At 40.9% G+C, this 144179-nt stretch overlaps 3 protein-coding genes and 1 pseudogene across 14 annotated transcripts; 2 read left to right on the top strand and 2 right to left on the bottom strand.

The window, feature by feature from the left end:
* Positions 1–12428: 12428 nt before the first annotated feature.
* Positions 12429–12583, bottom strand: LOC114802734 (uncharacterized; annotated as a pseudogene).
* A 15137-nt stretch (positions 12584–27720) lies between these two features.
* LOC114795688 (5,6-dihydroxyindole-2-carboxylic acid oxidase-like) lies at positions 27721–31733 on the top strand. The gene is made up of 7 exons (XM_028989247.1): positions 27721–28173; positions 28579–28901; positions 29562–29766; positions 30159–30326; positions 30461–30640; positions 30799–30945; positions 31034–31733. Exons 1-7 carry the CDS (start codon positions 27819–27821, stop codon positions 31234–31236), a joined length of 1581 nt encoding a protein of 526 aa, XP_028845080.1. The 5' UTR covers positions 27721–27818; the 3' UTR covers positions 31237–31733.
* Positions 31734–32775: 1042 nt separating this feature from the next.
* On the top strand, positions 32776–45259 carry lurap1l (leucine rich adaptor protein 1 like). The gene is made up of 2 exons (XM_028989262.1): positions 32776–33302; positions 43249–45259. Exons 1-2 carry the CDS (start codon positions 33081–33083, stop codon positions 43633–43635), a joined length of 609 nt encoding a protein of 202 aa, XP_028845095.1. The 5' UTR covers positions 32776–33080; the 3' UTR covers positions 43636–45259.
* Positions 45260–63815: 18556 nt separating this feature from the next.
* mpdz (multiple PDZ domain crumbs cell polarity complex component) lies at positions 63816–127660 on the bottom strand. 12 transcript variants are annotated; one of them, XM_028989153.1, is made up of 49 exons: positions 127523–127606; positions 125621–125678; positions 125481–125533; positions 123021–123187; positions 120297–120410; positions 119891–120030; positions 119515–119728; positions 118445–118573; positions 117914–118102; positions 117278–117380; positions 117100–117188; positions 116592–116802; positions 115264–115341; positions 114815–114894; positions 114593–114739; positions 114226–114396; positions 111039–111203; positions 110554–110763; positions 108582–108707; positions 108012–108149; positions 97814–97919; positions 97526–97724; positions 90137–90178; positions 88520–88591; positions 88260–88355; positions 86965–87142; positions 86617–86727; positions 83943–84005; positions 83636–83707; positions 82304–82448; positions 81967–82163; positions 81791–81882; positions 81166–81241; positions 80743–80823; positions 78921–79019; positions 78613–78687; positions 77407–77584; positions 77129–77274; positions 76243–76326; positions 72401–72594; positions 71075–71222; positions 70261–70347; positions 70067–70160; positions 69940–69983; positions 69598–69720; positions 67338–67442; positions 66064–66170; positions 65698–65821; positions 63816–65212 (listed from the first exon to the last, which is right to left on the bottom strand). In XM_028989153.1, the coding sequence occupies exons 3-49, from the start codon at positions 125494–125496 to the stop codon at positions 65066–65068; spliced, it is 5772 nt and encodes a 1923-aa protein (XP_028844986.1). In that variant the 5' UTR covers positions 125497–125533; positions 125621–125678; positions 127523–127606; the 3' UTR covers positions 63816–65065. The 12 variants fall into 12 exon arrangements, with proteins under 12 accessions (XP_028844986.1, XP_028844993.1, XP_028844977.1 ...); XM_028989160.1 differs by having other exon boundaries at positions 125617–125678; positions 127523–127602; XM_028989144.1 differs by lacking the exon at positions 125621–125678 and having other exon boundaries at positions 127523–127660.
* Positions 127661–144179: the final 16519 nt, after the last annotated feature.

The following is a 144179-nucleotide window of genomic DNA, read 5'->3' as shown; positions in this document are numbered from 1 at the left end:
TAGACTCTCCACTGGTGTCCCTCAAGGCTCGGTGCTAGTCCTCTCATTTTCTCCCTCTACATGAGATCACTTGGTGAAGTCATTTCCTCACATGGATTATCCTAAGACTGCTATGCTGATGACACACAACTCCTCTTCTCCTTTCCTCCCTCTGATCTACATGCTGCTTCCAAAATCTCTGCATGTCTAACCGACATCTCGTCTTGGATGGCAGCCCAACACCTCCAACTCAATCCCACCAAAACTGAACTAATATTCATTCCAGCAGATTTTTCACCACATCAGAATCTTGCTATTTACCTGGACAACTCAGAGCTCTCTCCTTCTACAACAGCCCACAACCTTGGCGTATCAATAGACAACCAACTCTCCTTCTCGACTCACATCAGCAACCTTTCCCGCTCATGTAGATTCCATCTCTACAATATCAGACGAATCCATCCTTATCTGTCAACCCAGGCCACCCAACTGGACTACTGCAACTCCCTTCTAGCTGGTCTACCACTATGCACCATCCGACCTCTACAACTCATACAAAATGCAGCAGCATGCTTGATCTTCAACCTTCCCAAATTCTCCCACACCACCCCTCTGCTACGTTCCCTCCACTGGCTCCCAGTAGCTGCATGCATCAGATTCAAAATACTGATGCTGGCCTACAAAGCCAAACATAGAGTAGCCCCATCCTACCTCACAGCCCTTATTACACCTCGCACTGCACCTCGTATACTCTGAACCTCCAGTACTGCTCGACTGGTCCCTCCATCACTAAAGGTAAAAGAAAAACATTAATCTAGACTCTTCTCCGTCTTGGCCCCTCGGTGGTGGAATGAACTTCCCCTCGAGGTCAGAACAGCTCAGTCACTAAGTATTTTCAAACGACAGCTCAAGACCTTCCTCTTTAAAGAATATTTAGATTAACTTGTAACTTTCTTATTGTCAAACCTGTGAACAGAATCTACAACAGAGTGAATAAAAATATTGTATTCATAGTTGGGGGTCCTAGTGAACCGGAATTGATCCCTTCATCGATGGTAACTTGAAAGCACGTTGTAAGTCACTCTGGATAAGGGCGTCTGCCAAATGTCGTAAATGTAAATGGACTTCCTTTCTTTAATGCAGGAGTGGATTCAGCTCACTCCTGCCTTGAATAGGCTTGTTAAGTGAAACAAAGGCAGAGGGAGAGGTGGGTAGATGTGACAGCCCCACCCTGGCAGCTCCTCCTACCCCCTTTTAAGGGGGTTGTTAAATGTGGCCAACCTGGTGGACATGTGAATTGGGCCTGATTTTTCAGGGGATGGATGAAATGCAGCAAAATAGGTTGGAGATAGGTTGTGTCTGAGGCCTCCACCTCTGTTGAGTGAAGGTTTGCTGATTTGCACATGCAAAGCTTCCTTCACTCCTCTCTCAAACCACCTATCTTCTCTGTCCAATATTTTAACATTTTTATCCAAAAATGTCCTTTGTCTTTAAGGTAAAGGTACACTGCTTGATTCTGGCCCTGAGGTGTTACTCCTTCTGTGCTGGGCCATCCTCCTGTGTAGCAGCTGTTTGGTTTCCCCAATGTACAGCTCGGAGCTGTACACCGCACTGGACATTACATTGCTCTTCTTCTGTTTTGGTATCTGGTCTTTGGGATGGATGAGTCTCTGTCTCAGTGTCTTCGCAGGTTTGAAATGGACAGGTATGAGCATCCTGCCTAGCATCCTGCTTGCCAATGTTCAGTCACTGGAGAACAAGCTCGATGACCTCAGGGCCAGGGTAAAGTTCCAGAGAGACATCCGGGACTACAACCTCCTCTGCTTCACCGAGACCTGGCTGAACCCAATGGTGCTGGACCACGCCATCCAGCCGGCCAAGTTCTTCTCGGTTTACCACAGGACTCGGGGAAGCTATTGTTCATCAAATGTCGTCCTTTTTACCTTCCTTGGGAGTTCACATCGGTCATCATCAACGGCGCTTACATTCCACTGAAAGCGGACATGGACACTGCCTTATGCAAGCTACAGGAGGCACTCACACAGCATCTGGACGCTTTGCTTATTGTGGCAGGGGATTTAAAAAATGCCAGCCTCAAACACGCAGCACCAAACTTTCATCAGCACGTCACCTGGGGACACTGGACCACTGTTACACAACAATTAAGGTTACAGGGCACAATCTCGAAAATCTAGAAAATTGGACCATGCCGCCATCTTCCTCATGCCTAAATACAAACAAAGGCTCAACAGGAAGTTCCGGTTCAGAGGGAGATTGCACGTGGGATGGCTGCTCTTCAGGACGCACTGGGAGACACAGACTGGGAAATGTTTCAAAGTAGTTCTGGTAACATTAGTGAGTTACGGAAGTGGTTGTGACTTTCATTGGGAAACTAATGGACGACACCGTTCAGAAAACGATCATCAGAACGTTTCCCAATCAGAAATCGTAGGTGGATAAAATCGTCCGCGATGCTCTGAAATCTCGCACCGCGACCTATAACGTGGGGCTTGCTTCCAGGACATGGGATCATATAAGTTAAATTGAAGTGATTATCACATGTGATACACAGCAGCACAGCACACAATGCACACAGTGAAATTTATCCTCTGCATTTAATCCATCACCCTGAGTGAGCAGTGGGCAGCCATGACAGGCACCCGGGGAGCAGTGTGTGGGGATGGTGCTTTGTTCAGTGGCACCTCAGTGGCACCTTGGCGGATCGGGATTCAAACCGGCAACCTTCTGATTACGAGGCCGCTTCTTTAACCACTAGGCCACCACTGCCCCTCCACCACTGCCCCTCATACAGCGCCAGGAAAGCGGTGAAGGAGGCGAAGCAGCGCTACGGGAAAAAACTGGAGTCACAACTCTAGGAGCCTCTGGCAGGGACTAAGGACAATAACACCATATAAAACCTAAAGACCCTAGCGATGCTATGGCTGCTGGCTCCAACAGCTGCAGACAGGTGGACACTGCCAATGCCAAAAACGCATTCATCATTACTGAGCATGACATGAGGAGAGCCTTCAGGAGAGTGAACACCAGGAAGGCAGCAGGACCAGACGGCATCTCCGGGAGTATCCTCAGAGCCTGCACAGACCAGCTAGCATCTGGGTTCACGAAGATATTCAACCTCCCTCTATCTCAGTCGGTGATCACCACATGCTTCAAGGAGTCCATCATTGTTCCGATCCCAAACACAATCCATCCTGCCTCCCTCAACTACTACCGCCCTTTAGCCCTCACCACATTAGTGATGAAGACCTTTGAACAGCTGGTCAGAGCCTTCATCATTTCTTCATTAGCGGACACACTTGACCCACTTTGCCTATCGACCCAATCAAAGTACAGACAAAGCCATCTCACACCTCCTCCACACAGCACTCACACCTGGACATTCGGAAGGGAAATTATGTTAAAATGCTTTTCTTTGACTAAAGTTCAGCATTTAACACAATAATCCCTTCCACACTCACCACCAAAAAAAGGCTAGGCAGCGTCTCTACCACCTCAGACACCTGAGAGACTTCAGGCTGCCCTTCAAGGTGCTCAGGAACTTCTACTCCTGCACCATAGAGAGCATCCTGACGGGAAACATCTCAACCTGTTTCGGGAACAGTACCATGCTGGACAGGCGAGCCCTACAGAGGGTGGTTTGATAAGCCGAACGAATCATCCGTATCAAACTCCCTGACCTTTTTAATCTTTGCACAAAATCTCTGCTCTTTTTACTCACAAAAGCATTTCACTGCATATCATACTGTGTGTATGACTATGTATCTGACAAATATAATTTGAATTTGATGTACAGGTTTGCCAACAATAGGTGACACAGACGAGCCCATGGGTCTCTGTCTGTAGAGGTCACCCTTGTATGTGAAATAAGTGGTGTTCAAGCACAAGTCCAGGAGCAGGCAGATCTGGTCTGGGTTGAGGTTGCTTCTGGCGATGAGGGTGCTGTCACATCCACGCACCCCCCCCACCCGCCTTTGTTTCACTTAACGAGCCTATTTAAGGGAGGAGTGAGGTGAAACCAACCTGGAGGATAAATTTGTGGTCACAAGCCAACTTCCCTCAGATTGACAAAGTTCTGTGGATGCAGAATGAAATGTCTCTAAAAGAAAGAATGTCCAGATTACTCAGCTTTCCGACAAATTCATCTGGATGACTGAGAATCTTCGCAGACCTGGTCAATGATGCTTTTCTGCATATAAGCATTTACAATATCAGATGATGGAGATATCTAAATGAAAATGATCAGATGCTGCATTCAGACAATTAAATTATTCTCCTGATAGATCTCTAAAAATTGACTACCTATGCAAGTAATCTTCTGAACGGGAGGCAGACAGAAAATCTCTGGCCCCAAATACAGTTTTCAGTGGTTCTATTGATAATGCAAAAAGGAAGGGGGAAAGGGGGCAACATTCTCTCTATTTAGGTGTTCAGGTAATGATTGACAGGAGTTGAGGTTGTGCCTTCTCTCTGGCAGCTATTGTGATGAGCAACATGTCTAAAGCTGTAGCAGTCATGGAGAAGACACTGTTTAAGGAATGCCAGGTAAGGAGCTAGCAAAGAGACTGGAACTCTGTTGATGTGCAATAGTGTGCACTGGGTACTTTGGCTGAAGTGACAGTTGGGACTGCTGCAGAGTGAATATTGGCTCATATATCAGAATGTAAGCCAGTAACAGCAGGCGGCCAAAAATATTACATTCAAATGCACTGGCTGCATTAACTTTCATTCATTACATTATTAGTAGATGAACATGTAATGTGTGATGTGATTGTTATTGTGATGTGATATGATTATTATTGTCAGTATAAACAGCGTATAGTATAATTAACTGTAACTAGTCATTATGAAAATTAATTAATATTATAAAGAAGTCTTTTAGTGTGATGTGATAATCCTTCTTTTCAGGTTTATGATTTAAATGATCAACCTTGTTAATAAATTGCAGTGCATTATTTAAGATATATTATATTTGAGTTACAGGATGTTTTCTGACAGGCTCATAATACCAAGAAACTTTTTAAATTGTAGAGAGTAGACCTCAAATTCTTTCAGGTTTTGTAACATAATATTGCATAAACTCAAATAAACTTGTCTACACTGTTTTATGTGTATATTAAAACAATAATCAAGTCAATTATATACATACAATTATATACATATCCAATTGTAAAACCACAATACTAAAAAGGGCTTGGAAGACAATGATTTGCAATTATTTTATGCCTATGACGTGATGTATAATGAAGTTTTTTCTTGTGTATAGACTAAGTACTTACTTAATAACTGAGAACGTGCTGTACTCGATGATGTCATTTGCTGAATGGTTTCTGTTCACCATAAATAAGCCTCAGCCAGCCTTGTTGTGCTGTATTTTATAAACTAAACTCTGCCAATGGCCTATTAAATCCTGTAGCGTTCCTTAGCATACTCAAAAACAAAAATGAGTCCTATTAAGATTATTCTGTGCATTAATTGTCTGTGTTACCTCAACCACTGTTGCAGGTAACTTGTGGAGGAGCAGTTTTCTCTCTCTGCTGACACTATTGCATCATGTGAGTTTATAAAATCTGGAATAGCATGTGCTCTACTTCTCAGTGCGCAATTGCAATACCTGGTACATTAGATCCTTTTGAGCGAACTCTTTTACCAATTTTACCATAGACCCCTTTATACAGAATAATATGAAACCACAGACAGACTTGGATCAGTTTCATTAAAGTCATAAAAGACTTGAGAGAATGTCTAAGAAAGAAACAACACTGAACAGGATTGGACCAACAGAAGTCGAAGAGGACATAACAAAAAATGTGACATTACACAAATTATATAATATTACATAACATATCAAATAGTAGAGCTAAAGAGAGATTTACTTTGATACATTCATTTCCATCATTTCCATCTCTAATACATTCATGTTCATTACATTTACATTTACAGCATTTATGAGACGCCCTTCTCCAGAGTGACTTACAATTAGTAGTTACAGGGACAGTTCGAGCCTGGAGCAATTTAGGGTTAAGTGACTTGCTCAGGGGATTTGTAAGTGGGATTTGAACCTGGATCTTCTGGTTCATAGGCAAGTGTGTTACCCACTAGGCTACTACCACCCTGACATGCTCATGGCTGCATGCTCACCCTGTTCATGACTTTGTTCTGTTACAAGCTCAATGTGCATGGTAATATGGCACATAACATCCATATCGCAGATTCTGGAGAATCAGGGTCAAACAGGAGTAGGTAAGGATAATCGAAAATTCTGGTCAAAGGCAATTGGTTCAAAGGCATTACATTTAAAAAAATTAAGCAGTACACTCTTTTCATTAAATTGCAGCCATTTACTAAAATCAGTCATTCGAGTAAATATTTTTAGTCATTAATGTACACAGGGCACCCCATATTGACAGAAAAAGTGAAAGTGAAGTGAAACACTGCAGCCCAGCACACAACGTAACGTGTCTGCTTGTAACCCATCACCTTCAGTGAGCAGTGGGCAGCCATGACAGGCTCCCAGGGAGAAGTTTGTGGGGACAGTTCTTTGCTCAGTGGCACCTCATTGGCACCCTGGCGTATCAGGATTTGAACCGGAAACCTTCTGATTACAAGGCTGCTTCCTTAACCGCTAGGCCACCACTGCCCCAACACATAACACATAAATGTTGACATTTTGCAGATCTATTACCAAAGAAAATCTGAAATATCAGATTGGTGCTAAGTATTCAGACTCTTTAATGTGACTCTCATATATTTCTGTCACGGGTGGGCTGGACATGGCGATGAAGGAGGACCCATTCGCACGATTTCACACGACAGGGGTTTAATACAGACTACACGAGACAAGGGGAACATAAACACGCACAATGACCCGACCGCGAACAGACACGAACAGGATAGTTTTATACAATTATATAAATAGACAACAGGTGAACACAATCAGGGAACATTACACAAGACGAACATGAAACTCCGGTCCGAACTCCGGATCCGGAGTCACCCCTGCCGGTCCGGATCATGACAATTTCATGTACTCAGGTGCTGTCCATTTTTCTGATAATCCTTGAGATGTTTCCACACCTTCATTTGAGTCTAGCTGTGTTTGATTATACTGATTGAACTTGATTAGGAAAGCCACATACCCGTCTATATAAGACCTTACAGCTCACAATGCATGTCAGAGCAAATGAGAATCATAAAAAAGTTAAAGGTCAAAGGAACTGCCTGAAGAGCTCAGAGACAGAATTCTGTCCTCCATAATCCTTAAATGTAAGATGTCTGGGACGACCAGAACCCTTCCTAGAGCTGGCCATCTGGCCAAACTGAGCAATCGGGGGAGAAGACCCTTGGTGAAAGAGGTAAAGAAGAACCCAAATATCACTGTGGCTGAGCTTCAGAGATGCAGTTGGGAGATGGGAGAACGTTGTATAAAGTCAACAATCACTGCAGCCCTCCACCAGGAAGGACGTGGTCACAATGGAGAATCCGTTCGGAGATCGTCGTCACAAGAGGGGCAGGCAAAGTTCTAGGTCGGGGGACAGGCAAAGGTCATGGTCATGAATTACAATCAGTCGGGCGTGGGGAAATAATGCTGCCGTCTCTGGGAATAAATTTGTCAAAGGCCATCTCCTAGGGTGGGCTGGAGGTGTATTGGCCGTGACACATACTCATAGACTATAAAAGACATGTATGTAGACATATATTCATTTGATGTATATTAAGGAATCTAATTATTTTTCCAGTTTTGTGGAGGTCATGGACAGAAGTGTGAAAGTAATGCTGTAACGTAAGTAGGTCATGTACAGTATGAGTGTGATGTAACACTGTAGTCCATGTGACACACCACACACACACATCCTCAAAGCCATCATGATCTTACACAACAGAAAGCTAATTAAGGTTTCTTAGTTAATCACTTCCTAATATCTTCACCTTATTGACCCAGCCTGTCCAAGTGTTGATATGGTATTCTTAGACACATTATCTCTCAGTGCACTTGCATATAAATACACCAATGGCCAAAAAATCCTTAAAGTTTGTGGTCTCTGATCCTTCTCATCTGTCCTTCCTGTAATTTTCTAATCACCATTATCTGTGCAGTCTTTGTTCTAGGGCTAATGCACTCCGGCTGGTTCAAAGGCATGTTAATCAGTCTAGCATGGATGTCAAGAGACCAATTACGCTCATGAGCCCACTTCAGCAAATGCTCAAAGATTCCCAAACCTAACCAATGCAGAAATTTCACATAAAGCACACACACACATGCTCACACCCTTATCAAAAGTGGAAGTTAACAATATTATATGCAGATAGCATAGAATAGCTTCAGTGGTACTTTTACCTACACCCTATGTAAAGAAAGAAAGCATATCCCAGCTGTGTAAACTCCCACAGTTACAGGATTTAATTTTTTTAATTTTATTGATTAGTTTGATAAGCACTCAGTCTAACAAAAAGAAACTTCTCTTGTCTTTGAGACAAAGCTGGATACAAATTTGATACATGTCCAGCACATTTATATATATTCTATGTGTATTGTAGTCCTCAACCCATGAAGTGGGCCCTTCTGAATCATCTATTTGTCCCTATGCATTTAGATTGACTAGGAACTCAGCCTTCAGTCCAGGTCATCCTTGCACTGGTCTCCTTGCTGAGCACAGATATATTTCTGTTCACGGCAGTACACTCTTGACTTGACCAGGAGGAGGCTGCCATGATTGACGAGAGCACAGCACGTCTATAGCCACTGAAGTCTGCATGGATATCAATGTAGCAAGGGTTGACAGATCTTAGGGATTTGCCTTGAAGAAGGTGCCACTTTGGGGCCGAACACTCCTGACCGTTCCAGGCCCATAATATTGGTTCTGCCTCAGAGCTGACTGGACTGGGAGCAGGGAAGTACAGAGGAAACATTGTTAAATACAAACAAAGTGTGAGGCCTCAGTTCAACAATGGATGATCAAAACAGAAAATGCTATACCTTTTTAAAAGTATCCTAATAAGTTTGCTAATAGACTGTACACTGAAGCCAAAAAAAGTTACAGACAAAATCTTGTCTTTCTCAAATGTCAAATCCTGTGGCACATTGCTGTTGCTGTGCAGTGCTGATAAATCTGATGTTTCTCAGTGGGTTATATCGCTCAAGCAACACAAGACTCTTGCCTCACCTAATGTAACAAAGAACTAAGAACAATTAGCAACATAATACGTCTAAATGTAGTATAGTGAATTCACTGTAACATGGGAATATGCCCAGTAATGTAATGCACATAGCTCCATCTGCTGATGTAAATTTGGTAAAACACATTTTCAGTACCTCTTCTGGGAAGAGGTAATGAGTCCAGCAGTCAAGGGATTCAAGGAGGAGTGTCTGGATACTTCAGCTGGTCAAAGGCAAGACATCTCTAATGTATTTATTTATTTAAGCTATGGCTGAATCAGCTCTGTGAAGGCCAGCATAAGTTTATAAGCCTCACTGTTCATTGTATTTGGCACCAGTAATAGAATGAATGTCGTGGGTTGTTTATGTAAATGAACTTGCAGATTTATGTGCTAATACCAGCATTTAGAATCAATTGTGTGTGTGTGTGTGTGTGTGTGTGTGTGTGTGTGTGGTGTGTGTGTGTGTGTGTGTATATATTATTGGTGGGCTGTTATCGGCGTTAACGTGCTGCGTTAACGTGAGACTCTTATCGGGCAATAAAAAAAATATCACCGTTAATCTATTCACAAAGTTGGGTTGGGAGCTGGGTCTATACTACGCAAGCTATTGTGCCGGAGTTAAATGGTTACACTAGATTTATAAGTATATTTCTTCTTTCTTGTGTCTTTTATGTTCTTATTTTCTAAAGACTTTTATTTGGTTTTTGAGACCCGGTTCAGGTCTCTTGGACACATGGCGTGAGTTGTGAGAGGTGCGTGGGGTTTGTGTGCAAAAAGTTATTTGTTTCATTTTAATTTATGTACATATTAGGAATATTTTGCATGTGTGTTATTTTGTGAATCAAAAAGTTACACAACGCATAAGAAGAACCGCTACACTATGATGACTTTCACCTTGATATTTTAGCGCGGCTGTATACCTAGCCGAATTGCACTGTAGGGGGCGAGAACGAGTCTTCGAACTGTGAAATTACCACATGAAACGTGATGTGGTAACATGGATGCAGCTATTTAACTGACTAAACAGTTGGTAAACACAAGTACATCTTATTGAACATAATTTATTTTCATTACCAATTTATCATAGTAGAACAGCTTTCTCAAGCAGTTTGTGATGCATTTTGGAAACAGGAGATGAGCCCCTGGTCTAATGCGGTACCTGGTTTGGGAAACCCGTTCTCAAAGACTTACTTTTAGTCATTATTTGGGTAGCACACATATTCTGAATGCCTTCGGCAGAATTCAAATGAGCCATTTTCATCTAGATTAATCTAGAATAATTCCAATATTACAGTGAGATTAATCTAGATTAAGAAAATTAATATATGCCCACCTCTAGTATATATTTATATTGTCATGATCAGGACCGGCAGGGGTTACTCCGGATCCGGAGTCCGGACCGGAGTTTCATGTTCGTCTTGTGCAATGTTCCCTGATCGTGTTCAAATTTACATTTACATTTACAGCATTTATCAGACGCCCTTATCCAGAGCGACTTACAATCAGTAGTTACAGGGACAGTCTCCCTGGAGCAACTTAGGGTTAAGTGTCTTGCTCAGGGACACAATGGTAGTAAGTGGGATTCGAACCCGGGTCTTCTGACACACACACACACACACACACACACATATATATATATATATATATATATATATATATATATATATATATATTTATATACAGACGTAAAATTGTGTGTGTGTTTGTTTAGATCAAATTATAAGATTTCTTAGAAAATCAGGATAAAGACACATCGCATGCTTACAGCACATACACCCTGTGAAGTCCATGATCTAGTTTTGATTTTGTACACTAACTCATTTAGGAAGGTGTGGCAGCTATTTCTGTGTGTCTGTATCATCATTCGTCATGATCCGATTGAAGCTGGGTGCTCAGCATTAAACTCAGATGTGCACTATTGCTTCCCTTGAAGCTATCACGTATGATTTCAAAAGCCTTTCATCATCCTAAATACAGCTAATGGGTCTGAAGGAGGAATGACTGGCAATAACCTCAACTTTGTTTTTGAAATCTTTGATGCTTTCCCCTCTCGAAAAATGTATTTACAAATACCTTTGTGGAGGCCAATATAAGTTTAATATTTAATCAAGCCTCAGGGCATTGAGCAATAACCAATGCTCTTGATCAATGAGACGTCTGACTGGCCCTCCTTCAGTGTCAGTTGTCTTATAGGAAATAACTATAACCTTTCTCCTGTACTATTAAAATGTGTGCTGCATCATCTGGTCTATTGCTTTTTAATACCAAATAGAATTTGCATATAAGTGCATAGTGAAACTGAAGTAATTGTCATTGTGTTACATTGTGACCAGTGGGCAGCCATGAAAGACGCCCATAGAGCAGTGTGTGGGGACGGTGCTCTGCTCAGTGGCACCTTGGTGTATCGGGATTGCAACCGGCAGCCTACTTCCTTAACCGCTAGGCCACCAATGCCCCAAAAACCTATAGTTGCCAGAGAACTCTCTTTGTATATAACTTTACAATTAAGTTGACTAAATAACAAGGTTAAAAACAAGGTTAAAAACATTTAGAAACGAATTGTTTATTGTTGTAGTAGATGTCTAAAGTTGGGATACACATTTGAAATGGAAAAATTAAATGAAAATGGAAGGAATTAGAGGAGGACAGGAGACGAGACATTGTGCTTAACCTTGCATGTGTGGGATATTGACAGTAGTTGGTTTAAACTGTCCAGCATTAGAAAATATTGTGTGTTAGTGGCTGTCACTATGAACTAAATTAGACGTTTTTGACAAAAACATTTCATAAGCCCATTTCCTAAAGGAGAAAAAACAAGAAATAAAGTTAAAAACAGTGTTAACATTAGTGATGATGGTAAGTAGTTACCATCAATGCAGTGCTAATGGCTTTAAAGAACTAACTTTTTCCAATTTATTCAGTCGGAAATCTTACTTCTGGTGGTGTTCTCTCAGAAATTAATTTCTCAGACCATATTAAAGGTAGCATGAGATGATATACTGGTGCCATGTGACCATTTCATTAAAAGTGAAGTGATTGTCACTTGTGATACACAGCAGAACAACACACGGTGCACACGGTGAAATTTGTGCTCTGCACTTAACCCATCACCCTGAGTGAGCAGTGGGCTGCCATGACAGGTGCCCGGGGAGCAGTGTGTGGGAACGGTGCTTCGCTCAGTGGCACCGCACTGGCGCCTTGGCGAATCGGAACCAGCAACCTTCCGATTACGGGGCCGCTTCCTTAACCACTACGTCACCACTGTTCCAAATCAGGGGGGAGTGCGAACGCAGTCCCCCACTACCAGAAATTATGCAGTCGAGATTCCCACATTTGGGGAATTTGCAGGGGTCAGCACAAGAGGCTGAGCCTCGCCCTGGGTGAACCGCCTTCTTTGTTCACTGTATCTCCCCTGCCAGGTAAGTATTTACCCCACCACTGTTGCTAGAGAGGTACCTCAATTAATATTTCAGATCATTTTAGTCAATAAAAAACACAATAAAAATGCTCTTTATGCTCAATAAAAATGCTCTTTTTCATGAACGTATAGAAGTTTATGTTCAAATGCAGTACAATATAGGCTGTGTTTAAGAGACATTGCCCCAAACACAACCTTTATCGAAGTAAAAGGCATCCATCTTGATTACATGGAGTGACAAGCTACTATATTAAGTATTTCAAGGTTAGGTTTAAAAAGTCTACTGTCAGCTGGACTGTATTGTACTGAATAGCTCCTATCCTATTAAGGAGTAAGCTGTCAATCTAAAAGCCGCACTGACATCAAGATTCAAAGCAGTGCTGGAAACCTGGGGATTGTTCTTTCCAAACTACTTTCTGGTATTGAGGACTAACTTTAATTCAAAGGCTGGATAGTGCCATTTGTGAACAAAAGAATGAGAATGCAGTAAAATCTATCCATGCTGCATAACTTTAGCAAAGGCAAGAAAACACTAGTGATCTGTTCTAGCATCCTGGGGTTTGCACAAGCACTAGGAAATCTGAATGTCTGTACTGAGCTTTCATCAAAAACGGCACAAAGATGAAGCACAAAACATATAAATAGCCAATTATAGTTACTTCAAAGAGAGACAATAAAAAATTAATAACACTCTACTGCATAATCCACAATGGTGGTTACATAAGTGTCCCCAGTAAATGGAGAGAGGGGATAGGACATTGTTTTTCAACTCAAAGATCCAAACAAACCAAGGAAACCAAGTTTCAAATACAAGCAATATGTATTGTGCTGACAACAACTGCAGTCTCTAAGAACTTGCCATGTTTTTTTTGTCCCTAAAGAACATTTTTTTACACTGTTCTTTTTACAGCACAATATCCAATATCCAATATCCATTATTCCAACATCCACTTTTCTGATCCTACACCCCTAATTGCATTATGAGTGACAACATTACTAACATTTTTACTACATATTTTCTGACCAAAACATAAGAAACGTAATTGTGTAAAGTAATAATGGCATTATACATACCAATTAATACATACAGCAAAAAGAGTGGTAGTAATTCCGATTCAAGAAGGTTAATTCAAGCAATCATTACTAAATAATAAACAATTGAAATAATGTTATTTACATAAGTAATCCCAATTTAATTAATCCACTGCCCTTGATTTGTTGTAGCATGCAAATGATTTACCAACTGACCATTCTGATTCCTCAATATGGTTTTGATGCTTTTAAGAGAAGTAATACAGTATGTCAAAGCTAGGTTGACCCGCTGTCGTTTTGAATTAGTAACTAGTAGTGGCACTGGATCATCACTGGATCATCAGCACATGCAAATTTCCCATTGAATTACTTTCAATTTACTTTTTTGTGTTTATTTTAATGCACTTTGACTGTGAAACAGTGCAGTATGTCACATAGAACTGTTTTCAGATTCCTACTGCAGTAATAGTTTTCTTGTACAAGAGGCAGAAGATATTCCCTTATGTATGTAGAAAATGCTCCATCATGTTCTCCACTGGGATCTGTTTCTACTTTGGTTCCATTGTTGATGGACCAACCTATCAGTCTTGTCTGCAGGACAGAGCATAAGGACCCTAGAGTCACACTGCAGCTCATATTCTCTTAAAGGTTAAAGCTATGTGGAATGGCCTTACTCAATGGATATGTTAACTGAAGAACACTCAGACCTCAGCCATTAATAAGGCCAGTAATTGTCTTTAAAATGATTGTTGTTTACAACTAGATAATGGGCATTGTCCACATACTAATAACTACATGGATAATAACTACAATAGGCTTTGAAAGGTAGTGTGCAGAAATTGTATGTTTGTTTTTCAAGTTGTGCAGTGAAGGGTGAGCATCAAGTGAACATATATGACATGAAACGCTCAACATAGCTTTGTTCAAGGCTTTCACAGGCAGGTTTAGCCATACAAAAGAAGGCATCGCTATGTATGAGTGAATCAGGAGGCAGAACCATGAGGGTTGAGCCTAAATCCCAAAAGTGACAGCACATAATCTTATGTCTGGAGGAAGAGTTTAAAAAACTGTTTCATCTTTCAAGAGAGGATTAGATAGAGAAAGGGAGTTAGAAAGTGAACCTTTGCTGTTGTTAAGCTTAGTATATTTTGAAACTTTTTTCTGCATCTAAAACAAAAGCTTAATCTTTTGAACACAGCATGAATTTAGATGCTATAAACAACAAATCAAAATGACTGATGATTAAGGTGGTATTGTAGTCATGACTGGATCTACCCTTGATGCCCCTTGTATTTAATTAAAGGTCCCATGACATTTTTTTTTTTTCTTTTACAGAATCAGAAAATCTTTATTTATAAATTGTTCAGGTTTTATATAGGTCTTAGTGGTTCCTTAATGCTGTATCTGAAGCCTTAGTGCAGAATTACAGTCAGAGTGACAAAATAACGTCAACACCATTCACAATGTGAAGTGAAAGTGAAGTGATTGTCATTGTGATACTCAGCAGGCACAGCACACAGTGTATACAATGAAATGTGACCTCTGCATTTAACTTATCACCCTTGGTGATCAGAGTGCAGTCAGGACAGGCACCCAAGGAGCAGTGTGTGTGGCGAGTGCTTTGCTCAGTGGCACCTTGGATTCGAACTGGCAACCTTCTGATTACGGGTCTGCTTCCATACCCACTAGGTCACCACTGCCCCAATGTTTGGCGGAGACAGGAAGTCATGTTGACATTTTTCCATAAAAATAAAATTAACCCTCTGGTTCTTCAGAGGTTTAGGTGACAACTAAACAAACACTTTTGTGCTCATTTTTACATCTAATCACAGATCAACTCCAACGCTTCACTAGAATGCAGGCCATGACAGTTGGTGGAGGGGAGGGGTGCAAAATTCTCGGGCAAAGCATGAGATGTATGACGTCATAAGAGGCAAAATTCCAGATATGCCCATCTGAGCTGTGGCTCTCTGAACGGCAAGCAGAATTACCTAAGCACCTTTATACCAATCACTATTTCTAGCCACTTCAGGACCATAGACAGGCTAGGGAAACTCGTATTACATTTTACATTTACAGCATTTATCAGACGCCCTTATCCAAAGCGACTTACAATCAGTAGTTACAGGTTCAGGGTCAACAATCTGGAGCCATGCTATGTGATCCCAACTTGTAAACACCTTTCAGAGGTACTTTGCCCAGTGTATACAAGAAGGTGACAACAGTTAAAACTCTCTTCTTTATACAGAATGAGTGGACTTCATTGAGTCTTGCGTTACAATCATGTCACAGCACAAAAATAAGGAGTGACAACAAGTTCCCATGAAGTATTGTACATTGCAAGATCTCACAGGGTCATGGCTTTATGGAAATGATGCAGTAACATAGTCGAGCTGCTGAAAGGGGCTTTGGCGAAATGGGACATAAAAAGCAAGGACCCTGCCATAGTCACTGACAATGCATCAAACATGGTCATTGCAGCACAGCTTGCTGATATGCCACATTTAAAATGCTTTGCTCACACACTGAATTAAGCTTCACAGCGTGCGCTAACTCTCGTACAATCACTCTCTCACTTGCTTGGAAGGGTTAGAGGAATATGGATCACTACAGCCAGCCATGTACTGCATGGAAAAGACAAAGTTGCTGAACTTACCTCAACTCAAATTGCTGACTCATTCTACATGTTATATTATTAACACATTTACATTTACAGCATTTATCTGACGCCCTTATCCAGAGCGACTTACAATCAGAATTACAGGGACAGTCTCCCTGGAGCAATTTAGGGTTAAGTGTCTTGCTCAGGGACACAATGGTAGTAAGTGGGATTCGAACCCGGGTCTTCTGGTTCATAGGCGAGTGTGTTACCCACTAGGCTACTACCACAATGTGCATGTGCACTTTACTTTTTATTCTTACATTTCATCTTATATTTTGACTGAATTATGGCTATATGCATAATATCACAATATATTGTTATACTGACCCATTGTAACAGAGCAAAGGTCTGTTATTAATAATAAACACTCTGTACAGCAAAGGAGGTTAAAATAAAACTTTATTTAATGATAGCTTTTGACAAGTCCAGTATACAGGTTTCCTAAAATAAAAGTAAAACAGTTCTGGGTAGGTGGGGAGAGCTAGAGGAAACCAAAGTCACTCTGACTCGGAGGGGAGTTTTCTTGCATGGGTTTAAATGACTTTAAAAGGGTTTGATGAGGAATATAATTATTGCTTTTTGTATGAAATTTATTATTTTGAATATATACGTATGTAAAGTTATGGAAGACTTTGAAATAACGTATAAGCTAATTGATTATGTCAGCCAGATAAATAGTTTGGGCCACTGCTAAAAGAGGAGAGAACATTCCCACCACCACAGAAGCCAGACATAGGGAAGACGGGCATCTGAAAACAGTCCCTTAAAACCAGTGGATATCCCAAATGGGCATTTAACATCCTCCTTCAAAAAAGGTCCTCAGAACAACCTGAATCCCAGGGTCAACAGAAGAACCTGGCCATTCCATACATGGCTGGTGTGTCTGAAAGACTAAAAGATTTTTGGGAAACACCACATACCTGTCCATTTTAAACCCACGAACACACTGAGACAGATACTCATCCATCCCAAAGACCGGATACCAAAACAGAAGAAGAGCAATGTAGTGTTAGCTGTCCAGTGCGGTGATGAGTGCTCCGAGCTGTACATTGGGGAAACCAAACAGCTGCTACACAGGAGGATGGCCCAGCACAGAAGGAGCAACACCTCAGGGCCAGAATCAGTGGTGTACCTTCACCTTAAGGACAAAGGACACTCATTTTTGGACAAAAACGTTAAAATATTGGACAGAGAAGATAGGTGGTTTGAGAGAGGAGTGAGAGAAGCTTTGCATTTGCAAAACCCTCGCTCAACAGAGGTGGTGGCCTCAGACACAACTTATCTTCAACCTATAATGCTGCCCTTTCATCCATCCCCAAAAAACTAGGCCCGATTCACACATTCACCAGGTTGGCCACATTTAACAACCCTGTCATGGGTGGGCTGGACATGGCATGAAGGAGGACGCATTCGCACGATCACAGGACAGGGGTTTAATACAAACTTCACAAGACAGGGGAACATCTACATGCACAATGACCCGACGGCGAACAGTCACGAACAGGATAGCTTTAGCAATTATATAAATAGACAGCAGGTGAACACGATCAGGGAACATTACACAGGACGAACATGAAACTCCGGTCCGAACTCCGGATCCGGAGTAACCCCTGCCGGTCCGGATCATGACAGTACTCCCCCCTTAAAAGCACTACCACCTGGGAGTGCCCACAAAACGGTCCATGAAAGGGGGGAGAAGTTCATAAGGACGAGTGGCGGCAGTCCTGCACCGGCGGCGTCAGGCCCGGGCCAAAGCACGGCTCGTCCGTGGGGGACCGGCGTCCTGTCCGCCGTCCGCAGGCACCGTCACTCCGGTCAGTCTCCGTCACGCCCCGCTGGAAAGTTCGCCGCCTCCCTCGTCTCGTTAACGCCGGGAGCACCTGAACTGCGCGACCGGTCTCCTCGACCCCACCGTAGCTTTCGTAGGCCATCGAGGTCCGGTCGCACGGATTCACCGGTACTCCCCCGCCTCCGGAATCGCCAGGGGGAACATGGACCGCGTGACAGATCCTCTCGACCCCACGGTAGCTTTCGTAGGCCGCCGAGAGTCTGCCACGCTTGGGGAACTGATTAAAAACATGACATGGATCATGGCGGGGAACTGGCGATTACCAGAGGTGCGTCGCTGGAATCCGGACGAGACGGCGGCGTCGGGGGACGTCCATACATGGAACCTTGAACATGGAACTATGGAGCAGACGTCCTCCCGACCATCCACGGTTCCCTGGAGCTCAGCGGGGCGTAGATCTGCTGCGTCCACATGGTCGGGTCATTCTGTCATGGGTGGGCTGGACATGGCATGAAGGAGGACGCATTCGCACGATCACAGGACAGGGGTTTAATACAAACTTCACAAGACAGGGGAACATCTACACGCACAATGACCCGACGGCGAACAGACACGAACAGGATAGCTTTATACAATTATATAAATAGACAGCAGGTGAACACGATCAGGGAACATTACTCAGGACGAACATGAAACTCCAGTCCAAACTCCGGATCCGGAGTAACCCTTGCCGGTCCGGATCATGACAGACCCCCTTAAATGGGGACAGGAGGAGCTGCCAGGGTGGTGCTGTCACATCCACACACCCCCTTCTGATGACTTTATTTCACTAACGAGCCTATTCAAGGCAGGAGTGAGGTGAAACCAACCTGGAGGATAAATTTGTGGTCACAAGCCAACTTCCCTCAGATTGGCAAAGTTCTGTGAATGCAGAATGAAACATCTCTACATTAAAGAAATAAAGTCCAGTTACTCAACTTTCAGACAAATTCACCTGGATGACTGAGAATCACAGACATAAAAAAGAAAACGGACGAATAGGTTTATTGGAGTAATTGGAGTATGAGTGTGTTTGTGTGGTAAAGTGTTCATCTGCATATGTTCTTGTTTGTTTATTTTATTTTGAATATATTTTGGGTTCTTTCCAATAAAGGAGCCTTGCTCTCATTGACGACTACCTCTGTGTCGTCATCCCTGCCAACCATCACCTCTCGGGTTGTTCTGGATGGAGTTATCACCCCTGTTACTCACCAAGGTCCATGTATTCCTACCCCAAGTTCCTATTGTTTTAAACAAACACCCCCGACGATTAATTACAAACTTTTGCAAAAAAAATATATACAGCAAAAATAAACACATTGTCACGCAAAGCATGAGCTTAAACAGGGAGTGCAGGAAGCAATGTGTGGTACCTTTGCTCAGTCATAAGTTGGTGGCTCGGAAATCAAACCCACAACCTACGGTTCTGCTTCCTTACCTGCTAGGCCACCACTGCCCCTGTACACAATTAGGATCAGGGAACACAATAAAATTTGAACTGGATCATGGAGCCATAGCTCCCCCTCCAGAGTCAGTTCCTGACACAAACAAATTTACAAGCAGTGAATCATACAAAAAAGGATAGGTCCTATAAGTCCGGAAATTCGTGTTTGCCGACCAAGCCAAGCTGATCCGAGGGGTGGTAGTAACCTAGGGGTAACACACTCGCCTATGAACCAGAAGACCCAGGTTCAAGTCCTGCTTACTACCATTGTGTCCCTGAGCAAGACACTTAACCCTACGTTGCTCCAGGGGGACTGTCCCTGTAACTGATACTTCTGAGCACAGGAAGGTTACATTTTTTTGACGCGTGAAACATGGCACAGAGAGCAAGATATCAGTCTAACATGATTTCAGTATAATGTTTCAGTTATTCAAAGCTGTCTGTCATGTTTGCAAAATGTATGAATAAAATGTAATGGTGATGCTCTTAAATTCACTCATGGGATAGGTTGTACTGTGATTGAATAACTGTTGGTGCATTACGATCATCCTGTAGCACCTTGATTAGGAAGTGAAAAAGCTCAAAAAACTGTTAAATGGGTAGTGAATAAGTAAACTGAGCTAAGCAAAATTACTCATCAGTAATTGTGTGTTGCTGAAGCACCAAGAGAAATCTTGAAAAAGTTTGTAGTTATTGTAGGTTTTACTAGTAGTGTTTAGTGTACTCTTTATTTCCACAGAAGAAGCAGCAGGTATTCAATGAGTTTACCAGAGTTAACCGGCAAGTCAGTTAGATGCTGGTGGTTTTGCAATGGTGTTTCAACTGAAACAATTTTGTTGAGCAAGGTTCCCTAAAACAATATTACCTTACAATGAAGAGATCTATTTATGTACATTGGAAAATGTTTGAGTTGCTACCAAAACGGGTTTCACAACTGCATGCAAATCATGTGAAATAAAAATGGTTCAGCACCATTGTAAAATGGTATGTGTGTCATAAATGCAGAAAAAAAAGCAGAAGTCTATGTAGATCAAATTTCAGCAATTATCAAGTCAACAAAGGAAACAAGGCTTTTGAAGGCTTTATCAGTACACAATTAAAAACTATTTATACCCACAAACGAGTTTATGTGTAGTATTCATCAAGTGTTTCATCACCATGATCGTATACAAATGAACTGTGCTTTTTGCAGAATAGATACAGCAGATGGAACAGGCTACAGCAGGCTGCCTCCTCACAACACAAGCAGCATGTAAGTTTGGTTGTTGGCCAGGGGCAAACCTGATTCAGCCAGAGCCTAATCTGCATTATGGTGAACCTCTTCCTCCCTGGAGCACCCTGCAGGCCAGGGGAGCAAGGGACAAGATTGCCCCCGGGACAGAAGGCTACCAATGATGAACCGTCTGGCCCATTGACCACATGACCTGCTAAAGATGTTATTGGTGTTTGTTCAACGCTGGTAATCTTTCCCATTTGTTCTGACTGATCCAGTCATAATAAATAGATAGATAGATAAATGTTGTTAGTTTGTATAAAAAAATGTGTCATTGCTAATTTGCTGAGCAGGCAGTTTAGATTTGCAACTCAGAAATAAGAGGCCCGAAAAGCCAGTTCATATCTTTTCAAGACACCCCAATCCATTTATGAAGAAAAATGCTTAGAAAAAAAGGGACTCACAGATTTTTCATGGACCCCTGCACCATCCCCCTTTGTAAAACTTAATTTAATCTCTAGCAGGAATCAGCGGCTTGTCATCTTAACACACATCACAGCCCAGAGTGCATCCAATTTTCTGTCTCAATAGTCATTAAATTAGCAAGAACATTTTCACCATCGTCACCTCAAACGTACATAACAAATGGAAAACATTGGTTAAATGATATAATTGTGCTAACAAATGAGCCATGGCCCTGGATGCTGGAGACAGCAGCAGGTGAGTCATTGCTGGGTGCTTGTCATGTCAGAGCTAGGATATGGAAATGTTCACAGCAGCACATTGGGAAGAATTTGACCAGGGGAAAAGGGAACATTTTCCAGAATAGTACAGTATGTGCATCTCAATTAGTTTAATGATGTGAGTAATTCCCATTAGTGTTGTCAGGTTTGTTTGAGAGTAAGGATGTTAATGTCTGTGCCATATGTGAATAGTCTATACAGGTATATGAACTTTATCCTTGAAAAACAGCAAACAAATACAACAAATTCCATAGAAGCACCATATAACTCATGAAGCATTGGTAGGTTTGACTTTCTTTTGAAATCTGGCTGAACTAGTGAGGGTGCTGAAAATGACGTGCCTCACAGTATTCTCTCTCCTTGTCTTTCTCCAATGTTCCCCTCCACTGTGACACTGTGGTAAAAAGAGAAAGACATCGTTTGGGATTCCAAACCTCTGATGTCACAAAGAACAAGTGTGTGGCTCATTGAAAATGTGTTGCATGTGCTCATATCTGTCTATAAAGCAGACACGAGACACGGTGTCCTAGAAACACAGAAACAACACCTAACACAGAAACAACAAACCTAAATTACAGGAAGTTTCATACAGGGGAGTCACTCCCCATTGTTGCCTTTATTGAAATCTTTTTTTATAAGTGGAACTTTATTATTTATAATTGAAGATGAAAAGCGGAACCGGAAGAAAGTGACTTTGGGAGAATGCAGGGATTGCCAAACAGGTGCATCTACAAGTCTTTAGCAAGCTGCTTTGCTACTGTGCTGTGATCAGATTGTAATAACTTCAATCAAATCCAGGTCAGGTAATTCACAAAGCCCCAGTCCAGTACCTTTATCCCTGCACTTTCAGAAATCCCTTTGTTCCAGGGCCTCCACGTATTGGATGGCGGTCTCAACACGATGTGAGAGGACCTCTAATGAGGACTCACCAGACCATTGTTGATTTCACACCCACACCAGTATAGAACAGTTTGCTCAGATCAATCGCAGGAGTTTTAGGAGCGTGAGCTGCTCTAGGAATCCCAAAATCTCACATTCTCACACAAAGCTGTTAATTACATGTACTGGAACAGGGTTATAACATCTGAAATTATCGTATTTTAACCATTTTATGGGGTGTTCTGATGCAACATTTTCAGTTTCTAATGAAATTACCTATAGAATACTTATTGAATAAAGTGCCCACAGACATGCTGGGCTTGCTTTCTCTGAACCATCAGCACAATGTATATCACTTTATGTCATTCTTGTCTACTACTACTACAAAATGCTACCTGTTTGTGCCAACTCTTTCATTAGAATGTATGCCACCTTACAGCAGCCTATTTTTCTTTCTTAGTCCATGTAATTCATAGATGTACAAATTATTCAATAAAGAATTGATAAACTCTTCTCCTCCCACTAGGAAGTCGGCAGTTGCTCTGGGATCCTTCTCCAACTAAATTAATTCAAGACTTCAGGCAACCGCGCTGCCTTGTCACTTCAGCGTGCGTCCCAGTGTTGAGGTACCACTCAGCTCTAATTACTCTGGCTGCCAGCAATGATTTGACTTGTAATTAGGGGTTGGCCTCTTGTTCTCACTCACAATTCACCTTTAATTTATTTGTAATCTAAGGCAATCAGTATCAGTACACCCAATCCAACCCACCCCTGACCCACACCCACAGCAAGAACAAGCTTGCACTGTGCTTTTCGCAGGAGACTAATGATGGTTAAAAAGCAATCAAGTCATGGCAGTATATATTTTTTATTGCTAAAGCCAGGTCGTGGAGATGGACCTCAGTTTAAAATATTACTATGTAAATCATCTGAAGTGCTCCCGTATTGGAGGGGAGCAGATTTAAGGTGCTGCAGAAATTGCTAAATGGCCAGGAACTTGAGAGTCAGGAGCCATTGTGCCAGAGAGTCTGATGGGTGTGCTCTGGTAAAAGTTTTACTGAAGCTCTAAACTTTTGAATAGTAGTCTGCAGTAATGTCATTTTTTTTTCAAATTATACATGATATAGAAAATTATAATACAAAATTGAGATGCATTTTTATTGTAAAATGGCAGGATAGTGTTCATTATGAACAGAGAATGCAAAGTGGCAGGAAGGACATGCAACCAATGATAATCAAGGAATATAGTAAATGATTTTGAGCAAAGAGCGACATCTGGTGGAGGGCTCAGGTGCTTTCTCTATGACAGATGGTGTCATATGGCAGTGTCGTGTTAATCATTGACACAGCATTAGGGGGTAGGCTGTCATCATATCAGATCCCTGTACCCTGGAGGAGCCCTTGTGGTAAAAATCACAGACTATAACGGATGGCAATTTGTTATGTAGAAGCCAAGCATTAGTATGTTTAAAAAATATATGCATTCTTTAGAATTGGGACAAAAAATTTTCTATCAAAAACGTGATGTATAGTCTTATAAACAATTTTGCAATATTTATTAAATATGTTATTTGCTTATTATTACTTAACTTCTAAACATACCTGGACCAGAAAATACCCTTGACCAAGATAAGAGTTGATCACTTTAAGCATTTTAAAAATCGGCATTCAAATTCTAAAACAAAATGTTCTATTTGATTATGTCAGTGTTAAAATATGGTTTTAAAGCCTAATAGTCATAAAAATATGTTATTAAAAATAAGCAGGAATCAAAGCAACAGAAACATGCTTGTTGATGAAACAGTGTTATGCCCCTTTTTTCATACTCATTGTGCCATCAGAAAACGGGACATTGTGTTTATTGAACAGTGTTTCCTCTTTAGGATGCATTATAATTATTTAATCTTAATAGGAATTCAAGATAAATAAGTTTCCATTGATGATAGTGTAATTATTTGTGAAAAAATATGGTTCTTTAAACAAAAAAGAAAATGATTCTTCTGACACATTTTAAAGAAGTTACAAATAACCCTGACATTAACCATGTATCTACTGATTGTAAGTCTAGATAAGGATGTCTATTAAATGGTGTAAATATAAGTGTAAAATAATGTAGTAAAATATGTGGTTGTTTTATTTATGTTGTGTCCAAGGCCTATATTTCAAGTCCTAACCAAAAGTATGTGTCCAGTTTGTGTATCGTCTCACAGAAATGCCTACTGTAGTCAACTCTACAGACAGAAATCAGAATGTGTTTGTGTAGCCTTATTGTCCACTGACCTTTTATAATAATGCTCATACTGTTTAATTCAAACTTGGCAAATGTTGAATATGCAAAGGAAAAAAAGAAAAAACAAGAGTTGGATTGGATAGAATAATCAGTCATTTTTATACCCAAACAATACCCTACATTGTTCTTGCATGTAGAGTGCATTTAGCAAAGCTTTTGTGTTATAATCATATTTGGTAGTCAGATGTTACAGCAAAAATGCAGAATAATTTTAAAGATGGCAAATGTGTAAAAATGACCATGATCCAGACTCCTTTGACAATCTGTTAAGAAAGAAATTGATGCCTCATTACAATGACAATGAAGGCTGCTGTCTTTATTCTGTTTTCACTGTTTCAGTTTGCATTATAAAGCAAAGCAAAATGAGGTGCCAGACAAATAAAGTTTTATGTTGTTTTATAATTTAGTAAGAAATCATTTAGTAAGAAATCATTAGTCTAGTCTTTCACTTACAAATGAATAAAAATCTGCCTGTGGTTGAGGATTAAGTCTAAACATTGGTTGCTTGCTGGATCACTGCTTACTAAAACAGAGCCTTCAACATGGGGAAATGCAAGACAAAATCCGTTCAAATCCGAGGCATCACTGTCACCAATATAATGTAAAGTAATGTGATGGGACTGTGGAACCCCAGTATTTTCAGCATTAAGCTTGTTTGATCAGCTTCAGACTCCTGAGGCCTAGAGGTCTCCAGCCTAACATAAGAGCAGAGCATACTGGTTGGGATGCAAGAGCACCCATCCTCAACTATGACCTTGAAATGTCAGAATCTTGCATCATCAAAGCAGCCTGATCCTGAAGATACAGCATGAACTGGAGTGTCATGTCAGCTGTCACAGTTCTCACTATGACTAGCATCCCTTGTATCTCTTACCTGCACACTCATTCAAAAGCATTATTTTTACAAACGAGACTAATAATTCTAATAGATTTCATACTCTAATCTTTCAGAGGTGACTGAATGTGTAATTTAATAATTGTTTATCATACAAATATGTCTCTTAAATTAAACATTAAGTACCCACTACAACCTCAGGTATGCAGGGGGTGATTGTGATCATATAAATGAGAGGGGGGCTAAAATGGCAGTCTTGTGCAAGGTTTAGTCATATGAATGGCTCATAGCTCAATGTTAATGGATCCCACTGTGCTGGTTTTCTCCACAGGCAAAAGGATTACTATTAAGCTACAGTCAGACCTTCTCACATGATTCCCCTCTGACAAGTTTTACTTCACAGAGGGAAGGGGAGAGACTCAGAGGGTTTTGTTGTCATGGTGTGTGTGTATATGCCTGTGACTGAAGGCAAGATCAACATTCAGTCCCACTTTCTTCTGCAACTTAATTTTGATATGTTGATCTGTTAACATGAGTGAACATTACTAACATTTCTGTATGTGTGCTAAATAATATGTTCACAAACCTGTGGGTATATGTCACTTTGATTACTGCAAGCCTTTCACTGACCATTACAATCTATCCTATCTCTTTATATTTGGGTTATAACAAATTGCTTACAGCTGTGACTTTTCCCTAGATATTCCCCAAAAGTTTGCATTGGAATCCATTTAAGTATCTTATCCAGCTCACATGACCAACATGTGACCAGTGTGACTTCTGATCCTTATGTAAAATGCACAATATTATATAGAATTCTATAGAAATTATTTTTATTAGTTGAACAGAAGCAACATTTTGCTGCAAAGAAAGCAGAAAGTCTTAAGTGGATGAAAAATGACAGAAGATTTATAGCATGCCATGAGCTTTGCATGTGACTGAAGAAATGTTTAGCTTTAGGCACACCTCACATTTTGACTCAGCCACTTTTTGACTTGCAAATTCAACTTGGAACGTGTGGATAATCAGCAGAAATAAAAGAATAAAAAGTTGGATTTCAAACCACCATGATGCTGATGTACTCATTAAAGAATTTGTATTTGCATATCTGGCTACTGCCACTCAGACATGCTGTGTCTTTTTCTCTTTGTACCTGTGTTTCTAAAGGGAGTTGGCACACAACATTTTCTGTGTAAAAGTGAAATAACGCCTTTCAACTGGAAATAAACATATGGCGATTCAAAACTGGAACTTCTTCAATGAAAGCTTTTCATGTCTTTCTCCAATGTGTGCTTTTAATTCCAAACCTCCAACTGAATTCTACAGCACTGCTGTCTAATTAAGAATAGTTTGTTCCCGAGGGAGTTTTGTCTGTCCTAGTTATTATAAAACAATAGCATCAAATTAATTTGGCTGAACTAAATATGTGTAAATGCATGCAGGTCCAAAAAAACACCTTATGTTAATGTGTAAGTACTGCATAATGAACCTAAACCTGACAGAGTGATTGAGACAATGCTTTGATTTTCTGTACAGCTTTATCAGTGCATATACTGTGCTGCTCTTTCATTAAAATTTCAATATAAGTATAATTGTTAAAGGCATATGCCATTAAACACCATTTAGAATGATGTTTTACTGCACATCCACTAGTCACTGAGAATTGAAGGGGGTTGAAAGATCACATGCAGGAGAAGGAATGTAAATGCATGAATGCTGAATGGAGGTTGAATGTTTTGGGAAACAGGACCTGGGGCCATTTTTGACTATTAAAATCTTGTAAAAGTGGCATTAAAATACTGAGGAGTGCAAGCAGACTATTTTCCTTTTTAATTATGTCAATACATGGAAACATCACATTGCTATTTTATCAGTCTGAGGCCCATCAAAATTGTATCACTTGATTAACTGCATTAATGAAGTCACTGGTCAAAAAGTCAATTAATAATTACAGTAATTAGAGGAACATGCCTTTTAAATGATATTTTTGAATGTACAACATCTGAATTGCCAGTTCCCAACCCTGAGGGAGTGCTGTGGACACAGGAGTGGCCTTTGGCATTTTTTCCCGTGGTGCATGACTGAGCCTCTGCACCCCCTTCACCTCAGTAGGAAATGTGATGGAGTCACGAGGAGATCAAAAACTCTGGCAGTCATGCGCTAATCTGGTATTTAAGGGCAGACGTTTCTTTGCCTGAGCTTATATGCAGCTAGTGTGAGGACAGTGAATGAACCAAGAGAGTCTGAGTAAATTCCCTGTTATGAGCTGAAACTGAAAAGTTTTTTTTTTTTGTAGAGATTAACACTTGCTGAGGATCATGTGGAGCTCCTGCTTCCTGCTAATTTTGTCTGTTGTGATGGTAGGTGCCCAGTTTCCCAGGGAGTGTGTCACCCCAGCTGGACTTCTGAGTGGACAGTGCTGTCCATCACCACCTGGAACAACCAACGACCCCTGTGGCTTCAATAGAGGTCGGGGACAGTGTGTGTCTGTGGTACCGGATGGGCGACCCCACGGACCACAGTACCCCCATGATGGCCAAGATGACAGGGAACGTTGGCCTCTCCGTTTCTTTAACCGGTCCTGCCAGTGCAACGGGAACTTTTCTGGCCACAACTGCGGCCGCTGCAGGCATGGGCTGACTGGGGTCAACTGTGACCAGGCAGTCCCTGTAGGTGAGGAACCAAAGTCAAAAACTTGTTTTTGAACTCATCATTCATGTGGAGAGTTTTTTGTCAAATAACATGATTAAGTTATATGATTCCAGAGATCAAAAAAGACGAATGCAGTAAAAACAGAATAATATAATATATAACAGAATAATCAAAAGAGACAAGGGTGATCTCTTCTAAATTACCCCTCTTGGTCCTTAATGACCAGCAGCAATGCATTTTTTAGCAGTTTTAGAAACATGACAGGATAGTATGTGTTGTACTTATTTTGTTCATACCAGGTATTTCTAAATTTATTGATCACGTCATTGTTTCATAGATTAATGTATTTACGTGTTTCTTTACTCTCAGTTTTTCAGAAATAATTATGAAGACTGACCTATAATGATTCTGAATGTGTTTCCTCAGTCAGAAGAAATGTGATGTTGTTGAACACCAACGAGAAGCGTGCTTTTGTGAATGCTCTGGACCAGGCCAAGCGCACCATACATCCAGACATTGTGATCGCAACCCGGAGATTTGCTGAAGTGTTTGGCCCCGATGGCAATGCCATGCAGTTTGAGAACATTACCATCTACAACTACTTTGTCTGGTCTCACTACTATTCTGTCAGTAAAACATTCCTGGGCTCTGGTCAGCCCCCTTTTGGAGGAGTGGATTTTTCGCATGAAGGTCCAGGTTTCTTGACATGGCACAGATATCACCTGCTTCAGATGGAGCGTGACATGCAGGTGAGGTTTTTTAGTACTGTCCCTACCAAACTAGTGTAAGACTGTTATAGTATTGCTGTACTGTTATGCCAAATGTGTGTGGCTCATTTCAATACTTCATGCAGTAATCAGCATGAACTTGTGGAAAAAAGGATTTTATAGTCTGAGCTGAGATTTAAAGAAGTGGTTTTCTGTTTTGCTTTAGCATTTTCACCCCACATTATCCACAGGCCACCATGAAACAATACTGTTTAAATCTGATTATCATTACCAGGCTAATCATTTTAATAAAAAAAATCAAAATCTACCATTTATTGTATTCTTGGTATATAATGGATGCACTAGTTAATTATTCTACTATTTTATGATCATTATCTTGCATGCAGTCTGCTCTACTGATGTTGGTCTAAGCCAAATGTCTTACAAAATATGGTGCTGAAACTACATTAATGGTAAAGCCTCTGACTGATGCAAACTAACATAACAACATTGTAGTAACTAAGAAGAGATAAGGGTGTTGATAATTTCGTACCTTACATCTGCCAGTTAGAAGTAGTCATGTCATAATTCATATGTATTGATTATTGTAGAAATGTATTAATTATTAATATTAATACCAATGATATGTTGATGAGTTTGACAAATGGATAATGCTCACTGCAATTATTTTGGTTTTGGTAGGACATGCTACAGGACCCAAGGTTTGCCCTGCCATACTGGAACTTTGCAATTGGCGGGAATACCTGTGACATCTGCACAGATGACTTAATGGGAGATCGCAGCAGCTTTGACATAAATGCTATCAGCTCAAATTCCATCTTTGCCCAGTGGAGGGTCATCTGTGAGAGTGTGGATGACTATGACACTCTGGGCACCATCTGTAATAGTAAGTCATGTCTCCTCATGTCTAAAAGCACCCAAGAAAAAAAACACAGTTTTATTCTTGCACATGGACATTGTCATAAAGTTAAAAAGTATAGTTGCTACAGTAGCAACCTTAGGGAACAGTGACACCATAAATCTGCTTTCATCACTGTCTCTTGTTTCTTATGCACCTGGTGCGTAAGTGTTTAGATCTGCTTATATCACCATTTGAAGCCTTAAATTACACCTTCATCTTTACCCACCATTACATTGCATCACAGTCTTTAGCAGACTATTTGACATTTTGTATGGTGTTGTTTGAGTGATTTCACTTTTTATGCTTTGCAAAATCACTATGTTACTCTTGTGTTGCCTAAACACATGCTCACTAGTGAATGAATGTCACACATTCAGGCACTGAGACCAGTCCCATTCAGAGAAATCCTGCAGGAAATGTAGCTCGTCCTATGGTGCAGCGTCTCCCTGAGCCACAGGATGTGGCTGACTGTCTGGAGCTCAATACATTTGACACCCCCCCTTTCTACTCTACCTCTTCAGAGAGCTTCCGGAACACTATTGAAGGTGAGGGCCAATTGTTTTTTTTGGAATTGAGCTGTGGTATTCAAATATCACTGTCCAATCCATGCTTGTCATAAATGTCTAATAGTAACCTAAGAGAATTTTGAATGATAAGCATGATTTATGCCTTTTCCCAGGTTACAGTGCTCCCCAAGGGAACTATGACCCAGTGGTGCGCAGTCTGCATAACCTGGCCCACCTCTTCTTGAATGGGACTGGTGGACAGACCCACCTATCTCCAAATGACCCAATATTTGTCCTCCTACACACTTTTACTGATGCCATATTTGATGAATGGCTAAGAAGACACACTCCTGGTAATTTGTTTTCAAACAAATGATATATTTAATGCTTTTAGAGATATGACCACACTCTGATATTTATGTTAAAATAATTTAGATACTATTGGCTGATATTGGTGGAATTACAATTTACAATTTATATTCAATGAAATTCTGTTTTTATTTACTGGTAGATTCATCTGTTTATCCTTTGGAGAATGCGCCTATTGGGCATAACAGGGAGTTCAACATGGTTCCCTTCTGGCCACCAATTAGAAATTCGGAAATGTTTGTGACTGCTCCCATAAACCTTGGTTACTCCTATGAAGCAGAATGGCCAGGTATGTGACAAAATCTCTGTAAATACATTTACATATTGAGGGAGCCTTGAACGTTGTCCTGACTACTGACATATTTCTTTGTTTGTAGCACGAGCTATCACTCTGACTGAGATAATCACTGTCACTGTGGTGGCTGCCCTGATTGTTGTGGCAGTCATTTTTGCTGTCACCACCTGTGCTGTAAGGTCTAAATCCTACAAAGTGGAGGGCAGGCAGCCACTTCTTGGAGAGCAGTACCAACGCTATGATGAGCATGACAGGCATTCAGATAAAACCCAGTCTGTAGTGTAGTGTTTTTTTACATTAATGGAACAGTGAGTTCAACAACTTAAAAAAAACTGCCCTAATGGAGATCACATGGATCCACTGAAGGTGTGGAAAAAGTCTTATTAGTTATATAGGATTTGTATTTTGATCTACCTGTAAATTGAAGCACCATTAACTTTGCATTTTGGAATTTTTCTTTTGATATAGTTGACTTCTGTGTACTGTTTTTTTTTTTACATTGCTAGCAAAACAATTATTAAACCAATTTGGTCTACTTTTAACACATTCTGCTATAATGGTATTTTACAACAATGTGCTTTCAAGAACTGAATGAACAGTTTTAAAAACTTTGTATTTCTAAAGAGGGTTTTCTCCTAGTTTGATGTTGTCTTCTGACAACATGGAGAGTATTTAATGATCAGTAAACCAACAACAAAGAAAACTAAGAAAAAACAATATTTTTCATTGAACTGACAGAGTTAACAAATTCAATGTAGACTGGTATTTTGTTAAATAAACTATGAAGGTGTCTTGGTGTGTTATGTTTTTTTTTTCAGATTGATGATAGACTGTTTTGTGAGTGACTTATAGATCAACATACACTGATTTTACAGCAAAGTAGCATGCTCTGTAGTTAATACACTGTAAAAGGTGAACATTGGCGAAACTTTACATTGTAAACATTACATTGTAAATTTACATTTACAACCTGCTGTAACCTGTTTATTTAATTTACATCAATGCTAAAATATTTGGTGAGCCAGATTACTTAATTTTTTTAAGTTCAGCCTGTGTGCACTTTTTTCAGTGTAGAAGAGAAGGATAAATGAATTGAAATGTAGACTTTAGTCACAGTGACACCTATGTATATGGAATAATTGTTAAATTATGTGATACATTTTATATCGGCTTAATGCAAACAGAATAGTAATGCAAAGACATTCATTTGAGAGATTTTACTCATTTGAAAGAATTTTACATTTGACTTCATTTGAGAGAAATTTACTTTTAAAACAGAAAGCAAGTGATAAAACCTACTGTGCTACGACATGTATTCTGACTGATCAAGCTACATGAAAGCTTCATATTAATTTTCATGATAAGCCAGATGTTCTTAAGGTCTGTTCTTCAGTTTTAAGTTCTGATGAGAAATGTTTTAAGTATTATTTGATATGTGTACCACCACAAGAGGGGGTAATGCTCATTGATTTAATGAGTACAATAATAGTTTGCTTATATCCCCAAATAAGTGGATTTAACTTTCTAAATTCTATACGGGTTTGGATTTCTATGAGAACTATACTATAGTGAGGCGTAAATGCCTTTTGTACGGTGTGATTTCCAACATTGTGTGTTAAATTTTGCGGCCATATACTGAATTACATATAAGATTAATATACGCAATAAATATTGCAACATAATTATGGCTACAATTATGGTTATGGCTACATTACAATGCACAAACCAAACTATTTTGCGGCGATATTTGTAACCTTACGGCAACTGCGACACTAGTTGTGTACTTACGGTAATTGGACTGCGCGCCTCCACCTGTGTGAAGGAGTCTTCGGTTTCTTGGGACGAGTCGCGTAACTGATATACATGTTGTGTCCGGACGGTCCGGATTGACTTTTGTTTCGGTAGACACTGTGTTTCAGCGTTTCCAGAAAGACCGACCGAAGGACAGTGTGCGCCGAGCCAAAGACTGGACTTACGCGGACCACTTTATTTATTTATTTTTCAACTTTTGAATCGCCACGAATTTTACTGTAGGCACATACTTTGTGCGTGTTTTAGTTGTAGTAAAACGACTCCGGCGCCTCATCTTTAAATATTTTATTTATTAAACGCATGTCCTGACTTCAGTTATGGACGAGGACAATGGTTTGCCTGATTTGAAAGATATAGAGACCAAACTGGGTCGAAAAGTTCCAGAAAGTCTTATCCGCTCACTGGCGGAACGGGATTTTAAGACAAGTCATGATAAGACATCGGCAATACCCGCACTGGCACCGGTCACCATCAAGAGCCACACGTCCACGGACCTGAAGCGACTGGAGAGTAAGATAACATTTTTAAAACAAGAAATGGTAAGTTTTCAGTGTGTTGCACGTCTGTGAATAGACATGTGTTACTGGGATAATACATGTGCTTTGTTTACTACAGAGCAAAACAGGCCCAAGTAGAAATTTTAAAAATATAATTAACCCCAGAATTGCTGCTGCAGCTTTCAGAAGTTACATCAGCCATGCAGTTGGCAAACGTCTGTCATGTGCTGTCTCCGTGACCGTAAATCTCGCTATACCGGCAAGCAATAACAAGTTATTATCCGCGGGCTTCCGCACTTGTCACCTGTAGTCTGACCTCCTATAGACCTCCCGCTTGTTCTGTTTTCTTACTACAAATTCGCGAGTCCATTACAACATTTTGTGATGTGAGTTTTGGTTAGTGTTAATTTATCAATGTCTATTTGTACAGCAGACAGTCTACACCTACAATTCCTCCGCAGTCAAACGCTGTAAAATAAAAACAGTAAGATATGGAACATTTGATGCATGTTGCACATGAAGAAAACTTAAGAGTGACAATAAGCCCCTCCCTCTCTAGCTTAAGCCTAAGGTCATCATGCCATGATTATAACACTGAAGCAGATGGTTAGTCCTGTCAATATCTCTTTGTTATTGTAGCCAGCTGTTGGGTTTATGTTTACATGGATTTTTTTCTTCAGATAGCTGCCAGTGGGAAGCAGCATTAAATTATTTTAGTAGTACAGAAATTGTTTTTGTTATAGTAGTTAAAGGATATGGAGGAACATCTGGCTCAGTAGGAGTATTAATAAGATGCCTGTAGCTCTTCTAGTCATTAATCCATTCAAGCAGTTCCTCTCTTTGTTTTTGTTGAACACCAGAAGTATTCGTACAAAGTTTCTTACCCTTGCTAACATACGGCAGGAACATGATATCCTCCAGTTTACCTCTGCATGCATGAGTTAACTCTCTGTCACCCTCCCTCTCTTTCTGTTTGTCTAATAGTGACGTTAAGTGTGTCAGTCTTAAATTAAAAGGGATTGACTATTCTGAGGCAGGAGTGTTAAATCTGTCTGCTTAAATTGTAGCAAGATAATCATTATGGGCCAGTCTCCCATTTATGGATTAAGCCTAGTCCTAGTCTAAAAGCACTTTTGAATGGAGAAGAATTTGAAGTTCACTGTTTGTTCAGGACTTAATCTATAAACAGGAATCTGACCCTATATCCTGCCTCTCAATAAAAGCTACAAAGTGATCATAAAGCTTCTGATGAAGCCCAAGTTACTCTCCAATATGCTTTGTGTGTGTTTTATATATAGATATATAGATTCATGTAGGGGATGGTTGCAGTCACTGCTAAACACTGATAATTTGAGTCGTTTTGTGACTCGCCACTGTATATGGCATTTGTTAAGAAAAGTGATTAATGAATATACCAAATTAATACAAGTTTGATTTCTTGGCTGGAAGATTGACTTAAATTATATCTCATAATCTCATCTCTCTTGACTAGTTCTTCAAATATAATGCTGTACCTTGTGTTATTGATTACATCGCAATGATGTTGCTAAGCAACAGTATAAACAGCTGGATAGTACTTTTATTTTCACATAAAATTACACAAAAAGAAGCAGTCAGGTTATTCATTTTAATATTGTTACTAGAACAGTCCTCATTACAATTACAGTACTTCCTATTTGAAATGATCTTCATTAGTACTATTCACAATTAAAACTATAACACTGCAAAAATGAATGCTGTGTGCCATACATAGAGTATGGTAATGAATATCTGTATTTAGTGGAATTTGAAATCAATATAACACTGTGACCCTTCCTTCCTTTCGATAAAGACTTTGTTTTATCAGCAGCTATGTTATGTCAACCATGTCTTACACCATTTGCCTCTGCATAGTTCTGATGGCTCTAGACATGCTGCCAGTGACCTGCAGTGCTTGTGGCCCACTTGAGAAATTTTATTGAACTTAATGTCAAAAAGTAATTTTCAACTAAATGAAATGTCCACCCTTTTTTTTTATTATCCAGTGTAACATTTGTGTTTTGTCAACTTCTCCTGATTGTCCTCTCTTGTGTACTCTAAAGCCATGCAATATGGTAAAAAAAATGATATTCTGATATAAATTTATCCATAGATGGTATATATTGTGTTGTATAATTTAAATTTAACTGTTTTTGAAAGGGTAATATCTGTCCATAGCAAATGCACTTCAGCAGGAGGTTGTATAATAAAAAATTTACAGCTACATCAACATGTAACAACCGTATGCCTTATAAAACAATTCCTGGGCAATTCTACTAAATGTGGACTTTGTCACACCCATAAGGCCAAGAAAATACATACTTTACAAAAAAAATATTCAGAAAATATTTAAATAACAATATTCTTGTTCATATTTTATCATGCCATCCCTCCAGAATTCCAAGCTATTATTTGTGATTAAAAATTATTATTATTTTAATTTTTTTCTGTACCACTTAACCAATCAGTTCCTGATTGGGCAATGACACCTGTGCTACATTTAGTAAACCCGGAAGTTTGCAGTGGCCAGAGAATTACTGACTGATTGAAGGCTTGTTATATTTTACTTGCTGGGTCTGCTGTATTTTTTCTTTTAAATGATTCTTTTAAAATTCAAGGATTAGTGGTCATTATTAATGATATTTAAGCCCTTATTTTTTTGCAAACTTGAATTTAGGACATCTTAAATCCCTGTGCTCTCGCCCAAAACTAATTGCTTGTGCTGTAGGCAAGTAGGCATGGTTATGCGCAGGTGACTCAACTTTGTTATTTTCTTGGGGAGCAGATATTTTGGTGGTAAACTGGTATAATCAAAATCTCCACCGTTGGCCAAATTTATATCACGTACCATTTATACTGCACATCCCTAGTGTACTCTCCTCTAAAACTCACATCACAGGTTTTTGGGTGAGGTTCAGTTCAGGGTACAGAGTGGGAGCTTGTAGTCTTCTAACCATTTTTGTTTTGATTTGGACATGACTACATAATTTTCCATTTGAAAGACCCAATGATGAATCATTGGTTTTGTAATAATCCAAGAGTCTCCAGGCTTTTGGTGTGACATCGGGGTCCATTGTTGTAGCTTTTTTGCAAACTTCAGGTGTTTTGTTACTGGCAGAACAGACTAATTCTGCCGTACCTTCAAAGTAATTTATTTGCATCTTGGTGACATAATTAGGTTGGAGGCTGTGTGAGGGATTGTTTATTAGTAAATAAAAGGATATATATTTTTAGATCTTTTTGTCAGTTGTTTCTCTAGTGTATTGAAATATAATTATTACACCTCGCACTGCACCTCGTATACTCCGAGCCTCCAGTACTGCTCGCCTGGTCCCTCCATCTCTGAAGGTAAAAGGAAAACATTCATCTAGACTCTTGTCTTTCTTGGCCCCTCGGTGGTGGAATGAACTTCCCCTCGAGGTCAGAACAGCTCAGTCACTGAGAACCTTCAAGCGACAGCTCAAGACCTTCCTCTTTAAAGAATATTTAGATTAAATTGTAATTTTCTTGTTGTCGAACTTGTGTACAGAATCTACAACAGAGTGAATAAAATAGATGTATTCATAGTTGCGGTCCTAGTGAACAGGAATTGATCTCTTCATCGATGGTAACTTAAGCACGTTGTAAGTCGCTCTGGATAAGGGCGTCTGCCAAATGCCGTAAATGTAATTACAATCATTTTATAAAGCATTTTATTTATTGACTATTAGAAATGTATGCAAAGAGTCAATATTTGCAGTCTTTGCCCTTTTTATCAAGACATCTTTAATTCGCCCTGGCGAACTGAATGGGTTGCGAAATGAATGGGTTGCAACCCATTCCTTCATAATCAGTGCTTGGAGTTTGTCAGAATTTGTAGGTTTTGGTTTGTCCAGCTGAATTTTGAGGATTTACCAAGTTCTCAATTGACAGGGGAGTTTCCTGGCCATTGACCCAACATTTCAATGTTTTGTTCCCCGAGACACTTAGTTTGGGGTTGTCAGTATGACAGACCATTTACTATTGTGCTGGGAATACATTTTTGGCTCCCTGATGGCAACCGTTGAAGCTAGTGACATGAAAGTCAAGGCGAGGCCAATGATCTGACATATGTGACATGCCAGTGCCACCAACAGGGGGCACTGTGCGATTACATGAACGCAAAAAGCTGCGATTTAAATGTAACGTGTTTGGTCACATGACTTTCGATTCGGTTCAATGGAGACCTCAGATTCGTGACTCACATAGACATATGGGTACACGTACGTCAACGTCGCTGCCATATTGCGATAGGCTGTGCTGTGCAGTGAAGCATATACATGTCTATGGAGAGACGTGGATAAAAATGCCTCAGTCTTGTGCTGCTTGGGGCTGTACAAACCGCTGTACGCTCCAAACCTGATCCCAGGAGATTACATTTCATAGGTAAGGCTGGACAATTGTTTTGAATATATTTGGCCATTATAAAATCCCGTTTTATAAGTCTTAACCTTAGCTAAGCTAGGCTAAGCTAGCGAAGTTATGCATTCCTGTGTTCAAGTCAGCCTCCAAACAACATTTCGGCTAAACGTAGGCATTAACTATTTAGACTGTTCTTAGCTGTTTAGTTAACTTTTTTCAAACTTTGAAGGTTTCCTAAAGAAATTCACCTCAGTTTACAAATCTTAACCTTAGCTAAGCCAGCAAAGCTATGCATCCCTGTGTTCAAGTCAGCCTCCAAGCAACGTTTTGGTTAAACGTAAGAAATATGATATGGGATTTTATAATGGCCAAATATAATCAGAGCAGTTGTTTAGCCTTACCAGGCTTTGTCGTTCGACAGTAATGTAAAGAGTTTTTTGTGATTATTTAATTTTGTAGAATATTGTATTTTGAAAGCACTGGGCATTTCAAGTAGTTTGTATGTTTCAATTTGAAATTAAACATTTCACTATTAGTAATTTGTATGTGACTTTTCATTGATATACAAGCAAGTGCCCTTTATCATATCGCAATCGCATATCGCAATATTGATCTCAATAATTGCAATATGTCTTTTTCCCCAAATCGTGCAGCCCTAGTGCACACACACGACTTTCATGTCAGGTCGTGCAGCTTTTCGGTTTGACACATGGTTTGGCTCAATCAGATTTACAGTCTGCACACAATTCCCCAAAAGCGTTTTCAGAACACGTTTATTATCATAGTTCAAAATTTGACATTTTTTCGGACTTTGTGTCCAGCTGGTTTGACATACAAAAAAGATGTTGATGTTGTCTCATAGATCTTGCCAAGACTGACGTTTTGCCATAATAGTGTCTCTGTCTGATTTATGGATCATGCACAATTTTGGAAAGACTAAAAAGTGTCATTTCAGACTTTTTTCGGCACTTAATGCAGGTCGTACCGAAGCACGCACACTGGCATGCTATACATCAAAAATAAGTACTTTATTGTGTGAGGTGTGCTATTACTTTTATAAGTGATTGGACTGGGCGTGGTCAAGCTATTAACGCTCAAACAGGGTCATTTTCCTTTTGGAATGCATTAAATGCTAATTTTAGCATTGGTAGCATTTATAAAAAGGGGCCCCTTTTAAGTGGTACTGCTACAGTGTCATTTCCAGCACAAGGGGTACTGACACAGCAGCATCGCCAACACTGTAATTCAATGGAATCTTAAACCAGCCACTTCATTAGGATGCCTGCTTAATCAGCCACTTCATTAGGATGCCTGCTTAATCAGCCACTTCATTATGATGCCTGCTTAATCAGCCACTTCATTAGGGATGCCCGGCCCTTTGGCCACTTCATTAGGGACGCCCGGCCCTTCGGCCACTAACATGCTATGCCTTGAGCTAACATGCTAATTTTTTGACATTCTCCAAACGTCATCAAATTTAACATGGCTCATCTAGGTCACGCCCTCTTAGCTTTGGATAGATGACAAACTGAGTTTAAACCATCACGTTTCTGTGATCTCCAGATCCTGCAGGTTCACTCTCTACAACATTTGCAAGATTAGGCCTTTTCTCTCGCAAAAGGCTACGCAGCTCCTCGTCCAGGCAATGACCATCTCCAAACTCGACTATTGTAACTCTCCTGGCTGGAGCCTCTGCAGTCACCATAAAACCACTCCATATGATCCAAAATATGGCAGTCCGTCTCATCTTCAATCAGCCAAAATACACCCATGTTACACCTCTTCTTACCTCTCTCCACTGACCCCCGGTAGCTGCTCGCATTGAGTTCAAATCCTTGACGCTTGCCTACAGGGCTGTAAATGGAACTGCACCCTCCTATATCAATACAATACTACCTAGCTACACTCCTGCACGCTCTCTCAGATCAGCAAATGAAATGAGACTAAAAATTCCTTTCATCTCTGATTCCAATCATCTCTGTTCTCCGTTGTTGTCCCTGGCTGGTGGAACAACCTGCCCTCCTCCACACGACTAGCCGAGACTATCACCACTTTTAAGAAGCAGGTGAAAACCCTCTTGTTCAAAAAGTATTACAGACAAATCTAACACTTACACATGCACATGTGTACACATTGCACAATCCAAAAATGTATAAATACATTATAATTTTTCTTCATCTAGCACTTAATCTCTTAGCATGCTCTTCGCTGACAAGTTGAGCCTTATCAGGGCTCTTAGTTTGTAAACTCAATATTCTATAGAAATCGAACGAGAATTGCTGGTGTCTTCCTCTTGTAAGTCGCTTTGGATAAAAGCGTCTGTTAAATAAAGTAAAGCTTTCTTGATGTTAGCATTAACATGCTAACATATTATCTTCTATGTTTATGTTCTAAACGTCACCAAAATTCATGTGACCGCCTGCTCCATTGGATACTTTAATAACACTGCCTGATTTCACAGCTGAGACCAGCTCAGGAGGTTATGTCCGCTCCTACGAAAAACGCCCGGACAGGCCCATCAAAATTTAGTCTGGAATTTTGGTTTCTTGTTTCCACTTTGGTCTTATAGCATGGTATTCCACCATGAAAAACCAATGTTCTTTACCAAACTGTTCTTGGATTGTTGGGAGAAGTAGCTATCTGATGTTTTGGTACCATTTTTTAAATTTATTGATTTATTCATGGCTGTATTTATTCATTCCCTTAAATCAGAAGCCGCCTTACACATGAGTGGTCTGGACTCAGCATTGAAATGGTTTGCTTCCTACCTTGACTTGGAAAGGATCCACATCTGCTTCACAGAGACTCTCAACTGGTGTTCCTCAGGGCTCAGTACCTGGTCCTCTCCTTTTATACATCTATACAAGATCACTTGGGGCAGTGGTGGCCTAACAGTAAAGGAAGCGGCCCCATAAGAAGGTTGCCGGTTCGAATCCCGATCCACCAAGGTGCCACCAATCCCGATCTCACTCAGGGTGATGGGTTAAATGCAGAGGACAAATTTCACTGTGTGCACCGTGTGCTGTGCTGCTGTGTATCACATGTGACAATCACTTCACTTTACTTACTTTACTTGGTGAGGTAGTTTCCTCACATGGGGAAATTATCCTACCACTCCACTTGGTATACCGTTTTAACTGACACTTCATCTTAGATGGCATCCAATCACCTAAAAATCAATCCCACCAGAACAAAACTAATATCCAGTAGATTCTTCACCTCATCAGGATTTTGCTATCTACACATTTTCTTCTCCGGACAATAATTTTTCCAGATGCCCTAACAATCGTAAAGGGCTTCATCAGAGAAAATGACTTTACTAGGGCTGCAACAACGAATCGATAAAAATTGATAACTAAAAGAGTTGGCAACGAATTTCCTAATCGATTCGTTATGTCGCGCGACGCAGAGACGTTTGATTATTTGAGCGCGGAGCGGAGTGAACACACTCGGTCTCTCTCGCGCACAGATGCTATCAGAGTTTGCCGCCTCATAGACAGCGCGGAGCAAAAATAAAAAATAAAAAACAAGCGGAGGTAGAGGACAGATACATGGCGGAGGCAGAGAAATCTGCGCGATAATATGCAAAAGCGACACGGCACGGGAGCACCACGGCAATGATCCAGCACCTGAAACGCGTGTTTGAAGAGGAAGGGAGTTCAGCAGCAGGGTAAGTCGCTACAGAATCCTACGTTTGTTCAGTTTTGAAGTGAGGAACGTAATGTCCCTGGTGCTGGTGTTTAACTCGCCACGGAGGAGAACTAGACGGGGACTTATAGCACCACCTACAGGTGTGGAGGGGGGATGAAAAAGCGTTCGGACTGTTCTCTGTGTCTCCGCGTGGACGACTCGCCTATTGTGTCCCTGAGCAAGACAGTTAACCCTAAGTTGCTCCAGGGGGACTGTCCCTGTAACTACTGATTGTAAGTCGCTCTGGATAAGGGCATCTGATAAATGCTGTAAATGTAAATGTTTACCCGTCATCCAGCTTGACAGGCATGACAAGTTAGCGTTAGCGCGTTAATAACAGTAGTAAAGCAGGGGTGCTATAGTTACTTTGCATTAAAAGACTAAAGACATTTTTTTATTCACTAGCCTTTTTTGGACCATTTTAATCTGTTGTCATGTATAGCTACACTGCAAAAAAAGCTTTTCTTACTTAGTAATTTTGTCTCGTTTCCAGTCCAAATAATCTAAAAAATCTTAAATCAAGATTACTAGACAAGAAAAGTGGGAAAATTAAGTGATGCTTAAAACTTCTGTTTGAGATTATATCTCATTAAGATTAGTTTTCTTACCCCATTGGCAGATAATTTTGCTTGTTTTAAACAATCACTTAATTTTGAGATGTTTTATCAGAAAACAAGACATCATTTCTTATGCTATTTCATGTGTCTAGTAAATGTATCTTGATTTAAGATTTTTTAGAGATTTGGACTGAAATCAGGACAAAACTACTAAGTTACAAAAGCATTTTTGCAGTGTGTGTGTGTGTGTGTGTGTGTGTGTGTCAGTGTGAGAGTTTGTGAGTGTGTGTGTGTGTGTGTCAGTGTGAGAGTTTGTGAGTGTGTGTGTGTGTCTGCGAGTGTGTGCATCTGCAGTGTAGTGTAGAGAACAAGTTCTGACCTTCAAACAAATCCTGTTAAATTTTCTGATTTTGTATTGTTCTTTATTTTTTAATAAATTATTTATCGTTGTGGCAGCTCAGGTGGCACTTTATTTTTAACAAAAAGTCTATATTTGGCAGATGTAAATCATACATGTGTATGTTTTTTGTGTTAGTCCATTTTTATTTTATTATTATTATAACAGCTCAAGGAGCAACATGTTTGTGCACTTTCTAAAGATTTTGGTTCTGTTTTTGAATAAAGGGTTGGAAATTAATGCTTTTCTTTTCTTTTCTTTTTTTTTTTCTTTTTAACCGATTCTACGATTAATCAAATAAATAATCTACAGATTAATCGATTATTAAATAATCGTTAGTTGCAACCCTAGACTTTACCCCAGTCTTCAGCAGTCCAATTCCTGTCATTTTTGCAGAATCACACCTGTCTGCTGCCATTCCTGAGCAAGCGCTGCACTGGTACCACAGCTGAGTCAGCATGACAGAATGATATCTAGCCTTGTGCTTGTCAAAACGATCACCTGTGTTAACAAGAGGACATCTGAAATGATCTCAGCAGGTCTTCTTGTGGAAGGGTTGAAATGCAGTGGAAATGTTTTTGGGCGATTACGTTCATTTTCTTGTTTGGAGGGACTATTCGTCTGATAACTCTTCATAACATTCTGGAGTATAAAGCAAATTGCCATAATAAATATAAAAAAAGCAAACTTTGTGGACCAGTATTTGTCATTAAGATCTGTCTTTGCAGTGCCTTATACAAAAAAACAGCTTGGTTGATCAGACCAGAGAAATAATTGCAAATTGATGTAACAGTGTGTGTGTGTGTGTGTGTGTGTGTGTATATATATATATATATATATATATATATATATATATATATATATATCAAACAGTGATTTCAGTATGTGTTATATCATTTATAAAATGTTTTGTCCCCCCCCCCCCTTATTTTTGACCAAAACACAGGATCGCCTTCGGTCCATTGACATCACGCTTATGCACCAGCTGCTGTTGATCAATGAGGGCATTGAATCCATTCGATGGGCGATGGATGTGCGGGTTTGCACAGCCAGTCAGGAAGGGAGCCTGACGGGCAGTCTCTACAGCCTCACAGACAGCCAAGATGCCTCTCAGAATGGAAGCTGCACCAGCCTACAAAATGGAAGTGAAGACCTTGATGGCATTTCAGTAGGCAGCTACCTGGACACTCTGGGAGAGGACCTCCTGGACCACCCTTCTCCAACAGACCTGTCAGACAGCTTTTCTGATAATCCAGTCATCAATGATGACACACTTGAGAAACCTCCTCCACGACCTAGGGTGGATACTGATGAGTACTTTATTTTTGGATGACTTTCCATATAAAAAATGATCAGCTGTTTGTCTTGCATTTGTTTTTTTTTTTTTATGTTGGCTTCTGCTTGGAGTTTGTGAGGTCACTAATACATCACAGTAAGTCACTATGCTTTGCCAGCTAACCTCATGTCACCATGTCCATTTCTTTTAATTCATATTTCATATGTTCTACCACCACTAGGCCTCTAAACCAATAACAACTTTGTTTTGCCCTCCATATTGTTTAGCCCTGCTGGGATAGTGAAACATCAAAACTGTGTTAGAAGTAGCTGACTCCTTAAATTATCTTTGTTATTTTAGGACTCAGGAGCTTTCCTTCACAACCAGTAACCTCAGTGTCTTAAGCTTTATTTCACTGGATATCTCTCTTGTCAACATAGTAATTCCTGAAAAATAGATTTAATAACTTGGAGTAATATGGCGAGACTATCTTTAGAAGGCATTTTCAGCTTTTGTAACCCATGTCCACAAATTCCAAAAAGTGGAATCTAAAAGTGCAATTTCTAGCCATGCCAAACATTGGTCATTAATGTATTTCTGGCATGCTGGTGTGTCCTGCAGTTATTCACTGGCTTTTGTTTTACAAGATTTTTTTTTTTTTTTTTAAACTTGAATGTTTTTAACTTGAATTTTTTTTGTATGTAATTTGAATTTTTAACCATTTAAAATATGTTAGGACCACAACTTCTGGATTTAATCAAATGTGTATGCTTATTTTGCCTACTTACTGGCTTGGTTTGTTCTTAATTTATTTTTTTTATATATATGTTTTTTTATTTAGACCTGTCTTGCAGAAGATCCAGAATATACTGTGATTTTCTTACTACCTTAACTCTTGTTTTGTGGGGTGTGATTTAACAGCTGGGTACTTGGTATTGAGAGAGCAAATCCATTTTGAAAGACACTGGCTTAATGATAATGATAATACATAGCCTTGGAATCCAGCATAGTGATTGTCCTCTAGGGCCAAAAGAACCCAAAATAATGTTTAATGCCAAAAGTTAAAATGATCTTGGAATTCAGTATGCGTTCATTTTGTATTTTCACACCAAGAAAATATATATTGATTTATTTGCTGCAGTGTGCAGTATCTAGTAGATGATAGGCTTGTATTCACTATTCAATATCTTTTTGCACAATGTTGTATGTGATATGGGAAATCTCAGACATTAAAAGATCATATTGCAGAAACAAAACAACTTAATCTGTTTAACATGATCACACCCGATGAGTTTAACATACTATCCCCTCACCAACCTCTATGTGGGGAAAGAGGAAATTAGACTAGAGGAACATGCAAAAATTAGCACTGTAATTTTAAATGTTTGCTAGTAGATGAAAGACAAGTTGCAAGAGGGAGAAAGTCTTTACTATACTGAAAATCCTTTAATTTGGGTTGTAATAACTTCTTGGGTCATTTTCCCTTTCATTAACCCTAACCTAACCCATTTACCCTAGTTCAAGACAAAAAGAGTCTGGGATTGCGCCATGAACCCAGCCACTGCGGATGCACATGACCAAACCCAGGCATCTGGTGTAAAACTTTTGCCAATCAATTATGTGGACAACCAGACTGAGAAAGAAAGAGAGAGTGATTTGATTGTCAATTGTGAAACACTGCGGCACAGCACATGGTGCACACAATGAAATGTGTCCTCTGCTTTTAACCAATCACCCTTAGTGAGCAGTGGGCAGCCATGAAGAGCAGTGTGCAGGGACAGTGCTTTGCTCAGTGGCACCTTGGCGAATCAGGATTTGAACCGGCAACCTTCTGATTACGGGCCGCTTCCTTAACCGCTAGGCCACCACTGCCCCACTGACTGGTTGATCTGCTGTGGTAACCCCTAACAGGAGAAGTCGAAAGAAGACAAGTAGGATTACTCTATGAACTGGAAAATGACCCATGAGTTATTATTGGGCAAATTTTTTTATATATACACACACACACCATAAATAAAGTGGTCATGTTAAGACCGTTCAAGTCTACCTAAGAGGACAAGTGGAATGCCTTTAGTATAGGTGCATTCAAACCCATTATCACAAAACTGAAATTTCCAATGTAAAAAAAGATTTTTAATAAATAAAGAAGAATATATTTAAAAGTACACCATATATCACAAAATATATACACACACACACACAACATATAGAAATTAATACATGAATAATACATTTTAGTATCTGATAATTTTTTTTTTTTTTTGACAAAGTTATTATATACATTTAATAAGATTGTGTTGACAGGGCCGGACTAAAGTTTTCCTGCAAATTGTAAGGCAAAGCCCTACTGCCTGCTATGCCAAAGAAAAAAAACAGGTTTGTCAGGTCAAAATTCCAGCGCTCAGCGCATGGTACACTGGCCCTTGTACATTTTTTTTCCTTTTAGCAGCAAGATTAGAGGTTTAGTTGCAGTTTCTAGATAAGGTACTTCATCAATGCCTTCATCCTCTACTGTGAGCAAGGACATACAAGATCCTCATGTCAGACACTTGGTGGATTAATTGTTTATTATAATAATAGAAAGAATATACAGCTTTGATAGATGGATTTGTGACTGACTGCAATGACTGTCTTGAGGACTTTGGATATTTGAATCAAAATATGTCTTAAAATATCTGAATGATAGTGTAGTAAAAAAACATTTATGCTATAGACTATGGCAAGAAAAAAAGTATGTGAACCCTTTTAGAATTTCATGTATTTTCTGCATTATATCAGATCTTGTAAGTTAAGGCTATTGTCAAATATAATGTGCCTAAAATCAACATTCAGATCTTTTAATAAGAACAACTGTTAACAACTCATGTATGAAGAAGTGACAAAAGTATGTGAACTCTTGGAATTAATAACTGGTTGAACCCCCCTTGCAGCAATAACCTCAACCAGGGACTACATCCTTTCTTGCAGAACTGCTTTAGCTCTGTCATAATTCTTGGACTGCTCATGTGCATGGCTCTCTTCAAGTCAATCCACACCATTTCTATGGATTGGGTTAAGGTCTGGGTTCTGACTTGGTCACTCCCAAAGACAGGTTTTGTTTTTGTGAAGCCATTCTGGTTCATTGCCCTGTTGCATCACTGAGTTTCTACAGAGTTTCACCTGATGTACAGACATTCACAGTATCTTTGGAATTCATCTTGCCCTTAATGACTGCAAACATGAAATATTTTCTTCATTTGTCAATAGCCTTAACTTAATGTGGTCTGATCTACATGTATGTGAAACTAATGCAGAAAACAATGAAATATGGAAGGGTTTACATTATTTTTCTTGCCACTGAATAAATGCAGTATCTCAGGTTATTCAAATGTTTCCTACAATTTATCAAAAAAGGTTCACAGTACCTTTTCTGGGACACATTTTCATCCTTTTCATCAAACATTTGATCATTTCCACACATCTGTAATTTTCTAAAGCACATTAGTGTCTGATGTGCTGTGGATAGTGACCGGACATCAATGGAATCTGGAATCAATGTTTTATTAATTTGAGCAGACCCAAATTATTTCCTCTGGGGGCTAATAGAATAAATACTCCAAGGAAATTCATTAACTAATTAGAAATGCTGCTGGGCCATTGGCACTGGCCTAGAAAGGCACCACAAGGTATTATCTGGTAACTGGTAAGCTTGAAGCCCGTTGGACAAGTAGGATATAGGTTAATGGGGCATTAAGATTAAAGGAATCAGATCTTTGGTTTGCCAGACAGTGGATGGGATGATCACACATGCTAGGGAAGAAGATAAAAATATTTTACTTTTAGAAATACTACTACATTTAATCATAATCTGCTTTAATTTAAACTTAATTAAGGTTCATTTGGGCTAAATATCTCAATAGCTTGAACATAGTAAATCTCTCTTATAAGTGTTATTTTTTTCTTCCGAATATCTCTACATAGCTGCATTTTTTTATTCAGATTACTCGTTATGTCACTAAGAAATATTGTTTCCCAAAAAATACAAAATCCATTTTTTTTATAATTAAGTGTGCTAACATCTTTCCTATTATTAATCTTCAAGTATCATAAATGGATTATCTTTTTTAGATGACAACTTGACAGACATCTGCTGTTCCATAAAAGTTGTTTACACTCAAGTGGAGCAAATTCATTTCTTGTTCATGCCTGGGAAATAAGTGCCCTTACATTTATAGTGGATGTCTAGGATGGCGTTTCAGATAAAAGATATTGTGGCACTGAAGAGTGCCACAAGCTGGTTTCAGCTGGTTTCACACAACTAAAAGATTAGTCCCAGGTGACAAATGCTTGCTTTCACTCAGCTTCAGAAAGTCACACAAAGGTCAACACTTTCAGTTTTATATACTTTGGTCAAGTTTACACGGTGGTTTGGTTTTGTTAAAAAAAATCCCAATAACTGAGGCAGAGATATGCTCCACAATGTGTTTGTGTAAATGTGTGAGAAAACAGATTCTGGGATCTTATGATCACTGGATAGCCATAGAAGGAAACCCAGTGGAGATAATTGTATTTAGACATCATCAGCATCAGGACAAAATGAGTCTTGGACCTTTTGTAGCCTGCCTCAAAACCACTGAGGGGAACAAAAACTTTTTCTCCCTCATCCAGACTGGTATGCCAGACTTTAAACATTCCTATCGGTTCACTTGTCATTTCAATAGCCTTCACAGTGGGATGGTATTGATTATGCAATGTTGGATCTGTGCTATCGCACAGAACCAGAGGGAATCTTTTCCTTTCACAAGCGTTAAACAAACATTTAAGAATTCTGACCTCTTTCTTCAGCTGATCTCGGACCTCTTCACTGGCATCTGTATTTGCTTCTGCACCAACATTGCTTTAGACAGTCAAGCAACAACGTACACTGGCAGCATTTTTGTCTGATATTTGGAACACATCACTTACACCACAAGAAAATGCAACAAATTTAATATTGGAATCTTCTATTTTAATATCAGTCATAACTTTCTAAAGGATAAACAATGTCTATATTTTAAACAACCAACTAATCTCCTTTGGTATGCTCTGCATTTATCAGTTTTCCAGACAATCATTAGAGAAGAACAGAAAATCTTCAAACTTCTCTCTCCCATCAAAGCTCTGTCTCTGTCACAATCCAGCCCTCTTTGTCTGATGTGGGAACACCTTGAGGCTCGCTTAGCACCGTTTCTGAGCCATGTGCCTGTCAGGGCTGTTTGAAGAACTTAGGGTTTGGAGAGGAGACCCCCCCTCCCCACCCAACCCCCACCAAGTTCTGCACTGGTGCGGTTCTGTTCTCTAAGCAGCATGGATTAAACATGCATGACACTTAAGTCAGAAGGCTGTCAGCTGTCAAAAAAGTTGGGCTATTTGATCTGTGCTTCCAAAGCCCAGAAACCTTTCCGAGGCTATATTAAGAATCAAAGAGCCTGCAGTTCCTGTGGCTTCGACCCCCACGATACCTCTCAAGCTTTTCTGTGGTCTAGCAGGCTTATATGCAACATGAGAGAGACTGATGAGAAAAAGACAGGGAGAAGGAGCAGTGAAAAGCACAAGCAAAAAGAAGTGGAAGGGGATTATAGCAATGCACACCCACAGTAGCATTCTGTCATCTTAAAGTAATCTGTATCCTCTGTTAAGACTGCCAGAGTCCTCTATATAGCATGTTTTGATGTGAGGAGGATGAAAATGAGAACAGGGTCTGCAACACAGTTTGTTTGACATAACGTAGATTGTTAATGCTGTTGCTTAATTTAAAATTATCAATAAATCTTGGTGTTGTAATGTAGGCGGCGTGATGTCAATGGGGAGCTATTGCTTTTCTATTCCTTCTTTTTAATACTACTGAACACCCATTTACTCATAAATGAGCAGTAGTAGCCTAGTGGGTAACACACTAGCCTATGAACTAGAAGACCCAGGGTCAAATCCCGCTTACTACCATTGTGTCCCTGAGCAAGACACTTAACCCTCAGTTTCTCCAGGGGGACTGTCCCTGTAACTACTGATTGTAAGTCGTTCTGGATAAGGGCGTCTGATAAATGAAAATGAGATACAGACCTCTGTGAAATGTCACTAAGATGAATATTTCATATGCCAAATGTTGAATGAATGAATACATTCTCGCCTGTAAATCATTGCTTAGCTTTGTCATATTTATACTCATCAGGGTCCAGCTGCCTCACCAAAGAGACACAGTCTTTCTCTGCCTTTGTTTTGTCTAGCAAAATGTCTTCCAGCTGTGTGGGTGTCTGACAGGACTCAGTCAGACTGCAATGTCCCAGAGAGCAAAACCCAAATCTGCATGTCTGTCTTTGCTGGTAAAGTGCACATTCACTTGCTCTATAATTGACCGTGGGGATTAGTTTCCTGTAGTACATTTAGTTTGTCCATGTTTTTTGCTGTATAAGCATTAATAAATCTATAAGATGCACACTCAGTGACTTTCTGCATGAGAAAATGCTGGTGTGGGATTTGCTGTGTGTGGATTTACATTTCTTATGTTGTCCACACTGCTCAGACACTTGTTTTTCCATTAAAACCAGATTAGCTTTATCTCAATGTCCCTGTGCTCTTCAACTATAGCAGACTTTAATGATACAGTTGGATCAAATGGATGGCAAACTGTGTGAGATGTTCCCAGAAAGTTCAGTTTGGCACAACATGATTATGACAGTGATGAAGATAATTATCCTCATCATGAAGTTGATTTCACCATGACAGCAACACAAAGCTGCTCCTGTCTTCTTTCCCGGTTCTACTGAGGTGTAATCTGACAGAAACCCATCTGATCAGATGCGACGCTGCCATCCAATCCCCCTGTTCCTGCAGCCAGGTCGTGACTGATGCATCTTTCAGAGTAACAATTCCGTGTAACTTGACCTGGATTATATCTTTTTATTCTAGATCTAAAAACCACCAGAATTCCGTTTACTTTTGCTAAAAGTGTGTTTTCCAATTACCTGGCATTGCCTAAACGCCGCTCATTTAGGAACAGGTCATTTCCATTGGATGGTCTCTTCAGGTTGCTGAATCAAATGACTGCATAAGCCATTTATTCACCACACACTGCACTGAAAGAATGTGATGCAGTGAAGATGAGACCTCAGTCAGGAGAAAAACTTTCCTTTTTTCCTGCTCTCTCTTGACATTGAAATTCCACATTACTTTGACAGCTGTGTTGACTACAGTGTTATTATTAGGTATAGATTTTCAGAGGGGATTTTTTCGTCAGGTTGAACATTGAGATAAGTCTTCAACTGCATTGTTAAAAGCATGTGTCACTGAATTGTGTGTGTGTGTTTGTATGTGCGTGCGTCTCCCTAATTACTTTGCCATGTGGCCCCAAACCCCTCCTGGGAATAGGCACCTGTCTTCCTCCTTGACTTCCAGGATCACCCACAGCCCAAAAAGTGTCACTGAACCACCACCAAAGCTGGTATGTCAATGACATGTTTCTTGAGCCTGATCTTTGTTTGAGAAGAAGTGTGTGGATATTAAAGTTTTTTTTTCTTGCCTGTCTTTTCCAGCTTATTACCAACCTCTACTGACAGGTTTCTGACACGTTTACCTCATGGTTGATATCATGTGGATATTATGTTGATATACTTACAGTATCTAAAATTGTTGCTGATTAAATGTACCTCTTAATAAAAAAAAAACCTCACAATTTGCAGGAAATAAAAATTCTGCTACATATGGTTTGGTGCCACATCATACCTTTAGAGGTCTAATGCTTTGAAATGTTTTCACTGTTGTGATGGCAAAAGAGGGACCTACTCGGTTTTAGGTCTTAATGTTATGGCTGAAACATGTCTGTATGATGTGATGTGATTGTCACATGTGATACACAGCAGCACAGCACATGATGCACACAATGAAATTTGTCCTCTGCATTTAACCCATCACCCTGAGTGAGCAGTGGGCAGCCATAACAAGCACCCGGGGAGCAGTGTGTGGGGACGGTGCTTTGCTCAGTGGCACCTCAGTGGCACCTTGGCGGATCGGGAATCGAACCGGCAACCTTCTGATTACAGGACCGCTTCCTTAACTGCTAGGCCACCATTGCCCACTGTATTAGATGTACTGTTCATGAATCTGCATGTCTTATTTGTATTAGGTACATATAGATATATACATGGGGATTATAAGTATTTTTAATCTAGGACTATCATTCAACTACTGTTTGAGGCAGAGATCAGAGATAAAAACAGTCAATTTCTGTTCTCCCCAGGGAATTATTATGTGCATTTTAGGGTGGTAGTAGTCTAATAGGTAACACACTGTTCATGGGATACTCACTGGAATTTCCTTCACTTTGCCACTTTGCAGCAGTGGGCTGCAGGGTACTTGATTGCACAGAGTGGTGCAGGACATGCTGATTGGATGGCTGCAACTGCAGGTACAAAATTCATTTAGTCTTAAGTTATTCACAAAATAACATGCACATTATGCCCCAGTTCTACTATCCTTAGCAGATCAGGACGTTTTGTATAAAACTGTAATGATTGGTTGTCTGGATGGTAGTAGCCTAGTGGGTAACACACTCGTCTATGAACCAGAAGACCGAGGTTCAAATCCCACTTACTACCATCGTGTCCCTGAGCAAGACACTTAACCCTAAGTTGCTCCAGAGGGATTGTCCCTGTCACTTCTGATTGTAAGTCACTCTGGATAAGTGTGTCTGATAAATGCTGTAAATGTAAATGTAATGATCAAATGCATTACGTAACTGATGCTGACCCACTTAAAGAATATGGTATTTTCAGAATCATTGCTCTCCTTTGTTTATAATGTGCATCTTTGATAAATGCATTTGAAAAATGCTTGTATTCTACAGTCAAACCCTTCTCACCTCTCATTCATGTTGTGTGAAACTTCATCCTGGCATAGCCATTGAACACCAGTCCCAGTAGTCCAATTGTGGGGGAAGGGGCAGTGTAACACAATTACACACCCACAGACCTGCAGGGACAATAAATGTGTTATTTTACACTGGCGGACTTGTGCAAGTAACTTGATCAGAATGGAGTGTGTTTCTGGAAAGTTGAGGTCATGTAACCAGGCCTCTTTGTCCTCTTGTGACTGCCTCATAGTTGTCTGGCCCACCCTATAACAATGTTTATAGACAGCTTTAACTTGCAAGGGAAGCAAATGCTCCAGACCACCAGGAATGTAGCCAACATATGTCAATAAAAAAACTTTTTTTTTTTTATTATTCTTTTAAGAGTTTAGACTTTTTTTTTTTACTTTAATCAAGGTAATGAAGATGGAGAAAGCTGCCGGATTTGTGAAGCATTCTTAAAGTGCAGAAGTTAATAAGGACACACCCAAACAGATCCTAATTAATTCTGAATACAAAAATAAAATAAAACCAACTGGATCGTTTGTATGCACATCTGTCATGTATCGGTTCATGCATCACTCTCTTGTAGCACTTCTTTACATTACACTATGCTATCTCAAATATATTTTGTATAGATGTATTTCTGGTTTTTACATGCTGTTACAGAAAAGATATATAAAACATCAATGAATTCTAACACAACTGTTGGTTAAACAGCAATGTCATTCAAATAAAATAGCAAAAATGCAAACTGCAGACTGCAAACCAATGTAGTATACACCACACAAGTCCTTGACTTTAGCAGTGCACCATGAATGGGGTTTTAACTGTGTGTTCTGACAGTAATTTAGATGGCAGATGGCTGAGGGGGAGGGATAGACAGTCTGCTTTGTTTACAGTGGGCAGATCCAGCCCTGTGGGCTCTATCAGTGTAAATCAGCTGAAATACAGCAAGCTCATTGTGACCTTGTGGTTGATGCTATGCAGGCAGCATAGTCAAGCACCATCTAGCACAGGATTTCCCAAGCTCAAGGACTGAACAGTTAATAAGACTGTTCTTAGAAAATGCTACATTTTCAGCTTCTGGCGTCTCTAAACCAAGATTTCTCTTGACTTTTCCATGTTTCACCGCTGTACAAACTGCAGCAATGAAGATACATAGGGATTAAAGGTTGGGGCCCTTTAAGATACCACATAATCAGAGCGGATACTAAAGCCTCTTTGTTCAGATAGTAGCAGTGGACATCAGGCAGTTTCAGAGATCCTAGGCATGATTGAAGGCACCCCTTTTAATACAGACAGCTACATAAGAACTACATTAATGAATTAATCCAGCCTCAGGAGTGACACATTTCATTGTAAAATTAACAGTAAAAATTTATTTTACTGTTCTGGGCCAAAGATGAGATCATGATGTGCAGAGTGGGTTTCAAGGTATTATCTTCTTAAAATATTAGCAGATTGGCATGTTGACAGAGGGGTAAAGATCAACTTAAGTGCATATGGACACCTGTAACCTCCAGATAAGTCTCAAAGCCCTGCAGAGATCATATACAGGTTTTTACAAATTACTCAATGTGATAAGCAAGAAAGATCCAAAACCTCATGCCTAGATCTTTGAAATTGTGATGCAATATCCTGTATGCCTAATATGCCAGTGGCTATTTATGTTCTATTTTGACAGATAAGGACATCAGTTAAAGCCTATCCAAATTGTGTCATGGGATTTCTATTTGATTTGAAAAATCAATATTCAAGCTCCCTTTTTATACCAGAACAGTTAGTCAATAGTTCAGTCTATTAAAAACAGGATGACAGAGTCATCGGCAAACGAAAGGAGACTAAAAATTCCTTCTTCACGGGGTCTCCGATTCCAATCATGTCTGTTCTCCGTTGTTGTCCCTGGCTGGTGGAATAACCTGCCCTCCTCCACACGACTAGCCGAGACTATGACCACTTTTAAGAAGAAGGTGAAAACCCTCTTATTCCAAAAATATTACAGACAAATCTAACACTTACACACGCACATGCGTACACATTGCACAAACAAATACAAAATGTATAAATACATTATAATTTTTCTTAGTCTAGCACCCAACAATCTCCGAGCATGCTCTTCACTGACAAGTCTAAGCCTTATCAGGGCTCTTAGTTTGTAAACTCGATATTCTATAGAAATCGAACGAGAATTGCTGGTGTCTTCCTATTGTAAGTCGCTTTGGATAAAAGCGTCTGCTAAATAAAGTAAAGTAAAGAGTCTGCTACTGTCTTAAAAATATAGACTCACTGGTTTGTGTTCAACCAATTATTCACAGTCTGTGGCAACATTTTGAGTTTACTTGCCTCATTTTTAATTGAAGGGTATAAGCCATTACTAAAATTCCTGTGTTCTTCACAGGAATTTATATACTTTGTGTGATATGAATGTTGTCCAAATGCTTTTTCATGGGAGTTGCTACCCATCCTGGACCTGACAGATGTCCTTTATCCTGTGTTTGCTATAATTTCCAGTAACTCAGAGCAGTAGATGATACACATTGCAAGCCATCCACCCTCCGCAGCTCTGTTGTGCATTAATGTAACCCTAGCTTCAGCATGGCAGGTCCAATTCTTTTATCAAGTAGCATAATAAAGTGAGAAATTACCCTACGTTTTCTGGCTGCATTGCTAATGTAGGAAAAACAAACAGATGCCTTACATCTCCAAGGTTGCGATTCTAGGACCTTGTGTGTACAGAGTATGCATGCACTCCCTGGGCATTCAGTGGGGGGTAGTGGTGGCCTAGCAGCCCCGTAATCAGAAGGTTGCCGTTTCAAATCATGATCCGCCGAGGTGCCACTGAGGTGCCACTGAGAAAGCACAGTCCCCACACACTGCTCCCCGGGCGCCTGTCATGGCTGCCCTCTGCTCACCAAGGGTGATGGGTTAAATGGGACAAATTTGTGCGGTCCAGCTGTGTATCACACTGACAATAACTTCACTATCACTTCAATCACTTCACACTAGGTAAGCTGGTGGCTCTAAATTGTCCATACGTTTTACTGTGTGAGTGACTGGTATCTCCGCCCTGCAGTGGAATGGCACCCCGCCCTGGTAGTGTACTAGGATCGGCTTCAGCGGCCATGACCCTGAGTAAGACTAAGTAGTTATGGAAAGTGAATGAGTACATGAAACCAACCCTAGAGCTGCAGCACATGTCAGGAAATACAAACCTCAGAACTGGAGTTGTTTCCACTGCACACAATGATCATAAAAGTAGTCAGACAACTATGACCAGCAGCCTCAGCCCAGGTGATGTAATAATGTGAAAATGTGAGACACATACACACACACCCTGTTAGCACAGAGGGAGCATTCTGCAGCAACATTTGCATTCAGACTTTTTATCAGTGAATACAATTCTGATGAATTGCCACAGTGACCTTAAGGATTAGGAAACGTCCATGTTTAGTTTGGATGATTTAGCAAATACAACCCACATGTTGACATGGCAGGTAGAGCTTCCAGGGTTGGTGGAAGTTTTCTCCAGGTTCTCAGGTTTCCTACCACCTAAACTGGCCATAGGTGAAGTGAAGTGAAAGTGATACACAGCACAGCACATGGTGCACACAATGAAATGTGTCCTCTGCTTTTAACCCATCACACTTGGTGAGCAGTGGGCAGCTCAGGGCGCAGTGTGTGGGGAGAGTGCTTTGCTCGGTGGCACCTCAGTGGCACCATGTTGGGATTCGAACCAGCAAACTTTTGATTACTGGGCTGTTTAACACACAAACATATATTATTATGGTTTAAACAGACAAAACCCTGAGCTTGTTCTGTTTAACTTTTCACCAGTGTTTTGCTGCTACCGAAATGTTACAAGCGTATTTCAAGTATTTTAGCACTACATCAGCCTGTACCTACCTGCTTTCCACACCCCTCTGGTTGTCCCACTTCAAATAATTTCCTTGTTTTGATGGCACATTTGTGATTGCTGTGGTTTGTGATGCTCTGTTGACTTTTAACTACAGATTGTTCTGACCAGCCCTGTAAAGATAATCCAGAATTGGAACATTAATCTCTATATGCTGGGAAATATACAGGGCAAATACAATGGTAATCAGTGTTACAGTGATCCTACAGTGATTACAGTGACTACAGGAATACAGTGATCCTAGCACAACAATTTGCTTAGATCCCCTAAATGTGCTCAACTCATTTCACCTAATCATTACTATGTGCTTCTCTTGTTTTAAACATTGCTATCAAATTGGGTATAGTTTGTTTGCTCAAAATTTTTTACAAACACTAGCAAATAAAAATGTTTGTAATGCATGGTATTCTGTGTTATGTTGTACTCTGAATGCTGCAAATGTCTGAAATCCAGATTAAGATTAGCTGAGACTGGCTTTATGAATGAACTAATAATATTGCCTTACAAATGTGCACTCAGTGGTAAATGATGGATGTAAATACAGGTTATTATTATCTGCCAAGTCTTTTCCCAGAAGACCTCATTACACTGCAACAGAAAATAGATGAAACACAGAGAGAGAGATGTACAAATCTAGCTGCTTTATAATGATCTTGGACAAGCATGCAACCCATGCCTATGACACTGCCCTCCACACATAAACATACTTTTACAAACTATACAGACTTACAGCAAAGTTTTGAGCAAACACACAGTCAAATGTAGCCGCCCCCAGCATGGTGAGTGTTTATAGCATACTCTATTGTGCACTATAATCTCAACAGATATAACACCATCAGATGTGACCATGGAGGGGTTTGTAGTGCCATTCATAAATGTTGGGGGTTATAGGGTTCTGGGCATACTTGAGTGTATTCCAACAATTACTGGGCAAACCTCTGGACAGCGGGACAGTCTTTGTTGTCTTTATTATTGTCAGGATTGACGGCACCTGGAAAAATCACCTGTGCACAATCAATACAGGAATTAAAAGGCACCATGCAGCCGTCCGTAGGTTTTGTGTTTTGAGTTCTGGCAATCGGCACACGCCTGCGGGTTTGTTTATGTTTCTCCCCTTTTCGGCCTTTACGCCATATTGATTTTAAATGAATAAATAAATCCTTGTTTTTTATTATGTCCCGTTTCTCCACTTACTTACCTCATCAGCTCGCTGACATGACAGAATGCCTCCGCTCCAACCAAAAGGGCAGAGCGAAAAGGCAGAGGAGGAAAGCACAGAGAGGAACACGGCCAGCCGTGGTGGGTGCGGGCGCCAGCGGGGAGTGCTGGAGGGATGCCCGTGGGGTTGTGGAGATCGCCGGAAGTGGCATATGACCCCCATGTACTGGTAGAGCAATTTCTTTCCGGTGATACAGAGGTCCAGCCGTGGCAAGCAACATTGCGTTATGACGTCGACCCCTGGAGAGTTCGCCAAACCCGGAAGCAGCAATGTCGGCGGGTGAGTGGGCAGAGCAAGGACAATGGCATCGGTGGCAGCGAGGAAGTAATGTGGGCCGCGAGCGCAGAGGATGCGACCCCCACAATCTTCTCCATGTCGTGCCAGGAACTCTACGCTCTGCTGGCAAGGGTCCCCGTGGACTGGGAAGACACGGATTACGACGAGAGCAACGAAGACGCGAATTGGGCGGTTGGTGCCAGAATGGCTCCGCCCATGACGCCGTCAATGATCACCACAAGGTCCATGGGGACCCACGTCACTTCCGGTGGTGGGAGGACATGGACGTTGATGAGAGCGAGGATGATGTCAATTGGTGGTGATGGTGATGGGACCCCTGAGTCCAGCTGGGGGGTGCTCACCTAAAGTTTTTTTTGGGCAGATGCAGTTTGGGTTGGGGAGTCCTCCTGAGGGGAGGGTGGGTGACGATGGAGCTGGGTCCTCCGGTAACCGGTAAGGAAGGCGTGCCAGGCATGCGCCTGTGTCCGCCTCAGAGGGGTGGAGCACCACAGAGCCCCCGGGAAGGCGTGAGGATCCAGCTGGGACTGGCAGGAAGAGGGCCTGCTTGTCGCAACGGACGCAGAAGGGGCTAGTCGAATGGTCTGGCAAAGCCCCCACACTGGCACCAGGGACTTGCAGCAGGAGGGGTTGCACGTGCCCAGAATGCATCGGCCTGGGGTGCAGTGAGGGTCCGGGACCGCCTCCCTGTGTGGTGCAGGGAGAGAAGCTAATCGCTCTGCCAGCAGGGACGTGCAGCGAGATGGGCTGCATGTGCCCAGAAGGCACCAGACAGGAGTACCTTAAACGGTTGCCGGAGGGTCCGGGACCGCCTCCCTGTGTGGTGCAGGGAGAGAAGCTGGTCGCTCTGCCAGCAGGGACATGCAGCGAGTGGGGCTGCATGTGCCCAGAAGGTACCAGACAGGCGTGCCGTAAATGGTTACCAGAGGGTCCGGGACCCAGCAGGGACGTGTGGACACATTTACATTTAAGACATTTATGAGACGTCCTTATCCAGAGCGACTTACAATCAGTAGTTACAGGGACAGTCTCCCTGTAGCAATTTTAGGGTTAAGTGTCTTGCTCAGGGACGCAATGGTAGGAAGCGGGATTTGAACCTGGGTCTTTTAGTTCATAGGCAAGTGTGCTACCCACTAGGCTACTACCACCCAGGGCACATACCCGGAAGGGTCAGCCCTAATTTTTATTGTGTGCAGGTTTAAGGGACCGAGGCCGGCATGTGGAACGACATCTGGGAGCCAGCCAGAGGGTCCGGGTCTGCCAGTGGGAGGACACAGCAGGGCAGGAGCCCTGTGGTTGCCACCGCCCACCCCGCCTGCTCGCTGATGGTACTGCTGGGGCTCCGAGGTGGTAGTCCTAGGAGCGGGGGCTCTGTCAGGATTGGCGTCAGCTAGAGACATCACCTGGGGCCAATCAAGACAGGAGTTAAAAAGCACCATGCAGCCATTTTCAGCCATTGTGTCGTGGTTTTGTTTCTGTTTAATAAATCTCTGCACTCTGCGCTTACTTACCTCACCAGCTCGCTGATGTGACAATTATACACACATTTGTGCAAATAAGGCAATTCAATGTTGTTGTCATGGACACTTGTAAGGACAATGCAAATGTTGCATATTATAGTTGTTACATATTATAGTTTATATTTAATTTTGTCAAAAAAATGTACTGTGTGCAATATTCATGTCACTTTTATTTAATAGATGCTTGATAGATTATGATAGATGCTTGCTCAAGTAAATGCTTATATAACCTTGATTTTGTGAAGACAAAAAATAATGCCAGACAGATTTTACTTTTGAGGTAAAGCCACAGATGAGATGCAAATGAGCTGGAAATAGTGGCCATGTTAGAGCCGATGATCCATGCAAATGTCTGCTGATAGAACCACGGCTAATCAACACTGCAAGTATTATGAAGTTATTTTCACCCTGTTTTTGAAGTGCCACAAGGGTGTCAAATTATGCTTTGCATTCTAGGATGGAACACTTTGGAAACAGGGCTAGAATCCCTCATTAAAACCTTTTCAGTGTTAAAAAAAAAATCTGTTTCAGTATGTCTTTGTTTACTCTCGAAAACAACATATGAGGAAGTAAAGTAATATATTTCCATAAATAAAAATGTATGAAATTGTTTCTCCAACAATATTTATTTCTGCATAGGATATGGTTGATTTTGTGCTGCATTGCATTATGGCTGTTCTTTCCTTGTCTAGAATCAGTGTGTAGGAATAAGGATGTAGGAATAAAGGGTGGTAGTAGCCTAGTGGGTAACACACTCGCCTATGAACCAGAAGACCCAGGTTCAAATCCCACTTACTATCATTGTGTCCCTGAGCAAGACGCTTAACTCTAAGTTGCTCCAGGGGGGACTGTCCCTGTAACTACTGATTGTAAATCGCTCTGGATAAGGGCATCTGATTTAACCCTTAGTGAGCAGTGGGCACCCAGGGAGCAGTGTGTGGGAACGGCGCTTTGCTAAGTGGCACCTCAGCGGTACCTTGGCGGATCAAGATTTGAGCTGGCAACCTTCTGATTATGGGGCCGCTTCTTTAACCGCTAGGCCACCACTGCCCCAATGCTGCATTCTACAGCCTTACAGATTTTTTTCTTTTGTTTAGGATGCATTGGATCGCTTCTATTATACCTAATGAGCTAAATTCATCTCACTGCTTACTGCTGCTACTCATCTCACTGCTGCTACTGACTTTGGCCCTGTGCAATATCCTAGCAATGTGCAAATACCAATTTACCCAATATGTTTCACTTATTTTTACTGACCAAAGACCTTCCCCCTTATTTATCATATTTATGATATCCTTGCATATACACCCCCCATGTCTCTTGTACCTATATACTGTGTATGTAGTGTTGTTATATTGTTTTATTTTGTATCTTGTTTTTCTTGCATCTTTGTGGTCTTGCCAGCTAATTTCATTGTCCAGGTAACTGTAGTCTTGAAGTCAAATGAGATTTGCAATGGAATATGTTTAGGGAGCATCTATGAATTCTATATCTCGTGTATGGAGAGTAAATGAATGAAAACAGTAAAATTCTATGTGCATGCTTGGTTTTATAACGGACCTGCTCTGCTTATCACAGTGATCACATTACATTACTCTTGCATGTGTGACCTAATGACCTAGGGAGAGGGATTATATTGTACAGAATGAGGAAATAGGGTGTATGTAACCTGTCAATAACCTCCACTGGTTCTTCCCATTTTAAATTTGTTTTAAAAACATCAAACCACATCTGGGCCTTAGAAATATTAGCAATCAAACAAAAATTGCTTTGTTGGTAATTTACTTGCTCTCCCTCATATAACGCTCTCCCATGCATTCAGGATTTCAGCATGCGTCAAAACCACCACCATATCAGAATAGGGTTCTAAATTTATTCAAGTCTGCTTCTTTGACAATCAGTACAAGCGAAGTGCCTGCCAAAATTTTGTGCCACTATTCATGTTAGACACAGAGCCTCTGTCTTTCCACCCCACCCTACAGGAAAGACAGCTTCTATGCTGACACATGGATATATTGCAGTACGTTGCCTATAGTGTGGTATGTACAGTTCATTGTCTATTGTTCTAGTATAAATGTAAATTCTACGCTATGGGGCTTATCATGGAGATTGCAAGGGTCTTTCAGCTAACATTGCTGGCCTTTTTTGAGGTGTTTGTATTTGCATTATTCTGCATGAAGTAGGAGTGTAGTTTAAGTTTATTCTGAAAAAACCTATATGCACATTTTGAACCTAAAAGTGGGCTGTTAACATAAAATGCTTCTTTGACTAAGTCATAAATACATGTCAAATGCACCAAGACAATAAAAATCGCTTCTCAAATGTACTGATTTATGTTTCTTTAATTCTGGATGCCACCTAGGCTCATTCATTTAAATGATGACCAAGATGGCAGCTCTGTTGACTCATTCGCTCCCATAGATGACCCTAGTTTATATCTATGGCTCTCCCTAAAATATGGCAAGCAGTCAAAGATTTTAATCCCAAAAACATACATGGTGTGACATAATAATAAGCATAAATGGTATTAAAGCACAGTGAGAATCAGAAAAAAGTTTGCTTAGTCAAACGTAGCTCTAGAAATACAGTTTACATTTACAGGATACTTTGCCTTCATTGCAAATTTTAATCTGTTTCTAAAAACATATAAAAGTTTGTGTGTCATCTTGTAATCTAAGGATAGTCCTCCTTATACTATGTGCTCCTGTTTGTGTGTTTAGTGCAGGTCATTAAACTTGAACTGAAATTTGTGGGTTTTACATCTTCTATGATCTTGGTTAACCTGATACCAAGCAATGGTGTTATTATATGCCTAAATTACATACATTACCCTGGTCTGAAACTAAACAGACATAATTCTTTCTGCAACAAGAATTTGTGACTGTATGATTGTAACCTAATAGTATGAAATCCTCTGGTTAATTCAGGAGGTATAATTCAGGAAGTCAGGAGGATGATAGATTTTTGTCTTTTTACATAACAGTCATAAATGGGTGACTATTGGGAAGACAGATAAAAAGGCATACATGAAAAGGCATGGACCTGTTTAATTTCATTGTAGAAAAGAAGCTGTGATCTCTGGACCACAGGAATGTTTGTACTTTGTGTGCCCTTGGCTGGAGACAATTTTTACTACTGCTCTTCCTTCAGGCTACAGCTCCATTGCCCTACCCAGTTACACTGAGGCCTGTTCAAACAAACGAGCACAGCATCTCCAAAAGAACAACTCCTGAAACACAGCATGCATGTGCCTGTTTGTGTTTCAGTGTAACTTAAGGCCAGGGAGTAATTTGCTCAGAAATGGAACAGGGTATTTCAGTTCCTCTTCCTACCGCCATAGTAGCTCAGCTTGTCAGCAACTCTTTGAACATCTACGTTTTTGTCTCTCAGAGTGAGAGAAATATAATGACTTAAATTACTTTTAACTAAATCTCTTAGGTTGTCTGGCACTCACACAAGATAAAATTTCTTTCTTTTAAAACCAGATTGTTTCAGCAGTTTGCATAAATGTTCTTTAATGTGTGTTTAAGAATCCATTTGTACCTTCCTCGGCCTGGAGACCTAATACAACAGAGTTAATGTCATGCTATGTGTTGCTTTCTGCATAATTGGGCATTGGTGGCCTAGCAAATAAGGTCGCAGACTTGTAATTGGAAGGTTGCCAGTTCGAATCCCGAACCGCCAAGGTGCCACTGAAGTGCAACTAAGCACCATCCCGACACACTGCTCCCTGGGCACCTGTCACGGGTGCTCAGTGCTCACTAAGGGTGATGGTTAAATGCAAAGGACACATTTTGTAGTGTTATCGTCTGATGTACTGCAGGGTTTCACAATGACAACCACTTCATAACTGGTAAAAAAAACAAAAAAAGTACCACCGCCAACCCCCTCTGATACTTATTCCAGATCATTGTCTCCTGTTTACTAGTCATGCAATGCCCCTCATCATTTGTGTCAGTGTTTATTATATTCTTGTTTCCATCTGTCTTCTACATACCTTTTACCCCTTCATTTCCGAGTAAATGCCTTTTCCCATTCCCTATGTCCTGTTATCCTTCTCGTTAAGTACTTCCCCTTGCATGTTGCGAGTCCATTTTTATTTTTACTCCAGGTCCCTGTCCTCCTGTTTTGAATTTTGGAAGAAAAAAACTTTGCATTTGGCTCTGTGTCATGACAAGTCGTGACACAGCTGAATGATTGATGAAATCTTTAAAATTATATCTGCACTGAATAAGTAAAATTAATATATTCAAACATTATAATTACTCAAAGTTTTAAATGTTCGCATTGTTTTTCATGAAAACAAATTAAATATGGTCTGAAGGTCACTTTAATTAATTTCCCAGCAGACCTGTAAGGCATCTGTGATTCATTGATCAGTTGACATGAATGCCATTGGCTTTTGAATAAAGATTAATCACAATACAATCTGTACAGTGCAGTTTATTAGTACATGTGATCCATAAAAGAGCACAGAACTAAATGTGAAGTGCATATTCAGGAATAATTAAATTTTGCAAATCTGGTGCAGAGAATGGAATAAAATCTGTTTCAGTTGTGCAAGCCATTTCACCAAACCTAAATTTCTGTTCAGTAATGCCTATTTATCATGCATGTAATTACACAAATTCCATTACACACTATTTAGTGGAACATGTAATAAACACATAGCTCAATCAAATAAAAACACAAAACGTCTGTAAAACTTCAAGCTATTACATAACCTAAAACAACGCTGGCTTTTATTTCATATTCACATTACAGTGTAATTCAACTTCAGACCACCAACCAGTGTGTACCAGTTCTTAAACAAGACAAAAACATTTTTTCAGCGAGTATCAGTCATGTCTCTCCAGTACATTCACAGGCACACCAGTGATTTGTTCATATGTTTCAATAAGATGGCCATGTCATGCAATGTTCTCAAAAAGAGCTTAGCATGCACACGGCACATTCATCTGACTTAACACCATCTATAGTAAGACAACTAAACAAATGCTTATTATTTCTAGTTACCTAGGCTCGTAACAGTGAGACCTTCCATCAGGTAAAAACATGACAACTCAAAATGCGTAAACTCAGTAAATCAGTGACTGTTTGAATTAAAACCTCAATTTGTTTCTAGTTAGAAGTTATTCTCACAGAATGACTCAAAATGACTTTAAAAAAGTGTGCAGGATATTACATTACAGCATATACTTTTTTCTGCATCAGAAGTTATTTACTTTGATTCATGTGCCACTTTCACATTAGTAAAGGGTCAGGTCAAAACTAAATATGTCCCTGCATCTGTATCTTCTATACTTATGGCTTAGTGTAATTTTAATGTCAGACGTGTTTTGCATAGACTCATGATGTCTCCAAAAAGTCTGGAGACTTGAGAAAGCCCTCTGGAATGGAAGGGTGAATGTTGTTAAGGAACCAAAACATGTCCAGTTAACATTGGAATAACATTTTTTGAGATAACCATGACCTGGATGACTGTGAATCTTAACAGACACATGTTGTGTTATGAGATCAGTCAGTTAACATTTATGTTCATGCATGTGTATGTACTGTATTTAATCTTTACATTTACATCTTTTATGTTTATGACACCAAGATAGTTTATGTGTGTGCCACGTCTTGTGTTGACATATTTCCTTTGTCTGTGTCTGTGGACTGTACTGTATGTGTGTTTATGATAGAACGGTGAGTGTGACAGTTCCTTTGGTCCGCTTCAGGATGGCAACAGCCTCCTCATGAGTGACCCCCTCCAAACTTTGTCCATTCACAGCCATGATCTGATCGCCACGCTTCAGACGACCGTCCTCTGAGGCTGCACCCTGCGTATGTGACATGGTGAATATGTTATATAATGTACAGTGTATGTACACACAAAATTCACATTGAAATTGCATATAAATTAAGCAGTTTGCTTTTCCCCAACTTGGAACTGGTGCTGACTAATTGAAGAGAGAAGCAGGCACCAAATTGCAGCATGACTACTGCTGTAGCTATGGAAGGGCACATCCTACGGCAGACAAACCAATAACATAGTTATTGGTAGGTAAAACACAGTGTGGACTGGAAGCTGCCCTTCTGATTGTAAGGCACATATGCAGCAGAACACATCTTTCAAATTTCAAGTGGTTAAATGTCTGAAACCATAAATACAACATTTTAGATGCTCATAAGCAGAATATCTGAAAGCAAATGTTTTGAGCTAAAAGGCACAGTTTAATGTAATTAATTACAGGCCATGTTTATTCCTACAGTGGAATAAAGTTCATGCGCCAAAGCTGTGATGTGAGGTGGGAAGCTGTGAGACCTTTTTGAACACTGTTTTGACGTAGATGGGCAGATCACCATGGGGACTGCCAAACCCACCCACAATGCTGAAACCCAGCCCATCTGGGCCCCTCTCCAGTGTGATACTCTTGTATTGAGGAGGCCTGAGGAGACAAAAGGTTCAATCAAATGTCTCTCACACTCACAAACATGTACAATTCACACAGAGCACATTTACACAGTTAAAACACCAGGTAGGGTAAATGGTTTAATACATTTTGTAATTTATTAAATTGTCATGTATGCTTAATTTACAGATTAATATTTACTTGTGACAACATAGAGCTCCAAACACAGTTAGTAACAGAGTAGTGTGACACACAAAGTGTAATGGGGCAAGATGTACCCAAATTCATCATGAAAGATGCTGCCTGTTGGGATGCTGGACCCAGACAAACCAGCTGTGGTTGGTTCTTGTGGCTGACCAGTCACTGTAGTGTCACCTGCTACAACCTTGTCACACAAACAAATAAAAACCAATGAAAGGATAAAAATATATTTTTCAAAACATTATATGTGTGTTTGTGTGATTACATAAAATGTAAAACAATTGAGGATATTCAGTACAACAGGTATTGCTTGGTTGTATTATGGCTGATTACCAGAATGCAGTCATATTATGTAATTCTGACAAGCAATGTATTGTAAAATGCCTACATATAATGTATACCTGTTCTAATTGCACAGTGACAGCTTCACTCTCAGTACAAACTTAATGTTTCGTTTACTATTGCCTTGTTTATATCCCTAAAGCTAACTGTAATTCTAAACTGACACTGTAGGTATAACTTGATCTGAAACTGTGGAGGCATATGGTGCTATGGCTCTAAAAAAATAGATACTACTGGGAGCATGTATATTCAGGAGAATGCAGCATGGTTTCACTTCTGTAGTGCTAAACTAACATACAAACTGCCAAATACAGAAACAGGAAGCAGAAACAAAACATTTGCATCTGTAACCATTGAGAAATTAGAGTCTCAAAGCATCTATGTGTTTGTGTGAGTGTGTGTGTACACACACGCACAGTACCAGCGAATAGTTTGGAGACATCTATTCTGTGGTGCTAATGAAGACTAAGTAGATTATATTATATATGTCGCCTGTTTTTACCTTCATGACTGCTTCATTCACTATTGTCATCATCAAAAGCCACTTCACAAGATGCTCATTAACATGAGAGAATGATAAAGTTTTCAGCATAAGCCTTTAGGAATGTTGGAAACCATCCATATTGCCTAACTTAAGGTGGTCGAGAGAAGCCAAGAGTGACATACTGCCATCACAGCAAAAGCTCCCTGCTTTGGAGAGCATCAAATGCCTTATTTGTTTGTTTACTACATAACCTTGCATGTGTTATTTTAAGACCTATAAATGAATGTGTGTATATGGTGTGGTGTGTGTACGGTAGCCATGTTGATGTTGAGGTTGCAGACACAACAACTCCAACTGTCTGTCTCTTTAAATATAATATATTTTGTGGTTTATATTCATATTTATTTGTATGTATTTGTTCTAATTATTCTAATACTCATTGTATTAAAAGTCAACAAATATATCAACCTATAATGAAAAAAAACTGCATGTATGTAAGCAGGAAACAGGTAGGGCATTTCCCACCTGCAGCTCCACAAGGCCAATGGCATTCTTCAGCAGACTGACGGCCTGCTGGTGGGTCATGCCCTCTGTGGATGTACCACAGATGGCCACAATCCGGTCCCCCATCTGACAAGACAGAAAAAACCTACATATCACTGTGTCACCTTCAGTAGTCAATCATTAGATACTAGTCGCTGTCACCCTAATTATTTATTTGGTGAAAGCTGTAAAAAATTTTGTTGGTACATATTTTTAGCATTTAAAAATCTGTTTTTTACATTCTGTAGGTTTACCTCACCCCCCATGTAGATATCAGGACAGATCTTTCAACTCACAGAAATATGGGAAAAATGAATGTCCTTAATATTCAAATCTCATGTCCTGCTTCAGTTTCTATGGTAACAATTCAAATGAATTGAATGCAAACCAGTAATAAGCAAGAAAGTACATTCAGTCTAAATCACATTATTTCAGTAAATGTAAATCTATAAAATCTATAAAAACACCCACATAATGATCACAATGACATCTAATGACTCTGGGGACCAGGTGGCTTTTAGCTCTGCCATTGTCTCCATGAAGTCTGACTTCGTAAAATGGGTATGTTGGGCTTATTAAAACATCAGGCCCAGGGTTTCCACCTACAGATTGCTGACTTATGACCATGAATGTGATACCCAGACATAAAAGGTAGAAATGGTGTTCAGTTTAGTCACGAACCTGTCTAAATTTGTTGTGGATTTAGTTGGGAGAGGGGTCATAGTTACCCTTCTTACAATGGTTTGTCTTGATTAGAGGGTGATTGTAGAGGTTACCCAAACTTTCCATTTGGTATCTATCAACCCATCCATATACCTTATGTACATTTACAGCATATGGTTCATAGGCCAGTGTGTTACCCACTATCCAACTTCCATATTCAGCTATTCTTAAACAGATTTATCTTTTTAATTTCAGTATTGGAAGTTAATGTTGATCAAATTGGTTAAATGACCATAAAACATGAGACCACTGTAACAGCAGTACAATAGTACCTGTCCCACTCCCCTCCCTGGACTCCATTGCCAGCTCTAAATGCCTCTCCAGAGCCAGGGCGATCATAAAAGACCACCTCCAATCCTAACCACCACCTATTCAACATACTGGATAAAGGTTCAGATCCATTAAGTGCAAAACAAACAGACTAAAGAATAGCTTCTACTGATGGGCAGTCAGAACTCTTAATGTGTGTGTGTGTGTGTGTGTGTGTGTGTGTGTGTGCAGATTTCTTCCATACAGTCATCTCACTGCTGCTATAGACTATGGCCCTGGTAATGTGTAATTACCAATTTACCCAATAGTTTCACTTATTTTTACTGACCAAAGCCTTTCCACCCTATTTATTATATTTATGATGCCCTTGCATATATCTCTTTACTTTACTTACTTTACTTTACTTTATTTGGCAGACGCTTTTATCCAAAGCGACTTACAATGGGAAGACACCAGCAATTCTCGTTCGATTGTACCCATATATTGTTTATGTAGTGTTTTTAGTTTTTTTTTAATCTTGTTTTCTTGCATCTTTGTGGTCTTGCCAGCTAATTTAACTGTCCAGGTAACTGTACAATGACAATAAAAGTCTTGAAGTCTAAAAAGCGGAGTTGGGAAATAAAAAAACATTTATTTAAGGCAATTAGTCTAGACTTGTGTATGCTTTGTAAATTTGTACTGTACATTATTCAGTTATTTTCTGAAAAACAACTGAAAACCAGGAATTATACATTTATTGATATAAATAATAAAATAAAACATTAATACTCATTAATTAAATACATTATAGATAGGTTTTTTTCCTCATTGGCTCTTTACTACTTATATGTTTGTATGAGGAATTTAATTATGGGCAGAAAACATTTACACCATGTTAATGTTTACATGTATAAATATACAGGTAGATGGCCAAAATATTTTTTACTTTGGAATCAAAAATATAAAACATTTATACATGGACTCCCAACACAATGAGAAAGGAAGTGGAGCTTAGCATGGTAGTGCATCAAAACACATGGACAGATGTAAACTATAAATGGCTATATTTATCTCTTTCATGAATTTCCCTCCTTTTAACAGAGTATACTTTTATGTAAACTGCCGCACATGGAATTTTCTTAGTTATGTAATGTAAGCACCAATAAGATTTAACCCCCAAGGGAAAGAAAATGTTGTGCAATAAAAAAGGCCAATAAAACTCCATCAGTGTGCATGTGTGTGTGTGTGCGTGTGTGATTATAACACTTACTCTTAGTTTTTGAGTCTGTGCTGCCAGGCCTGTAGGATTCATCATGGCAATGAAGATGGGCACATCCCCCAGAGGACTGCCCACTCCACCTGCAATGCTGATACCCAGAGACTCTGAGGAACTCTGAAAGAAATAAAGCAGACAATCTGCTCAACAGATCTATAGCAAAAATAAGGAATGGAATAAAAAACTTAATTATAAATAAAATACTGTTAATAATAATAATAATATTTTATATACATTATATAATTTATATATAATGTATATAATGCCCATAATGTAACTCAATTTATCTACCAAAAACCTGTACAGAAAACTGTGGAAGATGTGCAAGGTTCTGACCTTTGTAATTTCAACAGTTCTCAAGTCCAGATGATGGTCCAGTGCTAAAAATAATGATGAAAGATTTGATGACAGGCAGAGACAAACACATTCTTTAGTCTGCACAGACATCAAGATAATATCTTACATTCATGACTTTGGCGGATGTCATAATCTCCTTGAAGACTTCCTGACCCAGAGAAAGAGTAAGCTGCCACTTTGCAACTTCCGGTTTCACTTATCTACCCACACACCATTTATGAAGAAAAGTGTAGAACAATTTTTTACAAAGGTGACTACTTTAAATGTAAAGTAGTGGGATAAGTAAAGGTGGGCACTGACCTGACTGCTCTGGGACAACCTCCTTTCTGAGTGGAAGGGCCCGGCATTAAAGCGTCCCACCTCCAGGATTATGGAACCAACACAGCACTGCAGATAAAAAGAACATAGATGGTCAACTGATCCAAATGATACTGAAACCTTGGCCATGATATGAGAACCATTCATTGGTCTCAAAGAAATATTGCCATCTTCAAACAATAAAGAGTCAGGAAAGTCAACTGCTGTGATGCTGTGAAGTGTGGAAAGAAGCTAATCTAACTAAACCTGCATTAAAATTGTATAACTAAAACTTTGGTGCTAAACTTGGACATTATTATGCTGAAGCATGCCTTTGCAATTTGATGATATACTGTATACAATATATGCAGCAATATGATCATGACTGATGAATGTTGTCTACTTATTATTTAGCAACTGTCACAATTCACTTTAACCAAGTGAGAAGTCATCTTCTAGAGTGGTTCCTATCATTTTTTCCCTGAAACCCACTGCCTGTATCCAAGACAAGGCATTTATTTAAAAATTCTTATTTTTCAAAATCTTTTTAAAAGCAGCTTCTAGTGTAGTTTCTTATTCTACTTGTTTTGCACAGCAAGCTATATTAGAGATGTGATCGGACCTAAAAATGTAGGCCTGACCCAGCCATTTTTACATTTAATGTTTACAAATATTATTTTGGTAACCTCAGCGCAGAGGTTCTCTGGTGGCCCTGTGATCTCTGGTGCCCCCTAATGGGGTTGCAAACCCAAGGTTGGAAACAACTGGTCTAGAGGTTGTCTGACCATGATGTAGCACAGTGGTAGAGTGCAGTTACCTTAAGTAACGCAGCCACTGTCTCTTGTGTGGCTGAGCGCACATCCACTCCATTCACAGACAGAATTTGATCCCCCTGTGTAAGGCTTCCATCCTGTTCCACCAAGCCACCCTTCACTATGTCTGACACAAACACCCCAGTGTCATTCCTGTTCACAAATTACAGAAAAGCAACATCATAATAGAGTAAATGCTGTATTTATTTACTACAATAGTTGAAATCACAAACTGGCTACATTATGTGGTGTGATCAGATGTGTTAGGCTAGGAACCTGTATTGATTCCAGTCCTAATTACATAGCCAAACCCTCCATATCTGATCATACAGTGCAGATAATGGATTGAGATACTGGATGATTGGTATAGGTAGAAAGTCTGAAATGATTTGGATTAAGATGAAGGTATGTATAATAGGGACAAATAGGGAGGATTTCAGGCATCCACCTCCTAACCTTTAAAGCTCTATTATTCTGTAGAAAAACACATACAGGTGTGTTGGAGCTTGCTTTCAGGCATTGAAAAAGGTCCATAGTTTATATGCATAGTTTGTAGATTGGAACTCTAGGGCTTCACAATTCAGTGACTTTTCTCTTCACTAAACTGTTGACCCTAAATGCTAAAATTACCTGGGAAAATGTCATCCTTTTTGCCATGGTTATATTTCAGTCCAATGTGACCAGTGATTACATGGCTGTGCATTGGTTTACCAAAGTGCTCTCCTGGCTGTCAGGACCCTTCTAACCACTGGGTTTATGCTACATACCCTGGACTTGTAGTGTTGGCTCCATCATCAAGCACTAATTCATGGCTACATAGTCATACAGCAAACAGGACAGGGTCCACATACACAGCCCTCCACCTTTTAAACAGTTCTTCTAGATAAATACGGATGAACCTGAGTAATGGATCTGACAGAATTTTAGCTAGTGCCTGGAGCCCCTTCCAGTGCCATTTAAGAGAGACACCAATGTCCAGCACAAAAAGACAAGACACATAAATTGCTATACAATAATCCGGTGACAGACCTGAGAAAATTACAGCTCTGAAAAGGTGTATTACAGTGTGTACAGGATTCCAGAAATAGCTATGTAATGTCTTTTTGTGTCTCTGAGTGTAGTGTTTGCTTTTAGCAGAGAACGGTCAGTAGCTCAGATTTAAGAACATATTTAAGTTATTCTCCTTAAGCCTGTTTTCAGTTTCTGTGGCATGGCTAATTCAAGTTAATTTAGTTGATTTAGTTCATTTTTATCTGGTAAAAATTAATAAATAATAAAATATTTACTGTTTTATTACTGTTAATTAAAATGTTGTCTAGAAGCTTCCATACCTTCGGCCCATAATGCTGAGCCCCAGACTATGGCCAGGACTTTTCTCCAGTTTCACACTGAACAAATCCCACATTTCTTCCTCCTTGTACTGGCCCTCATCCCTGTACACAGTCAGCCGCACCCTTTGTGGTGTCTGCCTCAGGACATTTATGGCCTCATCATGAGTTGCCACACGCAGATCAATACCATTCACCTGCAGGGACGAGAGATTGGAATAGAGAGAGATGGTGAGTGAGGCAATATTTTAAACATTTCATGAATGAATTTGAAAAAGGAAGGGTATGGGAGAAGCAGAAAGACTGAAAAAGAGAGAAAGAGGCTGAAAATATGAGAGACTATTAAAATAATAATATAGTAAAACATTAATTTAAGCAAAACCCCAATAAAATAAGACTTTCCCATATGTGCTATGAAACTGGTGCTTCAATCCAATTTTCCCACCATTCTTTTCAGCTAGAAGGAAATAGCATATTAGCATAAGCATAGCTGCACATATAATTACAATTTCCCATGTTGCAGTAATTGAATCAAATCCCACAGGGATTCCCAAAGGGAACCCTTTACACAAAAGTGTTGTTGCTGATATGATCATGCTTATATAACCTTTAGGAATTTAGCTTTAGAAAAAAGTAATTTAGAAAACTAGAATACTGCAAAAAAGATACAGTAAACAGTTTTTTAAAAATCTACAAAACAAAAAAGAACAAAGCAAAACTGCCTAAAAATCAGATCAGACAAATTACAGGGGACAATTGCGGCATCATTTGCAGGAGTGATTCTTGTGTTCAGAGCAGCACTGTGTCTGCAGTGCACTGAGTTTGCTATTACTTAAGTGCCCTTCTTACTTCGGACAGAATGTCTATAGAAAGGCCTGCTCAGACGAATGAAACCCTAAATAATCCTCTAGGCCTTCCGCCTCTTCACAGTCTTTTTGAAATGACACACTTCTCTAGCAAAGGCGTACTATGGTACTTTAGTGATGAATAAACATGTCCATTTCAAACAACTATTTCTTGCACTGTGATCATGTCATGCCTGGGCCATTCAGTCTTTCTGTCAGGATTGACTGCAGCTGTGCTTATCACCAGTGCCCAATCCTGACGGCGCATAAAGGCCGAACATTTCCGCCCCTTCGGAAGGGACGGCATTTTCGTGGACCTGAACATGAACTTGAGTTTCTGTTTGATGTTTTGAGTTCTGGCAATCGCCACAGGCCTGCGGGCTCGTTTTTGTTCTTTATTTAAGTTAAACTGTTTTCGGCCACCGAGCCGCGTTTATGTTCATTTATTGTTTATAAATAAAAACCCCTTTCCAGCATGTCAAACCTCTGCGCTTCCTTCCCCGTAAGTCCGTAGACGTGAGAGAATCCCGACAAAAGTGCAGAGGAAAGAAGCAGAGAAGAAGAAATGCCGCGAAGGACGCAGCCCAGCGCGACAAACGCGGACGCCGGGGGAGAGACATGCCGGCCGTTCTGGTTGAGCGGTTTCTCCCCGATAAGCCATGGAACGCGGCGCCGCGTGATGACGTCACCCCCGGGAAACTCCGCGAAACCCGGAAGAGACTACATCGGCGGGTGAGTGGGCGGAGCGAAGACGGTGGCGTCGGCAGCAGCGAGGAAGTGACATGGGCAGCGAGTGCAGGGGATGCGACCCCCACGATCTTCGCCATGTCTAGCCAGGAAGTCTGTGCTCTGCTGGCAAGGCTCCCCGTGGACTGGGACGACACAGACGATGACAACGATGAGAGCACGGGAGACGCGGATTGGGCTCCGCCCATCGCGCCCGTCCATGATCGTCGCGAGGTCTGTGGGGACCCACGTGACTTCCAGGGGGGTAAGCGACGACCACAGCAGCATTCCTCCAGCGAGGAGATGGGCAGACTCCAGCCCAAATGGCCAGAGTACTGCCCATGGGAGCTGATCGCGCCATGGGTCCAGGATGTCCGCAGGGTGGACGACCCTCGGAGTCACTGGTGGGAGGACACGGATGACGAAAGCGGCGATGACGTGGATTTTCTTTGGCCGGTCGGTGCCGGGATGGCTCTGCCCATTGCGTGCGTCCGAGATGACCCACATGACTTCCGGGGGTATGAGGAAGATGAGGGAGACACGGACAACGACGACGAAAGTGACGAAGACAGTGTGCCTGTCCCAGTGTGGGGACAGCTGGTGGAAGAGGGCGACGGGAGGTCCCCAGCCAGCAACTGCGCTGCCAGGACTGCCTTGCGGGGAGTACGCCTTCCCAGCTCCGGTCGCCAACCTGCCTTCCCTCTGCCCGGACTTTCCCCAGCGAAATGGCAGTGCAGCACAAGCGCCCCCCCCCCTGCTGGAGAAGGTGTCCACCCGCCTCCATGCCACACACACACCACCATCTCCAGCGATGTGCTCAGCCCCATGTGGGACAGCCCAATGGCCCCGGGATCCTTCAGTGGGGCAGCAGACACTGATGAGATCACCACCATCCTCGCGTGTCTGTCTGGGTCAGCATGGGGCTGGGGCGCAGCCCTCTGGCATCAGGGAGAGACAGACGGAAGGAGTTTTCGGGACTTCCTGCCGAGACTGAGGGCAGAGTTTGATCGGCCAGAGCCTGAGCCAGGGATCGAACTCTGCCCCTCCACCACATCCAGTGCCAGTCAGGATACGGGGCAAGAAGACCCAGCACTGGCGGGCGACAAGCATGTCGCGCCTCCCGAGATCCTGGCTGTGCCCACTGAGGAGGTCCCGGAGAGCCCAGAGAGGGAGCCAGACGACCCTCTCTTCTGTCTGTCTCTGTCTATGTGTGTGTGCGTGGCAATTGTGTCCGTATGTCGCCCCCATTTACCCTCTTTGTGTCCACCAGATGGCGACCCAGCAGCGGAGCCAAACCCCAGGGAGGGAGTTCCTAACCTGACTGCACTGGTCCAAGATGAGGTGGACAAGCCCCAAGGTACCCCTAAGACCAGCTGGGGGGGTGCTCCCCCAAATAATTTTTTTGTGGAAAAAAAATTATTTGGGGGAGCAGGGGGTTGGGGGCTCCTCCTGAGGGGAGGGTAGGTGGGGAAGCGATGGAGCTGGGTCCTCCGGCAGCCGGTGAGGAGGGCGGGCCAGGCATGGGCCTGTGTCCGCCTCCAGAGGGGTGGAGCGCCATAGAGCCCCCTGGTAGGCATGAGGACCCAGCTGGGACAGGCAGGAAGAGGGCCTGCTTGTCCCAATGGACGCAGATGGGGCTAGCCGGATGGTCTGGCAATGCCCCCCCTTGGCACCAGGGTCGTGCAGTGAGAGGGGCTGCACGTGCCGCCACGCCTGACCTCGCCGGGGAGCCAGCCCGAGGGACCGGGGTCGCCACACCTGACCTCACCGGGGAGCCAGCCCGAGGGACTGGGGCCGCCACGCCTGACCACGCCGAGGAGCCAGCCTGAGGGACCAGGTCCTCCAAAGGGAGGATACAGCAGGGCAGGAGCCCTGTGTTTGCAGCCCTCCACCCCGCCACCTCCACTGATATTACTGCTGGGGCTCCGAGGACGTAGCCCTTGGAGGGGGGGCTCTGTTAGGATTGACTGCAGCTGTGCTTATCACCGGTGGCCAATCCTGACGGCGCATAAAGGCCGGACATTTCCGCCCCTTCGGAAGGGACGACATTTTCGTGGACCTGAACATGAACTTGAGTTTCTGTTTGATGTTTTGAGTTCTGGCAATCGGCACACGCCTGCGGGCTCATTTTTGTCCTTTATTTAAGTTAAACTGTTTTCGGCCACCGAGCCGCGTTTATGTTCATTTATTTTTTATAAATAAAAACCCCTTTCCAGCATGTCAAACCTCTGCGCTTCCTTCCCCCGTAAGTCCGTAGACGTGACACTTTCACACCTCAAGGATTTGGTCTCCTGCCCACAGTCTCCCGTCCTTAGCTGCAGCACCCTCCTCATAAACCTCATGTATGATAATGGAACCCTATAGAAAGAAAGAGAGCATGCAGGCATTGAGGGCAAGAAATGACCCCACTGTTCAGGACTGGAAATGTTCACATATACAACATTCAGGCCTCAGGGAGCAGAGTAAATGTACAGCACAGCAAGGTCTGAGAGGCCACCGCTATGATTATTATTAGCTGCAACTACTATAAACACATATTTAAAATAAGTGAAAATTAAGTGATTGTCATTGTGAAAGTAGGACAGTACTTTGCTCAGTGGTACCTTGGCAGCTTGGGTTTCACCAGGGTGGTAGTAGCCTAGTGGGTAACACACTCGCCTATGAACCAGAAGACCCGGGTTCAAATCCCACTTACTACCATTGTGTCCCTGAGCAAGACACTTAACCCTAAGTTGCTCCAGGGAGACTGTCCCTGTAAATACTGATTGTAAGTCACTCTGGATAAGGGCGTCTGATAAATGCCATACATGTAAATGTAAATGTTTCAAACCGGCAAACTTCAGATTACAGGTCCGTATCCTTAATCGCTAGGCCACCACTGCCTCATTACTGTGAATCCTGCCATCTAACCATATCAAATGCCCATGTTCAAGATTGTAATAGCTCACAAAATGATACGTTCATTTGTGAAAACAGAGTATTTTCTCACATTTATTATAGTGTATGATGTAGGGTAATAGTAACCTTGCACAGACAACCTTGGCATCACCCAGCAACCACAAGGTCATCTGTTTGTTCCCCACTATTACAAATCCTTCTAATCCTATGTTGTTGGACTGAACATGTTATTAGGGAATAGATGTCATTGTGGTCATTTTACCAGTAGGGTGTCACATCCCCCAACAATGCTGAGTCCAAGTCCCGTATGGCCCTTGCAGATGTCTATGGTGGTCTCACAGCCAGGAATGATGGGACAGGTCATTGGATCAGAGGCCAGTGTGCCCGGAGTGGATGACCTGCTGGAGCCTGCAACATGCCCCACCACAAAATTGTCACTACTTTAACCGATATTACAGGATTTTTTAAACTACACAAAAACAGAAACTAAATCAGCTTTATGATAACCAGTAGCAGAGCATAATGACCTTTGTTACTTACTCTTGATAGGCTCTGTCTCAAGCAAGATATGAGATGGATAAGGAATGCTTGGTAGGGTAGTGACAGCACCATCTGATGCTCGCCTCTCATTGGTGCAAGAGGAAGATAGGGGGGATGGGTCTTCTCTGTGGATAGTGAGCTTTATGGAGTTTTGATCTTTCCTCAATAAAAACATGACCTGGAAAACAATATAATTAATATAAACACACATTCAGTCTTCAGTTTACACCAATGTACAATTCAACTTAAACTTGACGTATGAAGGTACAAAATACATAAAAATCGAGTTTATGAATGTATATTACAATTATATGCATTCACACTACTTTCATGTCCTCCATACCTAAACAAGCCTTGTGTGGTGTTTGGGTCTATGGGTATCATTGTTCACCAAAAAATGGCAATTATTATACCTGAGATTCCTTGACTTTGGTTCATTTTCTAAAAGAAAACAATAACTTTCCACTGTGAAATGCAGCCCCCTCTACCATGAAAAAATAAACAGCAGAAAAGGGTTTGAGTGCAATATATATATATAATCACGCAATGGGGATTCACAATGTCCTTTAAGCACTGGTTAAATCAACAAAGCATTTCACTTCAGTGATCATAAATATACAGGTACCAGTGCATTTTTTATTGAATGCTTCAGATTGTTTTTGTCTATTCTATAACAACACAGATGCTCAGTTCAATAGATCAACATCTTTAATGTCAAAGTCACATGCTCATGTGACCACTGGAGGTGCAAAAACTGCAATGCACACCGTTGGAACCAGCATTAACTCTTTCAGCAATCAGAGCTACAAGTATTCTTTTGGATTGAACAGCATGGATTGAGCATCAATGATACGATTCACTTTTCCTTCCTTCATTTGCACACTCCTGTCCACTGCAGACCAGGAACATCTCACAAGAGCATCACAATTTGGCCATTGTCTAGCTGTTCAGATCCATAATCTTTGATATGTATCTCAAAACCTCAACTTAAAAAAACAAAACAAACAGATGGTGCCCAATCCTATATCCCATTGACTGCCAGGTGTCATTGTAACAAGATAATCAATGCTTTTCACTTCCCCAGTCAGTGGTCATAATGTTACGGCTGATCAGTATATTCTGGTCATTTCATGAAGCAAACCTTAATTTTTCACAAATATTCAGATATCATAAAAGCAAACACACATAAAGCAAAACACATCTCACCTTTTCAGACGAGTATCCAGCCACAACCTCATCATCAATCGCTATTAATCTGTCACCAATTTTGATGGATCCTTCCTAAACATGCAGCAGTTGAAACACTGTTAACCCTTCATAGTAGTGCAGTCATTGCCAAATAGAGTTAATTTTACTGTCACTACAAGATCATTCAATATTTGTCAAAATGATACTTTCCACCCATTTTATGCATATGAATTTGGTCTATGTACATCACAACACACATCAAAGAGCACATGTAAATGTGTGTGTCTAATGGCACATGTGTGTTCTGACATTAAATCTCCTCATACCTTAGCTGCTGGACCATTCTCAGGCAAGCTCTGAACAACAAAACCACCCTTGCTGTCTGCCTCATGGAAGCACAAGCCAACTCCGGCTTCCTCCTCACCCTGTAACTCAGTGAAGATAAAAGGCAAACACAATGAATGGTTGAGTAAGGTGGTCCTGCATCATCTTTGTTCTAGGTAAATTATTGGCAAAAGGCTCTCATCAATTGTAAGCTTTCAGTTTGAATGTTTACAAAGTGAAAGACCAACTGAAGGATTTATGAACTCTGCAAATGTCATATTATTATTATTGCCATATATATGAATTGTACAGGGAGTGCAGAATTATTAGGCAAGTTGTATTTTTGAGGAATAATTTTATTATTGAACAACAACCATGTTCTCAATGAACCCAAAAAACTCATTAATATCAAAGCTGAATGTTTTTGGAAGTAGTTTCTAGTTTTTATTTTTATTGTTTTTATTTTTAGCTATTTTAGGGGGATATCTGTGTGTGAGGTGACTATTACTGTGCATAATTATTAAGCAACTTAACAAAAACAAATATATACCCATTTCAATTATTTATTTTTACCAGTGAAACCAATATAACATCTCCACATTCACAAATATACATATCTGACATTCAAAAACAAATCAGCGACCAATATAGCCACCTTTCTTTGCAAGGACACTCAAAAGCCTGCCATCCATGGATTCTGTCAGTGTTTTGATCTGTTCATCATCAACATTGCGTGCAACAGCAACCACAGCCTCCCAGACACTGTTCAGAGAGGTGTACTGTTTTCCCTCCTTGTAAATCTCACATTTGATGATGGACCACAGGTTCTCAATGGGGTTCAGATAAGGTGAACAAGGAGGCCATGTCATTAGTTTTTCTTCTTTTATACCCTTTCTTGCCAGCCACGCTGTGGAGTACTTGGACGCATGTGATGGAGCATTGTCCTGCATGAAAATCATGTTTTTCTTGAAGGATGCAGACTTCTTCCTGTACCACTGCTTGAAGAAGGTGTCTTCCATAAACTGGCAGTAGGACTGGGAGTTGAGCTTGACTCCATCCTCAACCCGAAAAGGCCCCACAAGCTCATCTTTGATGATACCAGCCCAAGCCAGTACTCCACCTCCACCTTGCTGGCGTCTGAGTCACACTATAGCTCTCTGCCCTTTACCAATCCAGCCACGGGCCCATCCATCTGGCCCATCAAGACTCACTCTCATTTAATCAGTCCATAAAACCTTAGAAAAATCAGTCTTGAGATATTTCTTGGCCCAGTCTTTACGTTTCAGCTTGTGTGTCTTGTTCAGTGGTGGTCGTCTTTCAGCCTTTCTTACCTTGTCCATGTCTCTGAGTATTGCACACCTTGTGCTTTTGGGCACTCCAGTGATGTTGAAATATGGCCAACTGGTGGCAAGTGGCATCTTGGCAGCTGCACGCTTGACTTTTCTCAGTTCATGGGCAGTTATTTTGCGCCTTGAAGTTGGCTAATAATTATGCACACCTGATATAGGGTGTTGATGTCATTAGACCACACCCCTTCTCATTACAGAGATGCACATCACCTAATATGCTTAATTGGTAGTAGGCTTTCGAGCATATACAGCTTGGAGTAAGACAACATGCATGAAGAGGATGATGTGGACAAAATACTCATTTGCCTAATAATTCTGCACTCCCTGTATAGTATGCAGCCCATCCTGAGGGTGCCTGGGCTTTTCATTAGAACATTAAAATGAACTCATGGGTACAGGCTTTTCACCCACCTCTTATCTGTCATCAAATCAAAGTGGTCAGAGTAAAACAAAAAAAACAAAAACAGATTCTTACCTTGGGCAAAACTATGTGCTGAATATACTTAAACATGTCCATGTTGGTTGTCGAGGGAGAAACAAACATACTTGTTTCCAGCTTTCAAAGAATGAAAAAGAAAAAAGGGAGTTAAGAAAATAAATCTCCTTAGACTCCAAGCTAAAATTCAGCAACACTTCAGTACATTCTGATCAATATGTAGGGGGAAAAAAAGTCCTCTGAAGCTCGCTGATCCCAAATGAGTCACTGAAGGACTAACTGGGAAAGGATTCCATATGGATCCTCTACAAAACAAACAAGCCCTAGAAGATAACAGCAGGAGAAATAAAAACAGCAACAATAATGACACAGTGGTTAAACGCCTATAAAGAGCATCGAGAGTAGAGAAGCCCGAGAGAGGCCTGCATGAGTGAGAGGCAGCCATTTGTTGTAAGTGCCCACCTCGATGTTGGCGTCCAATGAGTCTCCAAACTCCTTCATTGGTCCCACTGCCATCTGCTTCAGTGCATCCGTATTTCTGTCCAAAGAGCCATCACTCATGTGAGTTACTGTAGCCTGCCAAAAGCCTCTTCATAGGCTCTGCTCAGATCTCGAGGGTTAAAATGTGCGCATATTTGACCAGACATATAAATAACAGGCTTGTTGTGGGGTACAAGCCAAGCAGAGCCATGGCACAGAAAAAGTCAAAACCTGGTGGCTTTTGATGGAGCAGGCCTAGCTAAATAAGAGGCAATCTGAAAACACCGGATTCCACTGTACAAAACTGTTAATTTTATTACTTTATTATTCTGTAACTATGTTTTATTAATACAGAAATTACATGAAATAAAAAAAAAATCAGTGTCTGTCCTATGGGTGCTTATGGTTTAAATTAACACTTTAATCATTACAGTGAATGATTACAATGGATGTTATGACCTCGACTAAGGGCTTTATCAATATCTGCATTAAGATATTAAATTACCCTCCCCCCATAGACAAAAGGGAACTTTACTTAGCCCAAATTGATAGAAATGTCTTTATTGCCCCCTGCAGGACAGCAGGCAAAAAGTACCATGAAATGTACCTGATGAAAATGATTTTAACTCTTGATGGTGCACCCTTGATGATTGCAGAGGCATTTTGATGGCTGCGTCCATACAAGATCTGTCCATTTATCTGCAAGAAAATATGGGCTTAACTCATTATTTCTGTACATTTATGATGAAACAAGAATAATAACTATTCTTGAGAGCAACTAACCTCCAGTAGCTCATCTCCGACCACAATGCGCCCATCCTTGCCAGCAGCTCCACATGGGTCAATGCCTACTACAAACACACTCATTCTGGAGCGGTCACGGTTCCCAGCCAAGCTGAGGCCCAGCCCTGTTCTCCCTTTCTCCAGCTCAATCATGTGCAACACCCCTGGCAGTGTCCCATATTTCTGAATGATTTTCTCTGCAGGAAAATAAGTCAGATATAAAAGAACCGTAAATTATTTCAGTAAAACTGATCATTTGACTGCAACGCTAGTGATGGTTTAGGTTGAATATCTACCACCCTCTGGTGGTAATATGGTGCTACTTCTTCTCACTTACTCCAGCTGTAGCCAAATTCTTCCTCTTCCCCTGGCTCTTCAGGATGATCAGGGATCTCAGTTAGGGTATCTGTGTCAGTCTCTCCCACATGGGGCACCACAGGGAGGATCAGCACAGTGGGCGAATTGTCCCGATTTACTGGCTGCTAAAAAAATATTTTACCTTAAGAGGAAAATCAGTTATGCCAAACAAAAAACAAAACCACATAATCTGTCATATGTGAAGCATGATTGTATGGTTGGTTCATGTGATTGGGAGTCTGATCTTACATTACTGCATGGCTAAAACAACAGCATTGCTTAATATGATTTGTTAAGTAAATTTTGAATCACCACTAATATTATGCAGAGTTAAACTACTTGGAAAAATAATAATAATAAAATAAAAAACTAAGAAACAAAACAAAAAGACAACTCACCTTCAACTGATTACACAGAGTTAGAAATTAACCCCTTTGTGCACTGTTGCATTCTTTTTTTTGCCTGTTTTTGACTACTAATGTAAATGCAATATTCACTTTTTTGCACAACACATGGGCCCATGAATAAAGATGCAAAGTTTTACATTTTTTATCCTTCAGATTTCAGGCCAGTAAATGCTCACAAGGCACCACTGGAAATCAATTAAATATCCTTCACAGTCCTGTTGACAAACTACACTCCAAATTCAAAGCATATATGTTCGGTATTTAGGTCACTAATGTCAGTTTTACAAGATGGGGAACTAAAGTGCATCTTGAAAGTATTTACAGCGCATCACTTTTTCCACATTTTGTTGTTACAGCCTTATTCCAAAAGGGATTAAATTTTTTTCATCAGAATTCAAACATCCTATAATGTGAAAAAACCTTACTTGATGTTTTGGCAAATTTATTAAACATAAAAAACACAGAAATCACATGTACATAAGTATTATGCACATACATATACATAACATGAGCAAAAACATTTTGATCGTGTAAACATGCCTGACATTGCTCTTGAGCTGTCAGAGGCATGGCGGAGTGCCTAATTTGGATTCCTCTAATGTTACTGCATGTATCTGCTTGAATATTGGCAATGTTTGGCATTTGTGCACAGAGGACTTAATCAATCAGTATCATGTGATCAGTTTTCAAAAATACATATTTAGGAGGCAAAGCTGTATTAAACTAGCATGCTTTAGAATCAAGCTGTGGCATTAATGTCCTGCCAAACACAAGGATGGGGAAGTAATTTGCCCCCATGCACACTATAGTCCATTTGAGGGGGCAACACCGCACTCATACACACCTAAGAAAACATGGGAAAGGGAGGAGGGTGGAAGTGTACAACAACACAGAGACCCACAAACCTTAAACGGAGTAGGAGTGAAAGGGTTAGTTGGGGAGAGGCGGAGCAATAGTCTACTGTGACTCTCAGCCTCCTATGGAGAACAGAGAAACATCCCAACAGATGGGGTTACCACAATTGAAAGTTATTCAGGTGCTATACATAATGATGACTGCCATTGCAAAGTACACAGGACCAAAACAGCCATATTTAACAAATAAGGACTGTAAAAACAACAGTGAAGGTACACAGGGTGTTGGTTAGGGTATCTCTTTTTCTGAAGGATGTGTAAAAAACACATCCTAAAAAATGTGTGATGAAATACTGACCTTTTCACTGTTGACCCTGGTGGTTGGTAAAATTTGTTCCTGTGAGGACTTGACCATCAGTGACTATGAGACATTTTGTGGATGGAGAATTTACATAATTAATGGGGAGACAATTAATGAAATTCACCAAAGATAAAACAACACACACATTAACCTTTTTCTGGTAATAAAAAAATGAAGACACCTCAGCCTATGCCTATAACAGGCATGTAAAGGAAATTCCAACATAATGAAGAGCTCATTTTACAACAGCACTCTCTCGCCTGAGAGTTCCTCTGGTGGTGTATTGGCAATGTTTATTGCCATTCAAATTAAGATCGCTTCAGTGCCCATCTGTATGCAAACATCTGTCTGACTGTAATAAAATGCCAGCCATGTGCCTAACACCTGGTGAGGTGCTTTTGTGGGGAATCAATGACAGAGTCTGCATGACAGACACAAAAGGCTAGAAAAAATTCTGTTGTCAAAGTCAGCCCTGTCTGAGAAAAGATCATAAAAAAATTTATTACAGGCTGTCAGACTGACAGATAGGAAGAACTGCTAGTGGCAGATTGCTGGTGCCAATATTGATGCTGGGCATTCAAAACAAGCAGATTTTACAGAAAAGTATGCAAAAAACACTCCAAACAAATCACCCCATGCAGTCTAACCTGGGGCTGCTTAGGCAGAAAGCTGTTGGTTTGATTAGGTGGCATTTAGCTGCAGAAAGGGCAGGAGAGGCCTCTACAGTGTTAGCAATAGAGTTGCAGGGGTTAACAGGTTTGACAATTAACCGCCTGAAACGTTGCTGTTAAAGCCACAGTCTTACCAAGCCTTTGCCATCATCAAAGAATAAATAAATAAAAAATTTGCCCGCACCATGGACAAACACACAAACACTAGATCAAATGGATCATGGCAGAAGGACAATGAGACAACTAACAACAGAACTACTCCATTTAAAAGCACTTGAAGTCTCCTGTGTGTGAATATTTTGGAAATCCAAAAGATGCTAAAGGACAAATAAAGTACCACAGGTCACTCATTTGCAGAGCCTGCAGAAAAAAAGTTACAGATTTTATGTGGGTGATGGGGACGAGGGTGGCTGTTATGTAGTGCTTAAGTAGCAAATAGTTGCAGCTTTAACATTTCTGATAAAAAATGCCAGAAATGCTAAAGCTTCCACTATATGCTACTTAAGAGACACTTTTTTTCAAACAGTGGCATAAAATACAAATTTATACACTAAGACATCACAAAAGTGAAGTTCAAGCTGCCAGGAAAAAAACAATCCCCAAAAATCATTCAGTGGGTAGTGTTGAGGGCTACTGATTAAACTTTGCTTCCTATTTGTCTATAAAAAGCAGTCTCATAAAAAGGATTGTCAAACGTAGCCTGTTTGCACAGGTCCTAAAATGGCAATTCCCAAGTTTTTTTTTTTTTTTGCAGATTACAAAAATTTGTGTCTCATTTTATTAATGACCAGAATGTTCGCGAGTAGAATTTTGGTTGCCTCTGTGGATTGCTGCGTAAACATGCTCACTTTTTTGCACTTCAACTGTTAAAGCTAGACATTATTCTCTTTTTTTGATGTTAAGTTAAGGATTTTGGCTGCAACAAATGAGCTAAGATAGATGTGTAAATAGATATTTTTTAAATTTAACACATTAATAACTGTGTGAAAAGCTGCAATATATAACTCCTGTTAAGTTCAAAACCTTTATATAATGTGTGTGTGGTTTATATATGTTAATATAGTTGTGAAATCAATTCACATAAGATCATCGAGATATTCATGAAATCAAGATATTCAGAATTACCTCTCTGACTATACTCATACCAGCAAAATTTCTAATTGTTGCAACCCTAGTTAGCAGTGGCACATAACCACCGGCTTGATAAAGTCAATTAAACAGACTGTCTGGGGAAAAGGAACTAGGGGGGAAAATGAAGAAAAACATTTTCTCTGGAAGCTTTTAAATGGTAATGATGGCCCTGAAGGAGTCTGTCTTTTGTAATCAAAGGATGTTAAACTTCCCCTGGGCAACTGCCTAATTTTACTGAAACAGACCCAAACAATTTTCCTTTACTTTTGATGAGAGAAAACTTGACATTAAACTGGAGCATGACTTAAAAGCAACTGGAGCATGACTGGATATGACTTAAAAGGGGTTAAGCAGTATGTTACAATTTAGGAGCTTCCATATTTGCCCTAGCTAGTGTGGCTGGCCTCCCTGACTGAACATACTCTCAGACCTGCATTTTTCAGTGGACCATCGCACAGTTCTGTGCAGTGAAGCTGAGGGTTTTACTAGCTTCCACTGACTAAGATATAAATTCTATTACCTAGTAGCAGTGGTGGGAGGCATATATAAGTGGCGTGGAAATTCTCTACGACTGGTAATGAGGCAGGGAAAGAGGCAGAGACAGGCGGGGTGAGATGTGAGTGGAAGGGACATGTAGGGTTGGTTAATGAGGGTTATGGGAGATGGAGGTAGCAGTTTGATCAACACCATGTAAGGTTTCAGATTGATTACACTGAGAATTAGATAAAAACAGGGTATAAATCAAGGGAACTAGCAATTCACAGGCAACACAAAAAGAATACTAGGGCACTTGGCAAAATAACAATTTGTGGTCCACAATTAATGACACTGATTTTGTTAACATGAAATAAAATAAAACATTGACTCACACGAGGTCGGTGAACAATGCTCTGCACCAGAAACACTACAGGGTTCCCAGCTTTACGGATGGCCTCCACAGCCTGTTCATGACTAGCATCTCTCAGATCTACCCCATCGACCTAACCCAAACCCAAACAAAAAATCCAAAATGTGACATATCCTTCAAATTATTCATCATCTTATACAGCCCTACCTATTTATTGGGCAAACAATGTACATATCTTTTTCGTCTGCATTAGCAGAGATTTGAGTTAACCTAACTTATTATTAACCTAAATTATTATAATTTTTAATATATTTATGATCATAACCCACTTATGGTTATAAAGATGAAATTCCACTTCTCTTTACTGTACCTCCACAACCCTGTCACCAGTCTTGAGTGTGCCATTGCGGCTGGCAGGACTATCCTCAAGGATGTGCTTGATGAAGATGCCTCTCATCACTTCCCCGTTGCTGAGGCGACTGCCCATCCCTCGCCCACCAACAATACTAATGCCAAGAGACTTGCCAGGCTGCCTGTGCAGTTCCACTCTAAGAGAAATTAATCAAACACACATGAATCAGAATAGGGTCTCTACTTTTCCCATTGGGTTTCTTTAGCAATAACAATATTGATACTAATACTGGTTATTGATAAATTGAAAAATTAAATTTTCATAAAGGTTTAAGAGTAGATGGTTGAGTGCCTGAATCCCATCATATACCAATGAAGCTGTGGCTGCTGCTTAACTGATGCTGTCTAAACATGAATTAGCACCTACAGCTCAGTCCTCACTGATAAAGTGATAAGGTGACAGTTCATCTAGTACTGGGGTCAGCAAACTTTAACACTCAGAGCCATCTGAATTGAAGGTCTCTTTCTAACGAAATATCAGCCAGATAAGGCTAAACAGGGAAATTGTCCTAACTTAGCGTTGGTAAGATCAACTTAAAGTCTAAATATGCAAATCATTAAACAATATATATTACAAACATCTGTTTACTTACACCAAGAGGCTTCAGAAACTCTACTCTAATTAAACAAACTGATTAACAGCTCTGGTGGGGGTGGCCAGGCAGGCCCTGTGGACATGCCCTGGTTTAGCCAAACAGGCTTAAAAAATGCATGGCGGTTTGGTGGGCATAAACACATTGCATTTGTATCAAGATCATAATAATCTTTAAATTTCAAACACAAATAAACAACAGATAAAAATATAATATAATAATTATTTTTTCCCAAAGAGAAATCATCAGTGGGTAGCCAACCCCTGATCTAGTACTTTAAATCCTTCACAAAACAGCAATGCTACAGAGGTGTTAATGAAATGGAGAGTAGATTCATCAATCCACCAATTCCATATATTCTCATTCTTCTGAACTGTATGTTAGTGTCATGATCCGGACCGGCAGGGGTTGACTCCGGACCGGAGTTTCATGTTTGTCCTGTGTAATGTTCCCTGATCGTGTTCACCTGTTGTCTAGTTATATAATTATATAAAACTATCCTGTTCGTGTCTGTTTGCCGTTGGGTCATTGTGCGTGTTTATGTTCCCTTGTCTCGTGTGTAGTCTGTATTAAACCCCTGTCCTGTGAAATCGTGCGAATGCGTCCTCCTTCACCACCATGTCCAGCACACCCGTGACAGTTAGTGCAAAGTTCCTCACACCTCCTAGGCTGGTTCCAGCTGCTGAAAGTTGCGGTCTGCAGTTCACTCTCTTCCCCCTCTCCATCCTCTCTTTCCGGTAGGTCAGGGACCTCATTGCTACGCACAAACATTTTTACATTTCACTTAGTAACACAAACAATGTTAAATGCATGACATCACATTTTTATTTATTTTATTTCAATTCTGACACACTGAACCTTGTTAGACTACATTTAAATATGAAGCAATCATTTGCTGATGCAGAGGTGACTGATACTCACTGTAGAGCACACAATTTTTCCTGAAGGCTGTCTTTGTACTCCTCAATATACTCTGCTGGGACGTATGTGAAGCTAGAAGACATATACAAACAAAAGAGTTAAGCACAGTATACCTCCCTATCCATGAGATCCTCACTGAATTTATGTTCAACATCATGACAAAATACAAATGAGCTTGGTATGCTGATAAATACAGCATTTATCTGTTTGGTCTTTTTTTAAATAATTATACTTATTTCAATTCAATTATATATTATGACTTCATTAAATTTGTCCACAGGAGAAACGAACGCAATAAAGTCGTTAAACTGCATGGCCAATTCTGCCTATTGCAGCCCAAGGTGAATTTTGCAATTATATATTTATTCCCATCCAGAAACTCACAAAGTTGGATGCTCATAAATGCTACTGCTAAAGAAAGTAAAATATTTCTCAAAAGGTACCAAAAGGATTGCTTATGTACTTGTTCCACATATGTATTGGCCAGAAATGATACAGGCCAGAATGAAGATGACAAATCCAATCAAACCCCATATGAACAGTAAATCATGACATGCACCTGGAAGGAAGAAGTTAGTAGCAATGTTAGTAAGAGCTTGATTGAAGATTGATGGAGTAAAAAATTGCTGAGTCATTTAACTTAAAGCCCTTCTAATATGCTTTAACAGACAAAGGGCCATAGTTAGTAATGCTAGTCAAAAACATGCAAATTTAATACGAAGAAGTTAAAAAAGATTTGAGAGTTACCCAGATGTACCCAATAAGCATTAAATTGCTTTTTTAAAACCAAGGCCTTAGTTTACTGAGTAACATGTGATGCAGTTCAGATGATAAGCAATGAGTAGTATTTGGATTTAAATGATTTATCAGTAGAGTACCAATTATCAGAATTAACATTGCTACTCTGTGATCAGAAATTGAACTTATTGTAATTCTGATCATGTCTGTCATCTTACCCAGACAAGGCTAATATTACCATTGGCTAATACTAGGTTTCTGTGTCCATCCCTAATAATTCTATATGCTTTTTTAACTGTGTTCTTATGGATACCTTTATACCAAGAATAAAGCAATTATTAAAACATAATTGTACTTATTGTAATTTTGCTTATACTAAGATGTTATTCATTCAATAGAATAGTGTTTCCATAGATATAATACATTTTCAGTAATTTAATTGTAATCTAGTTTTGGAAGTACAAGCCAGAAATCAACCTGGCAGGTGTCAAATTGTCTTGTCAAAATTAAATGAATATTTGGGGAAGACAATGTCAGTGTCATTTGTTTGCCCAGGTTGCACCTTATCTGTAAGAATCATTAATAATGTAGAACCATTTCATTTTGGAACTGGATATCCAATAAATTATATTAATTATTACTGTAATCTATTACAAGTTCAAACCTTTGCAAATAAAAAAAGGCTAACTATGTAAACTGCATGTGTGTTCCAACAGGAAAGGTAAGCACTTGGTTTACATAAATAATAATATAAATGTCTGGATAAACTCATTAATGAACAAGTCAGAGGACAGTTGAGTAAAGGAGAAATGAGACAATGGAAATATAAAATGGCTGTTAAAGTCGAGAAGCATACCACTGGCAAGGGAGAATACTCACACATAATAGGGGCACAGATCATCCTCTGGTGTAAAAGAAGATCTAGAATGTGAAGAGCATTTTTTATGTACCGTGTCCGATGCAAACATATATATTGCCACAGCCACCAACAAGACAACCTTACTATTTCTGAGTCATTTTCAAAGAGCGGAAGTGAACATATCAAGTTTCAACCAATCAGTTGAGTAGCTCAACCAATCATGGATCATTCAACTGATATGTTTCTGGATCTGAAATGTCCAACTCTGGATAGCAACTACACCAAAGTTTGTAGTTCACCACTGGGCATTGATAAGCTAACCCCACCAATTTCAACATATCAAAGAACAGAAATCAATTGAGAATTGTTTAATAAATTCAGTACAACTTGAGTGCACTGAGGTGAAAAGTAATAATTTTGTTAGTAATCTACATTTTTGCGTAGTTTAGTGTGAACACTGTTACCGTAGTTAGGACCATATTGTGATCTCCATGGTGATACACATTACCAAGTGCTGATATTAAATATACTAAGGCAGATTAATATATGCCATATCATTAGATCAAGCATTGCAGGGTTGTTAATAATCACTTATAGAAGCAAACTTCATGTTAAAAAATAACGATGCATCAAAATGAAATTTCCGACCAAAACTTAAATCCAGGAAACTCTTGGCCAAACGCAAACAACTAAAACATAGAGAGAAATTTATCAAGCCAATCTTTGTATCATAAATGTTATGGCAATTGCATAAATTAATATTCATACTTTAAATAATAGATCGATTACAAAACTATTAAAATATTTATTTAGCACTGAATGCTGACATTTCAACAATGTTCTAAATAAAGAATTATTGCCTTTTTTAGGGCACGTTGAGTCGCTCCAGCTGGATGTTGCCCCCAATCATTGAGCAACCTATCCCTTTTGTTAGAGCAGCACATTTTACTTTCCCTATTTCAGCAATACACATCTCCCCCTTTTTAATTTTATTTATATTTTATTTTTATTTATTTTATTCTAGAGGTAATCACCTCTTAATTGTTTTATATTTACCATTTCTACCTTGTGTGCATTCAAATTTGATTTCACACTTAATATTTTTGCCCCGGTGTGAAATCACTAAAATAGGCTTAAAATATGCTTATAACCACTGTTCCCTTAGGAAGAGGAATGAGGACAACAAGAAGTACGGGAAGAAAACACGCCTCTGCGTTCCCTGCTGAAGACACCTTAAATAATGTTTATAGGCAGGAGATGGGGCAACAGGGAAAGGGGCCACACCTCTCCATTAAAACGATCTGTTGTCGTCAACTCCCCTCAGTTCAGAACCGCTGCTGGCAGTAAGCACTGCAGTAGCCACCAAAGAGAAAAACACATTTAGGCATAAAAACGCACAAAAGTATGTGGCAATGCCCAGATGTCCCCCACTGACACCAAAAAAAGGCCCAAGAGGTGGACGCAGCTCTTGTAGAGTGTGCCCTAACCCCCTCTAGCGGGACCAGTACCCAGCTATTATAAGTCAAGAAGATGGCCTACCACAATCCAATGGAACAGATGCTGCTTTTACAGAGGCTGGCCTTGTGCTGGCTTCCTGAAGCAGACAAACAGCTTCTCACATGAGTGAAAAGCCAGAAAATAGAGCATATATGCCTGCAATGCTCACACTGGGCAGAGCAGAGAAAGGCGCCTCTCCACATTCATCGCAAAAGGTGGTGGAGAAAGGGAGTGAAGCACAAAAGCCACAGAAATAAAAGACTTTAGGCACATAGGCCAGATTCAGGCACAATGGAACTTTAGTTAGGAACTTCACTCAACAGGCTGAAGCCAGAGCCAGCAGCAATGCAGTCTTGTAGGAAACTGCCTTACCAACCTAATGGGCTCAAATGGAGCCTCACATAAAACATCCAGAACCACTGTTGTGACAGGACTCAGACGCTGAACACCCTTCAGAAAACAAATGGCAAGGGGGTGAGACCCTGGCGACACCCCATCAATACCAACATGACAAGCTGAAATATCTGCCAAATCAACAGTTGAAAATGAGCAACTTTGATCCAGCAGGTCCTGCGGAAATGTTAGAATGCCCTCAATGAAACAGAGGAATGGATTCAGACCCTTCTTCTGACACCAGAACAAAAAAAATTCTCAGCATGATGGCCCCTGGTTGAGGAAGCCCTGGGGCTCTGAATAGTGGCAATAACATTAGCAGGCAAACCTTTAGCTACAAGCTTAGACCCCTCAGCAGATAGGTCTGAAGGACCCACGGCTCTGGGTGGAAGTTGATCACCTGGCTACCTCTATTATCCCCTGTGCAGTTTGTGAAATGTACAGTTTGTCAAACTCTGTCAGAAGTGAGGATTTTACCTGTAGAAACTGTAGGGGACTAGACGAAATGACGGAGAAAATAGCTGAGCTAGAGGAGCGCATCCGAAATGTACAATTAATTTATGGAATCAAAAGTGTTCCTAGACTCCCTCCATTATCCCCTGTGCAGTTTGTGAAATGTAGTTTGTCAAACTCCATCAGAAGTGAGGATTTTACCTGTAGAAAGTGTAGGAGACAAGCCAAAATGACAGAAGAAATAGCTGAGCTAGAAGAGCGCATCCGAAATTACATTTAATTAGGGAATCCAAAGTGTTCCTAGACTCATTTCTAGCCCCGGATGCACAACAGCCTAGTCAGCCGGTAAGTATCTCTACCCCGGTGCCGGTACCAGTAGCACCTTCTGGACAGCATGCAAGTGAGCTACCGGGGCGACCCCTGCAAGCTCCCCCACCACCAGGCCGGCACTCCCTAGTTCACAGTCAGAACCGCTTCTAAACCCCTCAGCGAGGCATCCAGCGAGTCCCACAAACCACCAGCTCTAGTCATTGGCGACTCAATAGTTATAAATGTGAGGATAGCAGTGTAAGATTGGGTGTCGCAGGACCATGCTTTTGTCTTGCATAGCAGCTATTTACAAGAAGACAACCAAGTGTGAAAAGCCTTTGATCAAGTTGAACATTCTATGTATGCTGTTGAGTTTGATCTATGTCAAGAAGGCAGGTTTACCTGCAAGGGTGATCTCAGAAGCCTGAAGATCGTAAAGGACACAGAACCACAAATATCTGCTACATTTGAATTCCCGACTGACCAGGAAGGACAAACAACCAGATACACAACCATGACCCAATTGTGATCCCCATGGACCCTGAATACTCGAGTGCCCCAGGGGATCAAACGGCCGTCTGTAAGATTGGGTGTCGCAGGAACATGCTTTTGTCTTGCATAGCAGCTATCTACAAGAAGATATGTGACATTCCTGTGTCAATGGTTGTGCGTGAAGATTCAACAACTCTTTGACCGCCAACTCTCTTTGTCTTCCCCAAATGGGAGGCACCGGGGGCGTGACATCAGAAACAAAAGGTTCTGATTGGTCAGTGACAACTTCCTGTAGGCCAGTGACAACTTCCTGTAGGCCAGGGGTATAAAGGTCTGCTCACATGTGGAAAAAGGGACTGAGCTTTCTTGCTCAGGGGTTTTTCCATCGGAAGCTGGAAGGCTTCCATATTTCAGTACCAGTCGTACAATGCCACCGTCTGCTACTGATTTTATTTGTTCTCTCTGAGGCACTGAATCAAGCGCGCAGACCACCTGCAGACTCCAGTGAAGAGACTACCAGATAAATCCTGGTTCCTTGCAACTGCTAACCGACGACTTAATATGAAATGAACCAGAGGGTCACCACAGCCACCACCAGTGTAACAACTAAAGCTTCAGGAATCTTTAAATGGACCAGTAGCAACCTACTCTGCACTGTCCAGTACCTCCAAACATGGACGGATGCTCTATAGTACACTTTTGGACTTTTCCAACTCTACAACTGTAAGTCTTTTTCGCTTTTTTCGACAAATCATCACAAACCCTGCACTGACACCAATTACAGGCTCACTCTACCTTGGAAGGGGGTCCCTCCTCGTATTACTCCTTCCCAAGGTTTCTTCCTTTCTTTTTTTCTCTGTCTTTTTTTTGTGTGCTGAAGGGTGGGTGGTGTCAATGGTAGGGCCTGTCAAAGCCCATTGAGACATACTGTATGTTATTATGGGATATATAAGAAATAAATGTTGTTGTTTGTTCAACAGTCCAAAATTAGACGTGAACCGGTATCTCTCTTTGGAACCACAAAATAACTGATAGACAAGTCGCTTTGTGCGTTCACGAGAGGAACAGCCTGAATGGCCTATTTGTGTAAGAGGCTGCATATTTCATCTCATAGAATCTGCCTGACACCTGAATCTGAATTGGTGGGCATGTCCAGAACTGCGGTAACCCGCAGCATTGCCAGATGTGCAATAATTACTGTATGCCATAATTTTATCCTCTGTAAAATCTACCACCAACAATTCCAAAAATCCCATAATTTACAATAATTTTACCCCTTCACTTTTAAGTTATTTAATTAGCACGACCAGGTAAAAAAATCTTGAAAAAAAATGTCACGACCAGGTAAAAATGTTTTCATCTGGCTGAGCGAACATACTTTTAAATGCCAGTCGTCTCACGTGCCTTTACAGCAAATCAATTCACAATGTAAAACATTGGTGTCAAACTCACGATCATTTAATATAGATCTATTTTAAATGGCCCAGTGATATGAAGCGCTGATAACACACAAACTACAGATCCTATAATGCAGTGCTTCAGTTGCTTTGCCGAACAGGTGGTGACAAGTAAAGTAAACAATGATGAGTCGTTAAGCGTGGATTTGCATGGTGGAGTTGCAGTTACAGAAGACGCAAGGAGTAAGCATGCAACATTGTAATCAGACTTACAGAAAAGAATGTGAGAAATTCTGAGAAATGTTTGAATGGAAAGTGCATGTGCACAATATTATTTCTGTAAATATGATAATACCCAGGGCGTCAGTGCGCATGCTCGCCAGTCGACCATCTGGGCAGTGAGACTGTCTGTGGGCGATGTGGCAGGGACTTCTGGCAGGCCAGCAGAGGATTGCAAAAGAGTGGGAACACCATATATTGTATTTTTCACACTACACGCAAACACAAAATTATTTTAATACAGATTGAACATTGTCCTCAAGCACAATTTCCCCCACCCCTGAGCACAGAGACTGGGTGAAGGATGAACAGGTGCACATGTGAAAGGGACCTCACATGGGTTCTTGGAAAACTGTGAAAGGGCATAACATGCCTGTCTTGGACCGGAACCCAGAACATGAACAGAGTAGCACTTTCTAGCAGCCACAACAAATACTGTAGAGGCTGTGGTGTCTCCTGGTACTAAGTGATCCTCTCCACTCATTCCCCATCTCAGGAGGATGAAGAAGAGAGACCCTTCACGTCCAGCTTAGCAGCCACCCAACAAATGAAGCAATGAAGGAAGTCAGGGACAAACAGTGGACTTTCCTATCACCATAGGAGCCTCAGGATTGGCTGTTGTCCATGAAACAGGTAAAATCCTGAGTCATTAAATTCAAAACCATTAGCCACAGCTAAACAAATTTTGATAGGCGTAAAAGTGTCCTTAGCGAGATGAAGAGCTACAGGTGGTTTTATTGCCCCCCCGTTGCCCCATCTCGTGCCTATAGGCATGATTAAAGGTGTCTTCAGTTGGGCACGCAGAGTCGTGGTTATCCCATACTTCTTCTGTTGTACCGAGTGAATCAACTGAAAGGGAACTGTTTAATGCATTATTAAAGCCTGGGGAACCTAATCTCACTAGAAAAAAAGTGTGGTTGGAAAGAAATAAATGAGTAATAGCCTGGTGGATAACACACTCGTCTTTGAATCAGAAGACTCAAAGGTTTGAATTCAAAGTGAATATGTAATATGTAAACGTACAATTTTCAAACTATGCAACAAGTTTAGTAACTTTAGTTGAGAGGAGAGCTGCATTTTTACCCTGTTTTGGTAACAAATGTACATCTGAATTATCTGCTCTGTTTTGGTGTCACAACATTGTGATATTTTGTGTGCATAAATAACCAAGTAAGTTTATATCCATTGACTGTTTCCCATGCAAGTGCTTCTCAGTTTTTAAATAGATTGTAATAGATTGACGCCCGGTCCTTTTGCCGCTTTATTAGGGACACCCGGTCCTTCTGACGCTTTATTAGGGATGCCCTATCCTTCGGCCTCTTTATTAGGGACGCCTTGTCCTTCGGCCACTTTATTAGGGACGCCTTGTCCTTCGGCCACTTTATTAGGGACGCTCGGTCCTTCAGCAACTTTATAAGGGACGGCCGGTCCTTCGGCCACTTTATTAGGGACACCCTGTCTTACAGCAACTTTATTAGGGACGCCCTGTCCTACAGCAACTTTATTAGGGACGCCCTGTCCTACAGCAACTTTATTAGGGACGCCCGGTCCTTCTGCCACTTTATTAGGGACGCCCTGTCCTTCGATCACTTTATTAGGGACGTTTTGTCCTTCGGTCACTTTATTAGAGACGCCCTAACATGTCCTTCGGCCACTAACATGAAAGCCTTGAGCTAACATGCAAATTTTTTTGGACATTGTCCAAACGTCACCAAATTTAACATGACGCATCTTGGCCACACCCTGTTAGCGTTTTTGATGTTAGCATGCTAGCATTAACATGCTCCAAACAACACCAAATTTAATGTGAAGCACCTTGGCCACGCCCTGTTAACATTTTTTATGTTAGCGTGTTAGCATTAACATGCTAACATGCTATCTTTTCAACATGTTCTAAACGTCAACAAATTTCACATCACTGCCTGCTCTATCGGATATTTAAATAACATTTGATTTCACAGCTGAGACCAGCTCAGAAGGTTATGCCCGTGCTCCTAAAAAACGCCCGGACAAGCCCATCAAAATTTCTCTTGGAATTTTGGTTTCTAGTTTAATTCTATAGTTAGCTTTGATAGCTGCATGCAATCACTGTGACATTGTGTTGAGGACTGGAAAGTAACATTGTTGTGTTGTCATGTCAGTCTCATTGCAAAGATTGTCAATGTTGTGCAGTGCCATGCCATCAGAAAAGACAAAATTCCAGCATGGTTCAGGCAGCATATTCTGGTATTTTGCTAACTTAATTGGAATTGCAAAACATAAAGTGACCAACTGAAGCAATTCCAGACTCTTGAACTGAGGAAATATTTTTACAATTAGACTCACAAACAAGTTGTTGTGTTGTGGTCACACAGCTGTTTAGTTCATATCTTAATGTCAGTGCGGCTTTTAGTGTGTGTCTGTTAGGTGAACCATGCCACAATGGAATAGGCAGTCAATAAGCGGATCTATATTACTGACAGCTACAAAAAACAATGACTATTGAAAATAAAGTTCATGATCTGAATTTGTGACTTACATCCAATAATTACAGGGGTTTGAAAGTGGACATATGAATGACTGTGGCTGAAGATATGATATGGTTCTTACCCCATGTCAGGTCCAATCAAGGAGTGCCTCCTGAGCATGGCACGAGCCTGAGCATTGGTTAGGTTGCTAGTGGCCTCACCATTAATGGCTAGGATGAGATCTCCCACACCCAGGCGACCATCACGACTGATAGAGCCACCATGGATAATGCTACGAATGAGCATGCCCAAGCCATCCTTAATAGCGCTCACTGTCATACCTGTAGAGCACATTATTTAAAGCATATTAAAGACAGTGTTTTACATATAACATAAGATGTATACAATATAATTTATGTATATTATTTACCAAGACTAGAGTTGCCCTTGACAACAGTGATGGTCCTCTCAAAGTTACTCCCAGGTGGTGTTTCACTGTCTATTTCTTCTGTTGATGTTCTGTGATGGTCTCCATCCTGTACATTTTATGTAATAAAAGGCCTTCACTTTAAAATGTGTCATTATAGACATTTGCTGGGTGATTGAAAAAGACAGACATATGCCACAATAAACAGACCTAACCACAAGGGATTAGGAATGGGCTATAAAGAAAGCAGGCACACCCATACAACTAACATACAATATTTGTCTTGTTCATAAGTCCTGCCAAAATCTTTACCAAATTCTTCGGTTTCTTTTTTACCTTCTTTACATCTTGAGCCCCATCAACATCTGAGGTATTAGCCAAGTCACTTCAGCCATATTTAATTCCATACTTAAGGACTTCCCTTTGCCCATTCCCTTAGAAAATCCCACTTCTGACACCAGTGTTTCCAGAGATGCATCCATTTGGTTAAAACGTAGCTCCTTAAATAAATGCAGCCCACTAGGCCCCAGACCATAGACCCCATTCTCTGTGTTTTTTGACTGACTCAAAGAGAGGGTCTTCTCCTCTGGAGAGAAGGGCTATGTTTCATCCACAAAGCTATCGGATGTCATGACTGAATTCCATGAATGTGTCCAGACATCCACTCCACTGAGCAAAAAAAGTACCTTTATTACAATCAAAGTAATCTGCTCAAGGGTATTTACAGTTTTATAGTACCACAGTATGTGATTACTAGACTGTTTCTTGATTGATAAACAGGAATATCAGATCAAAAGTCAAAGGTCTAAGGAGGGTAACCTATGCATTTATAACCTCCCTGTTGTAAGGCCCTATCATGTACATGATGCGGAACATGTGGACGAAATCACGGAAACCAAATAAAGAAAATCCACTACAGTATGCGGAATTGTGTATAATTCGCATTTCTGGCTGCTGCAGCCCACTACACGTGTTTCTGGTTGAGGCAGGACTTTCACACAGACAACACCTACGTAAACGTGCAGTCAGCTGTGATAAAGAGGCTGTCAGTGCCGAATACGGACCCCTTGACTCATCGGTTCCATGCATACGCAGTGTTTAGGCTTTTTGTAAGACTATATGTTGACTACCACTTACAGTCATTAACTCACATCAGAAACAGAGAAAAGAAGCAAACTAGCATGAGCCAGTCACACCAGCAAACAAATCAGCCGGTTCAAAATGTGATTTTGGTTCCAGTTCATTATGCAAGTGGTCAACTATTTTTGTATTACATGTCTCCCTAATATAATTTTTTTAAAAATTGCAATTAAATACATTTTCAGGGCCGTATGTGGTGAAAATATCTGATACAGATTACATCATTTTCACACCTGACTGTAGACTGAAGTCTGTCCTATGTTATTTTAATAGGCACAAGCTTTATCATTCCACAGAAAGCTCTCCAGTCATCTCGAACGAGACATCGGACGAGAAGTCATATGATGAGGGAAAGGGTGTGCCTTCTACATCTTTAATTATAAGTGGAATCAGAGGATGATTATTGTCTACCTGCACCTGATTCTGCACGTCGGGTAGGTTAAGAAATTTTTATTGAATACAGTTGGCTAAACTTCCTACCGATCAAAACGAAGAGAAAAAGAAGAGGTAGAACAGCTTTTCTAGTCACATTCATCCTTGTGTCAGGATGTTCTATCTCGTATGTCTTTGACAACCCATGATGTATCTGTACCTGATGAAATTAAGCATTACCCTTATAGGTGTCCAAAAGAAGGATGCTATGAAGGAGTGTGAACACTTGTTGGAAAATGGTCTAGCGAAATTTAGTAAAAGTCCATGGAGCTCTACATGTTTACTCATCGAGAACAAAACGGGTTTTGTCGCTTTTGTACAGATTATAGAAAAGTCAACCATTCCTGATTCATTTTGGTGAGCTCGCATTGTTGATTGTACAAAATGAAGTTGGCTCTGTGACACGTGACCATTTTCTACAATACAGGGTTGTAGTAGCCTAGTGGGTTACACACTCGCCTATGAACCAGAAGAACCAGGTTCAAATCCCACTTACTACCATTGTGTCCCTGAGCAAGACACTTAACCCTAAGTTGTCCCTGTAACTACTGATTGTAAGTCGCTCTGGATAAGGGCATCTGATTTAAATGTAAACGTGGTGCCTTTTGGGATGTAAAATGCATCAGCCACCTTTCAGAGACTTATGAATTCCATATTAGGAGATGTGAAACCCGAAAAGGCCCCACAAGCTCATCTTTGATGATACCAGCCCAAACCAGTACTCCACCTCCACCTTGCTGGCGTCTGAGTCACACTATAGCTCTCTGCCCTTTACCAATCCAGCCACGGGCCCATCCATCTGGCCCATCAAGACTCACTCTCATTTCATCAGTCCATAAAACATTAGAAAAATCAGTCTTGAGATATTTCTTGGCCCAGTCTTGATGTTTCAGCTTGTGTGTCTTGTTCAGTGGTGGTCGTCTTTCAGCCTTTCTTACCTTGGCCATGTCTCTGAGTATTGCACACCTTGTGCTTTTGGGCACTCCAGTGATGTTGCAGCTCTGAAATATGGCCAAACTGGTGGCAAGTGGCATCTTGGCAGCTGCACGCTTGACTCAGTTCATGGGCAGATATTTTGCGCCTTGGTTTTTCCACACGCTTCTTGCGACCCTGTTGACTATTTTGAATGAAACGCTTGATTGTTCGATGATCACGCTTCAGAAGCTTTGCAATTTTAAGAGTGCTGCATCCCTCTGCAAGATATCTCACTATTTTTGACTTTTCTGAGCATGTCAAGTCCTTCTTTTGACCCATTTTGCCAAAGGAAAGGAAGTTGCCTAATAATTATGCACACCTGATATAGGGTGTTGATGTCATTAGACCAAACCTTTCTCATTACAGAGATGCACATCACCTAATATGCTTAATTGGTAGTAGGCTTTCGAGCATATACAGCTTGGAGTAAGACAACATGCATTAAGAGGATGATGTGGACAAAATACTCATTTGCCTAATAATTCTGCACTCCATGTATATTCACAAACTTGGACTGAACACATTAATATCTTCAAGGAAGTTCTGAAAAGATTGTCGGGTGGATCTTTGACCTTTAATCTCGCTAAATGCAATTTTGATATGGCTACAGTGACATACCGTGGAAAACTCAAAGTTAGAGGCAATTTTGGACTACTAGCGTGTTCAGATCCATGTTGTGCTGACTGCACCAGAGTACCTGCCGCTCAACGTCCTGTCGGTATGCAGACTCTGGGTGAGAGGTGTGATGGGGGTCTTTGTCTCTGGGGTGGGGAGGGTGAGGGGTGTGAATCTGTCCTTCTCAAACATGCAGTAGAAGGACTGTTCTCTTGCCAGGTCTTTGTTTGCTGCAACAGGAGATGGGGCTCGTCTGTAGCTGGTGAAGTCTCGCAGGCCTATCCAGACTGACGCAGGGTCGTTGTGTAAGAGTGGACATCGCGGGAGCCTGCTTTGTCTTGCATGGCAGATGTCTGCGGGGGGAAGTGTGGCATTCCTGTGTCGACGGTTGTGGGTGAAGATTCGACACCCCGGTTTTTACATGTCTTTTGTCCGACGTCAACGTGCGAAGTATCAGCCGTCAGGACCGCCCACCCTCTTTGTCTTCACCAAATGGGAGGCACCGGGGGCGTGACATCAGAAACAACAGGTTCTGATTGGTCAGTGACAACTTCCTGTAGGCCAGTGACAACTTCCTGTAGGCCAGTGACAACTTCCTGTAGGCCAGGGGTATAAATGTCTGCACACATGTGGAAAAGGGACCTCTGAGCTATCTTGCTCAGGGGGGTTTTTCCCTCAGAAGCCGGAAGGCTTCTGGGACTTTTATCTTCCCTTCTCTTTCTCTTCTCCCTCTTTACTCTTTCTTCTCATGTTTACTTTCTCTATAACCTTGGTACCTTTTTACATTCAATATTCACATGTAACTACAATAATTATTTACCGGTGTTAATAAATTAGAAACTGTTCATTTTTAACCTCTGTTGTGCCATGCCTCTTTCTGCCAGGTAACATCAAATTGGAGTGGTTAAATACAGTGCTCTGTGTGGAGGGAGAAAGAGTTTTTTCTACACACTCTATTCTCTTCTCCAACACCACATGGTCTTCATAAATGTGCCTTTTTACAAATGGTGATCCCGACATGATACCTTTGCTCGGATGTGGATCTGTGACCGTAAGTCTCTTTTATCTGAATTTTACTGCATAGGGAGGAATAGAATCTATGTGCTTTAATTTAAATAAAAAGGATCTACATATCCTAAAAAGCCCGGGACCGTAGAAACCGAGGCATTTCTAAATCCAGATCCAGTCCGACAAGGTATAAAATGAACATTGACTAATTACTGTATCACTTACAATGTGGCATGTAGATATGGCTGGCACAATAGATGAACCCACAAACCAAACTGTAACCAGTAATAACCAGGATTTGTGACATTTTAGATTACTGGTATTACATTGAACATCATAAACCATGTCCCACGGTGAACAATTTGATAATAACTGATCAGGGATTGGAAATTGCACTGTTAAACTTAAATGTTTTTATTTTAAATTCATGTTCAGTATGATCAACATGTTTAGGATCAGAATTTAAATTTATGTGAAACTGTTTCTCTCTCTGAACACCTCAACAATGCCATAATCTCAAATAATAGCTTTTAGTGATAAAGGTGTAATTCTCTAATCACATGGCAACAAGCGGGATTTTATTTGTGTTTATTTTTCCGGCCACTGTTGTTGATTGAACTTCGTTAAGCCGATGCAAATTCGCAGAGTTATGAATTCCCTAATAAAGGTGTAATTCTCCAATCACATGGCAACAAGCGGGACTTTTTTATTTATTTATTTGTGTTTATTTTTCCGGCCACTGTTGTTGATTGAACTTCGTTAGCCGGTGCAAATCCGCAGAGTTATGAATTCCCTAATAAAGGTGTAATTCTCCAATCACATGGCAACAAGCGGGACTTTTTTATTTATTTATTTGTATTTATTTTTCCGGCCACTGTTGTTGATTAGACTTGATAAGCCAGTGCAAATCTGCGGAGTTATGAATTCCCTGATATCATGACCCAATTGTGATCCCCATGGACCCTGAATACTCGAGTGCCCCAGGGGATCAACCGGCCGTCTGTAAGAGTGGACATCGCGGGAGCCTGCTTTGTCTTGCATGGCAGATGTCTGCGGGGGGAAGTGTGGCATTCCTGTGTCGACGGTTGTGGGTGAAGATTCGACACCCCGGTTTTTACATGTCTTTTGTCCGACGTCAACGTGCGAAGTATCAGCCGTCAGGACCGCCCACCCTCTTTGTCTTCACCAAATGGGAGGCACCGGGGGCGTGACATCAGAAACAACAGGTTCTGATTGGTCAGTGACAACTTCCTGTAGGCCAGTGACAACTTCCTGTAGGCCAGTGACAACTTCCTGTAGGCCAGGGGTATAAATGTCTGCACACATGTGGAAAAGGGACCTCTGAGCTATCTTGCTCAGGGGGGTTTTTCCCTCAGAAGCCGGAAGGCTTCTGGGACTTTTATCTTCCCTTCTCTTTCTCTTCTCCCTCTTTACTCTTTCTTCTCATGTTTACTTTCTCTATAACCTTGGTACCTTTTTACATTCAATATTCACATGTAACTACAATAATTATTTACCGGTGTTAATAAATTAGAAACTGTTCATTTTTAACCTCTGTTGTGCCATGCCTCTTTCTGCCAGGTAACATCAAATTGGAGTGGTTAAATACAGTGCTCTGTGTGGAGGGAGAAAGAGTTTTTTCTACACACTCTATTCTCTTCTCCAACACCACATGGTCTTCATGTGTGGCTTTTTACAGTTGGCTGAGAGCTGTTATTTCAGCTTCTCAAAAGTAGCTTCTTTTAGCCACTTTGATCTCCTTGGTCAGCGTCTTCCTGGCTTGCTTGCTGGTACAGGGCCCTGTCACCACTTCTCTAGGCATCCTCCTTGGCCTGGCAAAGATGCTGCAGCTTGGGAGTGAACCATGGTTTATTGTTGTTGTATGTGCATAAAGTCTTGGTTGGTACACACACATCTTCACAAAAACTGATGTATGATGTGACAGTGTCTGTCAGCTCATCCAGATTATCAAATGGAGCTTCAAAAACAGACAAATCAGTGCAGTCAAAACATTCTTGCAGTTCCTGCTTTGCTGCATTGGTCCACTTCTTCACAGTTTTGACTACAGGCATGGGCCGTTTAAGTTGTTGCCTGTAAACTGGAATAAGATGGACCAGACAGTGATCAGAATATCCCAAAAGCTGCCCGGGGTGTAACAATGGTCCAGTGTGATTTGGCTCTGGTGGGGAAATTGATGTGTTGTCTGTAATTTGGGAGTTCAAGGTTTAGTTCTGCTCTAAAGTCTCCAAGGACAATAAAAAGGGAATCCGGAAATTTCCTTTCCAGGGAGGTGATCTGGTCATCCAGCATGCACAGTGCGTTGTTTGTGTTGGCCTGAGGAGGAATATAAACTCCGACTAGAATAAAGGAAGAAAACTCCCACGGTGAATAAAAGGGTTTGCAGTGAGTGAAAAAAGTTTCCAGGTTTGGGCTGCAGAATTTCTGTAACACTGTGACATCAGTACATCAACCTTTGTTAATGTACAGTCAGGTCCATAAATATTGGGACATCAACACAATGTTAACATTTTTGGCTCTATACACCACCACAATGGATATCAAATGAAAGGAACAAGATGTGCTTTAACTGCATATTTTTATTTGAGGGTATTTACATCCAAATCAGGTGAATGGTGTAGGAATTACAACAGTTTGCATATGTGCCTCCCACTTGTTAAGGGACCAAAAGCAATGGGACAATTGGCTTCTCAGCTGTTCCATGGCCAGGTGTGTGTTATTTCCTCATTATCCCAATTACAATGAGCAGATAAAAGGTCCAGAGTTCATTTCAAGTGTGCTATTTGCATTTGGAATCTGTTACTGTCAACTGTCAAGATGAGATCCAAAGAGCTGTCAATATCAGTGAAGCAAGCCATCATTAGGCTGAAAAAACAAAAGAAACATATCAGAGAGATAGCAAAAACATTAGGCGTGGCAAAAACAACAGTTTGGAACACTCTCAAAAAGAAGGAACACACCGGTGAGCTCAGCAACACTAAAAGACTCGGAAGACCACGGAAAACAACTGTGGTGGATGACCAAAGAATCCTTTCCCTGGTGAAGAAAACACCCTTCACAACAGTTGGCCAGATCAAGAACACTCTCCAGGAGGTAGGTGTATCTGTGTCAAAGTCAACAATCAAGAGAAGATTCCACAATTGTGAATACAGAGAATACCACAAGATGTAAACCATTGGTGACCCTCAAAAACAGGAAGGCCAAATTAGTTTGCCAAACAACATCTAAAAAAGCCTTTACAGTTCTGGAACAACATCCTATGGACAGATGAGATCAAGATCAACTTGTACCAGAGTGATGGGAAGAGAAGAGTATGGAGACAGAAAGGAACTGCTCATGATCCTAAGCATATCACCTCATCAGTGAAGCACGGTGCTGGAAATGTCATGGCGTGGGCATGTATGGCTGCCAGTGGAACTGGTTCTCTTGTATTTATTGATGATGTGACTGCTGACAAAAGCAGCACGATGAATTCTGAAGTGTTTTGGGCAATATTATCTGCTCACATTCAGCCAAATGCCTCAGAACTCATTGGACAGCGCTTCACAGTGCAGATGGACAATGACCCAAAGCATACTGCAAAAGCAACCAAAGAGTTTTTGAAGGGAAAAAAGTGGACTGTTTTGCAATAGACAAGTCAATCACCTGATCTGAATCCGATTGAGCATGCATTTCACTTGCTGAAGACAAAGCTGAAGGGAAAATGCCCCAGGAACAAGCAGGAACTGAAGACTGTTGCAGTAGAGGCCTGGCAGAGCATCACCAGGGATGAAACCCAACGTCTGGTGATGTCTATGTGTTCCAGACTTTAGGCTGTAATTGGCTGCAAAGGATTTGCAACAAAGTATTAAAATGTATAAGTTTGATTTATGGTTCTTATTCTGTCCCATTACTTTTGCTCCCTTAACAAGTGGGAGGCACATATGCAAACTGTTGTAATTCCTACACCGTTCACCTGATTTGGATGTAAATACCCTCAAATAAAAGCTGACAGTCTGCAGTTAAAGCACATCTTTGTTTGATTTGGTGTATAGAGCCAAAAATGTTAACATTGTGTCAATGTCTCAATATTTATGGACCTGACTGTAGAAACAGATTCCGCCTCCCTTTGATTTCCCCGAGAGCTGTTGGTCCGATTAAGAAGCAGCAGCTCGTCCATTTTATTTGGAAGGAAGCGGAGGTTCACCAGGTGAATGGAGGGGAGCACAGTGCGGAATGCCTGCTGACGTAGTTTCACCAACGCATGCATCCCTTGTCTGCGTCTCTGCCAAGCCCTGCAGATAGCCGCTGCTCCTCCGACTAAAATCTCCAAAAATCCGGGTTGGTGAAGAAAGGATAAGAGATGTTTTGAGAGGATAAAAGATGTTTTGAGAAGATTGTAGGTTCAAATCCCATACCACCCATGCCACTGATCAAAGCAATAGTAAAAAGCAATAGTAGCAACAGTCTGATTTCAGAAAAATTGGTCTCTGGTCTCTGGTTTACAAAGAGAGTAGGCCGGATATATGATAACAGAGCTTGTCTCTTTCTCTATACACATAATGGCATTATTTAATAAACTGAGTCTGATATGCATGGCTGCACGAGCACCTGCAAGAAAGTGTCCCTCATTTGGCATTGAAAGTTGGCAACCCTAATAGATAAATACATCAGATGTCGCATTCAGACAATCAGCATACGTCAATACCACAGTCATATTTGGACAGGGTTCCAAGCTCATTCAATCATTTTACATTTACATTTGTGGTATTTATCAGACACCCTTATCCAGAGCAAGTTACAATGAGTAGTTACAGGGACAGTCCCCCTGGAGCAACTTAGGGTTAAGCGTCTTGCTCAGGGACACAATGGTAGTAAGTAGGGTTTGAACCTGGGTCTTCTGGTTCATAGGCGAGTGTGTTACCCACTACTACCACCCCAATCATGCTTCTCTGACTGTATGAATGAAGAATGCATAACATTTCATAAGTAAGATTTTATTTTAACATCTTGTATATTACGAATTTTGGTGTTCGACAAATATTGTTATTCATGTTACAGACCAGAGTATCTGTCTTCCCACCCCATAGGAAAGGCACAGCTTCTGTTCTGACACCTCTATATATTACATAGTTAGTTCATAGTCTATAGTTCTTTACAAAATGCTATACAAAATGCCTCTTTATGGAAAATGCCTATTAAAAAAAAAAAAAAAAAAAAAGGTACATGGATGTTCACATTTCATATTAAATCTAAAAAGTGACCTGTCACCTGTAAAAATATTTGTGATTATCATTTTGACCATAATCACGCAGCCTTACTTGCAGCTTAGATATACAATACTGTGAAACAAAACAGTTTATCAAAATGTATCAGTCAAAACAAAGCTGTTGAAATGACATTTACTGTTTCAGTAATTCCCCATGTGGCACAGGTGCACAACATTGTGAATGAAGTAATTTATTAACAAAGGTTCGTGGGCTGAAAACACAAACCAATAGACACTGACAAATGTGGAACACATAAGGGTTGACGTGAGTGAAAGCAGCAACATTTATCCTCTTCCTTATTACACAAAATTACAGACACCCTTAGGTAATTAGGAAATCAAGACAGATGGTTCCACCTGGTGGGCCATAGGCATGGACCTTTGCTTTAATATGCAAATAAAAAAAAATCTGCCCCTTTAATTACTGTAGTTTATTGACCTACATCAGGCTCTTTCATCCTTACATTGCGCACCCCAGCAACGCCGGATATGCACCTATATGTCTGCCAAATCGCAGTGCATTTATAAAAATTTTAAATATTAAGAATCACACTAGCATAAAAGTAAAAACAATGTATGCAAGGTTCCACGGAGGTACCCCAAAAACTGTTCCCCGGGCACCTTTCAAGGCTGCACACTGTTCACAATATGGTGATATGTTATTTGCAGAAGACGTATTTCATGGTGTGCACATCTGCTGTGCTGCGATAAACCTTAATCTAAGTACATTTACATAATAGATTATTTCATGGGAAAATGTCTTACCTTTGGAGTGCAAGCCTGTTCATAATCTAGATCTGCACTAAAGGGGCTCCCATGGAGAGCAATTGTAGAAGCCTGGAAGGTGTCTTCTTCAGGGTAGGACTGCTCAAACACCTTTTCATCTGTTTCATTTGAGTCGATCTAAATGTAGGATGACAAATTATGACATTCATTTATATATCCTAAAGCAGTTACTGAAACAAGACTGGAATTATTACAATAGATGTATTGTCCGCCATTAACCACTTTGAAACAAACAACTCAAGCAATCTTGGTGAAAACTATTTCGATGTTTGCTCTGGGGTGGGCCTGGGGCCATGCACAACAAACATGATGCACTGTGGATTACTATTTGTTTCATTTCTATTTGTTATTCACAAATTAAATGGACAACCCCCTTGGAGAACTAGGTTAAAGTTATTTATAAGGGGATTCAAACCTATGACTTACTAGGTGAGATAGCTGATAGTCAAATATTGTCAGCTAGGCTACAATAACCAATTAAGCTAGTTAAAATAATTTATGCTTCATTACTTGAATAACGTCTGAGTCATTGTAAAAGCAGGGACTGACCAAAGCTGGTTCAGCCCGGAACAGAAGAGCCTCCAGTGATTCATGTTCCTCGTTTTCGCTTAACATCAAAGCACTGAAAGTTAGGGAGAGGTCTCGAGAGGAAGGCCCACCATCCTTATCATCAGTCTGTGAAGATAGGCCAGTGAGACTGAAGACTTCAGCACATATTGAATAGAAAACTAGTCACCTCTGGTCAGGTTGGAGTCCACAGTGTTAGCATGTTAGTAGTGCAGGGAATACTAGTTTGATTGATTTTGCATAGAGAAAATCAGATTGTACAATGTGCTCTCTCTTTTTTAAAGGGTTACACTGTATCACAAGATTAAGTTAATTCATCAACAGGGATGAACCCAGCAAGTCCAGTGGAAACATGCAATCCTAATGATTACATGTAATCCCAATGCATTTCACATCCAAATACGTAAAGGCAATATCTGACAATGGAAATGACATGTATTTTCTACATTTCTAAAACTGCCAAATCTTTCAGGAATTCACACACACAAACACACATCAGTTTTAAGTAATAGCCAGGTCCCAGAATAGTTTAGTAAAAGATTCAGTGTCAAAATACCTGTAATAAATCCACATTCAAAACCAGTCACGATTGAACTTGCAGCAAGAAAACATATTTTATATTATACCGGCAAGAATACCTACATTGGTTAAAAAAATAAAATAAAGGGAACATTTAAACAATATAATGTAACTCTAAATCAGTTACACTTCTGTCAAATCAAACTGTCCGCTTGTGATTGACATTCAATTTCACATTCTGCAAATGGAATAGACAACAGGTGGAAATTACAGGCAGTTAGCAAGACATTTCCAATAAAGGAGTGGTTGTGCAGGTGTTGACCAAAGACCACTTCTCAGTTCCTATGGTTTCTGGCATATGTTTTGGGCACTTGAATGCTGACGGTGCTTTCACTATTGTGGTAACATGAGACTGACTCTACAACCCACACAAGTGGCTCAAGTAGCCCAGCTCATCCAGGATGACACATCAATGCGAGCTGTGGCAAGAAAGTTTGCTGTGTCCAGAGCATGTAGGCGCTACCTGGAGACAGGCCAGTTCATCAGGAGACGTGGAGGAGGCTGTATGAGGGCAACAACCCAGCAGCAGGACCGCTAACTTTTTAGCAAGGAGGAAAAGGAGGAGCATTGCCAGAGCCATGCAAAATGACCTCCAGTGGGCCACAAATGTGCATATGTCTGCTTGAACATTCTGAAACAGACTCCATGAGGGCCTGACGTCCACAGGCGGGGATTGTGCTTACAGCGCAACACTGTGCAGCATTTGCCACAGAACACAAAGATTGGCAAATTTGCCAGTGGCATCCTGTTCTCTTCACAGGTGACAACAGGTTCACATGTGACAGATGTGACAGGAGTCTGTCTCATGTGAATACCTCAGCAGACCATCCGCCACCTAATCAGGAGGCATTGTAGGCATTGTAGCGAGGTCATACAGGCATGTGGAGGCCACACACACTATGCTAAGGCTATTTTTTCATTATTTTAAGGACATTACATTAAAGTTGGATCAGCCTATAGTGTATTTTTTACTTTAATTTTGAGTGTGACTCCAAATCCAGACCACCATGGGTTGATAAATTTGATTTCCATCAATAATTTTTGTGTGACTTTGTTGACAAATTACATAATAAGTACATTCCATTCATTCAGATCTAGAATGTCTTATTTCTGTGTTCCCTTTATTTTTTTGAGCAGTGTATATTATTTGCATTTAATATTATGTATTTCAAAGTATGTACCATGAGTTTCTAACCATTATCTTAACTAAAGTACATTTTATCCTATTATTTAAAATGCATTTTCCTATTAATGGCACACAAATATCTCTTTTTTACAAAATGTATTTTCTTCATTACCATGTCAATAAAACACACACAAACAAACATTTGTGTTAATGCAAAAAAAAAAAAAATGCAAATGCAGCCTGTCTTACAGGAAGGGGTTTGGCCACTCCAATATGAACCATGCCCATTGGGGCTCCTTTCAAGGCCTGCACTGCAACCTCCAGGTTAGCATTTTCCAGGTTGCTGCTGTTGACAAACATGAGACGATCTCCTGGGAGGAGCCTGCCATCCAAGTCAGCCACACCATCAGGCACAAGTGAGCGAATCACTATCACTGTCTTTGATGGGTCCATAGGGTCCTGTGACAGACACAGTCCTTATAAAAAAATCACATTCTTAAACAGGCTTGATAATGCTCTTGACAATGTGTCTAATGTTCTATTAAAAATACAAAAACTGGTCATTAGGACAAGTGATCCCTGTAGCAAATATTAAACCCTGTGCTTTTCATAAAGTATTTTTTGAATAGGATACTGAGTGAAATACATTCACCACAAGGCTATGCACAGTTCATCTCTATTGTTTGTACAGCACAACCAGGAACATGCTAGTTGTACCTTTTCTGGGTCCTCACCTGGTAGTCCAGGATACTAAAGCCCAGCCCAGTCTCTCCTTTTTCCAGCTCAATGTCCTGAATTTCTGTCTCCCACATTGCCAGGGATGATCCTAGTCTCTCTTCTGCCACATTCTCTCTAAAGCTGTCCTCTGATTTGCCAGGGTCCAGGATATCTCCAAGAGACTTAAACAAACAGATGCCATTTAAAATTGTGAACTTTGTTTAGAGGCCTTCACCTCTGATTATGAATTCAGATAATATAGAAAATGGAGGAACAGAATAAAGAACAAATTTGTTACACTGTTCATATGGAAAGGCTGCAGTGGCATTAATAAACTGTCGCTCTACATTATTATCCTGACACTAATCCTCACAAAGGAAATCTGTAAGCATGCCACAGCATTGGTCAGGTTGTTCTAAGCTTATGAGTGTGTGTTTATAGAAAGGAAGATACAACTACCTTTGTGTTCTAAGAACAAAATGGAATAAATCTGAATCAAGAAACATCTCAGTTCAGTTAGGTTCAGTTTCTATCCATTTGAGGGGCATACATGACACCTTGGGGGATTCCAAGGTGTTACTAAGACAAATGGGAGAAATCATTTGCTAGCAGTGCCTTCCACTATAAATATACTTTGTGGTGTGCACCGTGTGCTGTGCTATGTTTCACAATGACAATCACTTCACAAAAAAAAACTTATGACCTAGATCCAAAGATACTTGAATTCCTCCACTTCAGGTAGTGTATCACATATAACATCACATATAACCTGGAGCGAGCAGTCCATGGCAATGGCATGGCCTATGATTTAGCAGATTCAGATGCAGATTCTCATCCCAAATTCTTCACACTCAGTTGCTAATCCTTTCAGTGTGTATCAAAAGAAAATGCCCATTATGACAACAACATTGTCACCTCCAGGTCGCCTCCCTACAATTTCAGGATCTTGATATCCTGTCCATTAACAGGAGAGGCGACAAGACACACCCATTGAAAAGTCCAGTGCCCACATTGAACAAACTTGACTTAATGCAAATTTTTAAGGATCCAGCCCCAAACTCATGTTTGTCCTGTATTCCCATGATTACTGATTGTTTTCTTCTGTGTATATGTGGCAGGACGTACAGTGGTAGATGTGCTCTTCCTTTTTGTGTGCTACAAAAATAAATCAAACACCAAAAGAACAGAAAACAAAAGACATGAAACACTAATGTCTTAAAGTGAAGTGATTGTCATTGTGATACACAGCAGCTCTGCATATGTTGCACACAGTGAAATGTGTCCTCTGCATTTAACCCATCACCGTTAGTGAGCACTGGGCAGCCATGACAGGGGCCCGGGGAGCAGTGTGTGGGGACGATGCTTTGCTCAGTGGCATCTCGGCGGATCGGGATTCGAACTGGCAACCCCCCCCCCCCCCCCCCCCCCCCCCCAATGTCAGTGTAATTATATAATTAATTAGGGCAAGCTAAACCAAATGGTCCTGCATCAAAACTCCAAACCTAAACATCTGGACGTGACACCCAAACTGTAGATAAGATTTAATCATGCCCGCAGAAGGCCACTTGCATACTCTGAGCGTCACTCCTTGACTCAGAAACACTTTACAGAGGTTGCAGCTCTCAGCATGTATGAGGAGCTAATACAAGTTGTAAAAAATATCCTCTCTGCAGAAAGAGTGCCGATTTTTCTCTATTCAGAGCATTCTGACCATCTGTGTCATTCTCTGGTTTGAGAACTGCACCGCATTGAACCGCACGACAGCTGAGAAGATCATAGGAGTCTCTCTTCCCTCCATAACGAAAATGTACTAAACATTCTGGATCCGGAAAGACTGTGCAATAGCTTCTTTCCACAGGCCATCAGACAACTGAATATTCTGGGACTTCTTTGGATTGACACACAAACACACACACGCACACACACACACACACACATACACACTACCTCTATTATATTGAATACATATTATCTATTATTACACTGTTACATTTTGCACAGCAGTATTTGCACTAGTTTACATCGCACATGTATTATTCATTTCAATAGTTTACTATTGTCACTGTGCACTTTATGTCCGTATGTAACTTTGTTTAAATGTTTCATGTACTTTAGCACCACGTTCTGTGAAATGTTGTTTCGATTTGCTATGTACTGTCTAACATGTATACAGCTGAAATTACAATAAAGCTTGAATTTGAACTTGATTGCCCTACTTCACGAGCCACTAGATCTTACATTATGGTCACGTGGCACCACATTAATGAGGACTGACTACTGATTTTCCAAGAGAGCAATAATGTAACATTGCCATGTACTGCCTGAAAAACAAAAGTTGCTGAACTGGCCTCAACACAAATTGATTATGCATTCTGTATACATGTTTATCTAAAGGTTGCCGGTTTGAGTCCTGAACTGCCAAGGTGCAACTGAGCAAAGCATCGTCCACATTGTCCACATTGCTCACCAAGGTGGAGGGTTAAAAGCAGAGGACATATTTCTTTGTGTGCACCATGTGCTGTGCTTGCTGTGTATCACAATGACAATCACTTCACTTTCATTTTTCAGTTGACTAGTCCAAGGTCAGCATTCTACTTAAAGCCACAGCAGCCATGTTGGATGATGCGAACTCATGTTAGCTAGTGTAAGCTTTTCCTGAAAACCTGTATATGATTCTTCCTTCTAACCGATTGTTTACTGACCACGATTTCTTGACAACCCAAGTCTGCCCCTGATGACATCTGCCCCTAACGGTCCCAGTACCCAAGCCATTTTTGTACCTTCTCTGTCCTTCCATCTTTACCTATAACATGACTAAGACTAATAATAACTAAAATGACAGATTTATGCAAAGACTAGACTAAAACAACTCGCAAAGCACATGCAGTCCAAAAGAGTTGGTCCATTTCCATGAATCAGAGGATCAGAAATTGGGCAAAGTCTCCTCTCAAACAAGTGTGAGATTTCCATATGGTTCAAAGACTCTATGGTGCCCTTTTTTAATTATGGGGACCACCATCCCAGTCTGTCAATCCAAAGGCACTGTGAATCTCATCCACTCCTGCAGCTTGCAGGCTATGAACCATCACAAGAGTGATGCGGTCAGATAGAAAATTATGAAACAAAAAAACAGAAAAAATGGTTAAAAACAACTATTATATCCATTAATATTCCTGTATTAATGTTACTTCAGAAGTCACCTACCTTCCCAGTGGATTCTGTAGTCAGCTCCTCTGGTCTTGATAGGCCAGCACTTATGTCAGTCTGTAGGAGAGGGGCTGGCCTACAGCAGACCATGTAAACCAAGACTGGCAGCTCCTTTAGAATGTTTACTGCCTCTTTATGGGTCTCACCAATAAGGGGAATCCCATTGACCTGGGGTATAAATGAATCACTGGCACACATTTCAACTTCCAGACACCAAAGCTCTATTTATCTATTTTATTTTAGGAATATGAAATGTGCCTTTACTCTTTTCATTCACACTGATAAGCATAACCCCTTTATATAAATAAATGTGTCATAGCTTGAATTTCCATTAAACAACTGTTGGGACTAAAACAACTCTTACTTCCAGTAGTTCATCCCCACTGTACAGTTTCCCACAGCAACCCACTGGACCCTCTGGCAGCACTGAGCGGATGTAGTGGTGCCCACCATTTGCCTCTAGACTGATACCTATCCCGCTACCCTCGCTGAACTTCTCCACCTGAGCCACCTGTGCAAAGAGCACAGCTTTATTTTGTTAACCAGGATAATCAATGCATGCAAAAACTGGGTTCCATGTACTTACCACAACTTCATTGCTGGGGCCCAGAGCATTCTGCCACTTCCTTACCAATTCACCCTCTTCTTCTGCTGTTAATGTAATACCTTATAATAAATAAGATGAAAAAAATAAGATGATAATAAATAAGATGAAAAAGAGAAGACGAGAGGGATTTGATCAATACATTGATGTACAAGAATATTCTGTGAGGGTGTAACAGGTAAAATGAAACATTTTGGGCTTACTGCCCTGTTAGAGTAAAAACAAGTACTTCAAGCTATGTTTTCAGCAGGAGACAAAGGAACCATAATTACAAATTATTCTTTGCTCAATGTAAAATATGATCGGCCACATCCAACTGCTGAATACTAAACTTCAAAAGGGAATATTAAACAAACATAAGGCATTATAAATCATGTAAAATCAGTTAATTCTATCCATCACACACACACACACACACAAAGTTCTCCTACCATCTTTTTCTCTGCTGGAGTTATCTTCATTTCCAGCTTGAAGTACGTGTTCAGCCAACACAGTGTATGATGTCTCATCTAATCAATCAAAAATGTCCCGCACGGGTGTGTCAATATTCTGACAAATCACAAAAGCTCATCCACGCGCTACGAATCTTAAAGGTATTTTTCCCAAGATGACTGATCTATATCTAGGTAGCGTGTCCCACTTCAGACACTGTAGACATTATGTCTGCCAACATCCAAATTCCCAAGAATTGGGGGTAAAGTACAAGGGATCCTAGCCAAATTCACAGGTATTTTGCTGTGGAGGGTCTATTTCACCTCACTTTCATGGCTGGAAGCACTTTGCTCAACCACAAGAGGGGGTGCAGTCATACCGGGGGAAAAGGACTCAGACTCGGAAAAGGAAGAGACTGGGGTCAACCACAAATATAAATTCATGCAATTCGGCTCCATGGTTATGTTGCATGCTTAATGTTTGGTTTTTCCACAGCAAACCATGCTGACAACCAACCACAGCCACGGCCACAATCAGCCAATGTCATGGCCATGACCAAGCAGAGCCACAGTCAAGCATATCCCTGCCCATGGCAAACCATAGTCATGCTCCAACCAAAGCCAGCACAAGGCTCCTTGGTGCAGGAGTTTCCACAACACGCACCCAGACCGGTGCTGGGGGACACCAGACCACCAGAGGGTGTGTGGTCATCCTAGGTTATGACGCAGACCCAGAAGACACCAGGGTCAACCACAACTGTAAACCTCTGGCTCCATGGTTATATTGCCTGCTCATTGTTTGGTTTTTCCACAGTGCTGCTAGATTTCTTTTCCCACACACCTTGCCCTTGCTCGATCTTTTTGACCGCCTTCTCTACAACTCTTCTTACCATGAATGTTGAATCCACAACCACAAGAATGTCTTGCCCTCCAATACAAAATCCGCCGAGGTGAATGACCCACGCCGCCCCCGACTTCTCCAAACAGCTGTCTTCCAATATGCCAACTTCACGTTGACTCCTGAACCTTCTGCATCCCTGGGCACATGGCTTCTCACCACGGATCCCACTCCTCTCAAGCCCAGCATCGGTGCACGCTCCACCCCAGTGATCCACACTCCTATGCCTTCTGTAGCTTCCCTACACTCCCAGCAATGCATCTCATCTGTTCCTGCCGCACTAGCTCCACCGCCTGAAGGAGTGGCCTCTGTTCAGCGTTCTAATACATCATTACATCCTTAACACTACTCACATCATTAACACTACTTAATGTGAGAAGAGAGAGATTCAACTAACGCTTAAAACCGACAAAAAATATACTGAGTCTACCTTGTGTGGTGTCTGTATCCTTTTGAAGGTCTCTGGAGGGAATTGGTGAGGGTTTAGGTTCCATGGTAACATGAGGACTGGAGGTGATGATGGGAAACTCTTCAGGATGAAACCCCCTTCTGACTAACTTTAGGTGCACAGTCTGGCCCGTTTGTCTCAGCACCTCCACTGCTTGTTGGTTGGTGTAACCCTGGATGTTAACACCATCCACCTGCAGAGGGTGAGCATAGAGAAAGACTCATAAATGACACACAAGGCAACAAGTCATACATATCAACAATGGATGCATCTAAGAAGGATCCCAAAGCACAATGAAAAACTCACACCCTCCATAAACTGCACTCAAAGAGGAAGACCCATCAGAGAGCTCATAAAACAACTCACACTAACACTTCCACCAAGGAATTACTGTCAAACTGCTAACATGCTTTCTATTATTGAGCAGCAAGAAACACACTTCATTTGTAAAAGTGTTATCATACGTATTGTAATCCTTTCCAATACTCACTGCAATGATCTGGTCCCCAACGTGGATTCGGCCATCCTGCTCCACTGCACTACCCATAGTTATGCTTTTTACAAAAATACCAGAGGGCTCTGCAACAGGAAATTAAAAACAGCAAAGGTTACTGGCTTTACTGAGAGTCAGAGATCAAATAATAAGTGAAGGAGAGACCATTCTTTACCTAGATTCTTGTCTCCAACATAGCCAGCAATAGTGATGCCTAGCCCTTGGGCACTCTTCGTCAAACTCACATTGAAGGCATCTAGGTCCTCTTCTTCATAACCCTGAAAAGGGATAAACAGGCTGAATAAGGGCTGTGCAACAGAAAAGAAAATGATAGGGAAGATTGGAGTTTCTCAATACCACTGCACACGAATCCATCTAATCAGACTGCAAAATGATTCTTCAGATAGTCACTGTTTGGGGAAATTAGAAAGTCAATAGCTACAGGCCATGTAACATCCTTTTGTAGCTTTTATCAAAATCAGTCCAGGATGAAATAAAAACCTTGGGGGTGATCCCAGAGCAGGATTGATATTCACTGGACCATATTAACTAGTAGAGTATTCTAGTTCAAATGATTTTGTGTAGGATTTTGAGTTGGGATTTTTTTTTAAACCACACTTGAGAGAAGGCCTGAAATTAAGCACATTCTGGAATAATGATGTTTGATTCTTTTGAGAAGGTGACTCCTGCACCAGAGACCGTGGAAGAAAAAAAAATCTGTAAGCCGGTGAGCAGAAAGTCATGATTTTGAAAATGAAATGTAAATATTGTGACCGAAATGATTTGTGTTTTAACTTTTTTAACTTGTTACCTGCTGTTCTGAGACAGTAGGCAGCACCACTGGTGTGACAGAGGCTTCATCCAAATTTCCCCGGGTGATAACAAGCTTCACATGATTCCCACACTGCCTGAGGACCTGTGCAACCTGCTCACTTCCCATTCCGTAGAGGTCTGTGTCCCCAATCTTCAGGATGTGGTCCCCACTACGAAGACGCCCATCCTTGGGAGTGACACAACAAAGACTTTAGTTGACTGCTATGCCAAGTCTATCAGGGCTGGACCATTTGGCAAAACTCGTAAAAGGCTCAGGTTAATTTGGTCAATATGGTATGTGTATAGGGGGAAAAGAGTAAACAATGGATCTAACTCTGACATCATAAATGTGATAAGAACATACAGAGATATTTTCTGTGCCAGTACACAGCTCTTTGAGAGAAAAAAATATACATGAATTTAAAATAATTTCAAAATTAATCTGATTGAGCCATTCAACTTTGTGTGAACTCTGATGACCACAGCTGTACAAATCACATATGAAATGTTCTTCAGACTTCAAACTCACTTGGTCAGCAATTCCACCAGGAAGAATGGTCTTCACAATGACACCGGTTGTTTTTCCACCTACAATTCCAAAACCCAGTCCTGTACCATCGTTCACAAGCTCAATGGTTTCCACATGAGTCCAATGGGTCTAGAGTTAGCACATAGCACAAGAAATGTGTCAACATGATCCAAGCTGCATAATGTGTGCATGTGTGTACTGGGGTCAGCTCATTCCTTTCGGAAATTGATATCATGTGGAATGAATCATGTTCAGAATAAATTGTTTTTAACTCTTTTTTTCATTCAGTGATTTCTTATGGTTGGCATCACATCTTCATGGTCATCAGAGATGTGGATGTAAATTAGGGCTGAAACGATTATTCGAATATCTTGAATTATTTGATTACAAAAAATATTCAAGGAAAATATTTTGCCTCGAGGCTTCGTTTAGCGCATTTCAAAGGTTTAAGGAGGCGAGATTTATTGGAGGAAAATGAAGATACCAGTGTGCGTAAAAGGCATAAAATGTCTAAAGTGTGGGACCATTTTACGCTGCATAAGATGGACAACGTAGTGCGGGTATACACTGTAAAATGGACCCGGCTTACCATAAAAGTACTGCTACAGCACCTTAACCGAAAATATCCTCACGTAAACCGCACAAGGTATCATATTTTTATGATTGCTAACTAACATTAGTGCTTCTTAGAACGTACAGTATGTACATCATGAATGTTTCACAGAAAGATTGATTAAATGGGCTTTGTGAGGAATAACAGCCAATTGCTTGCTCATTTTAAGAGGATTTTCATGTTGCATAACACACTATTGACAGTTGTTTAAAAACGCAAAAGTATGAAAATCTGATTACTCGATTAAAAAAAAATCAACAGAATAGTGGATTCCCAAAATATTCGATAGTTGCAGCCCTAATGTAAATATGGTAATTTTGTGACTTGCTAAACCTGAAAGATTGTTTGTGTGTGTGTGTGTGTGTGTGTGTATATATATATATATGTGTGTGTGTGTGTGTGTGTGTGTGTGTGTGTGTGTATGTGTGTGTGTGTGTGTGTGTGTTTGTACACTCACTGCATTAGAGTGAGCAGACAGTGTGCTGGCTGCTGAGGGTGTACGAGACAGCACTGGGCTGGCCAGCTGGGGGATCGGTCCTCTGGCCACCACCAGATGCACATGCTCAGATGGTCTCTGTAGTAGCCCAATGGCCTGTTGGTGTGTCACTGTCTGGACCAGAGGCTGACCATTAATGGCCAAGATCTGGTCTGCTTCTTTCAGTCGGCCATCACTGAACACACAGCATCAGTAAATGTTTTATGAATTAATTAGCTTAATAAATTAATTAAGTATTTAACGTCACGAAAAAAAGGTTAAAATGTCAGCCACTTTCATGATCTAAACAGGTATGTCTATACTGCTGCTATTAATAAAAGCATTGGCAGTTTCTTACCAACAGGTGATGCTCCCTGGCTGTATCTCCTGCACGAAAATTCCAAGTTCTCCTCTGTTCTCACTACGCAGTCCGACAACACTGAAGCCCAGCCCCACAGCAACAGGCTTCTCAAGTTCAATGTGTGTCACGTACCGACCCTGAAATTCCCAACAACCAACAGTCAAAGCGGTCAGAGTAGGGCTGGTGTGATACTCTCATCTCCAACCATCTCTGTGTAGTATGTTGTTTCACAACACTGTGCAGCCACTGTTCTCTTTCACAGAAATCGAACAACTGCTGCAGAATTGGTGCCATAAGATACATTCACCTCATGTCAGGAAAGTAGCAGCACTGCTCTTAAAATTACTTCACAGTGCAAAACTTATAAAGGGACAGAAGCGGCTTAAAATTTAATCAAAAATACCTGAGCCATAGACCGGATGATCTGCTCAAGCTCATCAGGGGTTGGCTTGCCATTGACCTGTTTATTAGATCCATCCTTATCAAGATGGCTGCCATTCTGGTTCAGAGTTGGACCCTACAAACAATGAAAGAATGTTGCAGGCAATGTTACATTGCTGGGAAAAACCCTGCTTCACTATAAGTCCAAGTAAATAAAAAAATAGATGTAGAACTAAGGCAGGGGCTTCATAAACATTTACACAAAAAGATGATTTACAAAATCTCAATTAAAAATCTAAAGAATAGGTGTAATCTTTAATGGTAGATGCCTTGTTATCCAACAGTCATTAGTCTAATCCTTTATAAGAAGGATAAGAATGCTCCACAACCCCACTGCCTCTGTAACCCCACCTCCTCTCTGCAGCATGTGGTGGTATATTTTGGGTTTACTAGGTAGTCGTGATATATTTTTAAAAATCACCTATCATGAAAATTTTACTTTATGAGACAGATAGATATAAATAGATAGATTGATATACATATAGCCCGGCCGGAGTTCACCTAGCCCAGGGGTGGGCAAGCTTTTTAGCTCAGGGGCCACATTGACTTAATATTTGACAGACCAGCCAAGCCAGCACCATATGCATTCATATCAGACATAAACATAAAAAGGCATTACAGTGTTCATATTTACCCAATTGCAGAATTTACTGCAATTCTGCATAAGGGGACCACTAAGACCTATATAAACAGCAAAAATCAATGATGCTGTCATAGTCCTGTTGTATTATTCAGGGGTTATGCATGCATGTGCCACAACCTGTATATACATCCAAACTCACATGAACCTCTGTGAGCTTTGTTGGCCTGTACTGCTAAGAGGATTAAAGTTCCAGTTTGCTTGTTGCACATATAAGAAATTGTTTCTGCCCCACTTCACTCCCACCTCCCTTTCTTTCTCTATGCCCACCCCCATTCTGTTGCCATGGCAATGGTACAGACTATTCAAGGCATGTTAGTTATTGTAAAACAAAACCAGTATGATTAGCCCTAATTTAAATTCAAGAACAAATTACATTCCTGTTGCAAAACAGTTAAGGTGTAAGAAGCCAGCAACTTTGCTATCACGCAGCTATGCTTTGTCGCACCATCTCAAACTCAAATGTTTAACTATTTTGTTTAGCCCTTCTTTTATTACTTTCCAAAGTGTTTTGATTACTGATTTAACAATAATATCAGAGTAATTCATAGAGAAGTGGCCTCACGTCTGTAAATGATATCAAAGAATTCATAAAAGCCATTTTGGCTGTTCAGAATTGCTGGGATCTTAAGAGGAATGTAGTTCAAATTCAGCAAAAAGGCAAAGTAAAGTATACCAGATGGATTCTTTCATAATCAACATTCCTCCCATATCCTCAACTCCCACTGCATAACTCAGATACTTCCCCATCTACACACCACCAGAAAGGCCCAGTCACTCCATAACCCCTCATCTCCATCTGAGAGCATCACCCTGTAGGAGATGTAGGAGATCCCAACTCCAGCTTGCTGCTCCCTTTCTTCATATACAATATTATCTAACTACTTGTACACTCACGCTCTGCTCTGCTTTTCATTGTTCAAGTAGTCATTCACATGTGTTCTATCTACTCTAGGGCCAAAAATGGTTCAAAGGATAAAAAGATACAAATTGAGTAGATGATTATAACCACGTTAAAGCACATACTTCAGAGACTCCGTAAGAGGTCAAATGAAAAAGAGATAGCCTGAAATAAACCAAACCAAAGCTGTACAAATCTAATTGATCACACAAATAAAAGACAAGACCCTGCAAAAAAAATAGGCCATTACATAATTCAGCTGTCATGCTAGCAATGAGCTTCTAATTAACCCACTGTTTCAGACTCCACAAGCTCAGCTTTTAACAAACACAGGACATAGAACCATGCTGATTTAACAAGCAATAGTATTAGGCATAAATAAACAATGTATAAACAAAAACATAGATAGAAAAAATGCTTTCTGCATGACTGATTTCACTGTAACCTGACACGTTAGGTCACAGTGAAACATTTCAAATGTTTGAAGCCAAACTTTTATGATTTTGATTTTGCTCTGCAAATTTTTTTGTTCTACATCTATAATGTAAAAGCAGTCCTACAAACAAACCAGCCCTTTTTAAGACCCTTTTATTGTAAAAGTAAGGATAATGTTGTGTGAGTTAATTATTTAAGGTCAGCTTTTCATCTTATTCATTAAGGATTAAATTACAGAAAGCATTTTATCCAGATTTTTTCTAGAACATTAAATCAACCTGTCTTCCTTGCTGATCTGTATAAAATTCAGCTAAATGCTACAAAAGTGTTACTGTTAATGTATATTTCATTTGGGGTATACAATGTTCATCTGATACAGTGTTTTATTCAGTTAATTTCTCTTCAAGGTCTGACAGTGTCCATTTTGAATGTGAGATGGCGTTTGCACAGAGTCTCTACACTATAAACGGGAAACAAATTGGCTCAAACCGACAAGACAGTTCTAGTCAACCAGCAAAAGGGGGCATTTGAGAGGGAGACTGGGAAAGCATAAGGTAGAAAGTGGAAAGACAGGGAAAGGGAAGTCTTGTGCTTAATATCAAGCCACAACAATGCAGTTAAAAGGCATGATGAGCAGCTCATGCTTAGGATAAGCTCTGTTCTGTTCTTTGTTTCAAAATCAGCTCGTTTTCTGACGAGGTTCCTCTCACCTGCTCGTTGATGTGCTGGACTGACTTCTGTAATGTCAGAATCTGGTGGAAAAGTGAGCTCTGTAAGACAGTCTTCAGCAGGCTCAGCTTCTCCTCAGTGGGCAGCTCCCCCCGTTCCTTTAGCTTAGCCTGGAGGCGCTCCACTGCCTGTAAGGCACGCTGGGTATCTGCAAATCATTGCATATTTCAGTGACAGGTTAGGGCAACTTCTCTGAGTTGGAGAAAAAGCATACTGGGGTATAAGCAGACCAAAGTGTATCTCTAGTGGGATATAGAAAAATATGAAGACACACCAAGAATCAATAAATTGCATTTATTATGAGATATAAGTCTTTAAAATGTGGGAAACATGGCAAAGCAGCCACTGTGACCACCACACATGTGGGCACCATAATTTCCCATGATAATGTAGCAATTGTTACCCTGGCAATGATCAGATAACTGGGGTCAACTGAAATAGAAAAACTTAATTATCACAACTATAGTTTGCCAAACCTGTTTAGAATAAAATAGCAGTATTTGAATAAGAATCCTTGTGGTCATCATTAACATCAGTAACATTTATACTGTATTTTTAGAATCAAAACTTAACAAGAAGACTGCTTTACCTTGCAATGGCACTGGTGTGAAGGCTCATAATAATAGTACGGCTGAAACGATTATTCGAATAACTCGGATGATTCGATTACAAAAATTCTTTGCCTCAAGGCTTTGTTTAATTTGTCACCAAAGTCCATCTATTATCACACCCTCGGTTTAAATCAAAGATTTAAGGAGGCTAGATTTATTGGCGGAAAAAGAAGATACCGGTGTGCGTAAAAGGCATCAAATGTCTGAAGTGCTGGACTGTTTTATGCTGCGTAAGGTGGACAACGTAGTGAAGTGTATACATTGTAAAACGGACCCGGCTTACCATAATAGTACTTTGTCTATGCTACAGCACCTTAACCGAAAATATCCTCACGTAACTGCACTTCTCCAAGGGGACTCGGAACTTCTACAAGGTATCGTATTTTTATGATTGCTAACTAACATTACCACTTCTTAGAACTTTTGGGCAAGTTTATAGCATTTGTTGTACATCACAGTGGCACAGGCTTGCACATGCATTGCACACACATGCACTAAGACAAATTCTCTCTCTCTCTCTATCTATTTTGCACATAACATTGCACAAAGACAAGCATTCCACCTACCTACCTCACCTGGATACAACTGGAAACTGAACTGTATTGTTTAAATTGGATTATTAGTAATACTTGAATTGTTTATTTATATTTTCTTTTTACTATTTTGTACCTTTATACTTTTTCTCTTTATTCTCAGATGTGCTATAGCAGGGGGTACACCCCTTTGTCCTTTTTTTAATTAAAATAAAACTAAGAAAAATAGGCTAACATATGTTTCATAGATTTTTTTTCCACAGAAGAATTGATAAAAGTGAGGAATAACAGCCAATTGCTTGCTCATTTTAAGAGGATTTTCATGTTGCATAACACACTATTGACAGAGTTGTTTAAAAACGCAAATTAATCAATTACTCAATTAATGAATGAAAAAAAAAAAAAAAGAATACTTGATTCCAAAAATATTCGATAGTTGCAGCCATGTAATATAGTGAAATCAAGTACATGTTTGTGGTACTGTCTACTAGTTAAATGTTCATTTCTGGCTGCTGCAAACACTTTTCAGACTTAAGATTTGGCTTCCACAATAACATTTTCCATCTATGCTACTGCTTTTGGCATTTCTAGGTAGTTCTAGCAGCATGCTACATCTTATTTTGACTGATTTAAGACTTGCTTTTATTTAAGATTTCTGTGTCTGTGCATTTGTGCAAATGTCATGGCCTCTAGCATCTTGAAAATAATTCCCAATCTAGCACACAATATTGGTTTAGCAATGTCCTAAAAACGTTTTAAACTAACAAATAGAACCTCCCTATATTACATTGTAGAATTGTCATGATACTGCAATCTGAAACTCGATATAATAAGGATGGTACTTCTTTGTATTTTCAATACTACAAGGGGGGGAAAACAAACACATACAATTTACTCATTTTTATTTAATTTTTTTTTTTTTTTTTCAGGGTATAGCTGCCTAAGCTCCACCATCAAACATGTCAAATCTGCCCTTCTCCATCCCCAAATTGTCCTGTTAATGAGGACTGGTTGAAAGGACTTTCAGTAATTTCTCTGCCCACAGACCATGACTAAATCTTAATAATGTGTGCACCAGTTGTAAAGCTTTGTTCACAAGGAAAAAAAGCTCCTTTCAGATCAAATGCAAAAAAAAACAACTGAGGTGTCTCACAGGGCAGATTCCACACCATTTGACAACTGTAATAATATAAGGTTGACAATAACAAGGATACATTTAAACATTTTATTCCAAGCATTTCCAATAAATTTTGTGGTGTGAGTGGTGTGGAGTAGCATTGTGAACATACGTACTCACCCATAGTTTCAATCATCCTTTATGTTAAACAGGATGCCAGCTCAGGAGAAAATCTTCAAAAAAAAAAAAAAAACAGAGGTATGAAACTTTTGTTTGTATTGGCCACATGTGGTATGTCTTTTCAAACCTCACTTACTAACATTGTATACTTGAGCAAGACACGTAATCCTTTCTCCAGGGGGACTGTCCCTGTAACTACTGGATGAGGGCATCAGCCAAATACAAAAAGTTAAACAAAATATACAGTTACCAGTCAGCTATACTCAGGCTTTCGAGGAAGGAGATTTCCAGGTTTCATTGCTATTTCATTAGACCAATGTACGCAAAAAACATGTACACTACCAGTCAAAAGTCTGAACATACCTACTCATTCATTGGTCTTGTAGTTTTACATTATAGAACAAAACTGAAGACATATGACATTGAAATAACACTCATGAGGTTATGTAATAAACAAAAATACTCAACAATGCAAAAACATTCAATATTTCAGTCTCCCCAAAGCAGGGATCTTTTGCTGCGATGGCAGCATTTCATTCTTTGTCTCTCTTCTTAGACAACAGGGATGATTTTCCAACAGTCCTGAAGGCTCATGCTAAACATGTATTATTTACTCATGATATTATTCACCCATGAGCATCTAATGAAGCAGCTTTTTATTATGACAATAGTAAATAAAGCAGTCATGAAGGTAAAAAGAGATTACTTAAAAAATGATTAAACAAACATACTTTGTTTTTCCTGCTAGAAAAATACGAAATATGGTTCTTGAGTCTTGACTGTAAGTGCATGTTTACAGAATTTTTCTCAGGAATCCATTGTGACTTACAAGCAGAAGTTACAGGGACAGTCCCCCTGGAGCCACTCAGGGCCACTCAAGTGTCTTGAACAGGGAAACAACGATTAATTTGCCTTACTCACTAGACTACTACCACCCAATTTTCACAATAAGTGCATTTTATATTTTTAAGCAACTTTAGGGTTATTAATTTAACAGCAATGCTGATTTCATTCGACTTCATTCTGGTTATTATTCAGAATGATTTACTGTAATAAACAAGTTACATATTATTGAATATTAACCCACAGTGTAAAGACAAACTCTGTGTACTGTAACTGCCAGAAACCAGCATTCTGGCAGCAGGTACACTGAAGCATTACTGTATGTCAATGTTAATGTGGCCTTCGTTTTCAACTAAAGCTCTTATTAAGATCTGCTAATTGTCTTTTTTGGACATGCTTTAATTGTACTTGACACAGCAAGTACAATTATTTTTAATAGAAAAATAGCCGGTAAACTGGAAATATATATATGTGTGTGTGTGTGTGTGTGTGTGTGTGTGTGTGTGTGTGTGTGTGTGTGATAAGCGGAGGAAGACTATGGCGATGCCTCATTGTCTTGTTTTGCCCTGGATTTAGGGCAGGTTAGTAATCCGAAACGGTGTAGGTTTGTTTATTTCTCTGCCTGCGTGTTCACATTGTCCGGTTTAAGAGTTTTACGCCTCGCCTGTAAGTGGCTTTTAATATAAAGCCGCCACAGAACGAACAGATACAGGCGGTGCCATGCTCTGTCTTAACACGACACGTATTAAGATGTTGAATAGCATGAATCGGTCTGCTAAGATACACGGTACCTCCAACACTGCATAGCACACACACACACACACACACACACACACACACACACAGTCTGAGATGCTGCCATTTCCTAAAAGCAGAGACGACGCAACGCCGGATTATTCCCATTGTCCGCTCCCGGCCCGTAGCAGGATCCGGCCGCGCTGGGTATCAACAGGCTTCCTAGATCGCAAATAATCTCCAGGGAGTTTCTAGTCAAGAAATAAACTCCTGTAAAGTGCCATAACGCTGGCCGACACACTCGTACCAGTGTGTAAAAGCGCCGGGTGTGGAGAGCGGGCCTCTGTTCTATCAGCCAATTGTAACTGTCGATCGAGAAACTTTATCCTCGCGTAGGCGGTGGCCAAAGTATCGCGACTTTTCCAAAGACAGAAACAAAAGCGTAAAGGAAACGGAAGACTTACACCCTCGCTTTTCCCGCTCTTGAGGAGCCGAATACTGGACGCCAGCCTTCGGCTGCGCTCCTCGGGCGCACTGAGTGGCGAAGTACTGTGCGTAGCGGAACCCGATCCGCTACAAGCACGTATTACGCAGTCCGAGCCGCCTGGATGAGCCTGAAGCGCCACTGTGTGGCTGCAGTCACTAGCAGGACCCCGACAGCCCGCTGTGCATCTGAATCAGAGTCCGGGTTCCACGGAAACCGGCCAATTTAATGTAAAGTTGTCAGCACGTTCCACCTGATGCATTGGAAGACTTCATCTAGCTTTTAAAATGAAAGAAACTGCGTAAATATTGAAGCCACAGAACGGATTTATCAAACTCTGTCCGCTTCGGGTCTAGTTCTGATAATCACGTGCCCAATGTTGGTGCTGGATATTTTGACCAGTCTGTGGTTTGCAGCCCCTTAAGCAAAAATAGTTATCCAGTGTGTGTTCCTAGACCCTTATACCTGCATGGATTTAGCAAAACTAAGCTCCTCACATGCACCAATGTGCATTGGACTACTTTTGGCAAACTCTGACCTCTGAAGACTGAAAAAAAATCTGTAGTTTTAGAGATGCTGTTTAGCCATCACAATTTGGCCCTTGTCATTTACATTTACAGCATTTATCAGACGCCCTTATCCAGAGCGATTTACAATTAGTAGTTACAGGGACATTCCCCCCCTGGAGCAACTTAGGGTTAAGTGTCTTGCTCAGGGACACAATGATAGTAAGTGGGATTTGAACCTGGGTCTTCTGATTAATAGGCGAGTGTGTTACCCACTAGGCTACTGCCACCCTTGTCAAAGATGGAGGAACTCTGTTATCTTCATCTGACCATTGCATAATTCCAAAGCACCATCCTCATGCTTAGACCAAATGCCCAGTGTGTTACTACAGTATGCACTGAAAAAAGAAAACACTGGCTAAACCTAAATGAATTGAAGTAATCTGTCACACTTAATTTAGCATTGCTGTAATGTAAATAAACCAAACAAACCTGCTGTCAGTAGATTAGTAAAGTAAAAAAAAATGATTTACTCATAAGCATAAATTAGATTTTTTAACTACTGTAATAACAAAAAACATTAACCATACAATAACTACAGTTTACATTCTTCAGTGTGTATACTACAGAAAAGCAATTGAACCCATATTTGCTGAAACAATAGATAAGAGTACTACTTGTATTGCTTCTTTAATCAGTTCTTTAAACACTTTTTACAGCAATGCTACAATAATTTTAAATTATTGAAAATTGAATGAAGCTTAGGTTACCGAACACAGACTAATTATTGATTAAAAGGTTCCTCTCTATATGTATGAAAATATTTGATTCATTAATATCCATTTACATCTACCATTGTCCAGCTGGCTACTATCATGAACATTGTCTGGAGTTTTGACCCATTGTAATGGACCAAACAATTGTTTTGCCATGAAAAATTAGGGCATTTTTAAATTACCATACAGTTTTGATTGGTAGTGTATACAGAGGCAGGGAGAAAATCTAGGTTTCTTTTATGCAAACATGAAGGCATGATTTGAGCATTTCCTGGAAACTGCATTATTCTGCTGTTTTCAACTCAGGAGACAAAACACCTACATTCATATCCCACAGTACTTCATTGCTTTAATAAACTAATTTTGCTACACATTGTGTGTCCAGATGATATGAAGCCAACAAGTATTTCAGGAAAGACACAGCTTCCAAAAGACCTCATTCGCTAAAATATTAATGCACCAAGCCCCTGAGACAGACTATTTTTTCCATCAGGGGTTTTAAGGTTCCACCTAAAGCTAGAAGCCTGAAGAGATAATGTACTCTTCAAAAGCATTGCAAAAAAAAAGAAAATAGTTGATTGCTGAATTCTCCTGCTTTTCCTACTTGATAAGCAGCAGTTAAACAATCACAATTTAGGATATTTACAGGATTATGTTGATTTTCAATGGATTCAATTTCAAGTTTTCATAAAAACATACATGAAAAGTAACTAAAATGCACATAAAAGGATTATAAAAATGGTATATACTACAACAACTCTCCTATTGCCTTTCAAGTAGCCCAAGGACACCCAAGATACTTAAAGGTAAAAGGCCTTTGAGAAAAGGTGAGATTTTAGGAGGTTCTTAACGGGACAGGGCATTTCAGATTTCAGAAGGAACTGTTTTCCAAAGAGAAGGGACCAATGTCTTGTAAGACAGCTGAAGCTACAACACCCACGGATGTTGATGCTCATGAAAAAAAAAAGAGACAATACGGTTTAGGAAAAATGGATGCAAGAGCGAGACAAAAACAATGACGAAGCAACGATAATCCAGCACTGCCAGTTTAAATAGGGAGTGCATCATCCTGTTCCGCGTTCCTACAGTCATGTGTGCGGAGTCGTGTATCAGGACTTGACGTGACCTGGTGGGCCAGAGGCACCTTAACGTTACAAACTATACATGATGAAGAGCAGTGGCCCCAACACAGAGCCAGGAAGCACTGACTGATACTTGCCAAAATATTTTATTACAGAACAGTTGTAATATTAGAACGATGAGATTGACAGCCAGTGTCATGACGGCGAGCTGACGGGGGAAGGAAGCGCAGAGGCAGGACATGCTGGGAAGGGAGTTTTATTATAAAATAAACAATAAACACAAATAAACAACGGCGCAGTGGCCAAAACGGGGAATAAAGGGGAATCAACATAAACTAGCCTGCAGGCGTGTGGCGATTGCCAGAACTGAAAATACACACATACACAACAGTGCACTAACGTCCACAAAAATGCCGTCCCTCCCGAAGGGCCTGAAATCTCCACACACAATCTCCACACACGCACACATACACACAGAAAGATAAAAAATATTAAGAACGATATATTAACATATTTTATTGTAAAATATATTGTTGGAGTCATGCTGAATTTAACCACATAAAGACATCATCACCATATAAAGATTTCATAAGTTTGTTTTTTCTGAAACAGATTTTCTGGCTGTAAACCTCGCTGAACTATATCAATACAGGTATGGCAACCTGCTGAGCAATACTGCAGGTGGAACTTACAGTTCGAATAAGGAGATAACTTCAGTGTTGTGTTTTATTTTGTGAATTGGTTATTAGAGGCCGCTTGCTCCAGTCAAAGAATCTCCTGCCGCCCCCTCACCCTGTGGCCCTTACTCCCCGCAATAATCCCTGGGAACAGAAAAATGATCGGTGGCAATGCAATCATGATGTCAGGGCAGCATGGGCACATGCTGCCATGGGAACACTGTATCAAAAAACGCCACTGCTAACACTGCTAAGTGCTAATCCAAATGGTTGTTCATTTAGGAAGTGAGGTGGTAACTACGCTCTCTTCAAGGCTGTAAACCATTCCTTGAATGTAGAGATTTACGACTAGTAGGTGAACTGAGGTAGGTGAACTGAGTCCTGAAACTCAAGTGAAGACAGTGTCTGTATGTTCTGTTGTTGAGTATATTTACATTTTCTCCAATAAATTCACAGCTCATAAATCTATCCCTGGAGACACTGGTGATGATCTGGTGATACCGAGGACCGATCTGAAAAGGGGCTACCAGACATCTTCTTCTTCAGCCTTTGGCTGCTCTCTTCAGGGGTCGCGAGAGTGGATCAACAGGTCTGGCTGTTCGCACAATTGCCATGGCAAAACTTTATTGTGATTATTGTGAATAAAAAGATTGTATTCATAGTTGGGGTCCTAGTGAACCGGAATTGATCTCTTCATCGATGGTAACTTGAAAACACGTTGTAAGTCGCTCTGGATAAGGGCGTCTGCCAAATGCAGTAAATGTAAATGATATGCTCCCTGTGCTAATCACTGACTTATTTTGTGAGTCAAACAACTTCTACTGCATGTGCAAGTTGTGAAAATCATCATGGATTACAAAAGATCAGCATAGATTAGAAACACAGCCCCTTCCTTCCCTCCATTCTGTGGGTGTTTGACAGGGAAAACAAAACACCAGCTATCAACATGCGCTGAACAAAATTCAACGTACAATGTACTAACTGCTAGGTCCCCATCAGTTTGCCTCTCTTGCAAACAGTCACTGAAAAACCTCACCTCCTCCTCACTAATTCTAAACACTAGCATCCCATAAGGCTTTGTGTTCAGCCCTCTCCTCCCATAAATGTGTAATAATGAAGAAAGACCGTACTGAAAGTCACCTGGCTGCATTGTGTGCTGATAATAACCTCACCCTCAACAGTAAAAATAAAAACAAAGAGCTCCTATTAGATTACCCCCCCCCACACACACACACACACACCACACACATTTACATAAATGGACAGCTTTGCACAACATTGGTGATTACCAGTATCACAGTCTCATTCGAGTGTCTCACTCTTAATGGGGGTCAAGTAGTCTGTCTAGGATAAGAACATAGATAATTGGTTTAAGGCAACACATTCAGATATTTTGGAGAGAGATGAGTCCTATACTTTTAAATAATAGATTGGTTTAGAGCAATGTTTCAGTAGTGCAGTTAGCCTTAAATGTAAGTTATTGTGTTCTGTTGGTCAGGCATATAACAGTGGAACTAAAATGGTCTGCAGGAGGTTGGGATCGGATATAAGTGACAGATGGTGTAGCAGTGAGCTTTCAGTGAGAAGCAGCTTGGAAATCTCTGTGTTAGTTGGTGGGAGAAAGGTGACAGAGAGCTCTCTGAATAAACTACTTGAATTCTCTATCGATTTTGGCTGCATTTTTCAGAAAAAGTTTGAAAGGAAGTCAGTGAGAATGTAGAAGTGGGAGGTTTCAGGAGAAAAGTCTGTGGTTAAGGTGATGTTATCTTGGAGTTATAGTAATGCAGTCTGATAGGCTAACAGATTGGTAAAAGCTGCCATGGCTTAAAATCTTTCTCTCTCTATCATGCATGATGAGATAAGATATTAGCATTGGACTGCTAAAAGTAAAATACTTTCTCACAACAGAACTCAGACAACAACAAATATTCAATCTCATTTCAAATTTGATGTCTGCTTTAAGTCCAAAAAATCTCCATCTCCTTTGATTTACTTCAAGGCTATTAAGGACAAAACACAACATTACAACAGCCTTTCCCAGCACCTAAAATCAGGCAAACAACTCCATAGCATCATGGACAGGACTGAGAGACTCAGGAGGCTTTTCCCATTGTCTTAGAGTCCTTCAGGTGCCTTTTGGCAAACTGCCATGTGCCTTTTACTAAGGAGTGGCTTCCATCTGGCCACTCTACATTTGCATTTAAGGCATTTGGCAGACGCCCTTATCCAAAGCGACTTACAATGTGCTTTCAAGTTACCATCGATGAAGAGATCGATTCTGGTCCCCCAACTATGAATACAATCTTTTTATTCACTCTTATTGTAGATAAGTTAAACAATAAGAAGTTTACAAGTTAATCTAAATATTCTGTAAAGAGGAAGGTCTTGAGCTGCTGTTTGAAAATACTCAGTGACTGAGCTGTTCTGACCTCAAGGGGTAGTTCATTCCACCACCAAGTGGCCAAGACTGAGAAGAGTCTAGGAGTATACGAGGTGCAGTGCGAGGTGTAATAAGGGCTGTGAGGTAGGATGGTGCTACTCCATGTTTGGCTTTGTAGGTCAGCATCAGTATTTTGAATCTGATGCGTGCAGCTACTGGGAGCCAGTGGAGGGAACGTAACAGAGTGGTGGTGTGGGAGAGTTTGGGAAGGTTAAAGTTCAGTCATGCAGTCATGATTCGTCTGATATTGTACAGAAGGAACCTACATGAGCGGGAAAAATTGCTGATGTGAGTCGAGAAGGAGAGTTGGTTGTCTATTGTTACTCCAAGGTTGCGGGCTGTTGTAGAAGGACAGAGCTGTGGTGGGATTGAGTTTGAGATGATGGGCTCCCATCCAAGATGAGTTGTCTGTTAGACATGCAGAGATTTTGGCAGCAGCATGTAGATCAGGGGGAGGAAAAGTGAATATGAGTTGTGTGTCATCGGCATAGCAGTGGTAGGATTATCCATATGAGGAAATGACCTCACCAAGTGATCACATGTAGAGGGAAAAAAAGAGAGGACCTAGCACTGAGCCTTGAGGGACACCAGTGGAGAGTCTACGTGAGGCAGAGGTTGATCCTTTCCAAGTCACTTGGTAAGAGCGCTCATCAAGGTAAGAAACATACCACTGCCATGCTGAGCTCTGAATTCCAAGCCTCTTCAGGATTTACAATTTACGTCTAGTGGTTAACTGTGTCAAATGTTGCAGAGAAGTCGAGGAGAATAAGAACCAATGACAGTTTTGCCAATCTGACCGAATGTAGCTGCTCGGTAACAGCCAGAAGGGCAGGCTCAGTAGAATGAGCTGTTCTGAAGCCAGACTGGTTAGGATCCAGGAGGTTGTTCTGTGACAGATGAAGTCATAGTTGATTGTAGACACACCACTCAAGGATTTTAGAAAGAAATGAGAGGAGGGAAACTGGTCTGTAGTGGTTGATGCAGTGGGTTTCTTTAGGATTGGAAGAACCCTGGCTGTTTTAATGGCAGATGACATGGCCAGATGACATTGAGCTGTTTATGATATAAGAAATGAAAGGGATGAGGTCAGGGGAGATGGTTTGAAGCATTGCAGAAGGGATTGGATCTAGTGGACAGGTAGTTGGATTGCCTGTAGATATTATATGAATGATTTCGTCAGATGTGAGCTTGGAAAATTGATTTAGAGCAGTTGTAGAATTTTCAGAGGGCAGAGTAGAATTTGTGGTGGAGAATGTCTCACAGATTTTTTTAATTTTCCCTGTGACGAAGTTGACAAAATCATCAGCTGTTAGGGAAGATGTGGCAGGGGAGTCGTAGGGTTGAGTAGGGATACCATACATGCCTGATTGGTGAATTTCTGCATAGATGGTTGTACTTCTAGAAGGTTCTTCTCTGTCCACAAAGGACCTCTGGAGCTCTCACAGAGTGACCATTGGCTGGCCCTTCTCTCCCGATCGCTCAGTTTAGCTAGTTCTAGGAATAGTCGTGGTGTTTTGAATTTCTTCCACTTGAAAGTGAAGTGATTGTCATTGTAACACAGCACAGCACACTGCACACAACAAAGTTTGTCTGCTGCTTTACCCTTGGTGAGCAGCAGGTAGCCATGAAAGGCACCCGGGGAGCAATGTGTGAGGATGGTGCTTTTCCAATTAAGATGCAGAAACATCTGAATGATCAGGGGAAACAGGATGCATCTGGGCTCAATTTGGAGCTTCATGGCAAAGGCTGTGAATACGCTTTCTCAGCTATTTTTAATAAATTTGCCAAAACCTCAAGTAAACTTTTTTCATTTTGTCATTTTGGGGTGTTGTGTGTATAGTTCAGAGGGAAAAAAATTGTTGAATCCATTTTGGATTAAGGCTGTAATAATAATTAATAACATTAATAATTATTTGTCTTCACATAGTAAAGTGGAGTTTTGTGTTCCACAAGGTTCCATCTTAGGTACATACATGTTACCTTTAGGTCACATCATTCAAAAAGACGGGATTCATTTTCACTGCTGTGCCGACGACACAGAGCTGTATTTATCAGCCATGCCAGACAAGAGGTAAAGCACATTAGAAAGTGGATGCTCACCATCTTTCTTCTGTTAAACCCTGATAAGACAGAAGCTCTCGTAATTTTGTCTCAGGCAGCCAGACATAAGCTGTCTGACTACATTATAACTCACCAAGTACTGATCTAGGATCTAGGTGTCCTTATTGAAGCAGGTCTATCATTCAATTTACATGTAGATAATATCACTAGGATAGCATTCTTTCACCTTAGAAAAGTTAGTCTACACCTTTATTACATCAAGGTTAGATTACTTTCTGGATGTTCTAGTAGGTGCATGAGTAAACTACTTCAGAATGCTGCAGCCAGAGTTCTAACTAGAAGTAGAAAATTCGAACACATGACCCTGGTCTTACGATCACCACACTGGCCACTAAACAAATTTAGTATTGACTACAAAATCCTATTTTAATTCTATGAAGCTCTTAATGGTGACGCTCCGTAATATTCAAGTGAACTTTTAGAAATTTATGGTCGACCATGCCCCCTGCATTCAAATAGTACACTGTCACTTCTGGTACCCAAAGTAAGAAGGGGCTTCATCAGAGAAAATTACTTTTCCCCAGTCCTCAGCTATGTAATCCCAACACTTTTTGCAAAATATCAGTCTGTGCTTGATGTTTTTTTTTTTAAGAGAAGTGGCTTCTTTGCTCCGTTTCTTGACACCAGGCCATCCTCCAAGAATCTGCGCCTCACTGTAAGTACAGATGCACTCACCTGCCTGCTGCAATTCCTGAGCAAGCTCTGCAGTGGTGGCACCTCGATCCCACAGCTAAATCATCTTTAGGAGGTGGTCCTGGCACTTGCTGGACTTTCTTGGGCACCCTGAAGCCTTCTTCATAACACTTGAACCTATCTCCTTGAAGTGTTTGATGATGTGATAAATGGTTGATTTAGGTAATCAAGTACAGCACAGAGCTGCTAAGAGCCTTCCTATAGTTTAATTTCCAGGCAGTCATCAGCGGGGTCTGTCAGTGAGTTGATCAGCGTTGATAAATCTGGTAGGGTATTAATTTAACGTATTCCGAATAGCATTGAAGGACAGTGTCCTTAACTATAGGAAGGCTCTTAGCACGGCTCGATCGACGTATCTCTCCTTGTTAATAGACAAGAACAAAAATAATCCCAGATTCCTTTTTAACACTATAGCCAAACTAACCAAGAATAAGACAGAAACTGATACTATCACTCAATATCGTCATAGTAGCAACAATTTTATAAATTTCTTTAATTAAAATTGTTACGAATGGAGATAAGATAAAAAAATTATCTTCAAATAGCAGACCACCGATTAGAACGCTTCAACCTTCTTAAAGAGCATGAATTAATTAAACTAATCGCGTTGTCAAATCAATGTAATTGCACATTGGATCTGCTTCCTACAAGTTTCCTTAAACAAGTAGTACCTGATGTCGTCATTGTCATCGTCTTCCTCCACTTATCTGGGTCCAGGTCGCTGGGGCAGCATCCAAGGTAGGGAATCCCAGACAGCCCTCTCACCAGCCACCTCCACCAACTCCTCCAGCAGGACCCCAAGGCATTCCCAGACCACACTGGAGATATAATTTCTCCAGTGTGTCATGGGTCGACCCGGGGGCCTCCTGCCGGCAGGACATGCCCAAAACACCTCCCCAGGGAGGCGTTAAGGAGGCATCCTGACCAGATACCCGAACCACCTCAACTTAAACTTGAGGTAGGACCTCTCTCCATGACCCGGGGTTGGCAAGCCAACTGAAGGTCAGAACGTGATGAAGCTAGAAGGACCACATCATCTGCAAAAAGCAGAGACGAGATTGTCCTGCCACCTAACTCGATGCCCTCCACACCACGGCTGTGCCTCGAAATTGTGTCCATATAGTTTATGAACAGAACCGGTGGCAAAGGGCAGCCCTGGCGGAGTCCAACCCTCATCGGGAACAGGTCCGACATACTGCAGGCTATGCGGACCAAACTCACACTCCTATGGTACAGGGACTGAATGGCCATTAACAAAAGGCCATTCAACCCATACTCCTGGAGCGTGCCCCTGGGGACATGGTAATAAACCTTCTCCAAATCCACAAAACACATGTGGATTGGTTGGGCAAACTCCCATGCCCCCTCAATCACCACAGCAAGGTTAAAGAGCTGGTCTGGCCACGACAGCCCTACAACATCCATAGCCATCTCATCCACTCACAGGGCTCTGCTGCTGTGTATCTGTTTGACTACCTCAGCAACTCCTGCCCCTGAGATTGGACAGTCCATACCCAGGTATCCCAGTTCTGGTTCCTCCTTGGAATATGTGTTGGTTGGATTGAGGAGCTCCTCAAAGTATTCCTTCCACCGCCCGACTGTAGCCCCAGTCGACGTCAGCAGCTCCGCATCCCCACTGTAAACAGTGTGAGCGAGTTGCTGCCTTCCTCTCCTGAGGCGTCGGAACCTCTTTGGAGCCGATCGGTAGTCTTTCTCCATGCCTTCACCAAACTTTGTTTTGATTTTGCCTCGGTGACTGCCACTGCTACACCCCACTTGGCCTTCCGTTACCTGTCTGCTGCTTCTGGAGTCCCACAGACTAGCCATGCCCTGTAGGCCTCCTTCTTCAGCCTGACGGCTCCCCTAACCTCTGTTGTCCACCATTGGGTACGAGGGTTAACACCACAACTGGAACCTTGTAACCACAGCAAACCTCAACAATTGCAGAGCGGAACAAGGTCTATTCGGACTCAATGTCCTCCACTGCTCTCAGGACATGGTCAAAGTTCTGCCAGAGGTGGGAATTGAAGACCATCTTAACAGGTTTTTCTGCCAGGCGTTCCCAGCAGACCCTCACTATACATGTGGGTTTGCTGGGTCTACATGGCATCTTTTTAACACTACAGGCCACCAGGTGCTCGCTCATAGGCCCCAACCCCAGACCTGGTTCCAGGGTAGGACCCCGGTAACCCTCTGGGCCGAGTACACTTGCTCTTTATTTTCCCTTCCATGAAAGGTCTTCTGACAATATAGCTCCTAGGATCATTAGGACTCTCAAACTCCTCCACCACGATAAGGTGACAGTTCAAGGAGGAGAGCACCCATAGCGTGATCAATAGTGTCAAACGCTGCACTCAGGTCAAGCAGGACAAGCAGCAAGATACGACGACAGTATCGTCAGCAAACTTAATGATGATGGTGGAGTTTGTAGTGGCTACACAGCCGTGGGTGTACAGAGAGTACAGCAGGGGGCTCAAAACACAGCCCTGGTGGGCTCCAGTGCTGAGAGTGATGGTGGCTGAGACATGTCTGCCCATCCTTACTGCGTGTGGTCTCCCAGTTAGGAAGTTGGAGATCCACTGACAGAGAGATGAGCTGGTGCTCCAGCTTGGTGGTGAGTGTGGAAGGGATTATCATGTTAAATGCTGAACTATAGTCAATGAAAAGCATTTTAACATAATGTGGCGGCGGGCCAGGAGTTAGGACCAGCATGCCTTGCGGGTGAGACACTCGCTGAGGGGACAGGGGCACCTGGCGTCTGTAAACATTTAATCATGTTCTTGGTTAATGTGTCCTGTTGGGGTTCGGGATGTGTGTGCTATATGTGTGTGCCCTTCTTCACAACAGTGATAGCAAGGGTCCCGCCGCGGTCGGAGGTGGCTTCCCACTTCATTATGGAGCCGAAAGGATGGGCACGAGACTGACGACGGTGACCGGGGCACATGCAGCAATGCTCGGCCACAAAGTGCTGCACGTCACCCTGGGCCGACACAGCACCCCCCACCCTGTGTGGGTGGCATAGATCAAGGAACAGTGCATCATCGGTTTAGACCTGCTGGCATGCCTTGAGGCCAGGGTGGATCTGCCGGCAGTGACAGTAGTACTTCATCCTCTTGATACCATACTAATCTTTGGGTCGCCACCGGAGCCAGAGGTTGCTGGCACTGCCAAGTCTGAGTACTTGTTACAGCTGCGACAGTGGATGAGTGTGGTGCATGAGTTGGTGCGACCACACCAGGGGGCAGCTACGCTGAAGCAAAAGCGAGCATACGACTCATGGAGCCGCGGCAGTGACAATGATGGATTCCTTGAAGCATTTGGGGATCACCAACTGAGATAGAAAGAGGTTGAATATCTCTGTGAACACAGGTGCTGAAGGCGCTACTGTTACCTTAGCCGGGGTAGACACACTTATTGACTGACTGGGCTGGTGCTCGTTCGGAACTAGAAAGGAGTCAATTAAAACTTCTGACTCCATAATTAAATATAAATTTCGGAGGTCCGAAATGTTCCTTGATCATTCAGGAAGTCCTTGGAAGTAACACCGTAAGTCACGGCAAACACACCAAACAGTCCAGCACTGGAAGCAGAAGTGCACACAAACAGAGCAAGTGTGGCCACATCACCCCCAGTCTTACAGTCGCTGCACTGGCTACCCATCAAATTTAGGATTGACTACAAAATCTTAATTTTGACCTATAAAGCTCTAAATGGTCTTGCAACGCAGTACCTGAGTGAACTTTTAGTTATTTAGAACCTGCGCTACTGGTCACTACTAGTACCCAAAGTACAGAAGGTCACAGCTGGGAGCAGATCCTTCTCCTATAGAGCTCCGTTGTTGTGGAACGGCTTGCCGGTCAATGTTCATGGGTCTCCTCAGGACCCATCATTCACTGCATGGTCCCTCTTCAACTCTGTCTCGAGTCCCATGTGGAGAAAATCCAGTTTTTCGTGACCAACATCATCACCTCACCACTCCTCCTCGGGTTCCCCTGACTGTCCCTCCATGAACCCCATCTTTCCTTGTCATCGGGCGTGGTGCTGGAGTGGGGAGCGCACTGCCATCGCCATTGCCTACTGCCACAGCCCTCCCCGTCTGCCACCTCGAACCCAGAGCCGACCCGTCCTGTGTTAGACAATGTCCCCTCCTGTTATCATGACCTAGCCACCATCTTCAGCCCAGCCAAAGCTGCCCAGCTGCCACCCCATCGACCAGGCGACATGGCCATTGACCTGCTACCGGGAACCACTCAACCGAAAGGACATCTCTACTCCTTCTCGAAGGCAGAGAAATTGGCCATGGAGCGGTTTGTGGCGGAGGCGCTTCAAAACGGCACCATCTGCTCGTTGACTTCCCGGCCGTGGCAGGGTTCTTCTTCATGACCAAGAAGGATGGTGGTCTACGACCGTGTGTGGATTATCATGGACTCAATAAAATCACTATCAAAAATCGAACGCCATTACCCCTAACCAACACCACCCTCGACGCCCTCTCGGGAGCGAAGTACTTCACGAAGCTGGATCTCCGATCGGCCTACAACCTGATTCGCATCCGAGAGGGCGACGAGTGGAAGACAGATTTCATGACCCCCACTGGTCACTTCGAGTCTCTGGTCATCCCATTTGATCTGTGCAATGCACTTGCCGTCTTCCAGCAATTCATCAACGATGCTCTCCAGGACATGCTGGGACAGTGGGTGTATGCCTACTTGGACGATGTGCTCACCCTGGAATCACATATCTCGCCCACCCTGGAATTACATTAACATAGAGGGAACTTACCTGCCTCCGTGCGTCCCACCGCACCGAGGTTCCTCGTCTCCTCGTCTCTTCCTACACGCTCTCTCGTTATGATTCCGGTTGCCTTGACACTGCTAAATGAGGACTTAGCATGAAACGAACCAGAGGGTCACCACAGCCACCACACCGTAACAACTAAAGCTTGTTAAATGTTATAGGTGCAATATCCTTGCCTGTGAAGCCATTTTATGCATGATGATTGCATGTGTTTCCTTGCTGGTAACCATGGATAACAAGGAAGAACAATGATTTCAAGCATCACCCTTCTTTTAAAGCATCAAGTCTATTATTCTAGCTCAATCAGCATGACAATGATCTCTAGCTATGTGCTCACCATGATTAAAACGGAAGCAGCAAACATTGTGAAAACCAGTATTTGTGCCATTCTCAAAACTTTAGGCCATGACTGTACTTTAATGCACAACCCAATGCATACTTGCTTGTTTATTTTGTAATGTTAACTAATGTTGCAGTAGCAGTATAAAGCAATTGCATTTTGAGGTAAGTGCCCTCTATTCTGACTGTGTGCATAATGTGTTTATTGTATTCTTTTTTGACAAATTGATCAACTGTCAGTCTTTCAGAACAAGCTCCCAGTGAATTTAAAATAACTATTAAACACTCTGGTAACAAACAGTCATACTCAAAAGAACTTGAACAGTCAGAACCAGCATATGTCTCTGACACACATAGGCCATATAAAGGAATTCATAGAGCCTTTAATTCTTCTCAAATCAAAAGTAGACAGAGCACAGCAGGACCAAATACATTAATTTTGTATCAGATAAAAAAAAAAACACAAAAAAAAGAAATAGATAGATCAGCATGAGGTCTAGGCTTGGCCAGTACCAAGCATCCATCAGTCACCCCCTGGAGCTACACAGGGTGTGATTTTAAACATGTTAACAGTCTGCACAGAATTGTACCAATATTTGCTCAGAGCCAAGCAATTTCAAACTGGCAATATTCTTACATAATTTTCAACATAGAAAATTTTCTGAAAACTAAAGGATAGCATAGTCATTGGGCAAACATGCACAGTCAAATGGAAATAAGCATAGTTCTCAATGCCAGCTGTCAGTGTTTGTGTGTGCGTATGGGGGAGGGGCAAATATAATCTGGATATAAGAATTCTTTTCTTAACTACACCTTAATATTAGTCAGTTAAAATCACAGAAATAGAATGTTTCAAAGAAAAGTATGGCACTCTCTAGGTTGGGAAATGTGGTCCTAAAACAAATGCTTCAATGGTTTTACTCTGTAATCACTATTAGCAAAAATCATAACACATTGCATTTTTTGTATAATTGTTGAAAAAAGTCCACTTTTGGCACAAAATAAAGCCTACCACCTTGAGAAGGACAAGTGATTCTGTTGAAATGAAGATAGTTTTACTGTGTCCTGTTTAATAGGATTAGTGGCTTCTCCTGGGAGCCCAGATGTGCCCAGCTTGTCAAATTTGATGAGACTCGGTACTGCAGCGCAACATTAAGTGTATCAGCAACCTATCTGGACAGAATCCCTTAGAACATATTAAACAGAACTTCTAAAGTAGATCCCCCTGGACAACTACATATATTTTGTAGACAAAATTGTGGTTTGTTTTATGTAGCTTTATATGCAACTTTCAGTATGCATGCTCTTACAGTGCCAAAGGAATGAATCCAATTCAAACATGCTTTGATACATTTGGAAAAATAAAATTAGTTTAAAAATTTTATCTGTAAAATTAACTGTAAATCTTCATTAAAGATTCAATCTTGCACATGTACAGAATGTAATTGTAAAAAATAAATGCAGTATCCTAAGTGCAGTATTTAACATTAAACTCTCACATTAAAAGATTGGAGTAGAAACAGGTGCACATTAGGTCAGGGCAGTCTGCAGCTGTTGTGTTGTGACAAATGATCCTCTTCTGCAGAATGAGGACACATAAAATAATAATGGGAAGACAAAATGGCAAAAATACCATTGTGATGTTTACTGACTTTAGGCAAAGTATTGCTGTTACAATATTACATTACAATAATGCTTTCCTCTACTATGTACCTTTACTGTATGATGGTTCAACAACAGTTAAGGCTCAATAGAATTCAAGATTATTATGATGCTATACTATCATATACTATCAAATTATCCAAGTGTATTACAGAAGAAACTCAATTAAAAGCATACACACAGCTGTGATCAAAGCATGGCTTATAGACTGAGCTCGAGTAAATAAACCACAATAAAGTTGTAGTACTCAAAAAAATTTTTTGGAGAAAGCACTATTATCAATTTGATGAGTTCTAACCTCACTACTTGGGGAACCAGGGTCTTAAATTTCCTTCAAACAATAACTTGAATGAAAACTTCATCACCATAACCTAAAATTGTGCAGTTACTGCTGTGGGGCTGAAAGGTGTGGTGGGCAGAACAGCCCATCATTCATTCATTTCTGACCACTGGATTGTTTGATGAGTACACACAGGTTTGTGTACTCAGTAGTGCTGAATGAAAGTACAACATTCATCACCTCTTTTCCTTGCATTGTACTGCAATGTTATCATAGTTACATGTGGTGTTTTTATTATATCACCATTTGATGGCAAGCATATGAATAATGTATACTTGCTTTTCTTTTATTTCTTGCTATCTTGGCATTCCTTATAGTGCCTCTTTCAAATTCTGAACTGTCAAGGTGCCACTGATGTACCCTTGAGCAAGGTGCCATCCCCACATGCTCCTAGGGCACCTTTCATGGCTACCCACCGCTCCCAAAACAGTAATGGGTTAAATGCAGGGCACATAGCTGACAAAACACAATGACAAAAACACGTTCACTCACTCTATTGGCTTAATCAAGACTAATTCATAATCATTCAGTGAGCAACATCTAAGAAATGATCCTGTCAGTGTCTCTCTCAAAATGCCTTCTCCATGTCACTTTCTAAATGATAAGTGGTGTTGTATAATACAGATGCACTGGTGTACTGCTCAGAACATTGTTATGTGTATGAGGAGTTAAAATTAATTACCACATTGTAGTGGAGGAGAATGAGTTCTGAACAATAAGTGCTGAACTGAAGCCATTATTTTGGATGCCATATCAAACTGCCAATTTTTTCCTCAGCTAATCACCAGCTAATGGAAAGATGACAGCTTAACTATTTGAACTTAGACCATAAGTGCTGCCATCACAGAAAAATACCTTGACCATTACAATAAGACCACCCTTCACCAGGGACCAATCACCTGGAGCAACATATCTTTAACCATATTTCTAGGGGCAATGGTGGCCTAGTGGTTAAGGAAGCAACCCCGTAATCAGAAGGTTGCCGGGGTTCGAATCCCGATCCGTCAAGGTGCCACTGAGCTAAGAACCGTCCCCACACACTGCTCCCCGAGCGCCCGTCATGGCCTCCCAGTGCTCACTAAGGGTTAAAAGCAGAGGACACATTTCACTGTGTGCACCGAGTGCTGTGCCACTGTGTATCACATTGACAATCACTTCACGTTTTATCAATCAGACTGATTGCTGTTATGCACAGGGTTGTTTT

The sequence above is a fragment of the Denticeps clupeoides genome, chromosome 1, assembly GCF_900700375.1.
Source record: "Denticeps clupeoides chromosome 1, fDenClu1.1, whole genome shotgun sequence".
Classification (NCBI taxonomy): Eukaryota; Metazoa; Chordata; class Actinopteri; order Clupeiformes; family Denticipitidae; genus Denticeps; species Denticeps clupeoides.
This window is presented reverse-complemented; position numbering and strand designations above follow the sequence as displayed.

What these genes read in the sequence shown, in the direction of transcription:
- LOC114795688 (XM_028989247.1), top strand. Translation starts at nt 27,819, where the DNA reads ATGTGGAGCTCCTGCTTCCTGCTAATTTTGTCTGTTGTGATGGTAGGT. An exon ending in AGATGGAGCGTGACATGCAG is followed by an intron (nt 28,902 to 29,561) that starts GTGAGGTTTTTT and finishes TGGTTTTGGTAG; the next exon opens with GACATGCTACAGGACCCAAG. An exon ending in CTTCCGGAACACTATTGAAG is followed by an intron (nt 30,327 to 30,460) that starts GTGAGGGCCAAT and finishes GCCTTTTCCCAG; the next exon opens with GTTACAGTGCTCCCCAAGGG.
- lurap1l (XM_028989262.1), top strand. Translation starts at nt 33,081, where the DNA reads ATGGACGAGGACAATGGTTTGCCTGATTTGAAAGATATAGAGACCAAA. An exon ending in CATTTTTAAAACAAGAAATG is followed by an intron (nt 33,303 to 43,248) that starts GTAAGTTTTCAG and finishes ACCAAAACACAG; the next exon opens with GATCGCCTTCGGTCCATTGA.
- mpdz (XM_028989144.1), bottom strand. An exon ending in AGAATGGTCCAGCAGCTAAG is followed by an intron (nt 78,688 to 78,920) that starts GTATGAGGAGAT and finishes CTGCATGTTTAG; the next exon opens with GAAGGATCCATCAAAATTGG. An exon ending in CACAGACTCAAAAACTAAGA is followed by an intron (nt 67,443 to 69,597) that starts GTAAGTGTTATA and finishes CTGTCTTGTCAG; the next exon opens with ATGGGGGACCGGATTGTGGC.